The following is a 134,130-nucleotide window of genomic DNA, read 5'->3' on the forward strand; positions in this document are numbered from 1 at the left end:
AGGGTGTCCTCCCACCCACCCTCACCTCTGACTGGCTTTGCTGGGATTTATTCATTCCACCCCCCCCCCCCAAAAAAAAAAAAGTTGCCCTACCAGCTCTTCACAGCTACAACAACATAAAAAATAAAAGTGCAGAGGCTGGGGGAAGCTCCTGGGGGATAACCCCACACGGACTGGGTTACAAAGTACTTTTTTGGTGGGTTTTGCGCAGAGGATCAGCGCCCTTCCTCTTGCCACGGGCACCTCCTCGCTCCCAAAAGCGATGCCCACCCCAGCCCATCTCCCCACCGCCCCGCTCCTGGGGGGGGTCACGGTCTCCCCCTTGCACCCCTCCACGGGGATGTGCCATTAAAGAAATCGGCGCGCTATACGGTTAGGAAAAAAAAAAAAGGAGAAAAATAAAAAAAAAATTTAAAAAGGGGGGGGGGGGAAGGCAAAAATTAAAAAAAAAAAAAAAAAAAAAAAACAACCGGGGCAGAGGGAAGCAAATAAATCCCCCCACCCCGAGCCTCGGCGTTTCCGCGGAGTGCGGTTGGAAGGGGTGGGCAGGAGCGGCGGGGCCGGGCGCCCGGAGCGCGGAGGGGCGCGGAGCGGCGCGGAGGGGCGCGGAGCGGCGCGGAGCAGCGCGGAGCAGCGCGGAGCAGCGCGGAGCGGCGCGGAGGGGCGCGGAGCGGCGCGGAGCAGCGCGGAGCGGCCCAGCCGGCGCCTCCCGTTAGATGGCGCTACAGACTTACGTCAGCGTGTACCGAGGGGGGTGAAAAAAAAAAAAAAGAGAGAAAGACTAATAATAACCCAAAAAATAACCCTTTTATTGTCCGAAACGCCGGGAGGGCTGGGGAAAGGGGGGGGGGGAGCAAGTGGGGGCCCGGCGGAGGAGGATCCTGGGGGGGGGCGGTTCCCAACCAGGGAGCTTGGGGAAACCTGCGCGCAGGTTCTCGTCCCGTGTTCCCCCCCCTCGTTACTTTTCCTTTCCAAAAAGCTGCTCAGGCAATCTGCGTTGTTTCATCACCCCCCCCCTCTTTTTTTTTTTCCCCCCCCCCCCCCGAGTCCCGCGTTTTCCCCCGGTTTATGACCCCCCCCCCCCCTCCGGGCAGCCGGTCGGTCGTTGCCCGCCCGCGGGGTCCCGCCGGAGCGGGACTGCCCCCGGTGCGGGGCAATGCCCCTCGCCCGTCCCGGCCGAGGAAGATGAAGAGGAGTCGGGGGCAGGTGGGGGGGGGAACGTTGCGAAGGCTGCTCCGCTGAAAGACAACTCCCGAAGCCGGCGACCGATTCGGCATCACTTCTCCGCCCGGTCCCGAGCAGAAAAGCGGCCGGGTCTCCCCAACCCCAGTCGCTGAGGGGGTAGGAGAATATTTTGGGAAGGGGTTAGGGCTGTCCCGACGCAAAGGGCCCCCCCCCCACCTTGCCGTCGGGCTGTCAACTTTGCGGTGGGGTAAGTTCTCCTTTAAGCAAGCGAACTGTTCCTTATGCATATTTAACGGTGTTTGTCTGCAGCGCCCAGCTGACGCGGGGCTGGAGGCTCACACGCGGGACGTGAATTGTAGGGGAGTAAATCATCCGCACTTTAAATGCCCCCCCCCTTGCCATTGCTCTAAACACATGTAAGTCAGAACCGGGGGGGGGGGGGGGGGGGCTGGGGAGGAGGAGGAGGAGGGAGGCTGAGACTAGTTAAGGAGATGAGTGGGCTATTTTGTTCATTCCCATCACAAAAAACCAAAACAAACAACAAAAAAACCCCAAACCAAACCCCAAAACCCAAACTGATAATACAGTTTAGGGTAAGAAATCTCCTCCTTGGACTTTTTTCTTTTTTTCTTTTTTTCTGTTTTTCTTTTTTCTTTCTTTTTCTTTTTTCTTTTTCGTTTTTTCTTTTTTTCTTTTTCTTTTTTCTTTTTCTTTTTTTCCTCTTTCTTTTTTCTCTTTCTTTTTCTTTTTCCTTTTTTTTTCCTTTTTTCTTTTTTTTCATTTCCGTATTATTTTCCGCCCAGCCCAGGGACTGCTGCCTCCCCCCTTCCCTCAGCATGCGTGTATCCCTAAAGTAGCCGAGCGGGGAGGGGGGGACAGGTTCGGGGCTCCCTCCCTCCTTTTACCCTCCACCAAAACGCTTTGCTGGGTGCGCAAGTGTGCGTGGGAGGAGCGCCGGGTGGGTAAATCAACCCCGGGTGGGTAAATCAGCGCGGGGGGGGGGCAGGAGGACACCTTTCTTGTCACCAGGGCATCAGAGGGCTCCTCCGCCACACTGGGGGGGGGACACAAGACCCCGAGCAGCCTCTTCAGTCTGCAGCGAGCAGGGTGGAAGCCCCCCCCAGGGATGCGAGCGCCTGGGAAAAAGCCCCCCCAATCGACGGGCAGGCACCCTGCCACCTCTATGTATGTATGTATGTATGTATGTATGTATGTATGTATACTTCTGTACGGATACGAAACGACAAAGTGTACGGGAAGGTCAGGCGGGCGATCCTCCACTGCAGCTCAAGTGGGAAGGAGCAACTTTCAGTGCTGTGCTCTTAGCGGTTTCCTGCCTTTTAAAGTGAACTTGTTCGAGTGTGTTATTCAAAATGTGGTTCAGTAGTTATGCCTTCAAATTAAGTTGCTTCTCGGTCCTCATTGGGAAAAGCAGACATGTGTCCTCAATTGTATAGTATAAAAAAAAAAAAAAAATCTACTAGGTACTTTATGATTCCATCTGGAGAAATTAAAAGCCCAGAGCTGTAATGTTTATTCTTACATAGTTTACAAAAAAAAGGGGGAAATGTGTGAGACACATGTCTCCAAATATAACCAAAGTGCTTTCCCTTCTGGTTAAAAAGTTGCATGCAAATGTTTTCATTTTAACACTCCCTGCCACCTGTACTTCGCAGGGAAACTTTTCTTGGCGTTAGTGATGAAGCACCAATAGTACTTATTAATGAATTAATTATTATTATGGCTGCTGAATTGACTTAAAGTGCTTTGGAGGCCAAACTAATCCATGTTAATCAGTTACAATTAATTGTGTTTCAGCTGCTGTTTTAAACACAGTTTCAAAGACAGAGGCGAGGAGGTTGTGTATGGGGTGTAGGCGGGGGGGGGGCTGATCCTCCCCGGCCCCCAGCACCGACCCCCGTGCCCAGAAATTTCCTTTTAGGCTGCAGAACCCGTCGGGATTTTGTCCCGGTGCCCGCCTCAGGTCACACCAAGGTGCGAGGGGCAACTTGGGTGTCAAACTCCTCTTGCCCTTGCCGAAAGCTGCAAAGGTGATGGGATTCCCGGGATGAGGAGCGAAGCCCCGGAGGGAGATTTCCCTCTGGATTTTGCCTTATGGGAGAGGGCAGCGGTCGTGGGCTTTGCTGGGCCGCCTTTGCTTGCCCGTCTTGCTCCGGGGGGGGGGGCTTCTTTTGTTGGCGGCGGGGACGAGGAGGCACCGGTGGGCAGCGGGGCTGGAGGGTGAAGCCCCTGCCCAGGAGGGTTTGGGGGGGGGGGGGAAGAGAGAAAAAAAGCCCCCCTGAGGGGACAAGCGGGCAGCTGGGCCGGGCTCTGTGCCTGCCGGGGAGGACAGAGGGGGGGGGCCAGGGCAAGAAAAGCCGGGGGAGGCAGGCAGGGAGCCGAGACACCAAGGGGATGGGCACCCCCCCTGCCCTGCTGCTCCCCGGGGGCTGGGGGGGAGCCGGCAAGGGTAAGGCTGGGAAAACCCCCGGGGGGGGGCGATGGGCCGAAGCGGGGGGGGGGGACACTGCGAGGGCCGTGGTTTGGGCAGCCGGGCGCAGGGTGGCCCGTTTGTGCCCGGTACGGGGGCTGCGGGAAAGCATCACCTCCCCGGCGGGGGTGTGGGGGGGTCCAGCTGCGCCTTTTCTGCTAGGGAAACGGGTTTTTCCATAATAATAACGCCCCCCCCCCCCCCGGGAAGTTAGGGGCGGGAGGGAGAGCGGTGGGTTGCGCTGGGGAGAGCCGGTGCTCCCCCGTGTCTTCCTCCGTGGCCCCCCCCGCACCCTGCCGGCTCCTCGGCCTTCAGCGGCCCCCCCGGGGGTGGGGGGGGCAAGCCTGGCCGGGGGGGCACCAGGTGTCAGGAAGGATTGCTTGTCGTTAGAGACTTACACTTCGCAAAGTAAAACTCTCCCCCCCCCCCCCCCTCCGCCTTCAGTGTGATTTTTTTAATATTTTTTTTATGGCAGTCCGCAGAATGGCAACTGGGAAACTGTACTCCCTTCCATCCTCTCTGGAACTGGGTTGCTGGGATTTTTTTGCGGTTTGATTTTTTTTCTTCTGCCACTCCGGCTCTTTCTGAAAGATTCACCCTCTTTTATTTTATTTTTTTTCTTCTTCTTTTTTTTCTTCCTTCATCCCATTGAGTCTGCTGAGCTTTTGCTTAAGACGGGCAAGCAAAAAACCAGACAACCCTCCCCCTATACGTGCAAACAGACCTTTCTTGGAGAGCAGTTAAACAAACAAAAAAACTTTTACCTGCAAGAGAAGATAGTGTACAAAATCACACCACCATCCCCCCCGTCCCGTCCCGTCTCGAATACAGCTGTAATTTAATGAAACTTGAGGGAAGAGATGCATTTTCCACGTGGGAACGGAACAAATAAGGTGGCAGCGGGCGGCCGGGTGGGTAGGACACCTCGCTCCTGCTCATCACGCGTGGAATCGTTTTCTCCGGCTGGGGCGGGTGACGATGTTCTCGCAGAGGTGCAGGAAACAATCCCCGGCTCTCCTTTATCACAAAAGCAGGCTGCGTTTGATGAAACATGCGTATCAACCAACTTTCTCCCCTTCCCTCCCTATTTTTATTTGTTTCTTTTGGTTGCGGGACCTAGGTGGTCAAAAAAAAAAAAAAAGCAAAAAAAAAAAAAAAAGCAGCACTTGCGTTTGTGGCGGCACTTTGTCGTCGGGGCAGCACACCCGCATTAGATTATTGCCGGGGATTTATTTGCATGCAGCTGCAAACCCACAACCCGGCTGCTGACCGCTGCGCATAAAGGGGCTGCCGGGGCCGGCCCCTGCCCGACCGCCGCGGCTCTCAGCGGGAGCGCGGCCCGGGGGCGGCCGGGGAAGGGGGGGGGGGGATTTGGGAGTGGGTTTGCTCCCGGGGGGGGGGGGTGTGTCAGAGAGCCGGCAGCAGTAGGGTCCCCAGCTCAGGCCCAGAGGCTGCAGGTGCGGGGAGGGGGGGCACAACCCGCAGCCCCCCCCCCCCCCGGCTCCCGCTGGCCTTGCTTCACAAGCACCTCCGAGAAAAGCTTCCCCTAATGCATGTGTCCCGGGAAAAAAAAAAAAAAAGAACCGGTGGCGGATCCTCGGGATTTCTTAGAGCTATTTTCAGTGCTTTGAAATTTGCAGTAATGCTCATGTTCTCCCCCCCCCCCCCCCCCCGCCTTCTTCTCCCCTCTCTTCAGCCCAGTAGCGTTTGGCAACGTTTGACGAGGGAGCTCTTAACCTTTGAAGCAAGGACTTTAGGTTCCAGCTGCCTCCTCCGCTACCCCCGACATCCCCCCCCCCCTCCACACACACACCTCCACGTTGCGAGGATGGATCTGGGATGGATGCATCTGTCTCCTAAGGCCTTCCTCTCCCTCGGGCTACACCACCAGCTCTCCTTCATCTTCTCCCGGAGAACCAGCCGAAGGCGCACGGTTCCCGGGGTTTCAACTTGCTCCCCTCCCAAAGCAACGGGAACAAAAGCTGCCCCCCCCTCCGCTTCCCCAAAGCGGGGTGACCCCCCCCCCCCCGGCAGCGCTGCCCTGGCCTGGCCCTGCTCTCCCTCCGTATGGGGAAGGATGGGGTCAAACCAGCCTCCCCGCAAACTTTTTTTTTTGGGGGGGGGGGGCTGCTATCCATCCCTCTGCCCCGACGGCCAGCATGAGGGCGTAGAAGACAAAACTGGCTGCGGGGTGTTTAATTATTTTGGCAGAGGAAAGGGATGTTCCCACTCCACATGGGCTCCTTTGGCCGGGGGGGGGGGGGGGGGGGGGCGTTTCTGCCAAATACGGGGGGGGCTACGGAGTGGGGTCTGCCAGGCAGGGAGGGCAGCGGCGGGTGGGCCCTTCCACGCGGAAAACCTCCCCGGGAGGACGATGCTGGAAGGACAATGGAGACCCACACACACAGACAGGCATGTTCGTCCCCCGCTGCATCCCCACGGGGATGCGTGGGGATGCCGCGCTGCCCCCCCCCCGGGAGAAGGGGGGGGTGAATCCCTTCTCCCTGCTGACATGCCGGGGGGGGGGGGGGGTGGACACGGTTTGGGTGGGCAGCCCACCCCGCCGGGCCGCCCCGTCTAAGGTGGACCCCCCCACCCGGGTCCGGCCGGGCTGCAGATGCTCAGGAGCGCACAGACCCCCCCCCCCCGGCTCCCCGCTTTATCCTTCCCAAGGCACAGAGAAGGGAAGGGGTTCTCCAACCCCCTTCCCCGCTGGAAAGCGGGGAACAGCGGGCCGGGGGTGCTTGCGCGAAGTGGGGAGCTCCTGTGCGCTTTTTGGGGAGGGGGTCGGTAGTGAGAGTGGGCAGGAGAAGTGGGATGAAGTGGGCAGGAGGGGGATGAAACCATTCGCAGGCTCCGTGCGGAGCCGGGAGGGGATGTTGTCATCTTTGTTTTGGTTGTGTTGTTTTGTTTTCCAGGGGATTGGGACAATAGCTGGAGTGGATTATTCATTCCCGTAGGCAATACTTCCCTGTATGGGCTTCAGGATGCAGTTGGAGGCTCGGGAACAAAGCGGGCATCTAATGTCAAGGTAACTGGTCCCCTTCCTTTGTTTATGCTATTGTTAATGACGGGGCTCGCTCAGCTCTGGCCTCAGCCGTGCTGTATGGCATTAATATTGACTTGAGAGAATAGGCAGGACAATTAAAAAGCAAACCCAAAACCCAGAGCAACAGCAGCATCCAGCCCAAGCCCCGTTCTTCAGGTAAAACATGCCTCTTCTGGGGTACTGAGAATGATATCGTCATCTCGCCTGGCATTCACAGAAATACACGTACCGTTCGTAAGATCAAACACGTCTGTATCCATCATTAACACCTAGGGGAGACACCGTAACCCTGTCCTTCAGTCCAAAACCAAAAGGGAAAGAGCATTATTTTCAAATACCCACTATTAGAGCACGAGGGAATTCTCACCACTCTACAAAAAAACACCAACAAAAAATCAAAAATACAACCCCCAAAACCCCTAACAAAATAATTCTTTTAATTACGGTAATCTAAAAGTAGCAGAAACCTGAGCATTCATTGACTCATTTTCTTCTTCTCGGGGTAGTGGATGGTATTTAAAGTTCAACATTTCACACAGCTCCTTGTTTAGTTTAATTTCCTCGACAATCTAGGCGATTTCAGCAAACTGAGTTAAGAATTTTGGTACACATTTGAGTATGGATCTGCATAAAAAAGAGAAGGCAGCAGAACCAGGGAGAGGATATTTTATTATTTTAGGAAGAGAAGGGAGTGTATGTTTGCATGTGTGTGGGGATGCATGTGAGAGAGAGAAACAAATGGAGAGCTTTGCACCTTACATTTGATCTGTGGCTTTAGTGTGGACTCTGGAACAAATATCTATTAGATTTCTCTGAGAAATGTCCCACTCGGGCGGATGGGCCCCTGTTTTGAATAAGAGCTCCAGAAGACGAAAGAAACGTATGTTACTCCAGCACAATTCTTCACCAAACCATTCCCCCCCCTCCCCTTTAGAAAGATTAGTTTCAGCTCTGCTACCCTGGGCCCATTTTCTGTCGGGGAAGGGATATAATAATGATCAATACCCAGCACTTCTCATTTCTTTTGTACTTGGTAAATACTCGCAATGTCTCAAACTTGGAGGGGAGGTAGAGAGACGAGCCCAAAGTGAGTTTCAGAGGATGTCCCCGTCCTCTGGCTCTCGCCAGCACTCACACAGAGGGGGGAAAAAAAATCCAAACAACCAAACCAACCCACTCAGAAGACCCTCCAGCCCACACCTCCCCTACAGCCACGCGCTCGCTTTTTGTATTTTAGCTGCCTGCTCGGTGAATTGGTCTGCACGCATCGGGCTACCTGGGTTTACGCCACCAGCTCAGGGTGTACGTTAGTGCTCCAGTTGGAAATGGAGCCTGGAGTTGTTGAGCAAACAGTTCCCGCTCGACTGTAGCGCGGACTGAATGCTGTATAGTCAGCTCTATGGAGCGCTGGCAGGGAAGTAGCACCAAGCATTTCCAAAACTAATAACAAAAAGGTTACTATATATAAAACGTTAATACAGCCCACACTGCCTCAAGTTGTTTAAATTTCGGTTTGATGCACATAAATATAGCAGCCATGCGGTTCCCCATTAGCCAGTCCCTGCTTTTTTAAATCAATTCATTTCAATTTGAAAGGATGGCCCCGGTCGCAAGGCAGTCAACAACCCTTTGGCTTTCTCCACTCAACGTGGACCTCAGGAAGAAATAGCGCCTGTCTTTGTCATTTCACACGCCTATCTCGGTGCCTTGACGTTGTGTTTAAGAGCAGGCCTACTACCAGTGAGGATAACAGTCCCCAGCTGGTTTCCCCTTTCTAATCCATTTTCCCCCTCCTCATCCCAGGCTCCTTCTGAGGAAGAAATAATTCTGCTGGGACCCCGTGCCTGGACTTTGGAGGGCATGGCGCAGCGGTCTGATCTGAAAGCACCGTCCCTGTGGGTAGAAACTCTCCTCTGTATCGCGCGCCTTGCAAGAAAGGCAGCGAGGGGACACTCGGAGTGACCAGGCATCTGGCATCAAGGAGCAGCCATCCGCTTCACGCTACTGCGGAGGGAAGTTTGTTCCCAAACCAAATACTTTGTGGTGCTCGGTACTGGTGTCGAATTGGTTCGAACCACCCCAACTCAAAAATAAAGATCTCCGTTGTGGTATGCCAGTGAGCTTGTCTTGCTAAACCTTCCCTGTTTGCATTGAAGGTATCGAGCTGATGTAACGCTGCCTTTTCACCCCACTGATGTGAGCAATAGGAACAATTCAGAAAAGTTCTGTTTAGCTTTTTTTCCCCTTGTAGCTGAAGAAATGCAAGCTATCAGAAACAAGCCTATGTTTGAAGGTACAGTTTTCAACACGTGAGTGGGAAACATATGTACTGGCACAATTCAACCGCTCTGTAAGGGCTGTGCTCGGATTTTGGCTTTTAATCTCAACTCTGTTAGAGAGAGAGAGAGATGCAAAATGGAAGGGAACGTGATTATTTATGCTGTAGCCTTGTGATGCTCAACCTATAACCATCGGGGAGAGAAGCAAAACACTCTGCTAAAGCTTTGGGTGAGCCTGAGTTTCAGGGGGACTCTAGTCTTCACAGGTTCTCACTTCACTGCCTTTCTTCCCTTGGTATTTGTTATATGGGAATTTTTTTTTTTTTTTTTTTTTTTTCCGCTGTTCTACGTTTTAAAGTGAGTAGAGACTAAATCCTGCTGAGAGAGCGAGCTCCCTCCATCACAAACTCACGTTTGGAAAATGCCTACCCCCCTCGACCACCCCCCTTCAAGCCATCCTCCCCCTTTCAGGGGAGAAAAGAAAACCTTAAAAGAGAAAGAGAGAAGGGGGGAGGAGGGGGGACCCCCTGATTCCTCAGTGACCTGCTCGGCTCGGACAGACCTCCAAGTTCCCCTTCCCCTCCTGCAGACAAACCCCGTCGGAAAAAAACCCCCAACCCACACGCCTGAACTTTTAACGTGGCTTGGGGTTTGTACAATACAGGCTCAATTTTAGCACTATCAAGGGGTCAAAAAAAAAAAAAAGAAAAAAAAGGGGGAGAGGGGAGAAGAAAGTTTGGATTTAACTCTTTGTTGCTAAAAAAAAAAAAGCACCGCAACCAAACGCCCAGCCATAAATAAAAGCAACCAGCGGCCCCCAGCAGCCAGTGCCCCATCCCAAAGGCTAACCCTTCCCGCAGGCAGCTGCCCGCACACAACATGGCAGGCAAAAAGAGAGAGACAGCTCCAGCCCCGGCTGCCAGCACCTTGTGCTGCTGCTGCTGCCGTGCCCGAGGGCTCCTGCCCTCCAGAGAGGGGTCACCTACCCCCCCCAAAACGCTGCGGGGGAAGGCAGCCCTGCCTGGAGGCTTCGGGGCTGGCAGGGAAGTTTTTTGGTACTGCTAAAGGCATATACACACACACACACACATATATATATATCTCTCATACACACACAGCTTTATATATAGATTTATATGTAGGTGTCTAGTCTATGTTTAAATAATGCTATCTATACACACAGTCCTCCTCTGATGAGGTCATTCTCCCATATATACGAGATTGGGTGCATGATGCCAGAATCTACCGCCAAGCTCTTATCTGCACCGATCTAAGAGCAATGTAAAGTAAATGTTAGCAGAAGGGGAAATAAATTTTGGAGAGAAACATTCAACAAGGTGTCCCCGAAGGCTTCTCTCCTGCCCTCCCCAGCCGAAGTACCCACGCACTTTTATGCCCAAAAGAGAGCCATTTCGGCGCAAGCAAGGGCAAGGACAGGCTGCACCCCGGATCGTGGGGCTGTGCCTGGCTGGGGCTGCACCTTGACATTTTGAATCCCCCCTTTCCTGAGCGATGCTCGCCTCTCTAATGCGCTGGGCGGCTGCAGCTTATTTATTTTTCTTTTCATTTTTTTTCTTTTTTTTTTTTTCCCCCTCCTGTGGCTCCAAATGTCTTAATGTTTTTTTGATTTCAGGAAACTCAGAGCGGAAGGGGGGATGCTACTTGAAAGTGTGACTCAAAAAAAAGGTTTCGCTTTACAGCCATCAGTAGCACCAGGAGACAGCTCCATTAAAAAAGTAGTTTTCCACTGCTCTTGAAAAGCCGTTATTTTTTACATCGCTTTTAGGAAGATAGATTAACAAAACATCACATTTCAAGCCACTCTGATCTGTAATTAAATGGAGGAGCCGGTTTGTATTCTCCTATGGCTTTTACAGAAGTTGCAGTGATCCAAAGTCAGGTTGCTGTGTCAGAGTGGCATTTTTATTAATGAGAATACAAAAAGCTTGCATATTCTTAGCCCGGCTTGAATTTAGTTGCTAAGCAACCGCTGTATGGTAATTCATCCGCGAAATTTAAATCTTGGAGAAAGGATCCTGCGTTTTGCTGAATGGTCGCCACGAGGAAAACAACTTGTGGGACCCGCAGCAGCTGCCGCCGCCTCCACCGACCGACCGACCCACCGACCGCCGGCTCCCCCCGGGGCCGCCCGCCGCCCCGGGACGGTTCCGTCCCCGTCCCCCGTTCCCCCCCCCCCCCCCCCCCCCCCCCCCCCTCCGGGAGCACCGGCCCGACCTCCCCTCCCGGCCCGCTCCGCCTCCCGGGCCGCCCCACCGCGGCAAAGGGAACGCGGTCGGTCACCCGCCCCGTCGGTGCTACCCCGGCCCGGCCAGCCACGCGTGGGGAAAGGCGGTACACCCCGTTTCCCCACGCGGGGCGGGGAACGGGCCCTGCCACAGCCGCTCCCCCCTCGGGGAAGCGTGGTTTTTTGTTTTTTTGGGGTTTTTTTTGGGGGGGGGGGGGGGTGGCCGGCGCGTCCCCGACGGCGCGTCCCCGTGGGCGCCCCCCGCAGCCCCGGTTGCTCCTTTGGCGTCGGGGAGGACGGGATCGGCGGCCAGCCTTCCTCCCCCCCCCCCCTCCTCCCCGCCCCAGCTCGGCCTTCACCCCTTGGCTTTTTGTCTCGCCAAAGCCTCTCGGCCAAAAAAAAAAAAAAAAAAAAAAAAAAAGCTCCCTACTGCTGTGTCATTGATACCGCGGGGCCGCTGGCCGCCCCCCCTCGCCCCTCTCCCCCCCGCCGGCTATTGAAGGCTGCGCCCGCTCCATTATTGCAAACTGCAACTGAAAATACCGGTGGGGTAACCACCACCTCCCTGCATCTCTCTCCTCCGCTCCCTCCAGCCAGCCAGCCCGCTCGCCACGGGGCCACCGAGCTCCTCGCCATCCTCCTCGCCATCCCTGCTTCGAGCAAAATCCGTCCCTGTCCTAAAGCGCCCGCTCCACGCCTGCCTCCGAGGCCGGGACTTGTTGCGTCCCTTTTTAGAGTTTGATTAATTACCCGGGAACTTAAGCAAAGTAAAGTGCATGTGGCGAAGCAGCTCACGCCTACAGTTGGGTCCTGCAAGCCTGCCAGTTACAGAGGTAATCTTTACACTCTTGTGCCAATCCGAACAAGCGCCTCAAAAAAAGGTAGCCCTGTAGAAATGTATAGAAGTATCGATTTGGCTGTAGCTTGAAGGTGTCGATCATTTATTACAAAAATAAACGAATAAATACAACAATATATTGTTGCTTTCAACAGGATAAATATTTTACAAATATATAATTTAAAAAAACAAACTGAGCTGTTAAAATTATTGAAAATATTACACTTATTGATAAAATTATCAATAGTATATACTGCATTTCATAGTAGAACCAATTATTCTCTGAACGTTCCATTTAAAACCATTCATACAAAACAAGTTATGAGCATTGTAATGTGCAAACACGAGTCACTACAGTAAAGCATAAGGATTCTGTAAAGATCACTTTCCGATAGGAACCGCTGCGTTTTTAAACCAAGGGAGAGCTCTTTGCTAAATTCCGGGAAATATGCGCATCAACAGCAGTGAGATGACTATTTCAAATACACCTGAAAATGATTTATTGTGTACAGACTCGACGGGGGAAGGATGGGATGTGAGGGAGAAGACTGGGGCGTAGTAGAGGACCGCAGGATATGAAAACGCAAACTATAAATAATCACATCTCGGGATTACCCAGACTGATCAAACATAACTTTGTAAAACATTTGGCTTTCCTTTAGGCAGAAGAAGAAAAAAAAAAAGAAGAAAAAAGAAAAAAAAAAAGAGTAAGGAAGACGATGCCGACTCAGTCACCAAGCACAGAACGCTGATATTATAAATGAATACAATTACTAAATTCATTAAGAGATCTGGCGATATATAACAATATTTTCATTATTTACACGTGTAACAATATAACCCTAAGCGCAAACCCTCTCACTTATTATCTACCTCTTGCTATCTCATAGCCTCACAACCCTGAAATTCCCAAATACATTCAAAGGCTTCAGTTTCTCGGGGGCGGGCGGGGGGGGGGGAGTGAGGGGAGAGGGGGGGGGAGCGCCCATGGCCTCACTTTTTGTGCATAACAAGTCCACGTTTTGCCAGTCCCTCCGCCCAAACGTTACCCCCCCAGCCTGAACCCCAGCTTTTTTTCAGGCGAGCAACCCGCAAAAGGTTTGCCTTTTCGCAGACACCGGTGCGAAGCCCAACGCGAAACCCTTTGTTGCCATCCAAAGCCGGGAACCGACCACCGCTCCCAAATTTCAACAGACCTTCTCCGTCTCTAATAAACCTCTCCCCTTCGTGGGTACCAAACGGGGAGCCCACCTCACCTCCTAACGGTACCCGGTACCGGGAGGAGGGGGTCCGGCGCTGCCAACCCTGCCCGCACCCGGCCTTTGCCCCCCCCCAGCTGCAAAACCAGCCAGGAGCTCCTACTCCAAGGAACAAAAGAAAAGAGCGTCCTTTACCCTTTCGGGTTTTCTTTCCCTTTGTTGTTTTTTTGTGGTTTGGTTTTGTTTGGGTTTTTTTTTTCCCCCCTCTCCCCCCCCGCCCTTTTTTTTTTTTTTTTTTTTTTCCCCTCCGTGTCAGTAGGGCCTTTCGGATTTCACAAATCAAACCGACGGTGATATTTACTACGAGGTGGTGTTAAAATAATGCATCCCGGTGCACGGCTCTCAGGTTGGCTTTGATTTATGGACCGACACCAGGCCTATCTGAAAGGAAGAAATGTTTGTTGTTCCTACAGCAGTTTTTCGGGGGGTTTAACCCCTGCCTCAATAGGACGTAGAGAAGCTACGGCGGGGACGGAGGGGGGTAAGGGGGGGAGAGGACGCGGACGAGGGGAGGGAGAGGAAGGTGAGGAAGGAGCCACGGACGAGATGGATCATAAAAGAAAACCTTCTTCTCCCGTAGACTATCAGCGGGGGCGGGCGGAGGCGTTAGGTGCAGCTCTCTAGTTCCCACAACCTCCCCGCTTCAAAAAGAAGAGAGTTGAAACGGTCATTCACTTGTCCCTATATTGCAATAAATTATAGCGGATAAATATGACAGGCCAGGCAGTGCCTCTGTTGGCATCCCCAACGTTACTGACACACGCGTGTGTTTGCAAAGAAGGTACGGCAGGGCAGAGCGGAGGAGAAAACTAGACTACAGCACTTCACACCCCAGCGAAAAAAACCACCCTAAACCAACAACAACAGCGACAGCAACAACAGAAACGGTGAACTAGGCGGACCGCACGTAGGATGCTGGAAGTATTATTCTATAGAGCCTTTCGGGGAAAACAAAGCAAAAAAAAAAAAAGAGTACCTTCTCCTTCAATTATAAATTAAATACAAATATTTATACAGACATAAAATGCGTCAAAAGAAATGATAGCTTAGCCTCCCTCCCCCCTTCTTCGCCCCCCCCCCCCCCTTCCCCCGAGTTTGAAAAGGAACTTTTGGAAACATCCCCGCTCTCTGCACCGAGGTGCAAACCAAAATGGAACGGACACAGCCCCCCCTCCCCTTTTTTTTTTTTTTGGGGAGGGGGGGGAAGGTGGCTTTCGCTCATCCCTAATTTTCGCCTATCCTTCCCCACGACACGGGGGTCCGTGGGGTGGGTGGGAGAGGCGCTGGACCTTTGCTCGGCGGAGGGACGGGACCGGCAGAGCCCCGCGGCCGGGATGCTGGAGGGCGGGGAGGGGGGAGGCGGAGGGGGGGCTGCAGAGAGCAGGTCGGACCCTGGGTACTCCTCTCACTTCAGCATTTGCAGTATTTCCCTCCAGAGAACTTTTTTTTTTTTTTTTTTTTCTTTGACACAGCGTTTATGCATCAGACACAGACTATTTCATTCTAACAAATTTATTTTCTCAATCAGCTCTTACGGAATCACTACTCAAATTAAATTACAATCAAATTATCACATCAAAAGATACCCTTATTACCTAACAACTGTCCATATTTTCATTTCATTTTGATTTGTGCTCGTCTGAAAAAAACACGTAATACAAGATCTGGGGAAAAAATAAATTACCGTTTTGCAGCAGTTCATAGGTATTCTGAATAAAATATTAAAAGAAGTCATTTAATGAAAATATAAAGCAAATTTTTTTTTAGATCAACAACGGATCTAACAATTCTATATTGCCGTCTTTTTGAAAAGTCTGTTTATTAAAACCTACCAAAAACACTGCTTGGAAATGGCAGTATTATATAATCACATCCACAGCACCCATTCAATCAAAGTTGGCAACGGATTTAGGAGAGGAGAAGTTCAGATAAGTGCAGCTGCAGATGCTCAGTCCTTCTAAATCCCTTTATCTGAATCAGTCCAGAAATAAAAAATAAAAATATTAATAAAAAAAATATTAGCAGTGGATTTTTTTTTTTTTTTATGACTCTTCCATGATGATTGGCAGCCGTCAGGAGCAGGACTTTGACAGCCCTAAATTATTTCCCTTTCTCTCTCTGGTTCCCTTAATTCATGCAAAGTCCTTCTACAGAGCTCGAACTTTAGGGACCAACAACCTCTCCTTCTGCCCCCCTCCCCCCGGCGTCTGTCCCTCCCCCCTTTCTCCTCAGGGTCAGTTTTTCGGCGTGCGGGCATTTATTTCCATAGTTTTGTTCTATAGCTATACCTATATATATAGATAAATATATATATATGTATTTGCTTCCCTATGCAGTCTGCTTGTTTTTAGTGCTGTGTGCATATTTTATTTTATTTTTTTCCTGGAAAAAGTGGCCCCTTTCATTTTGCAGAATATATAGATATATAGATATATATGTTTTCAGAGTGGATGTCTGCCTTGCACCAAAATTCTACCGTTTGGCCAAGAAAAACAGGGTGCTGGAATGCAGCAGGCACCCTCTGATTAACCAGATTATTTTGCTTCTGCTTCCCTTTTTTTTTCGATTGCTCCCATTCAAAAAAAAAAAAAAAAAAAACCAACCAAAAAAAACCAAACCAAAACAGAAAAGGAAAGGAAAAAGAAAAAAATAAAACCAAAACAAGAGGGAGAGAGAAAGGAGGAAAAAAGTTTCCGTGATTCATAGGAGAGAGCCCTTTTGGGGATAGGGGGGAGAGTGCGGGGAGGGGGGGGGAGGAGGGGAGAGAAGAGGTGCAGGCGTCAGTGGTGTTCCTCGCTGCGAGAGGGGGCTAATTCGGAGAGCGGAAAATAAAAAATAATAGCAATTTAAAAAAAAAAAAAAGGCAAAAAAAAAAAAAAAAGGCAAAAAAAAGCCCAAGCCCACCCTCCCAAGCCCTCTCCCCACAACCAACCCCCCGGCACATCTGCAGTTTTGGTGCATTACGCATCTCCACCCCGTTTTTTCCCAACACGGTCTAAACGCTCTCGCTCGGATCGACCTTCTCCACCGCTCCCTATCGGTATCGACCTTATATATATATAGATGCACGCATATATCCATATATATATAAACACAAGCAGTCTGAACGAGCCTGGATCGTGTGTGTGTGTACGTGTACGTGTGTGTGTGTGTGTGTGTGTGCGTGCGGGTGAGTGTGTCCGTGTCAGCGTGCGGGTGTGCGCGCCGGGGCCGGGGCCGGGGCCGGGGCCGGGGCCGGTGGCGGTGGCGGGGCCCGGCCCGGCCCGGCCCGCGCTGCTCCCCCCCCCCCCGGCGTCCCGTCCCTCATCCCCCCACCGTCCCCCCGGGCCCCCCCCCCCCCTCCACTCCGCCCCGGCCCGCCCGCGGTGCCCCTCACTGCACGCTGGTCTGCAGTCCGTGGTGAGGGGGCGGCGTGTCGGAGTTGACGGTGCCGACCTGGGAGTAGACATCGTCGGGGGTCTGCTGCTGGATCCCCGGGGGGGTCATCCGTTTCTCTTTCTGCCTCCGATTGCAAAACCAAACCCTGACCACCTCCTTCTCCAGCTGCAGGCTGTCCGCTAGGTTCGTAATCTCCTGGGCGGAGGGCTTGGGGCATTTCAGAAAGTGGCTCTCCAAGGCCCCCTTGACACTCACCTCGATGGAGGTCCGCTTCTTCCTCTTCCTGCCCTGCGCCGCGATCTTGTCGATGCTGGTGGGGCTGCCGGTGGAGGAGTCGGCTTCCTCCAGCCACTTGTTCAACAAAGGCTTCAGCTTGCACATGTTCTTGAAGCTGAGCTGCAGGGCCTCGAAGCGGCAGATGGTGGTCTGCGAGAAGACGTTGCCGTAGAGGGTGCCCAGCGCCAGCCCCACGTCGGCCTGGGTGAAGCCCAGCTTAATCCGCCGCTGCTTGAACTGCTTGGCGAACTGCTCCAGGTCGTCGGAGGTCGGCGTGTCCTCGTCCGAGTGCGGGTCGTGGCTGTTGACGCCGCCGTGGTGCGGCGGGTGGTGCCCGGGGTGCTGGTGGTGGTGGTGGTGGTGGTGGTGGTGCCCGGGGTGCTCGCCCAGCTCCGGCGTCTCGCCGCGCACCAGCCCCGGGTGCACCAGGCTCTGCCCGCCGGGGGGGGGGCTCAGCATGCCGTTCACCGTGAAGCCCCCGGGCTGCGAGTAGAGGAGCGACTGCTGCTGCTGCTGCTGCCCGCCGGCCATGGCGGGCAGGTGGGCGGCCGCCGCCGCCGCCGCCCCCCAGGCCGCCGGGTGCCCCTGGTGCGGGGGGCCCAGGTGGGGCGGCCGGTGGTGCAGCGCCGCGCCCGAGTGCAGGTCGTCGCGCCCGCCGCCGCCCTTGACGTCGGGCGGCGGCGGCGGCTGCTGGGGGCTGCCCGTCATGCCCACGGGGCTGCCGGACCAGGGCGAGCCCGCTTCGGCGGCGGCGGCGGCGGCGGCGGCGGCGGCGGCGGCGGCGTGGGGCAGGGCCGTCACCCACTGGTGGGCATGGCTCAGCATATGGCCGCCGTTGCTGGCGGCCATGGCGCCCGGCATGAAGTCGCTCTGGACCATCTTGGCCGCCGGGTCGCCGCGGTAGCCGCCCGCCACCGAGGTGACGGCCACGCTGCCCGGCTGCATGCCGCCGCCGCCGCCGCCGCCGCCGCCGCCGCCGCCGCCGCCCGAGTCGGCGTGGACGATGGAGCCGGCCGCCAGGATGCCGTTGCCGGGGAGGTAGGGGTTAGAGGTGGCCGCGGCCATCCCGCGCCCGCCGCCCGCCGCCGCTCGCCCCCGCCGCGACGCCGCCGCCGCCGCCGCCGCCGCCGCCGCCGCGCCGCGCCGCCGCCGCCGCCGCCGCCGCCGGCTGCCGGGCGAGCGCCCTTGCCCGGCGCTGCCGGGGCCGCTGCCGGGGCCGCCGCCCGCGCCGCCGCCGCCGCCGCCGCCGCCGCCGCCTTCCCAGCCTCGCCGGGGCGCCGGGGCGCGGGGTTTCACCTGCTAGCGCTCCGCGGCGCGCTCTCCTCCGCCCGTCCGCCGGCCGTCCTGCCTCCGCTCCGCTCCGCTCCGCTCCTGCGGCGAGCTCTTTGCAGCCCCGCCGGCTCTCTCGCTTCGCCTGGGTTTTGGTTTTTTTTTTTTTTTTTTTCCTTTTCCTTTTCTTTCTTTTTAAAATCGCTTGGCTTTGCTTTCCGCTTGCTTGGTTTTTTTTTTTTTTCCCAAAAAAAAGGAGAAATATTTAGCTGTACATGTCTTTTTTTTTCCTCCGCCGCCTTCTCGCCCGAGTTTGCTGCTCGCAGGGAGGAAACCAAACAAAGGCTAAAAAGCGAAAAAGAGGGGGGGGGGGGGATCAAAAAGCCCCCGTGCCTTCTCCCCTCCGCTCCCCTAGGAGTACATCTCCACCTCTCAGCCTTCCCCTCTCGGAGTGAAACTTTTCCTTTTCTTCTTCCTTTAAGGCTTTGTGTGTGGGTATATTTTCCTTTTTCTGTCTCTGTCTTTCTCTCTCTCCTCGGCTCCTCGATCTCCTTTTGCTCTTTTATTTGCAAGTTTTGTTGGTGTCCTAAGAAAACTTCCTGTGATGATGATGGTGGTGATGGTGGTGATGATGCATTTCTCAAAGTTGTGCTGTTGCTGGAGCACTTTGTCCCCTTTGAAACAAGAGTCCTGCCGGAGCCTTCTTGCTAGAGTCACGCTCTGGATAAGACATTTTTTCTCTCTACCTTTCCTTTAGGCGGTTGGAAAAAAAAAAAAAAAGTAAAAAAAAAAAAAGAAAAAGTTGAAATTTCTCGTTACCTCGCGAATTGTTTCTCTCCCTCTCCCGCTCGCTCGCTCTCTCGCTTGGTTTGTTGTTTTTTTTTGTTGTTTTTTTTTTTTTGTTGGTTGGTTGGCTTTTTTTTTTTTTTTTTTTTTTGGTGTTTGTTTTGCTTTTTATTTTAATTCCAGCAGTTGGTCGAGGGAGGAGGCGGAGGAGGAGCGCCTTGCTGGAGAGGTGTGTGTATGTGTGTGTGCATATATGGTATCCTTTATACACTAACTCCAGCGGGGAAGTTGGCTGCCGGGCTGGCAGCGCGCACTGGCGGTGCCGGAGTCCCGCCGCTCGCCTCTCCCCGCCTCCCTCTCCCGGGCCGTGCCCGCGCCCTCCTCCCCTCCCTCCTCCTCCTCCTCCTCCTCCTCCTCCTCCTCCTCTCCCTCCTCCCTCCCGCCGTCTGCCCGCCGCCGCCGCCGCCGCCGCCGCCTCCCGCGCCGCCACGACCCGGCCCCGCCGCCGCCGCCGCCCACGCCGATTGGCTACTCGCCCCGTGATGGACAGCCCGCCGCCGGCCGCTCGGCCCCCCTTCCGGCCGTTCCGATTGGCTGCTTTTTAATTTAGGCAAAAGTGGCGTCGGAGCTGGAAGTGCCCCCCCCCCTTTACCCCCCCCCCTCCATCATCCCTCCCTTCTCCATCCCTCCTCCCTCTTTTCCTCTCCTCCCTCCGCCTCTTAACTCTTCCCGCCCGGCAGACACACGCACCTCGGAGCTCTCCCGGCCGCTCCGGCACGGGGGGGGGGTGTGCAGCGGTAATAATTAATAACAATAATAATTAATAATAATAACGACGCCGAAGCCGGGCGGGGGGTAGGAAGGGCGTTTGGGCGGGGGTGCCACCCCCGGGGCACCCAAAACCCTTCCTCCCCCCCCCCCCGTCTTTGTCCGCGCCCCCCCCCCCCCCGGCAGCCCTTCCCGCCGGGAGGTCGATCCCGGGAGTCCCGGAGAAGGGCCCCCCCCCGTCGGGGAAAGGGATGGGGCGACCGGGCTGGCCCGGCGAGCCGCGGTGTCTCGCAGGGAGCCGGCCCCGCGGTATGAAACGTTGTATTATTTCTTCGTCCAGCCGAAAGGGTTAAGGGAGGCGGGGGGAAAAAGCCTGGAGGGGGGAGTTGGGGGGGGGGGGGGGAGAGATGCGACCGAGCGGAAACGCCGCGCACAGGCAACCTCAGTGAACCACGGAAAAAAAAAAAAGAAAAAAAAAAAAAAAAAGAGAAAGTGGCAACAAAAACAAGGGCAAATTGAACGCTCCCGGGGGACCGGCGGTGCAATAACACCGGTCGGACATTCGAGGGGACGCGGCGCTGCTCGGGGTCTCCCCGTTCTCCCCTTAACGGTGGGATGCGCGGGGGCCCGCGGAGGGAAAAGGGGGGTTGAAATGGGGAGCGTGTTCTCCGTCCGTCCCCCCCCCCCCCCGGGCCCTCCTCCGCACGCTGAATGATTTGGCTCCGGGAGGCGGTGAGCTGCGGTCCCGCTCTCCGCGCCCGCGGAGCGCCCGCGGAGCCGGCCCCGCCGGCCGCTCCGGGAGCCGGTGTTCGGGGTCCGGGCAGCCCCCTCGGCTGGCACGGGAAAAAAAAAAAAAAAAAAAAAAAAAAAAATACCACGGTGGGTCGGGTTAGAAAAAACCATTAAAGTGAAGCGTACGGATCTGAAGGGCACTGGTAACTAAACCCCAAACATAACGATTATAGCTGTATATTTTTTTTATTTTTTTGTTCCCATGCGTCCTCCAAAGGTTTCTTTTTTATATATAAAAGATCCAACACAGATTTCATTGAATAAATCTGAGATCTCCAGGTGCAGACGTTTGAATAGTCAGTGCCAGAACCCCATGTTTTCCTTTCCAGCCGATTTTGCTTGGATCAGGCTCAAAAACCGAGTGAGTCTCGTGGTTTTGTTTACACTGAATGGGGAGGATAGGAACGGTGCCATGGGGCCGTCTTTCATTAATATACAGTGAGGATTTTGTCTAAATTACTGCTATGAATTTCACAGTACACGCTTTCAAAAGCCGTCTCAGGTGGCCTGATGAAACGTGATAGCGCCTCTGCAAACAGATCTACTTTCTTAATAAAAAAGGAAGGGGGGGGGAAGAAATCCCCCCCAAATAAAAAAAAAAAAAGTACACCCTCATAACAGCGACAACAAAAAATAAAGCTCGAGCTGGAGTAATGTCTTTTATTTAAAAAAAAAAAAAACCACACAAACCCAACCAACTTAGTTCCCCAACTCTTCCCACCCCCTCCCTTGCAGAGTGTGATTGTTTTGTCTGGAAAAAAATCCAAAGTATAACAAGGGGAGAACAGTTAGTGCTGATTTTCATTTGCATAAATTTTCATATATTTTGGTGAAAATAATAGACTAGTGGAGAGCGGGGCTTAGTGGAGTCAGTGCAAAGGAAAATCTTAACATGGATCGTTTCGCTGGAGTTGAGAACATGCTTTTTCCCCCCTGTCACCTTATTAAAATCAAAAATTAAAAAAAAAATCTCTAAATCCTGGAAGTATGACCGGTAAGTGTTTTACATTTTTTTATCTACTTTTGTTTTCTTTAAAGTCTTCTGGATGTATATTTTCAAAAGCTTAGGACAAGACAGGGAAACCCATGGCAACTGCCTGGAAGGAAACCGGCTTAAAAAAAAAAAAAAAAAAAAAAAGGGAAAGGGAAAGGAAAAAAAAAAAATCCCACCAGCAACAAAAAGCACCTTAGTGAAATATTACATAAAAAGCATGGATTCATTCCAAAGCTCAAGGCAGCAAAGCAATTCTTCAGCGCTGGAAAGTCTTTCTGGTTACTACTTCACTTTTCTGGGCACTGTTAATTATTGTAACACCAGGACTCGGGGAAGGGGGGGGGGCCGGGGGGGGAAGGAAAAAAGGAAAGCTCTCGAAAATATTACAGATTTGTAAAGGAGAGGAGAGGCAGAGACGCGGGCTGTTGTCAAAGGCTGCTTCTCGGAGCTGGGGGGGGGGGGGGGAGCGGGCGGGGGGGGGTCTCCCGGCGGGCGGGGAGGGGGCCGGGGCCGGGGCCGGGGCCGGGGCAGGGGCCGGTGAACCGGGCACCTGCCGGGAGCGCCGGTGCGGAGGGACACGGACACGGGGGGGGGGGGGGGGGGGGGGGGAGGCAGGGGAAGGTGCGGAGCGGCGGTGCACGCAGAGGGTTAATATCGTAACTAGGGAACAGACGGTTAAGCACAACATCTAGAGCTCTGTAGTGAAAGTCCATCAGAAAGAGTATAATCAATCAAAACTAACCAGGACATCCCTTCATTTTATTCTCCAAGGAGATTGGGGCTGGAGGATTACAGACCAGATTTCACTTTGTTTCTCGCTCGCTCTCCTGGCAGTCTTGCCTGTCTCTCCGCTTTCCCCGAATCCCGTCTAATTGAGAGGTGCAGGCTAATGATCTGAAACTCTTTTATAGCGTTTGGGTCAGTGTGATAAATAATGTGATAAATAATGTAGGATGAAATTAGTAGGCCAGATACCGCTCCTGAAAACTTTACCGAGGCTTAAATATCCCATTACGCGACTTTCATTTATTTTAATTTTGCCGTGTTATTTGCATGATTTTTTTTTTCCCTCCTCGCCCCCCCCCCCCCCCCCCCCCCCCCGCGTTGCTGCTCTTTTGGACACACAATAGCTGATGATCATTGTAATTTCCTAGAATTAGTTACTTCTTTGGAAACGGTCGATAGTCAAATCAATAAAATGGCTTGTAAAACTAGGGAGGTATAGGTTTCAATTTGGGGGGGAGAAGAATCGCTCATTTTCCACTTCTTGTTGACGTGCCCAGCGTCTCTTTTGACTGGGGTTAACTCTGTGTGCTCCATCGGAACAGATGCCGTATAGAGCTGCTCCCTCAAGATCATTTGTTTCCTTGATGGGGGAACATTTCTGAGCAGAACATATTGGTTGCCATAGAGAAAGAAATAAAAGGAAGAACACTAGTCACATTAAGCTATATGTTTGTGCACTGGGCTTTAGATAAAAGGACCCCAGTTCAAGCCAGAGAGAACGGGGCCAAACCAGAGCTTCTTAGCTTCACTAAAACTAGCTTTATTTTGTTTTGGACTTTTACGGTTGAAACATGTAAGCTAATTTTATTGGCCGTCGTTAATTTTATACGATACGCCTTGCTGAACAAAATCAACTTTCGGCGCGCTCCGCCGAGGCGGCGGCCGCCCGCCAGGGGGCGCCATAACCGCCACCCCCCCCCGTGTCCGTGTCCCCCCCCCGCCCCGTCCCGTCCCGTCCCCGGGGTTTGGGGGGGCCCGAGGGCGACGGGGGGGGGGGGGGAACCTCGGGTTTCCCCGGTCTTTAACCCCCCCCCCAAAGGCACCTCGGGTGAGGGAGAGAGCCCCAAAACTCCCGGGGTCGACGGGGCGGCAGCGGAGCGGCGGTGGTGGTGGTTGGAGGGGGGGGGGGTGTGAAGTGGAGGTTTTGGGGGGGGTGCTGCCGGTGGAAAGGCCGCCCCCCAAAAAGTGTCCCCCGAGCGAGCCGAGGCCTGCGAGGGAGTGAGAGCAGCTAATTAAAACACAGGCACGGGGTAACGTGAGGTGGCACGCAGGGTGGGTTTGGGGTTTTTTTGGGGGCTTTTTTATTTATTTATTTTTTGTCCAAATAAGGCGCTCCAGCCTCTGGAGATGCAATAAACAGACTCGGTTTTTTTGACATCATTTCATATTTAATCGCCGTATTAAACCTGGAAAAGTAGCTTTTTTTTTTTTTCCCCTCTTTTTCCCCCCCCCCCCCCAAGCTGGCCACTCCCCCCCCCGGACTTCTCTATCTACGAGAGCCAGCGCCGGGCTCCCCCCCCGCCTCCCTCCCTGCCCACACCGGCGGCACACCGGGCACAAGTTGTCGCGACCGTCCGGGACAGGACATGACACCCGCTTCTTTCCTCCCTGTCCCTCCCTAAGCGGTTGCGAGAGGAGACAGGAGTGAGATTTTTTTTTTTTTTTTTTTTTCCTGGTATTCCTGCTTAAACACGGCTCCCCCCCCCCCGACCCACGCCGGTACGATGCTGGGCACAGACGGACAAACGTGGCTGCAGCATCCCCTAAAGCACCTGCAAGGGGGATGTCCCGGGCAGCCCCCCCCCTGCCCCGGGGGAGGAGATTCTGGGGGGGGGGGGGAATGTGGCAGCCCCGGGGTGGGGGGGTGGGTTTGAAGCCACTTTGTTCCCCTGCGCTGGAGCCCCAGCACTTTCCGTGCGAGTGGGAAAGTTTTATTCCTTGCCTCCATAAAGGAAAGACCAATTGGAGCCCTGGAAATCACACAGCCCATAAATATGATAGATCCTGGCAAGATGAACTCCCCGCCTAAAAAGCTAACACATACACACACACACACACAAAAAAAAAAAAAAAAGAAAAAGGAAAAGAAAAAAAAGAGATAAAAGTAATCAAAGAGAGAAAACGACCTACAAGAACGTACACTTTTCATTTCAAGCGTTCGTGGGTCTTCATTTGGAAAACGGAGTCAAGTCTCCGTGTGTATTGACCGTGCGGGAAAATGGTTGAGATATTTACATGAACAAAACTTTCCACCTACCGCATTTGGCGAAATAAGCACTAGCAATATTCCAGACTAGTAAAACACATTTCCAGAGCGCAATTCTCCTCAGAAACGTGGTCGCTTACTTGAGATTTGCCGTAATTTAGTGAACATTTCCCTCGCCTCTGAAGCGGGCGGGTTTTGGAGTTGAAAGAGTCCGGCAAAGTTCAGCATCCCGGTTTTGGGATTGAGCGGATTTCCCCCTAGTTTTCGCCTGCCCCCCCCCCCCCCCCAACCCTCCAAGCGTAACCTGCGTTGTATTTTAACCAAACCAGGAGTTAGCAGCGCAGCTCCTCTGCTGTGGGTTTGCAGCAGTTAGCAGCAGCGGGCTTCGGGGGACCCGCAAGCGAACAGAAAAAAAAACCCAAGGCTAAAACGAGCAACAAGTTAATTCGGCAAAACTTCACTTTGCCGGCTGCTTTTGAAAAAGTCGGGTTCGGCCAGGACCGCCGGCTCTGTGCCTGCAGTGGCACCCTAATTGTAAGAGTGCTACAGAGAGCATTTTTTTTTTTTTCTCCCACCCCCTTTCTATTAATAAATGCCTATTTTGTCCGAACGGACGCCTTTGGAAAATGGATGTGGAAGCGATACTGTCGCGGAGGTAGGGAAAAGAAAGTGAATGTTTACCGTATTTAGGATTCATTTGCTTACAGTGGGAAAGGATTAGGTATCTACTAATATAACCGTGGAGACCAACTGCCTAATTAGCATTTACAAATTAAAATGTTAAACATAAAGACATATTCCGTATACAGTCTGCTATATGTAAAACACATTCGTGCATAATACAGCAGTCAGCTGAAAACGTGAAGTTGACTGGCTTCCAGATATGTAGCGTTCTTGGCTAATGTGATCTGCTCTGGGTTTTTCAAGCTTACCCATACTGTAGTTCATAGTTCTTATGACCACGTTGATAGCTGCACTAGGGATATTACACTAACCAATCTGGAGAAAATAGGGAAATATACAGATTACTTTTAAAGGCTGACGATAATAACGATAAACACAATAGGCAGGCGAATCATTTATCCATACCTTTTATTCTGAAGGCTTCACTCGGAACCTTATTTATTGTTTTGAGCATAACAAAGCATTTCGCGTTCTGTAATAAATTAGAACGATAATACAGAACTGCACATGCAAAGCAAGATAGCTTTTAAAATAGGGGTCCTTTCTTCCCCAGCTGCATAATTCTGATATTACCCAACGTGTCGTGCTCAGGGTTCACCTCACACGGACTGTAATGAAAGTTGCCAAATGAATGGAACAATCTATCTGTTGACTTGAGCTCAACGTAGACACATTACATATGATGGAAACCTAATGCTCCCACCGACGTTAAAATCAGAGGGATATATAGTTCCAATCTAGCTCCTTGAACATGTAGATTTTTATTTATAAGAATAATTGTGCATGTAGCGACATAAAAAGGGGATTTACAAGTTGGAGTCTTTTAAAAGAGACTGTGAAAACCTTAGCCCCGCTTTTATTAGACATGATATCATTCTGATTTGCGTGCTTGCCATCTCAATAGCGTTTCACATGTGAAAAAAAAAAAAAAAAGAAAGATCCATATGCATTACATAGATTTTCTTTTACGTGCATAAGGACTGGCAGTCTCTTAGTGGATAAGAGGGTGAATAATTGTGATACACCAGAAAACAGTTCGTGCAGTTTGGCAGCTCTGTTTTTTATTATTAGATTTTTTGACATTTGAACTTGTCTATTGTCTGAGGAGCTCAGTGCAGATTGCAGTAGGTCAACCTTAAGGCTGCTCTTTTTGGCATTGCACACAAACATGCACACGCTGTCTGTTCTCCTTGCGTGAATGCAGCAGCTACAGTTTCACTGTGCTTTTTTTTTTTTTTTTTAATGCACTTGTATTTATATTTATCTAATCCGCTTGGGGTTTTCACGGTCGTGTGGTTAGTTTGTACGCGCGTTCATTTTACACCCGTTCCTCCAATCTATATATTTGCCTGATGTTGCATACTTTTAAGTACTCGGTCGCTTATACAGCAGTGTAATTCCAGCATCACGATGCTTGATAAAAGGGATTTCGGTAGCCCTGGGATTAAATGACATATTTCCCTGCAGCTTCCCTCAACTCCATCATGACTCCTACAGTCAAAAGTTAACATTATTCATCATCTCCTCGCATTTATTCCCTCCTCCCCTCTCTAAATTCAGCCCCGCCATCCGACTTCTGAAACAATTTCTCGCCGCTTGCTAAGAGCTGGGGAGGGAAGAAAAGCGAGGCGGGGGGGGGGGGGGGGGCAAAGGCGGGGACCCGAAAGCCCGACGGGGACCCCGCGGCCTCGGGGGGGGGGCGGCCCCCGCTCCGCCGACCCTTCCGCGGGCGCGGAGCGGGCCGCGGCCGCGCCGAGGTGCCAGCAAACACCCGCCCAGGCGGGAAATGGGGGAAAAAAAATACGAAATAGGGATGGATATCCCCCCCCTCCCGGGGTGGGAGGGGGAAGGGGAGCGGGAAAACTGGATCAAGCCCGGGTAGGAGAGTCAGTTTGCGCTGGGAAAATCCGAAGATTGCGTCTAAATAACTTTTTTTCCCCGGAGTGATTTGCGCCTCTTCCTTCTCTCGGTTGGTTGGTGCTGGTTTAAATTGGTGCTGCCTGGGTGCGGGGACTCAGGCCGAACGACAGCCTGGCTCTTCGTCTAGCAGTCTTTCAGTTCAATATGTATCTACGTCCATAGATAAGTATACGCGTACGCATATATAGGTACACGTACAGCCGGGGATGCACAGACGCATATACGTCTAGATTTGTTCCCCGCTTCCCTTTGCTCCCCCCCCTTCCTTCTTTAACAAGCGCCTGATAACGCGTTTAAGGCTTGTTATTTGAACTCTCAGATCAGCATGCAGAAATGTAATTGCATCGTTTTTCATCAGGAAAGAAAAGAAAGAGGAAGGGGGGGGGGGGGGGGAAGCCACCCACCCCCTTACACACACAGACACCCAGTGCTTGGTAATCGCTGAGTCACCGTATTGGGGGTCAGTGGGTAAACACGAAGGAGAGAGCAGCGTCTTATTGAAAACCCCGGCGCAAACCGCATCCCTCCTCATCTCCAGCTTGGAGATTCCCCCTCCCCTCCTCCTTCCCCTGGATTTATTAATCCGGACTTGGAATAAAGTGGCCCAAGTGCTGGATGTCCCTCTCAGGCGTAGTAGGACCCGCTTTGTTGCGGGAGGCGGGGGGAGAAAATCAACATTAAACTGTTATTTGGGCTGCTGGTGACGGGTGTCGGGTTGGGGGGAGAGGGGAGGAGGAGGAAAAGGGGGAAACACCGGCCAGTTCACCTAGGGATATAAAGAAAGGGAAAGCTTTCTCTGGGGCTGGGCTCTGATCTGGGCATGTTTATTCCTGTTTAAACGCTATTGTTCCTGCCAGCCTTTGACACAAACAGAAGGGGCGAGGGGGGGGGGGTTGGCTGGAACAAAGCTGATCAAACCCAAGCAACCCCCAAAGGCGGAGGAATACTTTCTTTTCTTCCCTTTAAAAATGTATGTGACAAGACTTTCTGTTTGAGGTTGTTTTCTGGGTGTCGTCGTCGTCCCCCCCCCGTGAGCTGAGCAGAGTGCCTGGCTGTGATTCACTTACCAGGGCCCGTTTAGAGAGGTACATGTCCCCCCAGGTGGGTGCCAGGGAACCTCGCAGGGACAGCTTCTTGGGCCCCTGGGCTGCCGGTGGGTTGAAGGAGCAGACTTGGAAATCGGTTTGCGGCAAGGCCTGCAGTGGGAAACAAAGAAGCAGAAATGTTGGGAGCCCAAGGAAAGCCTGAAATACAGAGAGGCATTGAGCTTCCCAGAGATGCTTCAGCTTCCCAGTGGGGGACAGAGCAGGATCCTTTTTGGGCTGGCTCTGTGCAGTTGAGGGCTGGACTGTACAGCCCACGCTGAATCGGAGGCATTGTGTGCAAATGAATAAGCGCGCATTGTTTTGAGATGCTGCTGCTTTATTTGGGGTTGGGGGGAAGGAGGGGGTTAGATTTTTGCGTGCGTGGGTCTGTGTGCTTTCGAAAGGTGAGTGCAGATTGCAATAGTTGCTGCTCTGTTTTTGTTTGTCAAACAGGGCCCTTCTCTTGGGAGAGGGGCATGTGGCGGATCCCAGCCCAGGATTACATTAATCAAAGCATTATTTCCCCAGGGATGCACAGCACAAATGATAGTAAATCCTAATAAAATTGGATCGCTGAGAAATTGAACGCTTAAAGTAATCTGCTCTGCCTGATAAAAACTTCAAATTTATAAGATATTATGCATCCCCACCCCCAAACACCTTAGGTATCATCACTGTGTGTGTGTATTACACATCTATCTGCAGGAGAGAAATCACTGCTCAGTTTAACAGGCCCATCACTATTGAATATATACTTATACATAGATGTAAGTGTGTGTGTGTGCATACGCACATGTATTGCACATACACACATGCAGAGTCATAAAATAAGCTAAAAATCTATATGCACATCACAATAATGACTATGGTCAATATTTTTACGCCACCTTTGCTGTGGCAGGTGCTGTAGAAGGCTGGGACGAGGCTGTACATGGTTGTGTACCAGTGCTGTAATCTCGCCTGGGGACTCTGTTTTCTCTTGCTTTTTACTGACGCTCACCATGGGCCTCCATGACGGCACCTGCGATCTCAGCCCCGCTAAGAGCAGCTTTGCTTTTTAAAGCTGAGACCACAGGGACGGTAGGGAAATTAAAAAAAAAACCAACCCCAAACCAACACACAAACACGGACATGAGCATTTGAAGCTGAGTTTAGAAAGCCTTTGAAGGGGTGAACTTCAGAAGGAAACTGCCTTGGACTGGGTGGGCATAGTTGAAAGAAGGGAAGGTGTTCCCAGGCCAGTTATTTTGCCTCGGACGTGCAGCGTGCTGCACCCGGAGCCCCTCGGCGCCGGGCCCCCACCTCCCCTGCCCCTTGGCAAGGGCTAGCGAAGGCCAGGGTAGCCGCTGGCCACTCGCTGGCTTCAGACCCTCGGTCTCAGTTACTTCCTCTCTGCAGAAGGAAAGTTTGTTTGCAATTGCAGCCGTAGGACGTGACAGTAGGCTCAAAGAGACCCCCACCGTCCAGCAGGAAAAAAGAACAAAATAATAAATTGCTTTCCCACCCCCCCCAAAAGACCTCTGTGCTCCCCAGTGCGAAAGGGGGGCAGAAAGCATTTCCACTCACCCGGCTGAAACTCTTGGAAAGGCTACGAGTTTTCCCTGCAGTTATAAATACCGAGCATTCCTCCCACCCCCGCCCGGCCAGCCGTGGGACCCTATTCCCCCCCCCGCTTCCCCACGGGACCCGGTCCCACCGAGGAGCTCCCACTCGTGACCGTGCCCGATCCTACCCACCGCCCTGCGGCAGCCGCCCCCCCCCGCCTCCTTGCCCCTTTCTTTCCTGGCATCCCTAGGCAGACCGAAGATGGGTTTATCCTTTTCCCCACCGTGGATTTTTCCTGCCCCGGGTGGGGTGGGGTGGGGGGGGAGGAAGAAGAAGAGCTGAGCCCTCTCCCAGCCCCGAAATGACGCAGCCCCTTCTCCAGCATCAGTCTCCCATTTGGGCTGGCTCCATTTCAGAAGCTGCCGTCTCCCCCCACCCCCTTCTTCCCAGCCTTCCTCCTTCCTCCTCCTCCTCGCCTCACCGTCACTCTCAAACATCCCCCCCCCCCCCCCCCCCAGCCGCCCCAAACTCCTTCCTCAGGACCGTGGGATGCTGGGGAGCTCTGGTGAGAGTTGCTGGTCTCCATTTCCAAGCTGGGAGCCGCCGGCAGCGGTGAGGCAGCCGGGGGGGGGGGGGGGCGGTTGGGGGGGGGGGGGGGAGAGGGGGCGGCCCCGCACCCGCGTAAATCCCCCCCCCCCAACAATTTGGAGCCCCCCCCCCCCCCCTTCGCCCGCCCGCCGACACGGGGTTGCGGTGGCTCCGCACCGCTCCGCGCCCCTCCGCGCCCCCCCCCCCCGACTCTTTTCTCCCCCCACGCGTGTGCGGAGCCGCTCACCCCGGCACTGCCGGTGCCTCTTCCCCCCCCCCCTTCTCTTTTCCTAAAAAAAAAAAAAAACCAACCAAACCCCACCACTCCCCCGCAAAACCCCCATTCATTTCCATAGCGTTTGGCACCCTCGCTCGGTATTCCCCCCCCCCGCACTTTTTACCCCCCCCCCCCCCCGCCCCTTCTCTCCCGCATCCCCGGGTGCAAAGCGGCTGACAAAAACCAAAGCTGCTCCCAGTTTACCCCAGTTGTCTTCCCGTGAACGCTCCGAAGGTAGGGAGGTACGGTGGGATACTGCGCTCCCACCCCCACGTGTGTTCAGGAAGGTGCCTTCCCCCCCCCCAGACCCCCCCCACCCCGCTTTCTTTTCCTTAATTGGCTCCATCTCGATGTGCACTTGTTTTGTTTAGCCTATTTTACCATTGCGGACAAGATAGGCAGAAAAAGGAGCGTTTGACTTGGTATGTCTCTCTGATTTTTTTTTTTTTTCCCCCCCTCTTCCCCCCCTCCCCGAGGTTAATTTGCATTTGAGGTCTAATTCATATTTCAAAATCCTGGCGTTTGAGGACCGGATAGGAACAGGGCATTCATTTCTGTTTCTGAGGAGGAGACTCTCCTGTATCCGCTCTTCTCCATATAATTTCATTGTGTTCACAAGTGACAGGGTTTTGTATCAGTTATTTCACAATTTATTTTTTTAGAGTTGGATCAAATTTAAAGAAAAAAAAAATCTGATTTTTTAAATTGCAAAGGGAGCAAATACCAGGCATTACAACAGGAGCATACATTATTAACGATGTTGCAAACTTAAAGTTTAAGGCACAGGCTATATATTCATATAAACGTATTAATCTGCATTCCTTGGGGTTGGATTTCTAGCTCCTGAACATCTGATTTTGATGACAGTCAGAGAAAGTCGACTATACAAATACTGAGGTATATTTATAGTTCCTTACATCTATTTACAGGTGATTTTACTGCTGTTTGCTACTCTTGCTCCAGCGCTTTGTAATTATTTCACTCCTGAAAGGCATTTCATAGGATTAGATGCTGCTTTACTCATTAAAGATTTTCAGCCTGTCCAGGTATAACTTCCATCCGCATCTCTGGAAATAGTTATGCGGCCATGTGGACTTTATGGAAAGATTATAAAAGATACATGGTCATATAAAAAGATTCTGTTTTATATCCACGGTTCTTTCAGTTCTTTGGATGTGATGAAGAATCTGTCTACGTTTAGGCCTTTATAGGTCCTTTAAGGACTTCCTTCATATATTTTATTCGTATCTATAAAATGGATTTTATTTATATATATAACGATTACATGAATGGCATATGTTGCATAATATGCATATGAGGCATTTCAAGTATTTCTACACGCACACAAATTTATTTTTCACAAATGTGTATGTGTGCGTACGTGCGTGTTTATACACGTGTGTGATGAAATACATGCTGGAAGAGAAAACTACCCAAAATAAAAAATGTTCATAAAGGAAAAGCTGTTAAGGTGGTTCACTGGGAGTTTGCATCTGGTGCCTTGCAAAAGTCACTTAAGTTACAGACTTTACTGTCAATATCTACATACGTCCCCCTCTCAGCATAAAAATATTTGTGTATATATTGGTCCTTCTAGACCTAACTAAACAGGGCTATGAATTATGCCTAAAAAGATGCCACTGAGATAAAAAAACTTATAAAATAGTAATGGAATATGGAATTTTATATAATGCCAACAACTTTAGCATGATTCTTGGCATAAGCAATTTAGTGCAATTTCATTTGTCTGAACCAGAATGGTATTACAAAGTGGATTAATAGAACATTAGTACTGAAAAAAAGAAACACTTCTTCCTTTGAAATATGAAGTGCCACTAACTTGAGATGAAACCTGAAAGTCAGTGAATAATATATGGGAAATATTAATATTTTAAATGTATCATATTTAAAATTGCTGTGAACTTAAACAAGGTTTCATATCAAGAAAAAACAAGTAATTCATTTTAGGTTCCAATTTTATATGCAGCATTTTACAAATGAAGCAATTCACGAAAGAAGTGAAGTCAGGTATGTAAGCACATTTTGTTATTTTGCACATGAAATACGGTCATTATGGAATATGAATTTAATTTGGGAAATGATAAAAAAGAACATTTATTTTATTTTTCTACTGCGCTGCAAGGAAAACATTTTTAAGTAGCTGATTAATGAGATGAAATGAACTGATATGGCCCGTAATACCTGCATGGGCTTTCATACCTCGTGAAACCGCACCACAACGGGACCTTTACAAAAAGTATGAAGTCAAGTAATGCAATCGTATTTTAAATTTAGAATGGGAGTTGATACGATTCAGCTTGATGTTGTAAAAAGTGAGCCCTCTGGCACTTGGCATTACATTATTTAAAAATTACTCCTGCAAGGAAAGTTAGTAGAAAGAGCGTAGCAGGGTTGAATCCCAGCACTAAAGCTCGGGGGCAAATTGCGGTGCCACCGCCTGCCTTGCCCTCGGTTTTAGCGGGGAGAAAACGTAGCCCTTGGTCCTCTCCGTCCTCGGGACAAGGTCTGTTGACTCCAGCGTTTCACTGCCCTGCTCCAAGGACCAGGTGCAGCTCAGCCTGTGGAAACCAAACCTTGTGCTCCTCAAGATGGGCCAAATCCTGCTTGTCCCCTTCGTTGAAGCCACCTGGAGTTTTGTCTCGTTGGAACGAGCAGGATCTGGCCCTCGGTTTACTCTCTGGAGTATCTCCACTGGCCCTTAGTATCAACGGAGAGATGATTTTTGCATTTCTTTGATGCGGATGGAGTTGGGTCTGAGGCCCCCGTTGCCCTTGCGCCTAAGCCATCTAAGGGTTGGATCCTGCCCGCTTCGGCTCCGGGGAACCCGGCCGGCAATAGTTGCAGTCGCTACGTGCGATACGTAGGATCCGTGTGACCGGGCATTTTGAACAAAACCCGTGTCTTTGCACCGATGGAAAGTGCTGGATGCGTACGAGCTTCGCGAAGAGGGCAGCTGCGCGTCCTGGGGGAGGCTGGGGCTGTCGTGGGGACGGTGAGCGCTTCGGAACTGTCTCGTCGAAGGCCGGGAAAAGTCGGCTTCGTCCATAACCTGGTTGCCACCAGGAGCTGGTCGCAGGTCCCACGGAAGAAGGCGGGTTGGTGGTGGTGGTGGGGAGGGGAGGCGCTTGTCACCTGCCACGCAGCAGGTCTCTTTCTGGCCACTTTTGCCCAAAGCCCTGGGACATTTGCTACGCTTCCCCCAATTATCTCCCATTAATTTCAGTAGCTCGTGTCTTCATTGCAAATGCCCAGTGCCCTTCTGAAGCTCACTACAGATATTTTCAATTCAGAAGAACTGTGATGGGGAAAAAACCCCCGCTTTCCCTTTTTAAACCGTTTTACCTTTTTTTTAAAATGTTTAAATATACATTTCCCTGCTGTGAAATAACCTTTCTTTCCACATTTATACCCATATGCACAATGCTAACTCATAGCAAAACCAACATTTTAAAACAGTGTCATGCTTATAGGATAATTATTAATCTTGTCAGAATAAAAAGCATACTAAAAGTACTCCATACAAAGGTTTGTGCCTTAACGTTTTTGAAAGTTTTTTTTTTTAAGTAATCAGAGATGTCATAACAGAGGGAGAAACTATACAATATATAGCACGTAGTAAAAGTATATGACTCCTACAGGACTATTTAGAAATATACAAAGATTATTTTTTCTCCTTTTGGTTAGCAGACTGCTTGATGAAAAGGTATGTTTTTATTTTTATTCCTGTTTGTGTCTTACAGTTCTATGAAGACAATGTGAAACTACAAATCCCAAATTTTAGTAGCTATAAATGATATAAAAATAAAGAAGAAAATGTTCATGATATGTATCTGGAGGGATAAATACACAATAATCATGCAATCTGATAGCAGAAAGAGTAACTATTTGACAATAAAACCAACGCTAAATACAAACAGAATAATATTGTTCTAGTGAGCAATATAGCAAATAAAATGATACAACAAAAAGACACTTTTGAAACTCTCTCTATGTTTAGATCTTTTCCAGTTGAATGTTAATTTTTTATGTTTTGTGACCATTGAGATACGGTTAGTGAACAAGTTAGTCAAAACTTTCATGTCTTGATTTTCGTATCCTGTACCTACAAATCCAAAACCGTAACCTGTAGCAACCCCACTTGACGTTAGGAAGGTGATTTTGCTGCTCGTTGCTTGGGTTTTGCTTGAGATCTGATTTTGCATACTCTGACTCGTGTGCTGAAATTGCTGGGGCGTGTGAGCAGCATTTGTAGGGTCATCTACTTATTTTGTGCGGGAGGGCCAGCTTTTTCGTACTGGGGGTTCATACAGGCACAGGAAAAGGGTACTGCAGGAACCGAACTATTTTTCAAGGGCGTTGGGCATTTACCCCTTCATTTGACTTCAGTCAGAACTGTGAAAACTCAGAATTATTAAAAAAAAACCCCAAAACAAGTGGCCACTTTTCTTTAGAAAGTCAAATGTGGCCATAGGAATCTGACTTCTGGTTTCTCTGGCTGAAAAAAAAAAAGTAAAATGCTATCGCTGGCAATTTGTGTTTTTATCTTTGTATAGGTTTAGCATCAGCCCTATGGATGTAAAGCAAAAACCTACCTTTCCCCATGTGGTAGCTGTTTGCTTTGCCTTTTCCTTCAGAGAGGTAGGAGAAATGGTTAAACCATGACCACCCTGAAAAAAACAGACGTCAATAATAGAAATTATTGCTCGTTACTCAATTCAGAAAATAAGAAGTCTGGAATCTGCATAGGGTGAATTATGATTTTAAGTGCCGACGTTTTGACTTTCTGAAATTAGGATCTCAGCACTGAACTCTTCCAGCTATTTCTTACTACCATTAGGTAAGAATAAGATGCAAATTTTAAAGACTTGTTGGAGGGACAGCTTTCTGCACTGTGACACGCTGAAACCTAAGGAAAATATAGCAAACGTTTTGAGGAACAGCCAATGGCTGGGGAGAGGAGAACATGCCGTAGACGCCTCTGCACCGGTGAACCCCGTAGCAGGTCGCGTGGACCTGGGCTTAGGGGCTCCTCTTCAGACGAGGAGAAGCAGGAGAACCAAACCCCACGACCGGTTATCGGTCAAAGTCCCCTCACTGCAGCACCATCAAATTTCGGGATCAATTTTTGGCCGGATGGCGTCGAGCCGAAAGCGGGAAAGGGGCCCCATCCAAAGCTCTGCGCACCCCCGGCGCCCATACTTGGGGGATAATTTCTTTGTCTGCAAGCGGGGGGTGAAGTCGTGACCCTCTTCCCAGCAAAACCAGGGACAAGGCGGCCCCCCCCGGCCCCCGGCAGGAGCTGGGGTCCCCGGGGTGGGCGCTGTGCCCCTCTTTGTCGTGCCGAACCCATAAGGATGGGGCTCCCCTCCGCATCCCGGCCCCAACTTTGCTCTTCGGTTTCATCTCTACCCGCGCTGCTAGGTTTTTGATTTTATTTTAAATCCTGGCTTCGTCTAGAAATGATTGGGCTGTGCTCAGCACCGGCTGTCTTGATAGGTTCGAAATTCCTGGGAAACCTCAATACTGGCATTTTATAAACACAGTAAGCAAAGCACGCTGGAATATTAATGGGTGAAACACATTTTAAAGGGGCACCATCACTTTGTAATTTCATCTGTTAAAATAGATCAGCTAGGGGCAGTTTGGGGGAGTTGCAGCCAAGCCACAAGTGTTCTTCGCAATTTAAAGCTTCTGCGTTTTAATTATTTCTTTTTTCTGCCCCTGTGAAAGATCCCTGGAGACAATGGGGGCTGGGACACTGAGGAACAGGTTATCCTGACTGTGCAGGGAGCGCCATAAAAACCACAAAATGGACACACAGAATAAAATACAACTCCCCACCCCCTCACCCCTTCCCACTTTCTCTAATTTCTGGCGTTTATAGTAGTTACGTTACATCAGCAGCGCGTAAAAGGCAAAAAAAAGCAGACGGCAATGTGGTCCCTAAACTGACAGAGCCTCTTTAAATTTGCTTGGAGAACCATCTCAGGGAAAAAAAAAAAAAAAAAAGAAAAAAAAAAGACATACTACACTGTTCTGGATTTTATTTGTTTAAATGCAAATTTATGGAGCTGGCCACCCACCAAAAATTGGAGAGTTTGGTACTGCAGTTGCTTTGGTGTATTTTTCAGCATTGTAATGGGCTACAGGGAGACAAAGGAGAATATGAATATATGGCAGTTGATATTTAGATTTGGGTGACATTTTTGCTTGTTGTAACTGTCATTTTTAAAAATCCATTTTCCTTCTATCACGCTATTGAATCGCAGCAGACGTTGATGTAGAAAAGCTGGAATTATTTAATAACCAAAATTAGGAGTGATTTTTGTACTGTATTTCTCATTACCGACCTCTCGACTGATGAGGAATCCTGAGGTCCAGGCTAAACTCGCCCATGGGGTAGAAGGGGCCGTTAAAGAGTGAGATGACAGACGAACCTCTTCCTCGCCCCCTCACCCCCCCCAAAACCGGTTTCTTTATAAAGCACTAGAAAGCAAACCCTTTCACAGAGCATTGAAAAGCAAGCTCAAGCATGACACTACTATCACACCTTTCACGGTATTTTTTTTCAGGAGGCTGCCCCCGATTTTAGTCCAAAGGAGCTGCTTTTGGGAACTGGGTGTCCGGCTCCGGTGTTTGCCTGCTGAGGAAGAGGTATGCCCTTTGTCCCTCACCTGCAGATGGCTTGGATGCTTTTACTTTTCCGAGGCGAGCGCTTCCCAGTGGGCTGCATTCAGAAAGTGCTTTTCATAGCATTAGTGCAGAACCAAGTTACAAAAGAATATTAATCTAATACATTCCAAAATTCAAATATGTGTGATTAATAAGCATTATTATCTATAAATAAGGCTCTAATGATACTTTGGCAGTGTTGTAAACACAAGAATCAGAAGCAATTATTGTCATTATTGTTCTGCAAGCACTTTCCATGAATACCAAATGGATATTACTGTCCAGCTCCTTGGCACATAGAAATCCTGTAAAGAAACAGTTGTCACTCAGTTAAGGTCTGGCCGGCTGCTGTTAACTACATTTGTCTAAAATGCAGCGTACCTAAAGACAAAGCCCGCAAGTTATTGAAAACGAGACGATTGTTGATTTAAAAAATTCTTCTTTGTCTCTTGCAACCCCCCAAATGATGTTAAATAAAGCCTGTGAGAAAGTTTTCGCATCCTCTGAGATGAACTGTTTGTGTGATGGTTGTGATTAAAAATGGAAACGGATGCTCTGCCAAAAAAGCTGCCCTTCTTTGTGCGAAACCCACAAAGGTGAGAACGTCCCAGCTGAAAGGTGGTGTGAAAATAATGACAAAGCCCCCCCCGCCAGCCGTTAGAGGTAACCCACGGCTGGTTTTCAAGGATGCGGGATGAAAGGGGCATTCATCCCCGTCACGTTTACCTCTCCCCAGTTTGTACAGGTCCCGTAGACTCGAGTCACGCCGGTGGCGGGGTCCCACTCGCTGTGACACCTCCACTCGCCTGCCTTTGGCGGTGTCACCTCCCTCACCTCCCTCACCGCTTTAGACGGCGCCAGCCAACAGCAGCATTTTGTGGTGGGTGTCATGTTGTTCTTCAGATGCCAGGGTGTCATCGTGAGCGGGAACAGTGTGGGTCTGACTCTCCGAATCTGCAGAAAGAAAAAGAAAAAAAACCCAACAAACCCCAAACAGTAAGCTTTACTTTCCAAATGTGTTCAATTCTTCTTTCGTCTCCTTGATATTTGGGGCGTGCAGCACCCTATACCATGTGGTTTAACATTTTGTTCTCTATTTGTAGGTCAACATTTCCATGATTAAACTTCATCCTTTATTCAGCCTGTTCTGGCTAGGCTTTGCAGCACATGTGATATAAGCTGTTTTCACAGCTAGTAGGCCAAATCTTACTCTGGATAAGGGAGCCAAACATATGTGACTGAGTCAGACACTTAAATCAGCTCCCTGGTAAATGGGAGATAACTCCAGGTGCAGTGTTGAACACTGAGAACCAAAAAAGTGGGAAGGGTGGCCAGCATTCCTCCGTGCGGGAAAGGAGACATCCTATGCACACAGACAGTGAAATCATAGCCCTGCCCAAATTTCGCTCTCCCACGTTTGCCTGAGGGTACGGAGCCCTCGTCACTGAAGTCACCGGCAAGCTTTTCCCTTGACTTTGGTGGGCTCGCGGTGGGGCAAGCTCAGCTGGAGCTGGGCACGGGACGGTCTTGCGCTGGAGGGGGACGGGGTGGGAGGGAGCGAGGCCCTTCTCGGAGAGCCCACCTCGCGCTTGCGGCGCGCGCGAGGTGCTTGGTGGCGGGGACGTGGAGCACCCCCGCCTACGGCACCGGGTTTCTTTCACTCGCCCTCTCTTCACCGCCCTTACGTGTCTGGCTCATTTACTGACCGAGACTGGTGACTCTTCTTTCACCTGGTGGCAGGTATCCGTTGCTCTAACGCGGGGTTGGACTGGGCGACCTCTCCTCGTAAATCAGGGGGACAATTCCTGGAAGTGCTGGCCGCCCGGGGCGAGCGTTACCCAACGCAGTAATCCTCGGTGCAGAGGATTTGCGTTAAAGGACTCTTTTTCTGGCTGCGCGGCCAGCAGCCCTCCTTCTCCTGTCCTTCTTTGCCATTGCCTGGTAATTCTGGTAAGTAGAGGGAAGCCTACAGGGCTCGTTAGGTGCACACAGAAGAGCCAGGTGAGCAGGCGGGTGTCATATATGATCCAGAGCTGCTACGTCATTGCTGTGTGACGTTCCTACTTTCACCAGGGCTGGACTGGTCCTGGCTGTTGGGCTGCTACACGGCAAATACCGGGGTTGACTAGGGTGAAGAGCAAAGGCGAGCTCCTGCAGCAAGGCCAGGGAGGACACATTTTCCTCAAACGGGCAAGGAAAAACCCATAGCGTTGCAGAGAGAGGACTGTGCTTCATCTATTATTTGGTGCTGAACTGCGGCATCACACAAGGGAGCTGGCAACGAACCGTTTCCCTCAGAAATAAGCCCTTCCAGAGCTGCACTTGGGCTGACTCCCTCAGCTAAAGGAAATACTGGCAATGTAGATAGCAGGACTTTCAGTGACTTTTGCTTTTATCTTTTTTTTACGGCACCCATCCTTTAGCTTTTGTTCATTTGCTTTGATGTTTTCAATAGCTTTTTTCATTTAGAAAGAAAACATCTCCTGCCCCAAAACTAAATCTGCTTGCTAGATCTTCAGTGGATAAGCTCACATAAGGAATGCTGTGGCCGTGTGAGCGCTGCATTACCCGCTGTTTAGAAAGTCCTGTCCTGGTAACACACGCAGTGGCCCGTAGGATGAAGTGGCACTACTCTGGGACTTTGAGGACCTGCCTCATGGTTGGGCAAGTCCCTGGGCATGCATGTGGGCATCTGATTGACTTCCCTGCCATTGCATCGGGAAGAAAAGCCTGCTGGCTACATGAAGAAAGTTGCTGAGGATTTAACAGAGGGCAGGTGCCTTCGGTGCTTGTCATGCGGTTAGGGGATGCTGTCCTAAAGTGAGGCACAGAAGTAGATGATCCGGTCTGCTGCGCCCGGCGTCGTGAACCGGTGCGAGGCAGAGGGAGGATGAATCGCACACTCCTGGAAAGCAACAGGGAGAGTACCACGATTCTGCCCTCGCTGGCGTGAAAGTTAATCAGGAATGTGCTGGAATAAATCCATATGCGCTTCAAAGACACATCGGTGTCAAATTAGTGGAAAGGAGAGGGGAATTCAGGCCAGTAAGATCTGCTGATAGGGTCAAGTGGCCTCCCTGTCCCTGGGTCTGCCTTTTGGAAACACAAACTGCACTTTGGTTTCACTTTTAGAAGTGTGAGCCAAATCGTGATGCTTACAGAAAGCAAGAGGAGCGGAAGAAGATGGGAAAGTCCCGTGATCAGGGTGCGAGAGGATCACACCACGGTACGGTGACGTGAAGTTGAGGAAAAGCAAATTAAGCTTTTTCTCTGCCGTTATTTAGACAAAGGAAGTTAAGTCCCCATTTTCTTGTGCTTGAATAACAGTGTCCCTCTTCCGCGGTATAAAAGATCTCAGGTTCACACAGGAATGAATTAAGACTGTGGTACCAGGAGTAATTTCAAGTTAATGAAGAGACAGTGTATTTTGTATTATCCTTCCTCTTGTTTCTGATTGTCTTTTTTGGGGGTTGATATTACTGTAAGTAAATACATTTGTCTTTTGTTTCATTTTCCCCTTGTGACCTATTTCATTTAATTAGAAGGAAATGTATAATAGGAAATGAGTAGCATCACACTGGGCTCCATCCAAAGCCTGTGAAGTCATCAGGAATCTTTCCCGGGCTTTTCACGAGCACCGGATCCAGCCCAGCAGAAAAGAGGGGCTATTTCCACTTTATCTGGAAGAATGTGTGCTGCCAGCGTAAAAATATTACAGTCCTCGTTTTAAGATCTGGCCCAGATAGCGGGGAAGGATTTTGCTACTGCATATGCCTCTCTGTGCCACATGTTTCACATCTGTGGCAGCACGTTAAAGGATAAAGGTTCCTAAAACCTTAACTCCGAATATACATATAAAAAGAAGATACAAATTAAGGAAAAGATAAAAGATATTGATGGAAGTACAGGAGATGCTCTTTAACATGCATATTATTGACTCAATAGATTGTTACGGCTTCAGAGCTATTAGGGTCTGCTGTGTCAATGTGTACTCAGGGACTGTTTAATATGCAGATGGTTGACATGACAGACCGAAGCCATTACAGTCTATCATGTCAGGGGGGATACATGAATACGCACTTTGCCAACACTGTAAAAAGTCCCTTTAAAATACAGTTGCTCTGCATACTTAGCTGCTTTTTCAAATAGTTTAATAGGTTTGGTTCTTCAGATGCCCAAAGACCGCAGAGTCTGGATTTATCAGCAACAAAATTTATTTCCAAATTAAGCCATTTTCCATGTGGAATGTGCAGTCAGGAGGACAGGGTGTAATCTCAGATACGCGGCTCCTATCAAATCTTGTAAAATTAGCTACTGCACTTGTGCGTGTGTAGAAGAGATCAGAATCTATCTGTCGGCATGTGTCTTTTTGAAGAATATAGTTTTGTCTTTTTGAGGGGTAAGGGAGAATGTCGTCTCTTTTTTCATTCAAATAATCTTCAGTAGCAATTAAATAGCTTATGCTACCTAAGAGATCAGTTATTACAAGATAAGCAGCATGACAGTTTGGAAAAACTGAATAAGTCTTTGATTATTTACTAAGTTTTGATATCTGCTATTTGCCTCAAAATGCTAAAAAGTGAAGTATAAGATACAAACATGAAAGGCTCATTTGATCATCATAAGGAAAGGAATCAGTAGTTTTGCTTTTCTTTTCCTCAACAACTTATTTTTTATTAAAATAGCAAAGCCAAGTGTTATGTTTAATAAGATATATTTTTTTCATTTGAATATCAAATGGAAAAATACAATTAAAATATTTCTGCTTTTACATTAGTTGTAGGCTATATTTCAACAACGCATATATCTAAGAAGCTCGGCATACACATTTGGTATATATTAGATGCTTCTAACAGATGCCCAGACCTCTTCCCCTGATTTTTAATGTTCTTTTTTATGGCAGCGATCCAGGGACATTTTAATTTGCAAGCCTGTGAACTTGGAAATAATACTTGTAGTGGGGCATTACATCTAGTCCATTCCCTCTAAGTTTATTGTCACGTGTCACCTCGCTCTGATTTGAGCTGATTTGCTGGACGGAGGCACACCGTGCAAGTCCGGCACAAAATTCACAGAGCAAACCCACTCTGCCTTGCGAATAATAGTTACTGTGCAACATTAGAAAGGCCTTTCCTCTTATCTGTGGGACAGCTGGGGGGCAAATCTTGCAAAGCAGTGCATTTTCAGGCAAATGTGGTGGTTGCTTTTCTGACGGCTCCTTTTGCTGCCTGGTGCTAGCGGGGAGACCATCGGGATGGTCGGGATGTGGTGGTGATGGGTAGGGCAAGTGCCAGGAGGTAGAAAGTGCGGAGAGGACGTTTCCCGTAGCCGTCTCCTGGGTCTCCGGTGAGATTTCGGCAGTGACACAGGAAAGCCGGGAAAAGCTTGGGGCAATAAAGGGGTCCAGGAAAGCCCAGGAGGTGGCTGATTTTTACAGCTGGTGGAATTCACCCTGCGCTCCGGGAGGGGTCCCTAAGGGGAGTTGCCTCTCCCTGTGCCGAGCGACCTCTGCGACAAGGAAGGACCAAGCAGCAGGAGCCCGAGCCGCAGAAAAAACATATCGTAGCCTCCAACAGCATCGGTGCCGGTGGGAAAGGTACGCTTTGCCACCCCGGGGTGACGTGGGGGGGACACATCTGGTTCTGCAGGGCTCTGCCCTGCTCCTTCCCCGGGGCAGCCCCACGTCCCTCTCTGCGCACCCTCGTGCAGGGAAACGTCAGCTGAAACAGGGACGTGTGAGGGTGTGATGCGGAGCGCTGCGTTACCTGGTGCTAATCAATAAAGCGAAAATGTAGCTTTTTGACAGCGCTTGTAATTTTGACTGTTGCGATGGTGTGCCATTTCTTTGAATGCAGTGCGCTTCTGTGCCCCATTAAAGCATGGCTGGCATCGCTTTCAACTATTCACAAATGCTGAGATGTTGAAAAATGTAACATTTACAAAAGATACATCTGGTGTATATTTACAAGGCTCAGGAATCATTTAAATAGTGCCTGTGCCATCACCATATTAGGAGAAAAGTTAGTCCCAGCCCCATATGTGAAACCAGTAGTCAAACGTGTGCTGGTTGAAATTCCACCGATATGATATAGTATTTTGGGGTATTAAACGTGAACATACCATACTGGGTGTGATACCCAAATGAGCTAAGTATAGACTGGTATAACATGTGTGATGATTGCCTACGTGCACCTGTTTCAAACTATGTGGTCAGAAGAGCTTTATGGGTTTTGAGGGACAAATCCTTAATTTTTTTATTGAAGAAGAATCTTTGGCTTCTCATTGTGAAAGGTCATCATGTTTTTTCCTATTCTTCAATGAGAATTGTAAGACCTACCTAGGAATCGAGGAAAAAGATGTTGAACAGCTTCCTTTATATCACATAACATGTTGAGGACAAAAAAGTGTTTGCCTCCTCCTGGCAGTGCAATACCACTTAAGCTACGTTTGAAAACTATTTTTTAATTAATGCAATGGGTCGTGTTTTCACTACGCTAAGCCAGGAAATTCAAGGTAAACCAGATACTCCCTTTCTCAGTCACACAAACATGAATTAAGCATGTAGCATCAGACTTAATTTCAATTTCTAGGTCTGTAATTGAATCTAGCTCAATGTGAACTTTTTTTCTGCACCATCACATTGATATCTGGATGTTAGTGACATTATTTAAAGCAACAAATCAACCTATAGGACTGTGTTCAGCTATACTTTCTTTATGTCTTTTGACAGTAAATGGAATAAAAAAATGTTACTTTTCTCTAGGGGCAGATTTGTTAAAGGGTTTTCATCTTTTGTCAAGATATTTAATCTTGGAACGTTACAAAAAAAATGCACGGTTTGTACAAGTGCAGATTTCTGCATGCACAGTTTGCCTGATTGCTAATTTGGATGAACACGCTTAGGCTTAACACAGGCAAATGAGAGAGGAAAGATAATTTTTGCCTATATCCTTCTGAGTCAGGTGTGAGTCCCTGGACTCTAAGGGAAGCAGGTATCCACTTTTGGGGCTGAAGGCTGTCACTCTGGATCGCCCCATACATCAGTCTCAGTTCACACGTGCCAATGAGAACAAACCCTAACAATGAGCTGTTGAGTGATGCCAGCAGAAATGAATGTTTCTGAAAGCTTCGGGGGTTTGGAGAAAGCAGCTGAAGCCGACTCCGCGGCACTCACCGCTGCTGACTAAGTGAAGGAGGGTGAGATTTTGGCAAAAGCCTCCCACGTAAAGGACAATTTTGAACACACCTTTGTTTTCCGACGGGCTGAGTAAAACTGATATGGGACTATAGAATTAAGCCAAAATGTTATTTCCTCAGAGGGTTTCACTACAGGACGACCTATCCAAAATTATTAGTGCTCCTAGTGATGATTATTATTAATTCCTGTTGGTAAGCCTGTAGCTTCCCTCACGGTAGCGATCACGTGCTGGGATGTCTACAGCTTAGGACATCGTACGCTTTTGGAAGTGGACGATGGTTTAATTGATAGATTGTAAAGATGGGCTGACCTATTGCCTTTTCGTGTTTTGCTTTGCTTCAATTACCTGGACTCTCGCAGCTCCTTAGCAGCTTTTCTGATCCATCATGTCAGGCTGGCAGCTGTGCCTCTGCACTTTGCCTGCCTGCCCACCGCGAGCCAGATTTTGATCTCAGCCTCATGGCATACCCTCCTCCCTCGCTGCCCTCTCACCGGAGAGCTGATTTTGCCTGCACCTCTATTAAACGGCTTGATTTTAATGGGAACAACTGCTTTCTCCCGCGGGTCCTCTCAATCCGGGGCGCTAGGTGTGCAAGGACAGAGGAGGGCACATTCCCAGATGTCCCTAGGTGTGTGCTACGCATCCGAGATCAGGAATCCGTGGGCTGAGCCCTCCACCCACCCCGGCGAATGGTCCCGCTCAGTACCGTGGCCATTTTCAGTTGGAGATATTTCCCCCACGCTGTGTAACTTCTGCCCTTACTGCGGACTCCCCGCTTCCCTCAAGCTTAATTTCTCTGTGGCACGCAGGCCCGCGAAGGACAGCGTCTCGAATGAATAAACTCCATTTTTACATCGATCCACCTGGAAAATAGTCTGCGGAGGTTTCCACCCCCTCCCCAACACTAGGAAAAAATAATTGGAAAATGGTTGAAATTTGATAAGCAAATTTTCAAGAAGGAACAGATTTTTTTACTGCCAAGCTGTATAATAGGTGTTTTTGAGAGGTCGTTAACTTAACAGGGTAGTCAAAAACAGTGTTACACCCCACACTGCATCCTTCGTTAAGCAATTAAGTTACTGATAGGCTTTTACATTTATTTACCTTGATGGAAAGATATGTTTACTCAACCTGAGTACAAATCAACATGAGGAGGTGGAAGTTCAGAGTAAATTTGACTAATGATGTTGTGTTTTCATCCTTAAAAGAAAGAAAAAAAAGCCTTCTTGCTTTTGATGCTATTTTATCTTCATTGGAAGGGATCCGAAATGATCCCAACTGTCATGTGAGCGCTCAGTTAGGCTCAGATCCTCTTTGATTGCAGCTGAACATCTCTCTCCGTTGGCTCATACCTTCCCTTATATGAACACAGCGTACAGCACTTCAGGTTGTTTATTGAACAGCACTTTAACTCTTCCTCTGTGGATGCTCTCACGATTATATCTTTAAGCAAAATACGGGCTGCGGCCACCTTTGCCCGGGGAGACGTTAATGCGGCCGCACCGCTGATATGAAGGAAGAATTGCCTCTCGGTTTCAGAATAACTTCTAAAACACAAACCTGACTGGTACAAGTCATATCTCTTTGCGTGAACCTTAATTATGTCTCCTTTTCTTTCAGGCTCACTCTGTTCTCCAGTCTTGTTACGTGGATTTCTCTCTCTCCGAGTAATTTCTCAGCATCCCCTTGAATGGCATCTACCACACGTGAGCATCCTCCACCGTCTCTAAGATACTTTTGTTGGTTTTCGGTTTTGAACATTTGTTTTTTTGAGATGACATTGATAGACGTGAGGCCTAAGTCTGGAGATGTTCTGTGGGTAGAGCTCACATTTATTTCAGTATGTCGAACAGTTTTAGGATCTGATCCATATTGAAGACTAGCACGGCGTAATGAGGCCCGGGCATATAAAACAATATGTATTCTAACACAGCTCACTCAAAACAAATATGTTGCCTCCTCTTCAGCTGGTATAAACAAACAATCTCCATTGTGTTCGGCACGGCTCTGCCACGCGGCGGGAGCTTGGCTTCCCAGTTCACGAAACAGCATCTCCATCCTGGCGCACGGGTCCTCCCGCTGCAGTCCCAGGCAACCCTGAGACTTAGGACGCCGGTCCTAAAACCTGTCCTTAGGTCTGGTGTTAAGTCCTAAGTGCTTCGTGGGGAGAACTTTTCTCACCACAGGTATACTTAAAGGGAGTCTCGTTTCTGAGTTCCGTGCTCTTCAGTCAGACAAAACGGACTCTGGGTCGCAGGACGGTTTTGCACCGAGGGAAAGCAGAGGATCGGTGTAACAGTTTATCGCTAGATACCCTCGCGCTGACCCGCAAAATCTTCTCCTCTGATGTCTAAATTTCCTCGCGATAAAAACTGGCAGCCGCGTGAAAAATTCGTGATGACTCGAGGTGGAAACATTAGCAGGGGCTAGTTCAAAACTCACGTGCAAGATTCATTGTCTGTGTGAAGTGCAGCGAGTTTGAACCCAGGTGTTCCTTCTGCGATTGAGCTCAGAGTTTCATGCCGCTCTGCAAAACCATTACCCTCTCCCATAACTTGTGCTGGAAGCGGAGTGAGCTGTTTTGGCGCTGAAATGATTTCATTGTTAGGCTAAGTGTTACACAGATGGCATTCTTAAATGTAAAATTCTTTTTATGATTCTTTCGATTTCATATTTATTTCATTAGATCATTATTTATGTTAAAGAGACACCATTAATATGAAACGTGCTCAGCTTGAAAGAAAATGTTGAGAGGAGTTTCAGGTATCTGATCCTCAATCCTTTAGTTTTTGTGTTTTGCATTTTCCTATTTAAAATGTTTTTTTGTGTCTCTAGGTGCTATGTGACAGATCCACACAAACAACAGAGGGGAAAGAGCCTCACTTAACTGATTAGAGGAGAGAAGCAGTGAAAGGGAATATGCACAAAGCGCTGCCAAGTTCACAGAGCAAAGGGAAAGATAAAAAATAGAATAATTTCACCAACCTTTTTTTTTTTTATTTAGAGTAATGCGAGGTGTTTCTTATACTAGCAGCAGGGAAACAATTTTCAGACAAAAATGTGATTTCTTAATCAAGGGTCTCTAATTCAAAATATATTTATTTAATAAACAGTAATTATGATAGCTGCAACTACTCATTCATATCAATAATTCATTCAGAAGTAAACCATATCAACATATTAGCATTTATTTTTCCATTTAATAGGCTGTGATTTAAAATAAATGTAAATCGTCATAATCATTCAGCTCCATATGCTGGGAAAGGAAAAGTCACCTTAAACCAGATGCATATTGTGAAAAAAAAAAGGGAAAGACAAGTTGTTCTAAAGAAACAGCATATGGGGGCAGATCTTAAGCTGGGGTAAAGATGCTCTGCTTTGTAGACGTCAACATGGCGAGGCTGAGTTACGCCAGACGAGATTCTGGTCAGTAATTTTGAAGAACTGGATGTTTTAGAGGGTTTTCCAGAGATACATATGATTTCTTCCAGTTTGAATCAGGAAAAGGCAATAAATATGATCAAGAAAATTCTAGTTGGAAGATGTTTGTGGGGAAACAATAGGCTGTTTGCAAGTCGTAGGTTGGCTCTGCGCATGTACGTGCTTGCGTGTGTGGAGCTGTATTTATTTTTTCCTCTCGCTAGTTAGTTAGCCAAACCCTCTCCTAACTTGTATCCCTAACCACCCACCTTGTTTTGTCAGCTGACAGCTCCTTTTAAGCTCCCTAACCCCTCAGCACTCCGGCAGCAAGCTCTGTTGAAAATCTTGCTTTCTGTCCCCTGTCCGAGGTCCAGAGAGCGGCGTTTGGAGGCTGTGGAGCACGGTCGCCCTTGTTAGAAAAATCTCTTTTTTTGCCTTGGGCCTAGGGAAAAAAGCGATGAAGGGCTCGAGCCCTGGTCAGCATCTGCTACTGCTGCTGGAGCATCTCAAGCACTTGGTGCAGATCTCTTCTCGCAGCTTTTTCTGTTGCTTTTGCTGTCAGTAGGCGAGGCCAGAGCCCGCGATGGGGAGCGGGCTGTCGCCGCGCTGCCCGTTCCGCTCCCACGTCCGAGCCGGCGCCGATGGCACACCCGTCGGGTCTTGCCGCAGCCATAGGGCCCTCTTGTCCTCCGATGAGCTCAGCAAAGCCCTTTTCCTCCCTCAGACAGAGCGCCCTGTGTTCTGGCTGGGAAAACAAACCCGCGCACCCCTTCTTCCCCTGAACTCTGGCAGCGATGCTTTCAGGGGACGTCTCGAGGCGGTGGCTGCAGCCGCAGCGCTGTGGGCACGGTGCGGGTTAACCCCGCAAAAAAGGTGTTTTCACAGCCTTGCAGGTGAGTTTTGCCACCCGTGGAGTTATCCTGTTACTCTTCCAGGTGCTGTCCCACCACGTGTAGCTTGCAGTGCGCGGGGATGTACGGCCACAGGGCAGGCGAGTTAAGGTGGTACCTGACTTTTGGTTTTTTCCAGTCTGTGCCATGCTTTGTGCTGTTAACATTCCTCCAATAGTTTTTAAGGAGAAACGTGAGTCGTGTTGTTTAATTTTTCCCGTCCTAATAGAGAGGAGCCATGCTTTTTCCACAAGTTATTGCATTATTCCTCTCTCCGGTGTGGCTCTGATTTAGTGCTGGATGAAGCTCAAAAGGAGGATTAGTGTAGATATACTCCCATATGCTTGGATGCATTTCTGAACTGTGTCTGTACCATCCTCACTGCTTTTGATGGAAAAAGCTGGGCTATAAACCTGATGAGAACAGGCTTCCATGCAAGATGTTTAGTATTTCCTGCTTCCATTTGGGCCAGGAATACGGCACATCCACCCCCTTTTGGCCCTGCAGCTCTCGGTCACGGGCTTGCCTGAAATTCAGAAAATCACAGCGGCAGAAAATGAACGGGGGAATAAAAGGAAGTTGATTTCTCTCCACTTTAATAAAGGCTAGATTAGGGTTTAGTTCCGGCTTTGGCAGAAACTTAGCTGGGGGATGGGCACAGGTAGAATGGTTTTATTTTAACGGAATTGGTTCATCCACTATTTAGATGGTCGCACTGGAGCGCGAGTCCATTTTTACGGTCCTGAGTAAAAGAACCTGTGCTGCTTTTTAAGAGCTGCACCTTCTGGGAAAATTAGGGCTGGTTGTAAAACCCTGACTGTATTGCATTCAAGCAAAACAGGAGCCCAAGAAGAGAAAGAAGAACAGAAAGAGCAAAAGGGGGAGAGAGGGGGCCTTTCCCAAAGGTATGCTGCTACAGTGAGTTGTGCTACTCCTTGGTGTCACACATGGGGGCTTCGCTATGCCTAATACCTGGTCATTTTTCTAGCTGGTAATCAAATCGTTAAATAGTCAAACCCCAAGCCACATTGAAGTTGATCCTAAAGCTGCTGTTCTACTGTCATTTGGGGGCTTTCTCCTTTAGTCGTTATTTTTTAAAAGAATTTCCCAATAGTACTGTAATCAGCTGATCATTTTTGCCCATTCTCCTTTCTCCATTACAAGGGTTGCCGAGTTTATGAATGAAAGGCTATGCTTTCTCAACCAAATCCTCCGCTCCTCGCTCTGTTAGTAAACTCAAGTTAACTTACAAGATTTGACTGAAACCTCAGGCTCTGCCAGCTGGATGCTCGACGAGTCCAAGCTGGCTAGGTAAAGAAACACCTTTTTCACATGCCCCGGCCCGGCTCCCGCGTTGCCCCACAAGTTTCTTGAAGTACAAAGGCTGACATTGTCTGCAAGGAGCAACTCGGATTACGGCCCCTTCCAGCTGCGTTGCCCCTGACCCTGATCCTGCCCCAGGCTGCCTGCGCTCTGCCCTCCCCGCACGCACGGAGCCTTCGGCTGCAACCCGCTGCCTGCCAGTGCCGAGTCTGGTCTTGAGGGTGGCCTTGGATGCATTTTAAAAGGCAGCGCAGACGCTCTGCGGGGATAACATGGAATGATTATTTTAGGGCAGATTTTCCCCTAAAAAAAAAATAATAGTTCTACATGCGCGCAGTTTGATCTTCGCACAAAGGATTTATATAAGAGCTCACTTCTCTCTGTCAGTTACAAAAAAAAAAAAAAAAAAGCGTGCTGGAGGGATTTAGGGAAGTGTGCAGGCTAGAGGATAGTGGCAGACAAAAGGGAGTTTTTCTTCTAAGAACATCTGCACAGCTGGAGCTCTGGCAACGCTGCGGTTAGAAAGCCTAGGTGTTGCCTGGCTGGGGCAAGGGACAATGTCTGTTTGGCACCCTCCTGACACGCAAATTTGGCCAGCGGTTCTTAGAGCAGTCCTCAGCCCCATCCCCTGCCGTGTGCACGCAGACGTGCACACGTTGCTTTGCCATCAAATGCCTGTTTTTGGGAATCTGCCACCCTGGAGGTAAACTGTACGTAAATGATGTAAGGGTAAGGGTGGAGGTAGAAACTGTGATTCTTTTACATGCTAAAGTAGATGTAAAATGGTGTCGTGGTTTAACCAGGACCAACAGGCACAAATTTCACCTGGTCTCTCAGGAATAGGATTGCTGCAGTGGCTCTAGACCAGCACAAACCCAACATCCCGACTCCTAGATGCCCTGCAAAAATGTCCCTATAGCTCAGGGTGGAGAGACCTAACAACAGGTCTGCTAGAGAAACAGCCCTGGCAGCCTAGCATTGACCCAGCAGGATAGGAAAGATGCTCCCTTTTGGCACTTGCACCCCCAAAAGTCTTTCTAAGGTCAGGTAACCACCTACGAGTGGAGCACTGGCTAACTCTGTCCGATCTGCGTTGTGGTATAAAGGAAACATGCGTGTGAGTCTGAAGTTGCTCAGGTTTTTGTCTGTCTCGGGCTGTTCAGTCATCTCTGCCCTTCCTGGGGAGCGAGTCCCAAATCCAAAGACGATCCTAACAATGCAACCTGTGTGCCTGCCTTTAATATAGCATGTACTTAAAACTGAATATAAGCAGGGATGAGGCTTTAGATCTTCCTCAAATCTCAGTGTAACTTTGAGGTTGTCAGACAGTACTGAAGTGAGAGATCTGGAGTAGGAAAATTAGTGAACACAAAAGTCATGATATTTACTCAGTTTATGCATTTTCTCCCTTTTTTTCACAAAACCTGCATAACTGGCGTGTAATTGTTTTGCTAAGCGAGCCTTGAAAGCAAAAGTCTTGATAGCTGTCACATATCTTCTTTGTAGTACAGTGTGTTGTCCTTAGAAGCTAATCAGTAGAACTTGCTCAGAAGAACTTAATCAGCAGAACTGAGCACATTGTCAGTGCTTAACAAATAATAAATTATAATAATAACAGCAGTTCCTTTTGACACAACCTATCAAACTTTTGCTTTATTTCCGAGTGCCTTACTTGCCTGTAGTTAGGATTTAACATCTACTACAGCTCTGCTTACTATGGTTGAGAGGACTGGTGATACGACCTAACAGGGTGGAAGTATTGATCAAAATGAAATTTTGACAAACGGCAGAAAAAGAATCCTGAGAAAGTTCTTGGACTGTTCCTTTTCACTTACCGGTGTTGCTTATAAGACTTCAAAATTGAATTCAAGAATAGATTTGATCTGTTCAATTGTTAAAATGTAAAACGCTATGCTTACGAGTTAATAGAATCACATTTGAATTTCCTGATAGTCTCTTTTTTAAAAGACAGACTCATTAGGTTTTCCTTACAGAAAGATGAATGCATCCAGAAGCAGGTCTATTATTATTAATTATTTTTATTATAAGGAGCTTGGATAGCTCAGAGAGTTGTTAACATATCCAGGGCTATCACTTCTTTGTCACCGTTGTAATTTGGCCCAGGCTGGGAGTTACTGACAATCATTTCATTTTCTGATTGTTTGGTAGTTTATATGCAATTAGTTGGTGGGTTTTATTCACTTTCAACAAAACATATATCCATGTTATAAAGAAAACGACCAGGTCAGCTCTGAGCTGCCGCTAATTGTCACAGGCTTAAATGGAACCGTGTCAAGTTATCCCAGTTGAGGGTCTGACCAATGATCACAACTGGCATTAATGAGCAGATGTGTTATCGGACTCCGCGGAGATGCCCCGGGTTGAGTGACAACAGAGGCGCTGAGCCGCCGCGGCCGGTGGAGCCGTGCCAGTTTGGCAGCTGACGGCACAGCGCCCGACGCCGGCAGGTAGAAAGTCCAGGTCGCCCTTGACGGAGGCACGGTGCTGGCTTCTGCCGCCTGTCCCCATGCAGAAGGAACCCCAGAGCCCGTATTAAAACACAAGCGACACGAGGCACCTGGGAGGGGGGAAGGCGGGGAGGGAGGAGGAGGAGGACGCTCCAGCGCCGAACTGACACGTCCCTGGAGCCGCGTATGCGCGCGAGATTGTGCTGCCAGCGCGACGCGAAAGCCACCGGCAAACGCGTCGGGGCTCTGTCTTTTTGGGGTTATGTGTGCGCCGTCTAAGCTGATACCGTAATGCCGGTTGTGTGTGTGTGACAGAAGAGGGGATCCTAAAAAGCACTAGCATTTCACGGGGGCAGCTGCTGATGCCTGCAGCACTCTTATAGCTGTAAACCAGGGGTTTGGACCGTGACAAGAGCCATGTCTTGAGCAGGTCATGCAGGTGAACAAAGAACAGGAACGTGACAAACTTGAGAGGCTGCACCTTTACCAGGAGAAAGGCAGAACGTACCACCCTCCTTTTGCTTTTATCTGAGTGCCGCGGGGGTTAAACCCAAGCCAATAACCCGTGCAGATACTCCTTGCTCAAGAGCAGCCACCTCCTTTCTCATGCCCACCTGCCACCAGGGGATGGTGGAAAGGAACAAGCTGCCAAATTAACCGTGCGGGACCTTTGTAAAGATTTCTGGTCTCTCAGCGTTCACAGGACAAACCTGGACCACAGGTAGCTCAATCTGTTCAGCTACTGCCAGTTTCAAAATTGGCTCAAGTTAACTGACCCCATATTTTTTGGTGCACTGGGAAAAAATTTCTTTTCACTGTGAGATTTTTTGTTGTAACCCAGGAAGGGAAAACAGCAGGAGAGTGAGAGTTAAACAGTGCTGGGAACGGAGAGGTCTTTAGGTTGCTCCCAGGCCTGTGACCCAGCTGATGGGAAGATGCAGAATATCTGAGGAAGGTGCAACAGTAATCACCACCTGCAAAACCTCTGTCACCCTTTCTGCCCATTTCTCCTGCCATTTTCAGCAAGATATGAAAAGATGTTTAGGCGCCTATTTGCTGTGACAAATCTGGGTCCTTCTCTGGATAGCCATCTCTGGTCCCAAAGCCACAACAGGAGATCACTGAGACTTGTGTGGGATATAGGTGTCCAAGTCCAGGATCGCAATCCACACCCCCCCTAAGTTCATCACCCGCATTTTTGCTAATAAAGACCTTAAGGCATCTAAAGTCCTTCTTCTGCTCGTGCCTCTTGGCCAGACAGTCACCAGCTCAGCCGAGCTGAACTTCTCAGCAGCTAATCCTGATTCACCTCCTCAAACGGTGCGTTGCTTTGCTCACACGTCTACAAAGAGTGACCTGGCAAAGCACATGTAACACACGATCAGGACCGAGCGGTACACAAAGTACAGCAGCTGCCTTCGCTGTCATTCAAAGCAAATGCCTTCAAAGTCCACCTGAGCTTCAGGGGGTTCAAGCCTTTATCTCTTATCTGCAAAGAGAGCAGGAACCCTAGCCAGGAAGCGACAAGCTAAATATTCATGGGGGAAGATATTTTCCATACTTCCTGCAGAAGTGGTGCTGATACGCATAAGGTTCTCTGGGAGGAGTTTAAGGCAATAAGGTGGAGGATAAGATACCTTCTCCAGCCCTCCTCTGCTGAATTAGCTGGCTCTACACTTAGCTGGTTTGGATTGGTACAAGATAGAGGATCTTGTTCGGTGTACTCATTGCTGCGTAAGGCGTTTCTAAAATACTGGCTTCGCAGCCTAATGAAAATACAGTGATTTTTCAGAAAAATCAGTAGAACATATCCTCAAAGGATATATGGACGTGATGATTATTGGAGTTTTAATTAAAATAGCAGGTAAAATAAGTATTATGGTGTGTTATTATTTGTAAGATAACAACAGAATAAAGGTGCCCATTTCTTTCTCGAGTGCAATTTTCTAAATGAAAAAGTAAACATTAATATCTTCAGAGATCTTACTGATCTTGTACGATAATTTAGAAAAATATCTCTATTAAGGATAGTTATATATGCTTTTTGTTGGAAATGCAATCACCAGATATGCACATAGCTGCAATCTGTAGACAGATTAAGTAAATTAAATCACTCAATGTCTTTTTTCAATAGCTCTAAAGTTAAAAGTAATTTGCAAAGAAAATACTCAGTTTCAATTGGTTTGTAATATCTGTTAATGATCTTTGGAAAAATTTCTGATAACACGCAGGAATTCCCTCAGGGACAGGGTTGTGAATAAGTGGATTTTTTTAAGTTTGAGATGTCATTAGCTAGTGATTTCTTTGAAGTAAAAAGCTGTTACAGAATAAATTGCAGAGGTATACAAGTGAACAGGACAATCATTTTTATGAATAATATACATTTTTTCCACTGTGCTTTCTGCCCCCCAAAGAAATAATTTACAATCTAACTTGCCATTACAAACATCGTGGAACCACAACTGCATGTGCATTTTGTGCTTACGTGATGTATATGCTCTGTCTTTATATGAAAGTACAGGTTGCTGGCGTAAAACTGCTAGTAAGGAGCTGATTTGCTCCTTTTAATTTTTTTTTTTTTTTCTTTCCTTTATTCTTCCGGTAGATAACTTTTCCAACCCACAAGGCTGAAGCAACTTCCCATAGCTGAAATGACTCCAGCACAGCTATTCCCTAGAAGACATCCTCCCTGATTTCTTGTGGGGCCTGTAAGATGACTGAAGTTCTAGGTAAGTGCAATCATGGAAAAAAGGGCCTCTATTCTCCTGGTACCTTGTTAGCATTAACATCTTTTTAACAGTTCAGAAGTGAACCAGATATCTATCATGCATCACCACAATAAGGTAACGTTTCTCAGGACGAATGAGATCTCCTGGTCTCTGCCCCCATCTGAGGATATCCCAAGCAGAAAAGGGTGCCAGGGGCATCAATAGGCTACACCTGCCGATGGAGAACATCGTCCTGTACAACTCAGCCATGGGCAGTTGAGGATGGGCCTGATGGCTCCATAGGCTCCTGTGGGTGGGTCTGGGTTTAGACAGGGACTGGGGACAATCTGAAGGGGTGCTGGTCTGGGTGACGGGGCACTGGGACTCCAAGGTGTGCTGTCACATAGGTCAAAAGATAAGGGTAGTTGCAGCCATTGAGCCGTTGGTTTCCTCACCTTCCTCCAAACCTCTTTTGCCCAAGACCTTATTGATCTTGGTCTGCTTTTTCCCGATCTGCAGACAGGGCTGTAAGGCACACCAAGCTAGCGTGAATATGACTGCTGCCTCCAGGGTTCCCACACGGGGTTGGAGGAGAAAGGATTTGTCCAGCTCTAGAAAGAGACGTGAACAGCCACCAGTTTGAAAAGCCTCCTAGTCTTTCCTGATCCTCTGAAGGCCCAGTGTAGAAACCCGTACGTACGCTGATAATCTATCAGTAGGTCAGACAGCCCCTCACCTCCCATACGTAGATGTTCAATGATGCTCTGCAGTTACTCTGAGAGTAGCAGGACCCCTTCCTGGCTGCTCCGTAGTCGTCACTGGCACTGCTCAATCCTAAGATGCCTTGACTTTGACAGAGGCCAATACCAGAAAATATGGAAGAAGACTCTCCCTCCTCACCCCGTGTTTAACAGTGTAACAGTTTACCATGGATGAAGATGCCTTCCCGACCCTGTCCATTGACTGGCATATGCCAAGGACCGCTGGGATGATTAGACATTATTACATAATACCAGCTAGTAAAACTCTCGCAGATTTTTTTTGAGGCTGGGAGCAACCATTATTATCATCCAGTCTGATCTGCTGCATAATACATGCTACTGAATTTAACCCAATCTGAACTTTGTGTGAAGATTTGCTTTTATGCCTGAAAATGCCTCCTCATTTACAAATATGATGCTGTTTTTCTCAGTACTATCCGTGCAGCAGCAAGTCCCATTAATTAACTGTACATTGTTTGGAAAAGCAATACCTCTTATCCGTTTGAAATTTGATACCTCTTCGTTTCACCTTGCAGGATAGGAAAGGTTTGTTTTTTTTTCCTTTGCTGCTAATTAAGTTGGAAGATCATGAGATGAAATGTTATTTATATTATAGTCATGCTTAAGTAGAGCTCTGACAAAGCCTGGGGATCCCATCGCACAAAGTGAGGGAGACTGTGCAAGTCCTTCAGGGCTGAGACTATTTGAATAGCCAATTGGTACAGTTTTGAGGAAGCTGAGTGATTTAACGGAAAAGATTGCCAGGCAAGTCAGTGGATATGTGCCTCCGAATCACCTATGTTTTTCTGAAAAACTCATCTAAAGTTTGAAAGAAAGGTATGGAAAACTGAAGTTTCTAAAACTGAGACCAAAAAAATGAGTTTGGGATATAGTCAGCAAAGGAAAAAAGGTGTTGCTAATATGTAGCTCTACGTCCTGTCCACTGTCACATTGGCCTCCAGTGGCTGAAAGTCCTCGAAGAGAACAGGGTACATCGAGGAAAATATCAGCAATGTCTGCTTCATGCAAGGGCCCAAAGCCTTCCAGAAGAACTGCTAGGGTCCAAGGACATCTTCTAGATTGTCCCAGGCAACGGTGTTTGTTCCAAGTTTATGGAGAAGGTTCGTGTATGATTTGCAGTTCCATGAGGGTGAATCTTCCCTGAGAGTCATGTGTTCTTTAGCTCTTCTCAAGAAATTTCCCATCCTTTTGACTTTTATCATTTTTATTGTCATTCTCTGGACTTGTTCTATTTCTACTTTCTTTTTTTCAGGGATGAGGTGACCAAATTTGAAGACAGTATTCAAAGTGAGGATGTGCCACTGATTTATATAATAGCATTATAATATTTTCCATATTATTCTCTAAAACTCTTTTCTTCATACAAACCCCATAAGATTCTTTTTAATTCTTTGAACTACGCTGCCTTTTAACATCTGTAGTTTACTCTGATCAGATTTTGACAAAGGAATAAAAGGCTCCATTTTTCACATAGAATTTTATTTATTGTTTGAACTTTAGAGAAGAAATTGGTTAACTCACAATTTAAAATTCTTGGCAATGTAGACCATTGGGCAAGGATTTCATTATCAGCCCTTCTATACCTTCTGTAGAAATGTGTGAGGCTGAAAGTCGGTGTACAAGGTCTTGGCTCAGTAGACTTGTCTTTTCTTATATAAACACAGCCAAAGACTTAATTTGGAGCTGCCAGCATCCCCAAAGATGTCAGAAATGTTCACCGGTACCCCCTTCCTGACAAAACATGCTGGGGCCATGCATTTAGATGCCGTTTAACCAGGACCACGCACACGTGCGAGCGGTACCTGAGTTCCGTGGTCTTCTGTTTACTGTACCGCACACCACGCCAGGTCCGGGGAAGACCCCTTTGAAAATGAGGCACTTGGTGATTGCAGAGGGTGAGGATCTCGCTCTCGTGTCACAGCTGGGCATTATGCCTTCGTCAGGGTATTAGAAAAGGCTCAGGGAAAACAGTTACGTCTATTCTATTGCCTAAGACACTTCCTGCAGCTACTGCCTTTCCTTAGAGTTACCAATCCAAGTGCTGACCCTGCCTGACCCTCCTTATCTTGTAAAAGCTGACAAGATCACAGCCTGAAGCAGTATAGCCACAGGCTCAATACTGGCTACCAAAATGTCTGTTTAGTATTTTCAAGAAACGCTGCTCTAAAGATTTACAATACCAGCTGCTAGATATATGGACAACACCAACACAGAGCCCTGACCCCTGAACATTCAGCCCCACTTACACAGAAATTTGTGCCTCTCGAGGGGCCAACACCGAGCTGCCACAAAATAGCGATTCCCTGCCTGCAAGTGAGCTGGAATTTAAGCATCATATGGTTGCATACACTCAGATATTGGGTAAAAGTATTTGAAAACTACAGCCTTGAGTTCAGAATTCATTGTTAGCTTCTTTCATCAGTTGCATTACCACTTTAGCAATAGAAAGAGCTCTGCCATTTCTGTGTAATATAAATATATATTTTTTTAGTTTAGTATAGAGAATCGTCTTAATTCTTCCATGACCAAAGCAGTTTTTCATCAGAAGTTATTTTTAGATGAACTGTAAGTTTCTTCCCTAGCAAACATTTTAGCTCCACTGTGTGAAAGCAAATGCACATTCTCCCAGATATCTCTAAGGATAAACACAGGTTTAAATATCCAAGAAATATTAAGAGACCGATCTGGTTTAGTTGTATATACATTCGTACACAACATACATTAATAGTTCTTGCAGAGTGGTTTTTTGTTTTGTTTTGTTTTTTTCTTTTCTTTTTAGAACAGCAAAGACATGGAAAAGGCATTGAGGTCCTATTGCTCCTGTCGGAAATTTCTGCTGACTACAGCATGAGTTGGATTGGGCCCAGAGAAACCAAATACACACAAGTAACAATGAGTTGGCCATACAAGCAAGGAAAATCACAGATAACAGGTGCACACAAATTAGCAATGTACCTTTTAGGTCATCCAGTACAGCTCCCTGACACCGTGAGATTGTTTCCTATGGCATATTTTCGGTTGTTTTGTGTGCCTAGATTAAATGTCCTAAGTGATGCCATGTCCCTAGGGAGAGATTGTGCTGCCTGGAGTATCTTGTTGTCAGAAGTTTTTTTTCCTTTCTTAACATCATCATATTTCTCCTAGTTATGTCCCTTCGCAGATCTCCCTCTTTTCCTTCATTGATGCTATTTTCCTCCACTATTTTTTAACTAGCGTGATATTGTGTTTATTTAGCATTAAGCCAACCCATAGCTATTTAGCTCATTTAATCTTCCCTAACAAATCCGTCCTTCCAGTCTCCTGGTTATTCTTCCTCTCCTCTTGTCACACTCCTGCCTGTCAGTATCTTTTTTAGTTATGGGATTTTGAAGATGTGATGCATTTCGCTGGACTGATGACAGATCTGGTATAGAGCTGAGCACCCTCAATGTCTTCCCACTGAAAAACCATCCTGATGTGCTCGGGAGAAAGCTGCCAGGGTTCTGGACAGACACACAGGTAGACTATCTTGCTCAAACCACTTCCTTGGTGCCACTTATTCTATTGGCCAACTAAACCCTATTAAAACAGTTAACCTAGTAGTTCAAAAAACAAATACATGTCGTTACGGATGTATTTTATTTCTCACAATGTTAGGAGAGAAAGTAGCACAGATAAAAAGGTCTTTGTTGCTGTTGTTGAGATTTTCTGACTCTTGGTCGTGGACAACACAGTCTAAAATTATGGAAGACGTCATCTTCCATAACTGTGTCTGACTGTTAGGAGAGTACATTGTAGAAAGTAATTATATACATAGTCAGAAGCCTAGCTGCTCACTTCAGGCAATAAATTTTGATCAACAAACAGCACTCCTTTAGTGCTAAATGAGATCTTGGTTGTAATTGAATGTCTTTACCTTTGTGTTCTGTTGGATTGGAGGAATATCATCTTAATCTGCTCTCTTTAAATTTTCATTAAGGAACGTTTCAGCTACCTGCAGCCTCATCTGATGATGTTTAATGATATCAGCTAGCTCGGTCTTCCGTGCACCAGCAGGGGCTTCTTTAAATTGGTCAAATGTACGGAACATTGTTTTCAAATTTAATGTACTTGGAATCAACCTTTTAAAATAATGGCATCTCTAAAGTCAGTTTATATACATAGTGCACACACATGCATGCATTTATACGTGCATGTGTGTGTATGCATATATATATGTGCGTCAGTGCACACACGTACAGAAACGCTGATCCTATTCACCTTCTTGAAACCATTTCAGCTAGTATTAACATAAATGTGCTGTTAAATTGGCAGTGTTATACATTTTTGTTGGAGTTTACTTCTGTAACATAAAATCGGAAAGATAAGCTGTGAAACTCATGCAGCTGATGACATAATGCTAGGATCTCGTGATGCTGAATCTCATATTTCTAGGAGTGTGGGATGGATGTTCCTTGCTGAAATAATTATACTGCCTATTGCAATATATGTTTCCTTGTTTTCATGTGGGCACTGAGATGTCCAAACCATTAAACGCATATGGTATAATAAGTCCTGTGTTCCTTATTTATTCTGAAGAAGGCATTAACTTTCTATGGTTGTTTTATTGTATAATAAAGCCAACTACTCTAAGAATCTGTGACGAACATAGCAATAATCTGTGACAATATGCATATTTACATTTAATAATGGTGTCCAAATGTACATATGTGCATATAAATATGCACACACACATATATATATATATACACAAACACACATAGAGACACATGTACACAAATTAAATGGAACCAATTAGAATGTGGCATAAATAGATTCAAAGCTTACCTGTTATGGCTGTGTGAAGGGATAATTTGAGCTACAAAGACATGCAAGAAAGCATAGCTCAATACACTCCATTGGCTTGTTCCCATTATGCTCAACAGCGACAGGCTGTATGCTAAGACGGGGTACCAGCAGACATTCGTAATGACAGCTGGTTCAAAACAGAGCTTTCAAAATAGTGCAACACCCCTAACTTCCTTCCAAATCTTGGTGTTTGCCAGCACTTAACTGAGGCTGGTTCTTAAGGTCAGATGTTCAGATAAAAGTTATTCGGAAAGAATCTGGTTCTTTATGTTTGAACTGTTTATATATTCAACATACAGGCTCTTTGTTGCCCATGAATTTGCATTTGCTCTCACACATGGATTATGTTTGGCTACTACCTGCAAAAATGATGGATGTTTCTCCCTGATACCATGCCCTATTTGCCTGACATTGTCTTCTATCGAGTTCTCTATGCTTTTGTGGGCTACATAAACCAAGATTCAGACAGTAGCTGTTTCTTTTTACTGGGACAAAAAAATCACTTAGCCTCTCTGTTGAGAAATGGAAGAAAAGTGGCTTCCCTTTAGCATCACCCACAGCACACCCACTATGCTCAGCCAACTAGGAACAGAGCAAAAAAAACCCTTCAGTTGTCCTGTGTGACTTTTCCTAGTGGATGCGTATAGAATCTGGAAATAAACACATTCCTCCTTTGGAAGGAAATGCGAACGGGGTTTATCTATTTGCATTTGAACTCAGTGAAAAATAACCAGGTACAGAAAGCGAGCTTGAAGATAAGGCATGAATATAAGTAAAGCTAAATTTCGCTAAGCTAAATTCAAGTGAAATGTGCCACATTGTTGTAATTACTACACAGAACATGTGCTAATTAATTGTTATGCTGTGCTGGCGAAACAGTTAAGTGTTACATATGGGGCAAGTAGAGGAGCTTTCCCTGGGATGCTATTGACTTTGCTGAGAAGCCAGCATGTGGGGAGCATGCCATGACCAACCTTGTGAAAATGAGGCTGGTGAACTGATTTGGTCTTAGAAATGACTTTTCAGGGTGGTTAGAAAAATATTTTAAATCTGTGATAAAATTTAGTTGTAGCACTGGACTGCTAAGTGTGTGCAGTGTGTTCAAAAGCAGTTTTTCATTTACCATATCACCTGGGGACCCCAAGCGCTAAATGCCAGACCTTCAGAGGAGTTCAGACAGCTAAAAGTGCTGCTGTTTGGGGATCTTCAGAACTGCCCGAACACTTCTCTCCAAATGAAATTGAGGGGACCTGGGCACCAGGGTGCTTCAGAAAAGCGTTGACCAGGTACCTATCGGTCTCTTGGGGAGCCGTACTCATTTCAGGAGTATTGACCCTGCTTCAGCTGGAGGTGCCTCTGGGGAGATGCTGAAGGGAATGGGATGAGTCTGTGCTCATTTCTGGAGGAGGTATGGCTCTCTCGCAAACCAGAGGCTTGTGCGGGGCAGCTTCCCCGCGGCGGGTTCGCTTGGCTTACTGACACCCATCCTCTTAGCTCCAGTGTGGTACGTGTGAGCAACGTTGGCCGCGCACTCTGGCTGGCGATGCTCCTGTTTGCCATCAGCCTTCCCTCCTGGATCAGGGCTGCCACCGATTGCTGAGGGGTGGCCAGGAGCAGTTCCCTCTGGTGAACCTCTTTTGTGCTTTTATCTCCCTCTTCTTGGCAGTAAGCTGCCACTGGCTCCCAGCCATGGCCCTCTCGCCCTCCCCAGTGCCCAGCTTGCATGCTCAGCCAGTGCCTCCATCTCTTCCAGCAGCTGGCCCTACTTCTCCTCCACAGCTGGCTGCTGCCCCCTGCTGTGGTAATTATTATTTATTAGGGATATTCAGCGTACATTATGTGTCCAGAGTCCAGTACTCTCTGAATCGCTACCAGGGCCCCACTGTGTGGGCAGAAGCACGCAGCAATACACAGTTGTTCCACATCGATATTCAACCGACTCTCACGCGGGGACAGACTGAGGGGGAAGGAGTGAAGGTGGCTGTTGGCACCTATTAGCACTATCTGATGTGACACGTACTCTCTGTCCTGCGTTACATGACTCCAGCAACAGCACAGCTGAGTGCAGAACTGCTTTTTCTCCACCTTGCTATCAATAGCAGGTCTCCCGTTATTCCTGCTATCTAGCAGGAAACACCTGAGGTGTTTTCCAAAAGTCATGGCTGCTGCTCAGTCGCAGTTTAACTCCCTATTGCTGTGAACGCAGATATTGCTTGGTTTTCAGTTGCTATCAAGAAGTAATGCCCTTAGACCCCAGCATGGCCTTGTGGGACATCATTTTCTTTCCCGTTTCTCTCCCTCACCTTCTTCCCTGGGATTCTCTGTTCACACCGGTTCCTTTGTGCGTGCGTCCTTCTCCTTGCACTTCACCCTTCCTCCTCGCCCTGCCTCCCCGAAGTCACCACCCTCAGTTAAAAACACAGCGGCTTTAACTCCCACAACCTAGTGCACAGGCAAAAGCACCTGGAGGAAGAAACAGCTTCTGTACCTTAAAACACAGAATCCTAAACATATTCCACACATATATGTACATGCGTGAGAGGCAGGTCCTCAGCTGTGGTGGTTAGGGTTAGCTCTGTTCAAGAAGACGGACCAATACTGCTTCACGGCAGCTGAGGATCTGTCCCAGTATGTAAATGTAAATATCTATTTTTACAAGCCCTCCTACAGTTTGCTTAAAAAAAAACCCTTTCTTTTTAGACACTGAAAGCATACAAGCCAGTCAGAAATGTCCCACTTTCTATATTTTGTCTAATTCCTACCTCTGACTTCCTTTGAAAGCTTTCAAAATCTAATGAATTCAAAAGAGACAGGGTGAATTAAAACTGAAGTAGCTTTGCCTTCAGCGCACTAGGCCTGCAGGAACTGAAAAAAACAGGAGAGAAACTGAAAGGGTACGAAGCCATGTAAATCCAGATAATTTAAAACATTTGATTGTAAGCAGGCTCACCAAAACCAGCAAAATTCCCACTGTCCTATTACTCGTAATCTTCTGCCCTTTCAGCTAGCTGCAGCAAGTTAATGTCAAGAGCAAATACTCACATAATGCAATCTCTACATCAGAGCACTTTCTGCCATGAATAACTTCTTAAATTGTTTTGGGTTTACATTTAATTGCTTCCTTTGCATGCTATGTGTACACATGCACTCCTCCCGCCCCCCATATTTCGTACGTAAACTGTCATGTAGGCTGGAGCTATAGTCTTTGGATATGGAGTATTCAAACCTCAGAGCTCAAGGAGATGGAATCCAGGAACTGATTTGTCCTCTTTTAAGATGGGAAACACATGTGTGACTTGGATCCAGATCTGGGCTGGATTCTGGATACGTTAATTTGAATGCATTAAGATTTGGGATTCAGACTCGTTTATTTCTTATGACACTAGTCCTAATACTCACTACTGGGTGTTCACCTTTCCCCTCACTAGAAAGAGAAATGCTTCCCATATTCACTTCTTCTGGATTGATTTGTAGTTCACTTCAGGAACAAATCATCGTCAAGAGATTTTTCTCAGTTTTATTTCTTAACATCCTCTATGACAATTGCTTACCAGTGACCTCTGCAAAAAGTTTTGAACGTTTGGATCACTTGGTCACCTTCCTCTGAGAAGTCCCTGTTATCCCATTCTCCCTCTGAAGGCTGCTCCACTGGTTTTTCAAAGTGCTCCGATCCTACAGGGAGGTACTTTCCCCCTTGAAACAGCCTCGGTGGTTTGAGAGACTGAAGAACACCCTCACGGGGTGTTCCTGTCCAACAAACTCTCTCTTGAAATGCTGTTCAGAACTGGTTTCTTGGGCTCCCTAAAACTGTGGTAAACTTCAAAGCTCTGCAATTCCCAGGATTTTCCTCATCTCCTTTTGAAGACAGGCAACATAATAGGGCTTCCCAGCCTTCTTGTGCTGCTGCATTTTTCAAGGGAAGACGGCATCCCCTTGTCAGTATCTTGGCTTTTTCTCACTTTATTTCCCCTCAGAACTCCCAGATGAACACCATCCGGTTGTGGTGATTTACTGCACTTGAGTTTCTCAAGTTACTCTACAACTTCCTCCTTAGAGACTTCAATCTGTATAAAGGCCACACTCTGATTTTCTTTGCAAAGTGCCTTTGGCACAGGAATTTCTACACGACTCTCAGCAGCAGACATGATGCAAGAGATTCATTTAACTCCTCTGCTTGCTTGTCGCACTCTTCTCCTGACCCGCTTTATGTGGATTTGTGGGGATCTCTGGGGCGTTTTGGTGCATAACCCAGACTCGGATTTATATTCACCAACAGGTGATGTGGCTCTCAGCTGGTATTCTCTCGCTGCTCCACTGAAGGACATTTCTGTGCGTTACTGCAGCCACACTCATCACATCTTATTTGGCTCGTTTATTAAACCCAATACCTTTCCTCTGCACTCCATCTGTCACAGGTGGGTTAAATCCTCGCTGATGCAAACTGGCGCTGTCCCTAGGAAGATGCTCAGGTGAGGAGCTGGTCCTGCGGGAGCCCCCTCCTCCAGCGTTACGGCAAGTGCCCCCCCCCAGCATGGCACGGCAGAGGGGCACGCTGGGGGCTCAGCATCGCAACCCAGGAGGAGCCGGACCCACATCCTAGCCCTCGGCCCGGCCCTCAGCCAAGTGAACAGCCCTTCGGTCTTTTACCCTTGATGAAGGGAAGCCAGAAGGCTGCAGCAATCTTTTCTCTTTTCCCCTTTTTCTTTTGTATATCTTTATTTCTGCTTCTTCCCACTCCCTTTCTGGTTTAAGAAAGCCAGAAACTGCCGTACAGCCAATCCAGTCTTTAATGATTGCAAAGGACAGAACTAGAACATCAGAAATGGGGCAAATATTCTCCATGTCCTGTTTTATTCCCTGGCCAGTGTAGGCTGGCCTTCAGTGCAGACTTTTCAAAAGAAGGTCAGTTTTATGAAAACACGTGTTTGCAAACAGTACTGAGCTTTGTGACATAAAACTTATTTCAGTGAACTTTGATGACCGTTACTTGGTCTGTTTATAGACTCAGACCCCAGATACTAGCTTAATTTGTATTACAGTCCCTAAAGATATATATACCTGATTTGAGACACAGACAAACATCCCTTTGATAAGGGGTGGATATGAGATCGACATTAACTATAATTGCCTAAGGCACAGATATGGAAACTATATCTGAAACCAGTTCCATGGCTTCCTCCATCAATGAGAAAAGTTTTTCTGCCATTTTTGAGGTTGTCCTAGCTTTCAGAAAGAGTGGTGGGTATCCTTATTTCACTAACTTTCTTATTTTAAGTGAAGAAGAAAAAACTGACACCAAACAGCTCTACTTTCTCACTGGCTTTTGGGAATAGATAAAAGACCCTGAACTTCCTAACCCTTCTAGGTTGATGTTAAATATGTCTCAAGATCCATAATTCCAGAGCTGTCAGTTGAAGTCCTGTCTATGAAATCTGTATCAAGATACAAACAGGCATGCTCATCCCTAGCACATCTGTTTAAATAAATGAAAAAAACCTTAGAATTAGCTATCTAGTCTCAGGTGACTCTTTTCTTTCTCTGTCCACTGCAGGTGGCACCTCCAGATCTCACTCAGTTCAACTGTTTCTTGTGGCCATTTTAGGACGGTATCTCAGATGGCCATAGTAAAATCGGTCTCTCTTACTGGTGGAGTCTCTCTCTCTTGACTACAGAAGGAGAGTAGGTAATTGCCTTAGACCAAACCACTAAGGTGACATAATCTCATTGTTAATGTCTTGGTTCATTGCCATTTTTAATCTAAGTTAATTTAGTGTTATTCTGATTTGATAATTTTTTTTTCTTTTACTGTGGTCCACAATAATGACGATGCCTCCCAAACATCCCACTTCTAATCTGTTTTTACTGAAATGATTTTCAGATTTTTTGCTTTACATGATATAAAGAAAAATTCTACTTCCTTGGTCTCATTTTCATCACCAATAGGTATGCTTATTTTATCTTTCAATATTTTGACTGAATGTAGTGATATGCTAGGATCCCACTTAACAGTGCATGAGCAAAATCTCAGCAAATGGCCTTGTAGTGCTGTACAAAGTTAAGATACAGAGAATAAACTGGAGAGAGGCAGCTTTTAAGATGTTTTTTCTAACTGATATAACCAATTTTGTACAGTTATAATATTACATTGACAAAATATATCACAATACATTTTCCAGTTGGTTTGAAAGTATCATCTCAATGGCCAGAACAAATATAATGTGTGGGTATTTATAAAATATGGTTAGCAATAACTAAGTGAAGTAACTGAAATCATACTATACAGCACTTAAGGCAATTTCTATTACTCCATTTTTGCACCCTACCTTCTCATAAAACAAGCAGGTTACACAATCCTGTAAAAAGTAAGTTTCTAAGAGATCAGAAAACTTTTAGAGACATTTGGGAAGGAGCACGCAAAGGTATACAAAACACAGAAAGAAAAGCATCTGTTCGTGTTAGTAAAAGGAAAACAACAATCCTAATAAAGAAGCAAGGCAAGTCTTGGCCCTTTATTTTCACCATGCTTCCAGAGTTTGGAAAGCCACTTACTACAGGTGACAGAAGAACACTTCTTATCTCTAATGCTGTTTGCAAGGTGCAAAAAGTAGCGAAGCTTAGCCTTGGGTTTTGCGTTACACTTGGAGTCTGCTTAACCTGTGGGATATGTGCACTGTCCAGACACAGGCTGGTCCCTTCTCAAAACCTCTGCATTCACAGTTAATTTTTCTCATTAAAAGTTGTATGCTGTTCTCTTTCTCTATTCCCTCCCTCCCTCCCTCTTTAAGGTAGTGAAGACGTTGTTGGCTCAGGTTCTGGTTCACCTGTCGATGGTCTGATCACTCTCAAAAGAAGCTTTCTGCATACCATTGCATCCCCTCACCATCTTACTACACTTTATCCAGGAACCTGCACCACCTTCCTCTCCTCTTCGTGGGATTTTTGCCAAGACTTTGCAAAGTCTTGCCTGCCCACAGGACAAGGCAGTTAGCCCCTGGAAGCACTGCCTCCTGGGTCAATCGGGCTTCTAGTCTACCTTTGCTACCAGTCCTCCATGCCCCCATATGGCTTACTGCATGGAACTATAAGAAAGCCCGAGAGAACATTTTTAGGAGAGTGCCTTCTTTGCACTGCCTTCCTTGCACATATCTGTATAGTCCCATGCAGTAATCCATATTTTTGTTTGGGATGTATAGAAAGTATCCATAGGCAAATAACAAATAACCACTACCGTCATCTTCTTTGTGGATATCTAACAGTGTTGCATAGGTGAACCAGGGGAGAAAACTTATTGTAAAGTGACGGGGGTTCCTTTCAAATCGAGCAAAGACTATGTTGAAACATCCCACAATTGAGACCATTGATTACCTCTTCACTTCACAGTACTCAATATAGTGCTCACTTCTGTCAGTAGGAGCTACTTTCTGGGGGAATACTACCAAGTGGAGGAAATTTCCTGTGGTGTAGGCATGACTGTTGATGCAAAATGAGTGATTAGTAAACATCTTTCAGTTGGTGTTGAAAACAGAGCTGTGCAAGAAATGAACCTTGAACACAAACAGAATTGTTTGGTTAGCATCCATTCTACCCATGGGGTGATTCATGGTTGTCTTGTGTCTGTGGAATTTTCATCACCACCAGAAAATTTTGCCAAAACTATGATGATGTCAAGACCTTGGCAGAAATCTGTTACCGGCTCATGCATTTGAGTCTGGACAACATTTTCTCATTTGGTCACAGAACATTTTCTAACTTATCTGTTACCTCTGGACTCTTTCAGATTTAGGAAAGTTCTGACACAAATTTGGATGTGGAAATGAGATCTTAATGACAGACATACATACCTCTGTGAAGAGTTACAATACAACCTCGGCTTGCAATTCTCTGTTCTAGGAGGAATTTTGATTAAACTTCAGATGTGCATGTCACAGTTTAGGGCCATTTATAAAATCTGTGAGTCTTGCAACTGGCTCTGAACATTAGTGTACTTCGGGGGACCCATGACACTCTGTGTGATCTCAAAGTGGCATCTTGGAAGAGCAGTTTTTGTTCTTCTTTTTCTCCCTACAGATCCTTAAAAATATGCAAATCTATGTGATCTGCTTCTCATACAAAGAGTTGCAAATTCAGCTACGGATCAAAGATTAGAGCATATGCCTATTATTGCGGCTGCCAGTTAACCAATCCAAATGTTTAACTCTTTAAAGAAATAGAGGGTCAGCAGCTTTCTGAATAATTGTTTCCAGACAGTCTTCTGTTGGTTGGATTTCTATATCACATTCAACTTCAATTGCTGAAGTAATTTATCTCCACTCCACAGACTCTAACTTTACTAAATTCACGTGTTAGTATTTGAGTCACTTATGCTTAGACAAATCCAGAGCATGGTCCATGATTATTGATTGTTTTTTATGGTGCCTCACAGATTAAATGAGAAAAACCAGTGCCATCCTGACACCTGCCTCCGGCCTTTTGTTGTTCTAGGAAGTGTGGAGAGGAAGAAACTGGGCCAAAAAGGACTCAAAAATAAATCAAGTCAGGATGTGTACTAACCTTTTTGTAAGCTTATCTTCACTTGAGCTTTGACAGTCAGAACTGTTTTGCTGACAGTCACGGATGCCAGCGTAGTGCCACGTTGTGAGAATACGCTTCTTCACTGGGTCACACTTCCTTGTCTTCCAGCCTTGCCTTGCCTTCATGAAGAAAAGCACTTTAGAGGTGCTCTGATCATGCCCTTTGTCCCACTCCGGCGGGCATCACCTCACCCTCGAGCCTCCCAGAGAAGGGACCTTGTGTTGGGGTGGGCAGAACCAGCCGCAGGTTCAGTGCTTCCCCCCGGAGAGTCCCGGACCGCCGTCGGCTCCACGCTCTCGCGCTGCGTCAGTCTGCTTCACCGACCTCCTCCCGCCTCGGTGCCGTCACCAACCAACCAGTCGTTATCTAAAATGATGGCAAAGATGGTGTAGGGATTTTACTTTTCACCGATGTTAAACTGAAAAATAAAGCACCTTGCATCTCTGTTCATTTTCCAGTTTTGGTCTGGGCTATTCAATGCCAGTGGGCCCTACTTCATCAAATGATCAAGCCTCAAGTTAAGTATCTTCCTCAACGGGCACTTGATTTTGATGAAGAGAGCAATGTGTGAGTTTAAACTAAAAGGAGCTGAGGAGACAAAATGGTTAAGGACACGCTCTAGACCCTTAGCCTCTCCTCAGAAGGAATGATAAACACCTCTCTTTGGCCAGGTCTACTTTCCTATGGCTTTCTGAGGAGAAGTAATGGAGAGTGCTATTTATTATGTGTTGGGATGAAGGTAGGGAATGTTTTCCACCATTTAAAAAAATAAAATCCAGAATTTATGGGAGTTTGAAAAGCAATTTCCTTTAAAGGTGCAAATTCCTAATTTGCCACATAAAAGTACAGGAATTAAGTGCTAAATCCTGCTTTGCCAGTGAGACCTGTGAAAGGAGGTATGAAAAAAAGAGTTACTGTTAGGTTTCTATTCATGTTTCCTGAAAGCCTATGTATGCAAAAGTGCACTGAAACAGCCCTGATTTTTTCAAAGCCTTCCTGCCGTTCTGACTGACTTTTAAAAAATGAACCCTTGTCCGGTTTTATTTGTGTGGTGGGTTCTGATTTTGTTCTGCCTGTACTGTATCACTTTTCTCTCCTCACCATTAATCTTCCATGAATGTTCCCCAGGGCACAGTTCTCCCTTTTCTGCATGGAGAGTTTCTATTGAAATTAATGGACATTCTTCTCGTGGGTGGAGGGAAGAATACACCCTTATATCAGCCCTGCTGCAAAAGAAGATTATTCATTGAAAGGAAGCGTTAGTCTCACTCCTGAAAGCCCAGGGTCTAGTCAGGCAGATTATAGTGGGAGATCCCAACAGGAGGTCTGGTACAGAAGTGAGAACTACTTGTGCAACATGAAAACAAAAGCCAGAACAGAAGACTTTTTAAATGTTGGAACAAAACCCTGTGGAAAGTCAGTGGTTGTACTCTATGATGAAGTGTACTGTCCCAAACCTAGTTTTAGGGCAGATCCATGCAGTGGAATACGGTGCAGTGAAGATATCCATAAGCGACCTGTAGAACTAGGCATGGTCAGGAGAACTGCACGGCGCCAAAGACTAATTTGATCTGCAAAGAGGCACTGCAGATTGGCCAGGGGTGCTGGGCCACACAAATAAGGGTATATTGTGCTGTGCAGATGTATCACCTCATTTGGAACTTGGGCTTGGGAGCTCGGGCATCTTTAACACAGTCGTGCATTGCACAATATAGACACGCTAATAAGTCTCATTCCCCTTAGAGGCTTAAATGGAAAAGTCTTATGTTCCTTCACAGAGGACCCTTTAATGAATTAAAGAGGGTGTTGACAACCTTCAAACGGAACTGCATAAATTCTCATAGGAAGGATAGTAGCTGCAATGTGAGGTCTTGAAGCAGGCGGATGACCTTATAAAATATACTACAGTATCTAAGTTTAGTAAAACAAACACACTATATTTAAGTAGGCTATGGAAAGGTAAATACGCTCCAGGAATGGCCCCAAGCAGTTTATGTTACAGTAATGCTACTGTCACGTTTTGGATAGATCATTACTGTAGATACTATAATCTGAGGCTAGGAGATAGAATTTAGTATGCATAGGAGAAAGTTAAATAGAGGATAAAAAGCTCTCTTTCCTCAAATGTATTTTCAAGAATGAACCTCTCCTCTACCTTCTGCTCCAAAGAAAGAACCAAGCTTGTCTAAGGAAGCATTACATGGATGTGCTAGGCTACTCCAATATTTTTAATTCTTTGGGATATTTCATAGGGGAGTCCTATTTGCAAGGATGACTCCTTCCACCATGCCTGTTTGCTTCCTGTGATGCCTTGTTCCATGCAGTGCTGGAAAGGGTGTTAAAAGTTGGAGAACGACGGTGGTGGACAAATAAGGATTTCTTGTGTGTTTACAGTATGTGAAACCTTGATTGTTGTGTAATTAACATACCAGTTACCCTTGGATTTTCAGTTTCAGCAACCGATGTGGTTTTAATGTTTAAATTTGATTTGAGGGTCTCTGGCAAAGCTCTGCTATTCATTTGTGCATATTTGTATTTTGGTTGAAGATTATATACATATCTATCAAGATGATTACTTTAAACAGTGCTCTATCTACTCCTTCCACCAAACCTGGAAAGCTTGCTTTAAGATTAGCCTTGTCAAATTTACTTAAAGTGACCAGGCAAATACATACAACTAATTTTGTTATAGGCAAAATTAACTAATGCTCTTTTTCATGGTGAGATGCTGTAATGATTTTATATAGCAGTCAAACTATTTAAATACTAATGCTGCCTTCATGCTGTAATCACCATTCCAGTCAGATGTCATTTTTAGTAGCCTATAGGGAATTCCATCCCTTAATTATTCTTCAATACACAAACCAAGCATTCTTTAATTGGTGTAAATTGAACAGTGTTCCAACGCAAACAAGGAGAGGACAAACTAATCAATGATTCTGTGCATGTCTATTGGAAAGCTATTGCCATTAGATCAAGTAACAAATCCTTGACTCCATTAGCTTCAGAGGAACGATGGGGGAAAAATACTGCTAATGCTACTTGTTATCAATCAGTAGTGGAAAGCATGTAGCAAATCCTATAGCAGAACTCCAGCTTTTCTTGAAAGTGCTCATGGAAATTTAAAATATGAAGATATTCTGACTTCAGAGTCCCCAGTCATATGTCTTTGATGGGGGTTTGTCTGGAAACAATGTGTTTTTATCCTCTGCTGCCTCTAGTCATATGGCCTGGTTTTTATTTTTCTCTTTTAAATAAATGACTCTTGAATGATAACATAACTTTTTTCAACGTGTCAGGAAATTTTTGGTGAATTTTCTGGCTCTCCCAGCCTATGCTCCATATATTCATATGTATTCACTACTGCAGCACAACATAAATTGGGTGGCTCTCCCATCTCTTTTTTTAATACGATCTGAAATAAAGGTGCTGTATTTAAGAAACAGATGAAAAATCCATCTCATAAATGTGTCATACTCACTTTTCATTCTTGTCTCTTTTTATCAATTCTCTAAAACTGATTATTTATCACTGGAGAGGGAAGGGAAAAAAAAAGTAAAAGGCCCATTACAAACCTCTGGCCCAGATCTGCCAGTCTTACAGTTTTAGTTAGTGTGGAAAGTGAAACTCTTCTGGAAAGAAATATACTGGCTATGGATGTTCACTTTTTAATCTATTTGTTTTTGATATAATATGCTATTTACTGTTTAAGGACCTTTCATGTTGGTTTAAATTGAAGTTTTTAAAACCAGCCTAGCATAAAAAGCTCTAAGTGACATAGACCGGGTAGAGAAATACAGCATCTTCTACAGACAGCCTTTGTTCACCACATTACAGTTGAAAGAAGTGTAGAGCAGGCTCCGTAGACAACCCACCTTCGTAAAACAAGAGGGCTTCCAATTTCTACACGTCCTCATCACAGTCACAGTACTTCTCTCTCTGCACCAGACCCCTCAGGGCTGGCTCTAGGTTTTGCTGTGAAGTCACATGCGTGGGGCCTGAGGCACTTTTCCACAACACCTGCAGCTGGGGAGTGTGAGATTTGGGTTTGGTTGGTTTTTTTTTTTTTCCCTTTTGCCGGTTGGGATTCTCTAACTGGCTCAGTTGTCATGGGTGACTGGCTTGGGCGGTAGGGAAGAGAGCAACACTAAGGTAATGGCTCTCAAGGTTTCATACTTATTTCTTTGCGATGAGGGTGAAGATGCTGCAATATTTGTTTTCTGAGGGAAAGGGAGCTGGTCCCCTTGCCTCCTTTCCCAAACCAGTGTGTGTGATTTCCAGGTAATGAATTCCCCTCTGTTTCCCTACTCTTGCTTCTTTGCTGGTTGGCTCTTGCATGTGGTTATACTGTTCCTCAGAAAAGTAAAGGGTCCCATCTGATTTAAGGCATCTTTCTTCTCTCTGTTACTCTTCAGCATCTTCAGCTTTATCAAAGCAGAATGTTAGATAAGATGTTTTTCAAAAAGTTTATCAAGTCAAACTTTTTTGTAAAGCTTGTGAATTCCACTTATTTAAAAAAGACTGGTGTTGTACCACTGTTCATGCACACAGGATCAAGTCTTACTGGAGTTGAAACCACATAAGAACAGAATTGGGCCAACTTCAAAACTACACTCGGGATCCAAACGACAAAATTGGGAGGATTTAGGGTAACAAGTTCACCTGAAGTTGGAAACAACCAATGCAGTCGCATGTCAAATGTGGTTTGGGCTGTAAGAAAAGGCTAAGACTTGTCATCCAATATTTATGAAAAGCAAAGCAAGGCATTTTTATTTTGGTTTCTTTTTCAAAGAAAAGCCCCAGGTTGCTGGGAGAGTTTCAGTAGAATAATTTCTTAATCACCTTTATATTCTTAGCATATCTGGCCTTCAAAGTCCATATTAAAACTCCCCACTGATTTCCTTGGGATTATGCCCTTCAGAATGGATGACAGGAGGAACAAATACTCTCCAGGCCTGCGCCATTGCCTGGCAATCCCAAGGGAAATGCCCCTCTGATCCTCACAAGACAATTCTCAGTCACTTTTACAGGATAAGGAAAATCCCACCGTTCCCAAGGATGACAGAAAGAGAGAAAGACAGACTGCGTGAGGTGGGATGTGTTGCTCCCTGTCTGAGACAAAGAGAGAACGATAGCACACAAGCATCCAAGGGAAGGGAAGCCAGCAGAAGGCTTCTGTAAAGCAGCTAGAGTATTTAGTGTTGGTGCTTCAAAGTAAACAGATACAAATGCGTTAATAAAATATCTTGAAATGTCCTAATTTTAGAGTGTGACAATATTTTAAAATTCCTTGTAGCTTGGTATGTACTTTAACACTTTTACAAATTACTCCAGAGATCATTCTGATTTGAAAGATTTATATTTTAAACAGTATGACCCATGAGACATTTATTAGTTTTTCAAATTTAAGAGTGAAGTGCTCTATTAATGTGAATTTTATTTATTTTTGCATCAAATAGATACTGTCTGGAAGAAATAATCATTCTCACTTAAACTTGCATTATTGCAGTTGTGTTCTGTGTATCTTTACCAAATTGCTGTCATACCACCATTGGGCCAGAATCTGAGATTTCTTTGCCTCGTACCTCTCTGCTTGGTCACAGGCGCAGTGACTTTGATCCTAAAAGCTGCTGAATAAACCTTAAATTCCATGATGAAGTTCTGGGATATTGATTTCCTCTATTTTATAGTATTTAATGCCAGCTTATTGATCATTGAAAACTTTTATTAATTTTAATTTTTTTTTTAAATTTTAATGAGCTCACCTTTGGTCATGCAGACCATTCTACCTGTCCTGCAGATACACCCCATCTGCAATTGCTTTCACTGATAATGGCAGCTGTACTGGGCATTCATTGCATGTTTCTTGCCCTAGATTAATTTAGAAGTTTATTTTATACTACCACAAAAGTGGGAGTTCCCTCAGCTTCTTAGAGGCAATTAAAAATATCAGTGTAACAACTGCTAAGGGATTGCTTTCAGCCAGAAGCTGTATTCACATTATTTTGGAAAGTAGTTTGCCCAGCCTATTCTCAAAGGTCTTCAGTGAGGGGGACTCCAGGCTCTCCACAGACAATCCCTTCCACAGCTTCAGTGTCTTCACTGTCAGAAAGTTTTTGCCAACATCAGACTTGAATCTCCCTTGTTTCAGTGTAGGGCTGTTACCTTCTGTCATTTAGTTGTAAACCTGAAACACAAACTCTTCTCTGCCTCTTTGCAGAAGGTTCTTTCAAATTTGAAGTCTTTGTTTTTTATGTCCACTCATTCTCTTCATCTCAAGATGAAATCATCCCGGTTCAGTCTTCTTGGAGGTCACATTTCCCCAACTTCTGATCATTCCCATTGCTCTTCTTCGGACAGCCTTGAAGGCAGTTGGATCTTTCCTGAAATGTGGTGCTTTAACTGGGTCCCTGCCCAGTGCTCAGCTGAGTAGCACGAACACTCCCAGTACCTTACAAGAAAACTTCTGTCTCAGAGGTCCCATCAGCTGAGCTCTCTCGTATCCAGTTACATTTCTGATTTTCTCTCCCACAGCTGTGGGGAGAAAGAGATTCTCCCTCATTCAAAATGAAGCTTCAGCCTTGTGTTGCCCATTCTCACCTGGTGAAACCTTAAAAGTTCTTCAGATTCTGCCTAAGATGGAAAGATGGTCCTCGGCGTAATCCTTTGGAGAAGATTGGAACCAAATTTTGTCTGTGTAGGTGAGACACATAATTTTGATCCCACACAATTCTCCTTTTGTTTTTCCTTCCAAAATTAAAATCTTCTAAAAATGCAATGTTTAGTTTTATCTTTCTTCTGTTTTTTTTTTTTTTTCCCTCGTGTAATTATTGGCATTAGTAATTTAAGAAAAAGTGATGTAAAAGTACCATTTTGCACCAAAAAAAAAAAGAAAAATATCTTGACTTTTTATTTCCTTTACCATTATTTTGTCTAAAACAGCTTGCATAGTTAAACATAAAAATGTGACTTCTCATGATCCGTTTAAAACTTCATCTTAAGGTCAGTAAAATTTTGTAAAAAACCCTTACCCAAATCTAGAGCGGATGGTCTCATTCTTGACTTGAACTAATTAAGCAAATAAACTGTTAGGAAATTCTAATATAAGTCTGTCGCCTATGTAAATTCATTCAGATTTTATATCAGGCTAGCTGGTTGGGGTTGTTTACAGCTGCATATTTTGAATATTTTCTAGAAAATTGCATGATTTTAATAACAGAAAACTTAAGACTTAGACTTAGTGGTCTCACTCCCTTAAAGTCAACAGAAAACTCCCTTGAGCTTCTCTTGGGAAGGGCTGAGCCTTTAATCTGTGTTTGTTTAATAATAAAGTCCCCGAGATAGGCTGGTAGATAGGTTTCTGTGGGCCACACTTGTAGCAATATTAAGCATGTTTTTCGTTCTGATATACCCTGGTTTCTTAGACTGCTTAAGCAGGTACTAATGACTTTGCTACCATGATCTGTTCCTGACCCTCTAGTTTGTCTTTCTGTTCCTAATCCATGAAGGTAGATAAATATTTTGTAGCAGAAGTGTGAAAAAATATATATTTTTAAATGAGTGGTTCATCATTACTCTGCTGTTTTCTTAGTCCATTAAATTCCATCACACGTGATCATTTCTGAACAAACATTTGCAGTCAATATTTGCTAAAAAAGTCCAACTCAACCTAGTAAATAAAGCATTAGAAAACATAATTTTGTTCCTTCACCCAGCTAAATCCATTAAGACTTTAACACAAGTAAAAACTAAAGACAAAGGGAATTTCTTGAAACATGAAGGCCTGTAGCACATTTGCATTTTGAAATTAATTGCTGACCTAATTATTTGTCAGTCGTAGGATAAGTTAATCAAATATAACTTAGAGTAAAGCTTCTAAACACCCACAGGATTTTCTCCCCCAGAGTAAATTGTCATAGTGGTCCAGTTTGACAATCCATTCTCACTGTCATCTTGTGACCAAAGGAAGACTATCTGGGAAATGGTACCATATGGAGACACAAGAGAGAATGAAATACTTAGATCTCCTGTACAAAGGCATGATAAGCTAACAGTCACCAGAGGAAGTCAGGAACAACAAAGCTTTGAAAAAAGAAATACTCTGCCTTTCAAATCCATTTAGATTTATTTTTATACTGTCTCCAATTTGGACTAAAATACTCTGATATTAAATATGCATATAAAATAGAAAGCAAACGTGTTGTGTAATGTTTCATTTCTAGTATATCTGTGGATCTGCATTTCATGCCTAGCATCAGTTTGATGGAAAGGCAGGTATTTATAGACAAGACTAGGACCTTTTCTTCTTCATCTTAGGGAAACTGACTGTGTTATCTGCAAGTAATATGTCGCAACCAACCCCTTCATGACCTGAGGCTAAGGATGCACAATTTTATTTCAAAACGCACTCGGAAACAAAATCTGATGAAACTATCGGGTAATGTGACCAACGCATTATTTTCAAAAGGCATACCTAGGCATTTGAGTTAGAAATACCTCATCAGTAGTAGTATGAACTACTTCATCGCTTCTCTTATTACAGTACTGCCTCTCTCCTGTCATCTGCTGGCAATGGTAACCCACAGTAAAGGATGTTTTTCTGATCATTTTGCACTCATTAAATACAGCTGTCACAATAGCGGATGCGAGAATGCATACAAAACTTTTATGCCACGTCAAAATAAAGCAGAAACATTTTAAAAAGATCTGAAACCTTTGAAGCCTTTTCTTGAGAAATATTGAAATATTGCTTTTTGTTGTTGTTGTTTTCGACAATTGAAATTGTTCCACAGCGACATGCATTAAAACTCACTGCAGAACAAAACATCATCCATCAAAATTAAAGAAAAAGGCAAAAAAATTGAGAAAAAAAAAAAAAACCAAACCCAACCTCTCAGAAGCACAAAGTGTTTGGTTTCTGAGAGTCTGAAGTTCTGGTTCATCACCTGATTTCTGGTGCTGAACACGCATCGAGTTCCATAATCTCAAGGGAGCTGACATTTACTTCTGGGCCATGGATGAAATCTGCCCCATAAAGCTTCCAGCTGAGCAAAAACCTCTTCCCCAAGTTCTGCATTCTGAGAAACAGCTCCCTTTCAGGCTAAGCAGCAGTAAATTCTGTAGTTGTTTGACACTATTACTGTAAAAAAATATTTAAAAAGGGCAGCATGAATGACCCCAAAGCCATTCTGTAGCCAGCGTGAACAGAGAATCCCCTATGAGTAGCATTAGTTAATATTCCTGTCTGTATGCCAGTGTGTTCTGAAGACCTGTAACATCCAAGGTGAACCGTTGAAGACTTCGGTCACCCTGAAAGCAATAATTTGCACCTGTTTTGCACCTCCCCATTTCAGGATTGCATGATTATTTAAAAAAAAAGTGGTTAACTTTGAAGCATCTCCTTGAGTTGATTACTATCCTGAAACCGTGAAGCAGAGCCCTCGAGCAAAGATACAGATTTTCAAAGGTACAGATTTTTCAAATGACACCCACCTTGTGGGTAAAATAGCTACTCACAAGAACAAACTCAAGATATTCTGGATGCCTGATCTTAAGCTTTAATCAAGAGACTTCTTCAAAGTCTGGACCACACAGGTATAAATCTACTTTTATTACTTGCAGTTTCTCATTTAGCAAAAATGGCATGAGCTCCATTTCCTTGTTGTAAGTCCTACCTTCTGCCTCTCCTGAAGGTATGGGCTGGGGCCAATTATGTGATTTACTCCTCGTGGGCTTGCCATTCCCTTTTAATTTTTAATTTGCAAGTCTTGCATGTGCCAACGACGGTGGGAAAAAATGTGCAAGTGCATGTGCGTGTATGCACGTGCGTGCGTCTAAACGTACCCTTAACACGCACCTGAAAAGTGCTTCATGCTGACAATCCTATCAGGAGCAGGATGCAGCAGGGATGCTGGGAAAGGAGGCCCTCGAAAGCCGAGGCTGGGATGGAGCAGCCCCAAGCTGTCTTATTCCCCCCGCAAAGTGCAAGCACGTGATGGCCAAAGGGAGACAACTTCTAGCATCCGAGCACTTGGCACCCATGCAATGCAAGCTGCTTTCAGTATGGGAAGCTGAGTGTGTCTCCATGAGATATGGTGACACTACAACTGTTGTGTGGAGATACACTCAGCTGTCTCTCTCTCTCTCTCCTTGCTTCTTCCTGATGCAACCCTTTCCTGCTCCCTTTACTTCTCTTTTTGGTTACCTTGTGTGTTGTCCTTTACCTTTGTTGAGGGTGTCTTTCCCGAGATGAAAGAAAGAAAAATTGTGTCCCTGGCTTCGGGAAAAGGAGAAAGGCAGCATGAGTCTTACTCCAAGAGCGTATTCACCTAGAGCAGCCATTTTTGTTAATGGGTATAGTGAAGGCATGACAGAATTTGTGGGATAGAATATTAACACTAGAGACAACATTGCTGAGCTCTCATCTACCATTACTGCCTACCGCTACCATTCCTGGCTCAGCCTGTCCCAAGCTCAGTCTGTCTGAGTTCCCGGCTAACGTCTACTTTCCAGATTGCAGAAAACTTTTGCAGACGGCGCTAGAGTCCATAAATCTGAATCTCAGGGCACTAGGTGATCCCAGCTATGGCTGTAGGGTCAAGTCACTTTAGGACTTAACTGGATGGGGATAAATCACAGTGGAGTGACCAGTGGGAGAAAATACAGCCAGAAGAAATCTCAGCATGTAGGTTGTGGATGAGTATGAACAGAAATTAAGGTAAAGATGAAGAATTTGGCATGCTGTACAGAGAAGAAAGAAGTGGGAGGATTCAGTTAAAGGGCACAGGTAGTGAAAGGGAGATAGAAGAGCAGAGGAAAAGCAGAAACATGAAAAACATGAGAAAGAGAGGGAAGAATGCAGTAGAGGGAAGGAGAAAAGCTCCTGTGGCAGACTACAAGAGGGAGAGGAAAAGGAGTGGTAGAGCAGCAGAAGGGAAAGAGGGATGCTGCCCTTAATGAAGGGCAGTGCATGAAGTGGGAAAAACTTTATGGGGAACACCGAGATGAAGGGGAGACAAAGCCCACTCAAAACAACCGCAAGCAACCTCTAACTTCCCTTGCATGCATCCACATCTCCTCACCGGCCCAAAGAGTGCGACTTCTCTCTCAAGGCCAGAGCCTTCCTGCTGGCCTTGGGCCAGCCAGGACACCCAACTGATGCACCCGCTGCTCCTCACCCTCCCTGCTGGGACCAGTGCTCCTCACTACTGTCATCCCATGCCGGGCCAGTACACTCGAGCGCCTGGCCAGCTCCTGTCTTACGGCTTTCAAAAGTCATTTTCAGACTGGACCGTAATCTCGAAATCTGCCCGACGGGGCACAGTGTAATCCCAGCTCTATTTTCAAGGTCAATTCCTGCAGGTTTTGCTCGGTTTTTGACTCATTCAGACCTTCCGGTGATTTCAAAAAGCCATCGACCCAGATAAGGGAGGGCAGAACTGGGGCCACCATCAGATTTACAGTGTAAAAAGTGACTTCATTTTCAGATGGCTTCACTGTACCTGCTGTAAGGTTTCACTGTTCTTTTTCTCTCATTGAAATACATGGAAAGATCTGTACATCAAATACATAAAAGATTTGACTTTTAATTCCTACCATGTATTTTGGTAAGAGGAATTAAATGTCAAAACACAAAAGCAATTATACACTTAATGGTAAAAAACATATAATCAAGTCATTTTTTTTATTTTCAAATTGCGGGGATTGAAATAAAAGGGCAAGAGGGTCTTACTTTGACATTATGTGAGATGGAAAGGCACATTTGTATCCTTTTGTACCTTTTACAAAATGAATACGCCTGTAATCAGACCCATTCATTTTGAAAAGGAGATTGTGCTTTAGATCTATGGCATATTTGCGAGGGTGTTGAGAAAGTATCTAAGTAAAATGTGCCATAGGAAATCAACTCTGGGGAAATGCAGTTATTCTTCATGATGATATACAACTAGTTTGGTGTAACACTTGGGGTGAAACAAAGCCTGCTGGTACGGGAGACTCATTGCTGCATATTTTACCAACCATCATTACAGCAACGTAGGCAAATTTTTCTGGCTCGGGAAGTCCCTGAGCTGCAAATTGCTGGAGGCTGGGAGAGTGATCTGGGGCACTGCTACGAGGTTGCCCTCTTCTCTTCTGCAGCCAGCTGCTGGCGGCTACTGTTGGGGTTAAGACACAGGTTCTTAGGTCTGCCTTTGTCGCGGCAATTTCTGTGTTCCTTTCCTCTATGTGCCCAGCAAATTTAAAGGGGAAAGAAAGCAAAGTCATGCTGGTTCCTCTATATTTCTGTGATAGTAGTAACTAGGGGCTAGTTGCTAGTGTATCTGTACAATCCTTAATGCAATGAACCACTGCTCCTACTGTGAGGCTGGTAGGCACCTCTACATTACATGTGGGCAGCTATATAGCACAGTGTATGGTTCATACGGCAGTATGTCCCACGGTCCTAGCAAGCTGGTCTTCCAGACTGGGCACAGGACAGGGTTCGTCACAGCTCTCACTGGCCGGAGTGGGTAGGTCTCCTTCCCAGAGGCTGGGGATGACTGTTGCACATTTGCAGCCTGATCTGTCATTTCTCCATTGCAAGTCCTTCTGTAGCTGAGACAGACTGAAGGTACAGAAATGGCCTTCTATGAGCTTAGCGGTAACATGGTCCTGGGATGGCACTTTTCCACTTCTACAGTGGTTTATGGGGGAACAGAAGTCCTACTAGTGATAAATATTGCTACATTACTGTGATACAACAATTGCTTCCACTCAGCATCAATCTGTTAACCAGTAGACCAAATTCCCTTTTACTGCTGCAAAACCTATGAACATCTCCTACCGGAATCATACCAGCTGTAAGGTGTGGGATTGTTCTTCCATCCCACTGCCTAGTGTACCCAAATTGCTCCAAATTCTAGGATCTGATTCCTACTTAACGATGATATTGCATTCCTGAAGCTGTGCAAAAGGATTAAAAATTAACATGAATGTACCTGCCATGTAGGTAGAGAGATACAGCTGAGTGGCTTTGGCATGAGCTAGAACTAAGTTCCCAAAGTACAAATCTGAAAACACGACTTAAAATGCCCCAGAAATTAAATTCAAGCTGAATTACCTATCAGCCCACAGTTTTGTCATTATTCTAAATGGGAAACGTTTCTGTGGAGTGTGGTGGTTCTCTGTATACATAGAAAGTTGGCATTCTGCTTAAAGCTTGTCCAGGTAGCCAAGTTACAAGAAAGATTTCCCTTCAATGGCATTACACCAGTAACCTGTCCTAGACTAAAAGTAGGTTATTTACTATGGAGCTGGGCCAGCTAGGGTTCTATTTTAATGTAAGCTCTAATTCTTGACTTCTAAAATTCATTTTGGCACATCTATTTTTGTATAAATTCTTATGTGATTTCTCACTGCCTCTTGTATAATGGTGACATAAAGATTTTAAAAAAACACCCTAAAAAACCAACAGAAAACAAGTAAAAATAATCAGTTGAGGAAGTATGAAAACACTGGCCAGTTCACCCAGAGATCTGCTGCTTCCTTACGCCACTTCAGGTGTACAGAGGTCTTAAAAAAGCCCAGAAGATTTTAAGAGAATATTTGTATGTGTATTTTATGTCTAGGAAATGGTAAAACATCTATTTTGTATGCCAAAGCACTATTATATATCTATATTTAGCTTTCACTTTTAGTGGGTGTTATCTGCTAATGTATATTTCTGGGAGTTTGGAAATCTAATGTTAAACCATGGTATTTTTCACTTTCTGAGAAGAATGGGCTTTTGATAACAAAAGAGGCAAAAAAAAAAGACAACCTGCTAAATGGTACTTACTGAGAAATAGGATTCTCTCTTCCAGGGAGAAAAAGCCATCAAACTTTTAAATCCTATTTGCAGGCTTGAAATTTTATAAAAAAAAAAAGATTAAAAAATCCCCTTTTTCACAAAAGTTAATTTCTCTCGAATTCGGAGAATTGAGTTGAATCCCATCGTGTTGAGTTTCCCCACAGAGAGAATGCAATGGCTGGCGTAGGAAGTCCCTGAAAACAAATTTTTTGATGGACATTTTCTGTCACCCTTTGCCATCACGGCATACATTTCCCTGTCACATAATATACGGTAATTATATGGATTTTCCTCTTTCCAAATCGGAGGAATGCTTCCTTACTTGAATGGAGGGGCCACAGACTACTAGTCAACCTAAAAATCCTGTTAGCATTACATCTCAGCACAAATAAAGAATTTGGATCAGTGCCTTGTTAGATCACCTCTATTTCTAGCTCGCTGAGTAAAAAGAGCATTTTTTGCAGCCTAGTTTGATAAGTAAAAGGTGTCTTTCTCACCTGCGTGCACTCTGAATTGTCACTCTCATTCTTTGTTCCTTTGCATGCGGCTGTTGTCAGCTCCCGAGTCACAGAACCACTTGCAGGAACGGCTCGGGAGAGTTTTGGAAGAAAGGAAAGGGAAAAAAGGAGCCGCATTTTTATTTAACAGGAGAAGGAGAACATAAAGAAAAGAAAGGTGTTCTCAAGAATGTAGCCTGCAGCCTTGTCAGGTAGCATTTCTTCAGATGGTTTTTTTTCTCTCCCCTTTCCCACCCCAAGATCTCTCTTCATCATTTTTTTAAACATCTCTTCTGGGACAGGGACATGAAAGTGAATTGTGGGTCAAAGGCAAGAATTAGGGGTTGCCGGGGCTGCTTTCTGATGGCTTTACTTTATCTTTGTGTCCAAGCTTTTGCCAGTCAGCAGGTACCGCGGGTTATCCATTCCAGTCACATCATTTTCTGCTTGATGACAAGCATCACACCTTCATCCATCACATTTACATTTCAAACTGCCACACTGCTCTATTGATTAATTATTTAGCAGCTCTTGGCCACTTGTGAGTGTTTCTGCGCTCACGTTTCACAGAGAAGGTCCGTTCTTTTTATTTATGTGTGGTTTTGTAAAACAAAAAAAATATGTAAAGCCTTTAACATACACACATCCTAATAACCCGTGTGCGCGTGCCTGTATACACGCATACATGTGTGCATATTTACGTGTGTGTGTGCGCGTACGCTGGTACAATTAGGTACACACAGGGAGCAGAAGCAGGTAATCTGATCAATAAGCACATGCTCACACTGATAATAGATTTCTGAGTTTTCAGAGCACTGAGCAGCAGATCAATGAGACCTTGCAGGTGTGCTGGAGCCGGGAATTGCATCAGCTACATCACGCTCCCTACAGACTAGTGAGGAACATACACGTCGTCCTCCGGGCTCTGTCACTTCGAGCAAAACCAGGTGGAGGGCTTTTGCAGGTGCCTGATAATGGTTGTGTTTCTTCCACATCACGGGCAGGAAAAGGCAACCTCTGAACAGGACAGGGGAGATGGTTCCACCGAGGGCTCTGCTTGGCCCAGCAAATCACTCCGTCTGTCTTTTCCTCAGTTCTCTTTTGGTGAAATGGAGAATTAGGATCTAATGTTGTAGTCCTTTGGCACGCCTGATTTCATCTGTGAAGAACCCTAGTTCCACTGTAAGAATAAAATCTGCCTGCTCTAACTAGAAATGAAAAATCCAGGTTAGTTTAGAAATCTTTGTTTGGAAGAGTGATGCTTGGCCTTGCTTCTGGTCCCTGGGGCACTCTGCTTTGGCTGGACACTTTTCTGACCCACCACCACCTCCCACCCAGCAGTTCCCACGAGAGCGATCTGTAATCCTTTGGTGTCCCAGGTGGTGGTGTGCTCCAGACTACTCTCTGATATTCCTAACTTCTTGCCCAAAGACACGAGTCTCTAGAAGGAACAGCTGCAAGATGAAGAGTTCGATGATGGGAAAAGGAATGTTTTCAGTAAAGGTTTTGAAAAAATCTGATGTTCGTGACATCATGTACTTATGTTGGAGAAGGAAATGAGGTCATCTCGAATTCTAAAATAAAGTTAGTATTTGGATCTGTTTTAATGTTTTCTACTGTTTTCATTTTTTACAAGTTTATTATGGATATAACCCAACAAATGTAAACAGGGCGATTCTTTTTCCTGCTATTCATTTTCAATAATTTCTGACTTATGCAAAGCCTATTAAAATCAAAGGGAGTATGTACATTAACTTAATAGGCTCTGGATGAGACCCTTGAAGAGGAGGGACCACATGGTTCTTATTGCTCCATCTCTTGTATTTCTGTTTTTATCCTTCAAATTGTAAAAGTAAATGTAATACCACTGACTGTTTTAACGGATGGGATTTGTGCCAGTATTGAGCTCATTGTCTGAATGGTGTTAGGCTAGGGTTGGTCAACGTTTTTCTGTCAAAATTACTTGGTTTATTATAAAGTACATTGGGAACTTGGATAAGGCAAATGAATATCCTATTTATATATTTACAGTAAAATATTACAGCATTCAAACAATAAAACAAAACCATCTGCTTGGTCTATTAGTGATGTTAGTACACTATTTAACACAGAGAGAATAACTGACTGGCTCTTTTCTATGGAAAGCACTGAAATAAAAAATGAAGTCAACCTTAGTCCTGACTTGTGGTGGAGGATTTGGTTGTTTGGTCAGATATAATCTCCACCTCTGACCGCAGTTGAAGGAAATATTTAATGTTTGAGTTTTGCCATTTCTTCCCCTCTGTGTTCATTTCTCCTCGGGCCTTGTTTAGTCCCTTTCTGTCCCCTTTTTTAACAGAAATTCTGTGAAGTGCAAATTCATCTACTGGTTTTTTTTTTTCCACCTCTTTCCAAAACTCGTCCATCTCTAGCATTTAAGGCCAGCACTCAATGTTGACAAAGGCCATTTTATGTGGACGGACTCGGTGTCAGGTAGACTGAACTCTCCAGCTTATGTCTATAGTTGGCCATCAGGGCCAGGCCTGAAGAAAGGCAAGATGATGGCTCCTGGGTCAAGTCCATTCCCTTACGTTGGGTAAACAAAGGAATGGAAGATAGAGCAGCTATTCCAGACATCCTCCATATCTTCTCCAAGGTAGCAGTCTTGTACAGCACCAAAACTTATGCCTGATAAAGAAGACCACTGAATCCCTGCTAGTAAGGGAATATGTTTTCTCGCTTTGGTATGTAAGGGAGGGAGGGAATGGAGCATGGATGTCCATGGAGGGAAACAACAGCAATGGATGGTCTTTGTAAGAAGTCCTGGCCTCTCAATTTCCAATATATTATGAATATACAGAAAAAACCCCTATTTATTTCTGCCTGTTATCCCAAGTGGTTTACACTGATGTAACTTCTGCATGTGAAATGTCATGGAGGCAGTACCGAGTTATAATTACAATAATTAAAACTTCAAGTTATTTGAAAACCAGCACTTTCATGGTTAAACAAAGGTGATGATATCTATCATATCTACAATTAACAAAGTGCCTTATAAAGTGCACAAGTCTGAAAGATGCTGCAGTTTGCATGACCATTGAAATGCCCAAATCTAGTTTAAGTACAAAAATGAAGGACAGAAGGTGAACCTTCAACTTGTACGACAGAGTGGTTTCTCTCACATGAGTAACCTCAGCAGGAAAATGGCAATACTAGTACTATGGCAATACTTGATAAGATCAAGGACATTATTCTCTAGACCTCTGCACAATACTGTTCCACTGTAAAGATCTGAAGTTAAAAGAAGACCAAATGAAGCTCCCTCTCTAATGTTGCCATCATATAGTGTCTGAGAATGTATTTACATGCCTTTTAAATTTTTTTCTTTATTTCCTTTGAAATAACCCTTCTTTGTAGAATAACAGTGTCTCTCTTACCTACCTATTCACTCATCGATCCTAAAAGTAGGAGCTGATACAGTGTCATAGATGATATGGCAGCGAAGCTCTTCACACTTCTCTTTGTTTTTTGCTTGCTTCATCTCTTCACTTTCACAGTTAACAGGCTTGCTCTGTATAAAAAAAATAAACATAGTAATTAGTTCGCCATAGGTGTGTTTAATTTGTATTGTCACAAATAAAAAGGAAAAATAACACTTCATCATTTTTGGGCTTAATGAGATCAGGAAAGTATTTTCATAATTGAAAAGAAAGATTCTTTTAAATAAGATCTTTTATTAGGAAGTGAGAACAATATAAAGTAGGCACCTTCCAGTGAACTATTCTGTAAAATGGCAAACATGATAACAAACAAAAACAATTAGATTATGAGTGGACTCCTTACTTTACAAAGATTAAAATACATAAACATAATAATTCTGAGTACTTGACAGGATTACACAGGCTCTAATTCTAAGTTATGCCATTTCTGACTGCATAAATACTAGCCAGCACATCCTGCTACTGCCAGTAATGAGAAAGTTCCCAAGAAATCAATGATATGAGAGAGAGAAAAAAACAGCTAGAGCAACAGGTGGTTCTTCGTCTTATCTATGGGTACAGCATTACTTTACCATTTCAAGAAGGAGTAAATACTCAGCTATTGCTGAGAAGGTGGTCAGTCGCACCATCAAAGTTAGCTGGTTTCCACTTTGGTAACTAGAGTTCATTAGAGATGAACATCCACATCTTATTGTCAATCCTTTTCTGCAAAAGAATTATTGTTAATCAATTTTGATATAAAGGTCAGAGAAGAAGAATGCTGTATCTTGTGCCCAACCCTGGTCATTCAGTCAACAGAGAGAGCCAGTACAGTATTTTCCAGAGGAATTAAAAAGACAGACAAATAAACAAACAACCAAACCACGAAATGGCAAGTCATACATCAAGCTAATAGTGCAGTGCTGCTGTCCATGGAGAACAGTCCTGCCTGACTTCCCAGCACATGGAGCACTTGCTCTTACTTTATTAGCCAAGCAGGACACACTTCTGCCTTCCCAGTGCACCCAGTAGTCCCAGGAATACAGGTTTGGTCCCATTTATTATGGTAATAGCATTAACAACTACTCTTTCCAGCCAAGGAACCCTGTTTATCAGATGGTCACCTGTAGCAGCAAATCCCATAGGTTGACCACATGCAACAAAACTCATTTCTTTCTATTTCCTCTAAATTTACTATCCTATACCATTTAACTTCACTTGTTTATAAGTAATGTGACAGGAAAAAGAGAAGGTCGTGACTCATGGTTTAATTAATGACACATAATTAATCACACCTTCAGGACCCTCAAGTAGGTACAGTATTGAGAAACAGACTTCCTTGCTGCGCCTTTTACACAGTAACACTGATCCAGAGAAAAGGGAGAGTGCTCCTGCCCCTCAGGGGTGTAACTCCCAGCCATCGTTTTGCTGGAGAATCACTGCAGGATTGCATGGAGGAGACATCTTCGGGAAGCAACCATCCCACAGGACTTCAGGTTTCTAGTGCATTCCTGCCCTTTCTGTAGAAACGCTTGAAAAACATGCAGAAGTCATTGATCCACAGGTGCACCAAACCAGCCATTTGCATAGTCCATATTAACATTAATCTGGCTAAAATAGATAAGCAATAACATGCCTCGGCTTGTGGGATGAGCTCCTCCAGGTAACTGTCTACCTCCACAGCAGGGAAAAACCCATAAATTATGGTACCTCCTGTTTTCTCCAGACCAATAAAACTTAAATTGTTTCTTAAAGTGTGGCATGTGTCCAACAGAGAGGGAATACCCCGATTAAGAGCATTGTGGTTAAGGGGTGTCCCTGCAAGGTGGCAGTGACAAGGCTGACTGTTCTGGGGCTGGAGAGAGAACTGACCTGGGGTGTCCTCATATGTGAAACATTGCCTAAACCACTACTAGGCTGTGAGGTAAAAGGTTCGTTTACAACATCACTCCTATGACTGTGCTCATGCTGCAAAAGACAAGAATGGGGTTATTAATTTATTTGAATCAAATATTGTTAGCGTCTGCCTGAGGAGGGGACTCCAGGCCCCGAGCTGGCTAGGGGCCACACCGCTGAAAAGGGCTATGACTACAGATACATGCTGGAGCATAGCCCTTATGCTTGAGCCTTTCCCTGTCCAGCTGTTTTGGTTCCCACTCTGAGATTTCCACCGTGCCCTACATAGCGTTTAAAAGATGACAAACACGTGTCTGCAGTCACTTCTGCAAACTGGTGCTTAAAAACGATGTGCAGCGCCGTTCCTAGACATTCAGGGAGCTAGTCGTTAGTCTCTCTTTCAATAACCCCTTCTGGGGACAAAGAAAGTCAGAGTTGCACCGCGGTTAGCAGGGGTGCAAGGTGCATGGATGCAAGTCCCTCTTCCCTTTGATTTCCCTATCTCTAGAAAATGGGAGCTCTTGGAAGGAGGAAAGTCCTCTAGACTCTACTGACTCTAGATGTCATTGCTTCATCTTGATGCAGAAGGGAAACATCCCGGAGTCCAGTATTCTGGTGGGGTGGGAGATCTTTTTCCTCCTCAGCTGGAGCTGCGACTGAGCTGTAAGCTGAATTTCACACTCAAAGCAGCGATCCGGTAAGATAGTGACTTGATGTTTGGTGGTTATCTTGATTTGGTAGTGCAGTGGAAAACGATTCGTACTTAACTTCATATAAATGACCCAGGCACAGCTACGTGAAAAATCCTATGGGAGCAGCAGCAACTACATACAGCTTTTAGGCTAAGGATTAGCTGCCTTTAAGGAAGCCTGCCCTCACTAGACAGGAACTGATTGCAATACCTTCTTGTCTCTTCTTTACCTCAATCAATAATTTTTAGGGTTCAAAATAATCAGAGTACAATAATGCCTCCATAGGAACAGTCATAAAGTGATGAATTACATACCCCAGTCTGCATAAGTATCAAAGAATAAAGGCAAATTTTGAACACAACTTGCTATACTGAGGCAAAATACGTGTCTCTGCAGCTGACAGATATGTGTCTTTGCTGCTTCGCAAAGCTTAATACTTAGTGGGAATAAACTTTGGTAGCACAACAGACTTAAAAACCCAAACAAACTAGCCCAAAAGTGAGTGGTACGTGTCCTGCGTGTGCCTTTAAATTCTATTAAAATTGAATTTGACTAGACTTGCTCAAATCAGACCTGTTATCAACAACACATTGTCTCAGGAGACCAACATTTGTCCAGTTAGGGCTTCCTTCATTAATCGTCCAGCATCAAGCAAGCCAAATCCAAATCTGTGGAGAAAAAGCAATTAGATATTTTAAGCAGTGATAAGAACACCACAAATAATCAATTTCTATGGCATTAGCAGCTACCTGGCCCAGCAAAAGTCTATAAAAGCTAGAATTTATTGCAGAACACCAGACAGCTTACAGAGCATTGATTCTTAGTAGTATGCATAGATTGCTGGATTTAAAGAGAAATCCCTAATGGTTCTTACCTTTAGTTTTTTTCCTTTTAAAGGGAAAACAAGGATAAGGTGTTCATAAGGCCAAACCGCAGCAAAATAAATGTCTAACAACTGTTAAACAGAATTTGTTTACCTTTCAGACGAACAGAACACTACCATACCATTTGATAGCAATTATATGTAATCTGATGCATAAACTTTATAAAAGATGAGAAGTTAAATACAATCATAATATCCTATGGTTAGGGAAATATTAATTGTGCTTATTTTTAAAACATTGCACCTGAGAAACCAACAAACTAGAAATCATTTTTGCATTTCTTCAGTTTGTGAATCTTTAGGATTTAAAGCCTTCTATTCCTCCATAACTATCTCACACTGGAGAATTTTAATCTGCATTAACCTTTGTGATTTTTAACTACTTATAAGAGCAAAACAAAAGGCAATGCAAAACTCAGCAAGCAAACCCCTATTGTCTACAGCAGACAGCACAATTCTGAAAAATATTTTGTCTTCGTATTCCCCAAAGACACTTTCTGTATGTAGATGTTATAACTGATCTTTAAACGTGAACCAAAACACATCTGAACTCAGATTTCCAGGCCAACAGGCTCAGAAGTCAAAAGGGACTTAGGCGATTGTCTCATCTGACCTCCCGTATACATATATTAGAATCTTTCCCCAGAAGCTGGATTAAATCATGTCTTTCAGAAAGATGTCTAATCTCATTTTAAAGACTCCAAGCTATGGTGAGTACACCTCCTCCTTGGGTAAGCTCTTCCAGTGTTTAATTACCCTTACTGCTAGGAAATGGTGTCTTATTTCAAGGTTGAATTTGTCTAACTTAGCATTCAAATACTGAAAATGCAGAGTGTTTGAGAGAGAGCAAATATAAGTGACATGATACATTTTATACTAATCCTAAATCAAAAGATTATGGAAATACAGAAAACATGACAACTAAAGCTCTAGTCTGGCAAACATTTATGCAAGAGGGTAGCTTTCTGCATAGGAAATGGTTTCTTTCAGTTCAGCAAGCCTACACACATGTGTAAAGTTACACCAGGGCTTCAAATACAATTTAAAAAGAGGCATTTGGAGTGACTTTTGCTGTGAAAAATATTAGGCATTGATTAATAAAGACAACCTCCCTCCGCCTCTGCCCCACTCTGAGCAGCCTTTGAGGTGGGATACTATAAATTACTACTCGAAGAAGAAAAAGTGAGAAAACTTCCTATTGCAGAAATCTGATTGTTGCCGGAGGGGGATGACTGCTGAAATCCAAACACAACCCAAGGGGGAAGGAAAAAAAAAAAAAAAAAAAAAGGGACGAGTGAAAAAAAAGGAGAGTTGTCAAGATAATTAAAACTTTGCAACAATTCAGTAGTGGTGCTGATAAAAACAGCACTGCTGGCTGAATGCAAATAAGATGGTAAAGGCCCTGTTTGGATTATGGTAATTACTCAGTCTGAAGTTAGCTCCAGCCACACACACATATGAGCACACACATACACACACAGCAGTGGAGTGGAACCTGACAACCATACTTGGCGTGCGATCATAAAATTCCCTGGCACGCTCTCAGGGTGCCATGTGGAGCTATTTGTACAGTTAGGTACGGGGACTCTGCAGCGCAGGAAATACCAGCGGAAGCACGGCTGACCTGCCCGGCCTTCAGCGAGAGCCTGCCCCCCCTGCTTATCGCTGGCCTGGATTCAAAAGTGATCTCTGGAGAAGGCAAATCAATCGAACACATGTTTGGTCTAAAAATGTCATTTTGGAATATGCTAAGATATTTCCTTACATTAGACCGTTTTGTTTGCCCCAAAGATTTGTCAAGTGCAATTGAATGCATACACATCACAACGTGCGCCGGTGCCAGAACAAAATAATTTCAATGTGTCCTTTAGTACTCCGATAAAATGCAGGCAGTCAGTGTTGAAACGAGATGCCCTGTGAAAGTCTTGTGCGCACTGGCATTCTGCATTTCTTCCAGGAACTTGTTTCTTTAAAATTTGGGATCTGTCCAAATGAGCAGATTTTGTGTAAGAATGAAGAAGGGGACCAGCTCAACCTCTCCTCTTGCCTTCTAGACGGAGGAGTTGAGGCAGGCTAATTTATGTGATGAAAAATCATTAAAGAAATTACAATTTCCAACTCCGATTCCAAAATAATAAAGCCTTTACGAGGACAATATCATTACAAATAACCCTATTAGTCCGTTGATTCAGCTTTAGAGCCGATTCTGATATATGACAAAGATGCGTTTCTTCAACAATTTTCACAAGTTAATATTAAATAATATTGGCACACACATCATTTTTATTACTAAGTTCTTTGATTTGTTTACCCTGCACAGTCTCTACAGCTGTGTGTTTTATGACCTACCCATCACAGGAGAAACTCCCATTAGCACCGGCACACAGCGGAGGAGACGCGAACTTTGCAATCGGCCTTCCCATCCTCATTCTGGTTTTGGAAAGGCTGTTTCGAGCAGATCAGAATAGGCGCAGCCCGATCACGGCGGCTGAAAGCGCACCCGTACTGTGAAGGGCAAGCTTCCCTGCCTGGCACGTTCAAAGTCTGCCGAGACTATATCGAATCCAGATTTATACGTGGCTGCGGATGCCGCGATACAGTCCTCTGACCAGCAGGCTCTTGAGGGAAGGCACCCACGCCTCCCCCTTCTCTCCCCTTCCCACCACCTTCACCCCCAGACCCTTTTTCTCTCTCTCGGCACCGACCCGGCGTGGTTGCTGTAACGCACGCACGAGCGCGTCAGCCTTGAGACGCTGCAAGGTGCTTGGGTTGCTGTACTTCAGCCGAGACACGAATTAGGTGTGTTTTGACTAGCCGTGCGATCCTTTGGCGGCGTAAGTGTTTCTTCTCCTTTTCCGAAGAATACTGCCTTGAAAGAGTGCTCTAACAGCTGATAGGCCAAAAATCAAAATTACGTGGTGCCTCTTCTGAAATTATCTCGGTGAAGTTTACACAATGTTTTCGCTGAGATTTTTATCTTGATTAAAACAAATAAGTATAAAAGGGGAAAAAAAGGAAGATTAAAAGCTGCCAAGATCTTAACTCTTACAAATCACCTGACAGTATTAATCCGGGACTAGTGATTGTACAACAGAGGAGGAACAATTGGTTGCAAATACGTAATTTCAGCTTAGAGATTCAGTTTGATGGGGTTATCATGAAAAGGGCGGTCAATACAAATTACACATATGACCTTAACATCATCCTTTCCACTTTCCTGTATTTTCTGCATATTTAATCACCTGCGGTTCCATTTGACAAGATGCAAAAGTTGGGCTATGATCCTAAAGCAATCAAAAATGTTAAGCAGTTCAGAAATGGCACAGCGTTACTTTGCCATGAAATATGAACATTTATGAAGGATATAATAACGTGTTATAAAGGCAAAAATTAAAAAAAAATCTGTAAAAGATTACTAGCTGTTAAAAGAAGTCTGATGAAAAGGCACATTTGTTAGTTCATATTAGACAAAAAGCACTTTATGACTATATAACGTTGCTATTGCGATAAATGCAGTATTTGTACCAAAACGCTCAGTTCTCATTGCTGAGAGATATGGGATCATGTGTCTTAAAATTGAGGAATAATGATAAGACTTAAAAGACGAATTGAGGACTCACAAGATCTTGAATTTTTGCATTATATATAAATTTCCAGAAAGCATAATAAGTTTCTGGACCCTTTAGTGTTCTGTACTGCATGGATTTTTTTTTTTTTTTTTATTAGTGTGGACAAGTAAATTTTATTTGATAGCTTGTTGTATTTAAAGACAGTGTAAAACTCTCATTGCAAACAGTTGTTTACAGTGCGCTTTTCAGCACAAAGCTGTTTTAAAGCTCAATTGTGCATTTTGCAGATAAAGTGGGAAAACTAACTGAAGGCTGTATTGTAAGCAGTGGTTGCCGTGGAAACCCCAGTTTCAAGAGCTGGTTCTCCATTACCACTTAATTTAGGCTTCCTAATTGCATTCCACTAAATCGGTAGCGACAATATCTGCAGAGCAAAACTGCATGCCCAGTCTAGCGCAAACCTCTTTGAAACAGGCTTTTTGAAAGCCAGGAGCTATAAAAACTCAGCATGACGTGGAGCATATGAGAAACCTGTAGTTCAAATGTACTGCTGCTTGCTTTCTCATCCTTAGTAACTTCAGTGCGCTCCACACCAATCTATTAGTTCAGTCTACCTTAAAGATCATAAAGCTCTGCCATGTGGAAACTCATCTGTCCACCAACACATTGGTGCAAAATAGATTTAATTGTACTCCCAACCCAGTATCATGTCCATCTTATTTTACTACACACCAGCAGGTAGCCGGTGCAGAGCCTTACTTTCCTTGAACTGCCCTTGCTCCATAATACGAGGAGAACAATACTTTCTCAGTTTAAATCATTTGCCACTGTTCAGCTGTGCAGCAAGCCAGACCGCCCATATGTGACCTAAAGAGAGCCTTGTCAGAACCACTAGACATAAAAGCATTCCAATTATCGACCATACTGCTTTAATAGAGGAGGCAACTAATATGATAGTGTAAGTGATTCTGCCACTGAGAAGCTCTTCGTCACTGTCAGATTAACACTTGAGTTAAACTCTTGTAAATCAGTCACATTATGCCGTCGGTTGAGAAATAAACACAGACCTATTACGCTTAGAATTCCGGAGGGCTCTCCCCGCCATCCAAGTTGCGCAGGATGCCCTATTAATCTGAATTTTGTCATGTTTATTATTTTGCAATTACTAATGTGGGTAACGTTGGAAAGATTTAAGTTGGCCATGATTAGATTCTGAAATGGATGTACATGCCTAGGAAAACCTTCTGCAAGGGAAAAGGAGAGAGAGGAAGAGAGAGGGATACGGGAGACAGCTTACATGTAACTTCTGACTGGAAAAAGCCAGCAGACCACCAATTTAATTAAATCCCATAACTCTTTAAGAAAAAAAAAAAAAAAAAAAGAAAGCACAGAGCATTTAAAAGCAAAATACTTCAGTGTCTTCAAGCACAAGACCTCCTACAAGCTCGCAGCAAAGTGCACCTCCTAGCCACTAATGTGGTTGCATTTCAGCCCTCTAATATGTATCAAATGAATGCTGAAGTTGAAAATAATAAGTAAACAACTGCTCTTTCAACGCTTCCTTCCCTCCACAGTATTATTGAATGCTGGTAAAATACCTTTAAGTCATACCTTATCAGCTCATCATCAGCTTTTTTATTTTTGCACATTTTCTCAAGTTTCTGAATTGTCTTCTGCTGTACTTGAGCTGCTTGGAAAGCAAAACGAACACACCTTTGTTTTTGATATTGGGGTTTTGGATGTGAGAATGGATGGATGAAGATTGTTAACGCTAGCTGCGGATTTTTTTTTAGTGGCGCAGTTCTGCCCGTTCAAGGGAGCCCCTTCAGGTGGGTAGTGAGGTTGGGAGGGGAGGAGATGGGGCCAGGGACTGTTGAGTTTGTTTGGTCCCAGGTTGCTTCAGCCAGATGGACACCCCTCAAGATTTCCAGCCAGCTCCTCTTTAGATTTTAGGAGCCCTATCTGGAACCAAGGCAGATTCTCCAATCAAAAATATGTACAGATCTTTCTAAAAATGCTGATCTGAGATGATATGCCAGTGTGTCCCAGGGCAGAAGCAGCAGCCACGAAGAGGTTTTGGGCTAAATATCCTTCTCACGCTGTCAGTTTGCTCCAGCAAAGTAGGGAAACAAGCCTTCATGTCACTTTTCTTCTGTTTGGGTTTCTGCAAAGATCTTCTGGGGAGACAGAGAGAAAATGCTGGAGGTAAGAGAGGAGGAATAGGAAGGAATGGGCACCACTGCGCTAAAACTCTGCAGAAAAACTGCTGGAAAGTTAATGTGGTTGGAAACTGTATTAACCTTTATATTCCACTTTGCTCTTCAGAAGGCCCTTAAAAAGGAGCAGTAGCAGAAACCAAGGGAAGGCCAGTAAAACTATATTGTAAGCTGAGGAAATCCAGAAACGGCACTTTTCCACTCTGTCTGTCTTAGAACGATAGAATCATAGAAAGGTCTGGGTTGGAAGGGACCATAAAGATCATCTAGTTCTAGTGCAGGCTATCTTCTAGTCCCTATGTAAAAAAGTGCCGCCTTGAAAAGGCTGTGTGGGAACTTAAGGGAGGAAACCCTTCCCCCTTGTGTCAGATGAAATAGTTGGGGCAGAACTTGATCAGAGGCTGCTCCAGGCATCATCCACAGCACATTAAACTTTCCTTGGGTAGGTCTATAGGAAGAGACTGTAGACATACATTACTTTCTCTCAGCAGTCTCTGGAGTGGGAGTTAACAGATTTAAAAAAAAAATTGCCTGTCAGAGACACGGTATATTGGAGAAAAATTCTGTTTTTCAGTTTAGGTAATTCATGTCCTAGAGAACAACAAAGAAAAATTAAAAACCTCTCAAGACACAATGGGCTCTATTCTGTCCTCACATGCGTGGCTTAGTTACAAGTGGGCTTTGAGCCAACTTCTGTGCTCAGCTACACACGTGCAATTTCCTTTGACTTAAACAGAGCAAATCTTTTTATGGGCAGAATCTGGCCTTTTTGTGTATGGGAATTCCTATGATTTGTTTATTATTTGTATGGTATTATAAGGATCAGGGCCTCATTGTTTTGAGCTTTGGGAAAACAAGGCTCCGTGTTCTTTCCACTGGAGAGATTACGGTCCATGTGAAGGGTGTGGGCAGTCTGACCATCAGTACTCTACACTGTTATATCTTTCCCAGTTATAAAGAAGCGTACATAAATTTTAGCCACCTAGAAAATAATTGGCTTTCTTGACATGGAGTGGCTTCAGATGACTGAGAAATTCTCTGTGTGCCTTTCCCATCCCTCCCTGCCCCCAGCACAACACTGCTTCCCACCCCAGATTTGCTGAACCGTAGTCTTCATCCTTAAAGCTGGTTTACCCAGGGCAGGCACTTGGTCTTGTTTCAAGCACCTGCTTTTAACAGGGTCTACACACCGCTGGAGCCAACTTCTGTGCTCAGCTACACGTGTGTGGTTTCCTTTGACTTAGAGTATATGTTTTTCTGGGCAGAGCCTGTTATTTGGGGGTATGGCTCTACATAGGCACCTTTGCTTGGGGCTTGTAAATGCCCCAGCAGAGGCCACAGAGGGGAGGAATTTGAAGGAGGAGAGGGCAATGGCCTTACTGCTCTGTCTGGGGACCATAGCCAGCATCCCACACGGCACTGGAAGAAGCAGGAGGATATTGGTAGGTGGGAATTGTGCAAATCAGCTCTTCCTCTGAATACGACTCTGAATGCAGTGCTTTGCTATTTAGGGATCAGCATAGTGCAAGAAAGAAATCATATGGACCTAGGGACTTATCCCCCCGATGGAGATAGAAGAGTAGGGGTGAGGCAGAGGACTTTAAGCCCTCAGAAAAGAGCCAAACCAGCGTGTTTAGCCTTCTCCCTGTGCTGGATGCCCGTTCGCACGCCGGTAACGTGGCTGGGGTTCTGCAGGTTTGGGAAGGAAGGGTTTCAGGGCAGGGAGCAGAGCCAGAGAGCGACTGCTTTCCTTCCCTCGCCACCCCTGGCGCCTTTCCCGGTGGAAGTCAGAGTGGGAATTAACACACACGGAACTGGTGCTGTTCCAACTCCCCAAGAGGAAAACAACATTTTTTCAAGCTATATGATTCTTGTTTGTAGCTACGTGACACGTTATTTAATGACTGTGAAATACTGCATTGTTCTGATTTTGAAGATGCGTACATCTTCGGAGGACCGCTCTCATTTTTCTAAATGCTTTTTAAATGCAACATTTACAAACACCTTCATTTTCTTGTTGTTGCTGACTTGTTCATTGACATTTTAAGCTAAACAGCATATGGCTTATAGCTTTGTACAAGCAATTGTATACAATTCATACATTTTCTGGAATTAAAAAGCCTTGAAAACATGATGACAATTTTCAGAACTACAGGTTTATTCTTAAAACTAGGAGATCTGTGAGGTCTATTCTTCATTTTTACAGATTTTTCCAAGTGATCCAAAAAGAGGTGCTCAGGGCATCCCAATTTCCTGGCTGCAAAATAACAGTAACAACACAGGTGGATATTTAGATGTTTAATTCCCACATGTGTTCAATGTGCTTTGCGGTCTTTAGATGGAAGGGTATTACTGGAGTGTAAGGTATTAATTATTGTTATCAGCATCTAAGACATCTCTTGCCGAAGATTTAAAGCAGCTTCCCCTGGAAATGTAGGAAATAGGATTTAAAAGGACCTCCTGCATCAAGTTCAAACCCCAGCTTTTGCTGTCAACCACACATCACATAATTAGTTTCATGAAGTGCTCAAGTTTCATGCAAAGTTTCTTGCTCTCCCTGCTCCTGTTGGAGGGCTGCTCCAGGATTTCATTCCAGCACTTCCTCCTAATTTCCTGTTTGAGTTTATTCATGGCCATCTTATAACCATTTGTTCTTATGTCAACATCATCCTTTAAATAGCTCTTCTCCCTCCTTGTATATTTATAGACAACAGTTATGTTCTCCCTCAGCCTTTGTTTTGTTTGTGTAAACAAGTGAAGCACTTTTAGTGTCCCTTATTAGACAGCCTCTCCTCCTCCTCCCAGTATACTTTCTAGGTGCTTGTCCTAATTTGAATTAATTTTCTTGCACATGGGTGACCCAAGTTGTATACTGTGTGCCTGTACTTTGTCTAGAACAACAGCATTCAATGAAAACCCGAAACCCCCCCACCATTGCTGGATAACTCTCCCTCATCACACTTTTGTTTTATAGGCACAACTCATCGAAGGCTCACAGCCACCTTACATTAGCAAGGAGTGTGATCCAAATTGTTTAAGTACCTAACTTGTAACTCTTTTTTTAGCCAACTGCTGAAGCAATGCTAGCCACCCAAACTGGGTGCCTAAACCCACTGCTTCATTATTTGTCTTCTGAAGTGTACCACCTTGAGGCTATACTCCTGGATTTCACCTGGTCCCTTCCCATTCCTTTTCTTCCCTTTCCTCTGCTTGCACTATTACAACTCAATGTTAGCAGTTCTTCCTAGCTTTGTGTACTCAGCAAATTTCAATAGCACATACTTCCTTTTCTGTAGTGTGGTTATTAATGAAAATATGACCCTACAAAATGATCAGTCCTAAGAGCAGTCTGTGTAGGACTCCACTACTGATCTTTGTCCATCCCAATAGATCCTTTTTCAGCATAATCCACGGTCACCTCTTCTTCAGTCAGTTCCTTACAGTTCTTCTCTGCTTTCTCCAGCTTAAATAATACTCCTTCCCCCTGCAACTCCCTATAATACGATTTACGGATGCCCACAGGTGTGGGATCTATTGTATGTCCTTTCTTTAAAAAAACCCCATTATTTATGAAAGTAAGTTATGAGAGCAGTATGGCATGATCTATTTTTGGTAAAAACCTGACGTATTTCAACACATCTCTTGTTTCCTTCAAAATTAATTTTAAAACCTGGCATGCAATCTGAATAAATGCTGCAACAGTCGCGTACTGGGTACTATAATGGGTTAATTGCTGCAGCGCAGGAGGCTGATAGGCAGCCACAAGAAGGTGCATGCCTTAATGAGGAGCTGGTAAGGAGCCTTGGGGCATGGAATAGGGGCTAATATAAAGGAGAAAACAGTAGGATAGAAAGCTGACTAACCCAAATAAAGATACATTTGCTCTTTACTTGTTTATGCTGCAACTACTGTCTTGCATGAACACCAGGCAAAACTCAGAAACGGGCAAGTAACTCAGTGAGATGGATGTGTGCATGGGATATTTCTGTCCCATGCCTAATTTTCTGTGTTTTAAGGTTTCACTGACACTCCCTACTATGTTTACTCAAAACAACGGGGAGCTACTAGTTAAACTGAAAACACAGACTAAAATTTACACTGTGGAGCACTACTTTGATTGGTGGACATACTGTTCTTACAGTCAATACTTTTGATTTCGGGGGAGGCACTCTGTTTCCAGGCTACATTTTTTTTTAAAGAAGAAATTTTTGAAAGACATCAAGTTCACTTGAACTAAGGACAGCCCAGCAAATATTGGAAAGGAGTAACTCCAACAAATGATTCTGAATAACAATGCGTATTATGCAATGACACTGATCAACTTTGTAGTACTTTGTTCAGGTTTTCAGGTAAGACTGCATCCAGTTACAATTTCAGATGGGATGGTAATATATAAAATACAAAATTTGTCTTAGTATTTTGTATTAAATCAGTTGTTCGTTCTTTCTTGGGGGCTGGCTGGCAGGGGCAGAACCTTGGAAGACATGAGGATCAAAACCAAAGCAAAACCAAATCAAAGCTGTTCAAACCTCAACAGACGTTTAGCTTGTTATCCTGTCCAGAATGGTTCATCAATCTTTTGCTATCCCCTCTACTCTATGCATTAATTAGATACCTTTTAATCATATTTTCTTCAATGGCCTTTTTTTTAAGTAGGTAATTTTTTGTCTTTACACCCGGTGCACAAGTAGTGAGCTTTAGAATATACACTTTCTCTAACTGTAGCAGCACATGGTATTTGATCTTCACAAGTTGTTAATTGTTGGATATTCATTTCTAGGATTAATTAATTGTAGTAATAAATCAATATTACTGTAAATGGAACTGGGAACAGGATCGGACTTACTGGTATATTGATAATCACCTAGGTAAACACTGGGGGTAGCTTCCAAGTCAAATAATATGATCCTCAAAAGCATATTTCTATAAACCACACGTAAATACATAGTCTTTAAATAAAAAATCTGGAGAGCCCCACTGAAATACTAAACTGGAACAAAGTAAAAGACAGTTTACCTAAACTTTAGCTCTAGCTTTTTTCTTTACTATTCTTTTATTCTCTTTTTATTTTGATGGATTTTTTTTTTTCCTACCACACTTTTTCTCTCGACCCTCCACCTTTCTGCTTCCTCCTTGCTCTCCTTCTTGTAGAAAATGCCACACAAAACCAGAGGATAGGTCTCTCAGGTCTAATACTCAATCTCTCCGAAAGTACCAGCACATCAGGTCTCCTCCTTGTGTTTAACGGAGACTGACTTAAAGCCTGAAGCATGGGATTAGTATCCCTCTTACGAAATAGATAGCTACAAGTATTTTGTACTATCTGTGTAACTATCTTATGGAGTACTTGGCCTCAGTGTCATACAAGGGCAATTATTACACAAGCTGGTTATACGCTGTTGCTGGTGGGGGGGGTGGGTGGGGGGAAATACTTTCTTTTCATGAGTTTCCATAGTCCAACTTTTACTTTCAGGCAGTATTCTTTTACCCTCATGTAATGATAGGAAAGGGAGGATGCAAGTTCCTGATTGACTCCTACTATTATTTTGCAAATATTTATCATGTCAGCTCCTTTTTTGTTTCCTTCCTCTATTTCTGAAGTCTCCCATTCATTATCTGTTATTAGCAATTTTATTGCTGTGTGGCCTTGCTTTTGCAGGGTCTCTGCACCAAGTACTGCAAAAGCGTTTAAGAAAGCAACATCTTGCTCTGAGCAGCGTGTAGCCAACACACAAAGAGGTGAGGGAACAAGGAGTAATACACCCGTTAAGGAGCTGTTCTACTGGAAAAGTGGCACGCACGTGTGTGGATGTGTGCCCTAGAGTGGGATGTCCTCCCGGAGAAGCGGCATCAGTTTTACACCACCTCTGATGCTATCCCTCTGTACAGACGCCTCGACACGCCGTGGCGTTGCTCTCCGCATCCCGCGGTTTGAGCTGAGCAGCCTGTGGGTGCCGGGGAGGGACGGGGAGTCGGGAGAGCTGCAAGGTCGGTTGGGAAGCTCTCGTAGCCCAAAGGTGGGATGCCACACAAATCCCAGGGAGAGCGAGCCCGGCGCGAGCCATCTCCTCGCTCAGGGGAACAGGTCCTCAGGGAGAGGATGGAGAGAGTTGCCGTGGGCAAGCTCCTGGGGGAGGAAGAGGCAGGAGGAGAGTATTGTGCGGTTCACCAACTGTATGGGGAGTGTGGGAGGGGGGAATCTGGTAGTAAATAGAAACAGATGGGCAAGTTCACAGGAGAAGAGGTGGAAGAAATAAAAAAAGGCTTTCTTTGGGGAGATGGTGGGAAGGAAGGCTGGGAAGCTCAGAGAAGGTGAAGCATCCTCCTTCTTGAGATGAAAGGCTTGCCTCTAATATGAAAAATCCAGGAAAGACGGGTCTGTCATGAGCCCCTTGATGACATTGTATGCTAATGAGTGGAAACAAAGACGTGCTTAATTTTCCACTAAGGTGATAGTAGGTACATTAACGTTTTTACAAGTGCTTTATGCATATCTGATCTTAGTGTTTTGATGGTACTTTCTCACCATGTTCATCCCAGACTCAGCCACATTCTGCCACACCCTCAAAAAAGCAAATAGCACTTGGTTGCCAACAATAGGGAATGGTCTAAATGGTGTAGCCTCAGTAACCATGAGCTATGTGTCAATGAATTTTAGGAAACTCCAAGTAAACAGTCTACATAAAATTGTGGCAGCAGTATCTCTGACTGTTATTGAATGGAGAATCAATTCCCACAGAATCATTTGCTATAAAAATGCTACAACACAAATCTTATCAAATTATTCTTAAAATTTAATTCAGCTAGGGTAGATCTGCCTATAAACTTCTGTGAAAGTGATTAAATTGGTACTTATCCATATTCTTGCTATGTTGTTGGATATCTGCGTATGGACAATTATTTTGCCATAGAAGTCTCTTCTATTGATTTTTCTTAAATTATTTCTTTACTATAACCAGTTATCTTTACTGCATAATAGGGCCCAAAGAGGGACTTGAACCAAATTAGTAACAAAAATACTAAAATAAAAGCCTATATCATTAATTTGGGTCACTGTGGCAGGTAGAAAAGTTTCTGCAAATTAACCCCCAAACCCCCTTATTCCTGCTCATGTGCAGTCTCTAGAGGACTGATACTACTGATCCAGAGCAGACCTCCAAGTGACTGAGTCCTCTGTTCTTCAAAACTGCAAGTCTACCACAAGTCGATTGCTTCTCTTGTAGGCTCTCCCCATCTCTGTATGAGCGAAGAGAGAAAAGAAGATATAGCTGGATATGCTATTAGGGGTAATGTTCAAACAAGAAAGTAATGTACAAATATTACTTTAAATCCCATCCCATCAAGAAACTGCTGAGACCTCTAATTCTCATGATGATACCTTTGGGAGCTGTAGGGCATCTTGAAAACATTGCTGCATGTCACAGTAAGTCTCTAACAGCATGTGAACAAAAGCGTTGTATTGCAAGAATATCACATGAAATAATCCACGTAGTTGATCATTTCCTTTTCCATTTAACAAACAATTTGCTACCCAGATACAATTCTTGCTGTGGAGAATCCGTAAGCTTAAATTTGGGATGATACAATAATTTTAGAGGTGCATTTCAAACATCAGCTAAAGGAACTCACTGGAATACTGAGACATAAATATATCTGCATGGAAATCAGGGGAAATAGGGAATTAGTCTTAACTGGCACGGTATTTAAAAACACAAAACAAAAATTGTAAAACTTTATACAAATATAGACACTTTTACCGAGGATGCAGGAGACTAATCAAGTTTCTTGTGATGAAAATTTTCTTTTTATTATCATCATTGTCTATTATTTGCATTGTGATATGCCTTCAGGCCCTGAACTAGAAGCCAGGTTCCATTATAATGGATATTGAGCATGTAATGAAAAGACAGCCTCCCCCTCCAAAGCGTTCTTGAGCTAAATTTATGTCTATATTGCAGTCAGAAGACAGAAGTGACTGCATGTAGCATGGAGATACTGGAGTCAGTTTTAAGTTAGGCAGCTTGGTAACCTAGCCCCAGGAACACGGGCTCAGTGAGGGCTAATTACCCTTCCTTCTCGGCAGATTTTGCAAAGGTGGCAGGGAAAAAAGCAAAAAGTGAATCTGGAGGGGAAGAAAAAAGACTAAAGAGCAGGGCAAGTTAGTAATGTCATCAGATTTTGCATGTAAATAAATGGCTCAGGAGCACATACAGGGTAAAGGGAAGGGAAGGTTAGAGGTAAATACGGAGTTTGGAGTTGCACCCAGTCTGATGGCAAAATCCCTGCTGGAGGGGAGCTGTGCAAATTAGCCTGCCATCTTCGCTGTATTCAGGATGCTTCTGGTGGAGGAACACGCAGCTAACATCTCTCGATGCCACTAGGGATTAATTGAGCATAATGTCTTTTGGAAAGTAACAGCATTTTCTTGGAAGGCAACAAGGGAAAACTGATAGTTTTGCTGTGTAACTGAGTTTCATAATGAAATGTTACCATACGGTGAATCCTTGTTGCCTCATTACTCTTAAACCTTTATTAAAAAAAGCTTTTTAATTGTATTACTTAATTGTTTAATTTGGGGATCTTACTGCACAGTTCCATACCAGATCTATGTTTGGCCTCCTAGATGAGACAGCATAGTACTTAGAAGTTAGGAATATGAAAGTTAAGGTTGAATGGACCATTTTCCCTCCTTTCTGCAAACACCTTGTGACACAGCCTAATTATATTGCCCATTACTGTTTCTCTGTTTTGACATTTTGCAGATTGTCAAATAAAGCACTTAACCTGTGACATTGATGTGTCCATAAGTCCAAAGCCATAACGTTATGTTGTTCTGTAGTTTTCGTCAAGATCCAAACATGAGAGGATGCTTGAATAAAACTTAGGAAATTTTCAAGGTAGACAGCTGCAATCTTACACAGTTCTAGGAAAAAGTCTGTGGCTAAAAGGTTAAAAAAAAAGGATTTTTCAACTCAGTGTGAATGGTAACTTGTTTTCAAATGCTTATTTGGCAATGGGTAGTTTTAAAGTTAGGTATGCATAGACAGTATTTTTAAAATTTGTCGGCCTTTTGTGTTTGACTGCTAGAATAAGAAGTTTCAACAAGTTTTAATTGTGCTTGATTTTTTTTTTTTTTGATGGGAGAAAGTATCCACTCAAACTGTTATTTGAACCTATACTGATTGGAAAATTGGAATCATCACATCTGGAAATGACATGAAGCATGGAGAATTCAGCTCTGTTTCAAAAGATGAAGAGCATCTTAAAATCATGAGGTATAAAGAAAAGGGTTCTGCATATTTTCAGCAAATGTTCTGTAATGCCAGTACTTTCTCTTCTACTAGATTTCCTTGTGATTTCTGTTGTGGAGCTTTTGACTTATGAACCTCTGACTAATGAACCTTTCACAGGACTGGGCACTCCTAAGCTTCACAGGGAAAATACACGTGGGTGACAGGAACAAAGATGATAGTACAACAGGCTCCAAGGTTTCCAGGCCCTCCAGGAAAATTCTGGGTGAACACATAAGGTGAAATCTTAGTGCCACTGACACAGATGAAAACCCTTTTGTTGCATTTCATGAGTCCAGAAGTTCATATGGGAATACCGCAGTGTATGCAGGCACCTAAGAAAGGACAGCCTGGTTGTTCTAGGTGAGGCTCAGCTGTCTGTTCTGTATCTATATCAGTACTGATACCACTGCTGACTTTAAAATCCATTCATTCAGTGATAGTTCTCAGGCTACTTCTGTAATTCACCGCAAAGTAGGAAAATTGCCTGGCTTGAGTCCTTCTGATATCACTTGGTGAAGCGAAGGGGACAGGAGAGAGGGAAACAAAAAGAAGGCAGTTTTGCTAAGAAAGGAAATTCACTATTAATCTCTATATCCATTTCTTCTTCTGTATCTAAGTAAAATCTGAAAATTTTCTTCATACTCACTGGAACCAATTTACCTCTCTCAAAGTTCTTTTACAATTAATATAGATTTGTATAGGCTAGCTTAACCAGTCCTAGTTACTAGCATGGTACTTATGCCCTGGTTTTCCGCTAATTGCTACCACCTTTCATTAAATAAGCAGAGATAGAACCTTTCTACATCAATAGAAATGTTTCTCTAGTTGTACTGTGAGACTGTAGAAGTCAACCTGACCTAAAACAATAGGTTTCCTCAAAGAAGTTTCTTTCTTTTTTTTGTAAATTAATAATGGGTTGAGGGGCATATCTTTCTGATATAAGAGATATTTACCCATATACAGCACAGGAGTTGTTAATAATGAGGAACTTTTCAAGTCTGTTTACTGTACTGTTTCTGAGTGGCTTACAACAAGTAATTAAACCATTGGCCTTACAACACCCTTTTATATGAAGTGTCCTCAGTGAACAAAATTACACATTTATTTTTTAGTGTTTCTCAGATGCATTAATTCTCTCCTATCAATCTTGCTTAGTATTAGCATTATTGTAGTTCCTAGTATTCCCAGTCATGGACACCACTGTGATAGATGGAGTAGAAAATACAGAACAAAATACAGAAACTCATTCTGCAAAAGCTTGCAAGCAATATAGAAATTCATTCTCCATGAGCTTGAAAGCTAGGCATAAGATGGACGACAACAGTCAAAGAGGCAGATAATTGAGGGCATATCAGAAACAGGCAATACGGCTCAGTATGGTAGATAGTGTGCATAAGGGGCTAAAGAGTAACTATAAATTGCTGTATATGTACCAACTGACTGCTGAAGGTAAACAAATATGGTTTCAGTAATAATTGGTATTCAAATAGAAAATAAATAGCAAGCATATGAGCATTATAATGCTCTAATGCCATAAAGAGTTCAGGTGATCCCATGATGGACAGCTCAGCTTTGCACAGATAGCTGCCCTGATGGACACTGGCACCCTCGCTGAACCTAATGGAAATTACCTGGAATCTGTCCAGGGATCCTCAGTGCTGGCCCGTGCGAGTGAAATGTTTTTTTTTTTGTTTTGTTTTTCTGTTATGAGAGCCGCTCAATGGAATTATAGCCTTTTGTACTCGCACACTTTCCTCTTATTTATGTGTAATACCAAGTCCACTCCACTACATACTACACGTTTCCTTTGACACCAGTCTTTTCTGTACCTTGGGCTCTTAAAAACTTCCCACTAGTAAGCTCATATCTCTCAAGCCTTGATGGTTCGGACAGAGTCTATTACGAGTCTTCTCTCTTCTGTGTTTGGTGGACTCGCTATTCTATATGAAGTCGAACCTAAACTACAGGGCTTTTTCACAGGGGTTGGATGTTGAACAGAGCATCCCATAAATTATGCAGTGCCTCTTTTTAGAAACTTGAAGAGGAGAGCTCTGTGAAACATTTATAAGGGAACGTTGTATCATAGAAAACCTGCATTGTATGAGATTTCAGGCAACTCTGAGGTTTGTGAACATCTCTGAGAAGTTTGCACATCAGCATGCAAGGTTCAGGCAAACTTTCAGCGGTGTATAAGAAGGTTCCCCATTGCCCAGCAAGTTTGTAGGCAACCTCAGTCCCCAGTGGACCTCTTTCAAGCAACATGCAAATAAGTTTACCTCTTGGCCATCCCCGGTGGAGAGAGGGTTTCAAACATAGCTATCAAGCTGTTTTCTTGCAGAAGGATAGAAATGGAAATCCTGAGGTGTGTCCATGCTGACTAACTTTTGGCACCTGACGATGGATGAAGGGAGACAATCTCTCTTCAGGGGTAATCTGAAGCAGTAGCCATTAACGACACAAACAGCTTAAGGAGACAAATCTCCTGAGTAAGTATGTGGCTAAATTTGGATAGTGTTAATACCTCACACTATGTTTCAGACTTCCTTCCCCACGGAAATAGCGATAAATAAACTTCTGCCCCCTGTTCCTCGTGGAGGTGACATGAAATGTTAAAATACTAGTGGGGGGGGGGTGGCAGAGAATGGGAGAGAGCTGTGAGTTAATTAACTGGCATGTCTCTGAGAGCTGTGCCTGGAGGCCACTGCCAGGACTGGCAACAGAGCACTGTACAAACACATAGGGAGAAATAGCCGTCAGCCCAAAGAATCTGCCGTCCAAATAGACAAGAAAGATGAGAAGAATAGGGAAACATGGAAGGGTATGCTATTTCTGAGATTTGCTTCAGTCGTCTAATCCCATACTCAGTAAATCCCGAGGAAAAAACCCAAACAACCGTTTCATTCAGCCAGAGCCTTCAGCAGATACCCTTCAGTGCAACCTTCCAAAATTTTTTCCAACAGCCGGCAGGCAGCAAGCTCTTTTAATGAGAGGATGTTGACTACCTCTTATATGTTTCTAAGTTCCCAGACTCTACAATTATCAGTTAGCCTGGCAGAAATTGTAATTCTGACATCAGTGCTACCACTGATTACCATTTCACAGGTAGCAAAGAAGCCTAAATTGCCAATAATAGTTGTGAAAGAGTTACTGAATGAAGAGTAGAAGGCAGGCAGAGAGATGCAGTGAGGAATTATACAAACTATAAATTGCCTAATTTTATCATTTTACATATTCCTTTTCTGCTAAAAGTGGGATATTATACAAAACAGGCCAAAATGAGAAATCCAAATTGACTTAATCTGTGGTAAAATAGTAGGTGCACCGGAATTAATAGTACAGTAATCAAAATAAAACATCTTAAAAGAAAAAATACAAATTAAAAGGCTTTTAGCTTTTGAGAAAGGGAATCCCATTGTATAATTAGATCATGAACTAAGGCCTTTCACCGCTGCAAATTCATACTGTGCACTATTTAAGTGCCACCTCTTGATTCTCCTACTGCAGCTTCTAATAGCAAACCCTGTTCTGCTTTTCTTTGTGCAAACCCAATCACATCACATCAAATTATACAACTAATTAACACAAACTCCTTAAAAAATTGCATATTATTTTGGCAAGCCAAATTAACGTCAGTCCCCTGAAACCATGTTTAGTAATTCCCACTGACTGTAGTAACGCCTACTACTGAGAGAAGGGCTAATCAACTACAGGCTCTCCTGCTGATGAGCTGAACCAAGTAACCAGATGTTTCTGCCTTCTAGGCTAATGAAAATGTCACGCATGTTTTTCTCTCCACCTAGATGAAGAACTAATTCCACCACGGCCATGGTCTAGGTAGCTCTCGTTTGTCCGGTTCTGCATCCGACAGGTCTTGCTAGTTAGTCCTAGGGAGGCAGGTCCAGCTTTCCTAAAGGCACCCTGGTTTGAACGCGCTAACGCAGCCCGCGGAGGCAGCCCGCTGCTGGGGCTTCCTCACGGAGGCTATGGAGGGCAAAGGGAAAGTCGATGAACCTCACCGTGGAAAAAAATATTTCCCTCAGTTTGTATTGTATATAAAAGCTGGGCAAAGTATGTTTTTTTGTGTATTGGTAAGAGGTCCCATTGGCATTAAATTACTTAATGAGATGTCTATTGCAATTAAAAGAGGCATAACATTTATATTAACATTTTAAAGCTTGCTTATTTCAGGAGTGTCAGTTTACATGAGTCTAAATAGGCAATAATGAACATGATGAAGTATTCCATATTAAAACTGAGTACTGTGTAACTGTCTAGTAAAATCTTAATATTAAACTATACTGTATTACAGGGCAGTATAAAAGCTTCACATTTAGATTTATCCCATCTTGAATCTCAAATAATGGATTACGATTAAATATGAATACAAATGAAAAAAATGCATTTGCATGTAATCTTACAAAATACATTTACATGATACATTTGTTTAAAAAGCTTACAGTATACTTTGATGGATGATACAGTCATTTTCAGAAACAGTAAACCATAATTTAAAGATACTGTGTAATTATTTAACAGCAATTTTTTCTAAGTTCAGCTGACTTGTACCTCTCATGCTAGATGCTAGTGCTAGATTAAAAAACAGTGTATCATCAGTAGCTCCTACTGTCCCAGATGCTTACCTGGTGCACCAAAAAGATACGTGGTACATTTAAAATGCTACTTAAGGAGGAAGGGCATGAGGTCTACTCAAACAGCCTTCGTTTGAGAAATGCAGTGAATGTGTTAATCTCAGACCCCACCCCCCAGCAGCTAAGTATATTCTTTATTTTGTTTTTCAATAAATCTGCAGTAGTATATATAGACTGTAAGCAGAAGTTAGTCTTTTTATATTTTAAATTTCCTTAACATGCTCATTGCTGTATTAACATCTGTTCTGAAACTCCCACCACCACAGCAAGGAGGCATCAATTAACATCAGTTTGGAAGTGACAGATATTCAGTCAAGGAGGAATAAAACTCTACAGCAATTTTTGCCAGCAAAACCTCATCATGTGTGCAAAGATGCAGTCTACTGGTAGCACCAGTTCGATATTTGAGGGGATGGATCACTGAAAGAATGAGGTTTGCCTCTCATGAAAGGAGACATGCATGAGCCCTTCATTCTAAATTCAAAGATAAGGCCACTGAACTGAGAGTGACCTGGCTCTGGTCCCAGAAAGTTGTGTTTCACTGGATTTAGTTTCTACAGCAGAAAAATCTTACAGTATGAGAGGCAGTCTTTCAGACATCTAGACTCACTTGCCAGTGAAAGAAATACTGGAATATTGACATTTACCCAGGACACTGTGGGTTGCTAGAGCAGACCATGGACTACCCGACACCCGGTCATCCTGTACCAGTGTGCAAGCCAGTAGTTGCTAACAGAGTGGAGGTTTCTGGCTGGATTTCAGCACTGGCTCCAAGAACAGTGGGGTTGAAAAATCCTGCTATTTGATCATCGAAAAGGTACAGTGTTATGCAAAGATCCATGTCCAAGAAGTGAGAGAACAGCCTTGGGCCATCTTGGCAACTGTACAGTTCTCCCAGCGGTTTCCTTTGCTTTTGCATGCTATGACTTTACAAACTAGAGTATCATTGAGAAATTAGTGGAAAATGAAGAGTGAATAATAATGTACGCACTGTTAGTATATTGCCTTCTTGAAAAACAAGAAATAAATTTTTAACAAGCAAAAAGAGAGAGAGATAAAGGAGTGAAACTAAAAAAAAGTGGGTTTTTTTTGAAGACAAATGAATATTTGAGTTGGAAACTAATTAGAGGTTTTAGGAGTATTGAAATTTTCAGTGAAAACATTTCCCTTTCAAAAAGGAAACTGCTGGTCTTCTTTCAGTGAGGAAAAGGTTACTTTCATAAAGTATTTTCTATTGATCTTATCAACATCTCTGTGATGGAATGACAAGAATCGAACAAACGTTGCTGAACTGTGAAGAACTTTGGCTTAGGTCCAATAATTTTGGGGCCAAGAGCAGCTGTCATGAAGAGTGAGGGACTTTTATAGGAGAGCCAATGGTTGCATGAAATACACTAATAATAGTTATTCCAGTGGTGAAGGCAATTTTTCAATATGAAAGAAAGATTCAGAGTAAAAGAAAAAAACCCATATATATATATATATACACACACACAGATAGAGAGTGAGAAAGAGGAACAGTCTAATATTATGAGACAGTTTTGGAAACAGGGGAAATTAAATATGTATTTGGAGAGGGTATAATTGAATATTCTTCATTGTCTAGTGGATTCCAAAAAATGAAGGAGATTTTGTTTCCTTACAGAAGCATTTCCCTATGCACTGGTTTGTGCCAAAAAGAAAGAGAGAAAAATCACTTTGAATGGTTCAAATTAAAAGCAATAATCCTGGACAAAAGACTGCCATGAAAATCACAGGATCACACCAATATAACTTTGACCCATGCACTTTTTAGTCAGCAAAGCGTCATTGGAGCCTCATGCATCCTGGTCTGCAGCTCTTGATTTTCAGTTTATGTAGGGTTGGAGAAGGAATAGCAAAATTTGGTCCTAAACACATCCATGAGAACCAGGTTTATCCTGGCACAGATGTGTTGTGATTAAAACCTTCAATTACCACAGTATGGAACAGTCATGTGAACATGTTCCCATGGGGCTTTTCTGGAGAAAAACCACAGGGGTGATCCATCCCGCTGCAGAACTGGGAATGAAATCAAACTTCTGAGCTATAGGTGTTCGTTCACCTGTTGCTAGCTTCTCTCTGACCAACTTTCTATCATTTCTGTATTCACCAGTTTCATAAACTTTTCTTTGAGGCTACTTGCCTGGGCAGTAAAAATAGATAAAGGCCTATTCACATCAAAAATTATATAGAGGAAGGACAACAGCTGAGAAAAACAGTTCGTGGAGAAAGAGCAAAATGATCTAGGATATGTGTTACATCCTGAAAAGTCTCGCAAGTTTATCTGTCATGCTGAATGTCTTCTAGCATGAAGGAATCCTGCGGCATTCGGGATCACAGGAATGTTAAGTTGTATCACACTGGAAGTCCATTTGGTCCACTGTCCTGTGAACAGTGATCAAAGCCACACACTTCAAAGGAAGGTGCAATGAAGTATGAACAAGACACTTACGGAAATACCCAGCTTTTGATTCTTCTTTCTTATTCCAGACAACAAATGAATGGCTTATGCTTTGTAGCTAGAGAATTTCTGCCTCTTCTAGCTTTTAAATTTTTTTTTTAAGTATCATTATGTACTTCTTTTCATATACAAAATTCTTTCCATTGCATTTCAATAAAATTGAGATAAAGTGTAATCTTATTGTATGAATTTCTCCCCATTTTATCGATATGGTGTGATTAACTTTCCATATTCATATTCACCTATCTTAGTGGATAAAATACACTTTTTGGCAGTCTAGTAGCCTTTGAAAGACTTAGGTGAACAAGTTATAACAATCTGTTCAAAGAATTTTGTCCCCTTTGCTCTTTGCAATGCAAAAGCTTCAAAGGTCAGTTCAGATAGACTTTGCACACTGCAGAGGTGTTCATTATTTAAACTCATGGATACACTTCTCGTGCAGGCAAATTTTAGCATATGAGCAGCTTTTAAGATGTATTTGCTGTGTACGTATGTTTATTCCTTAATAATCGAGCACGATGATGAAGACTCTGCTGGAGAAGGTAGTTGCTAGGAAGGGATCATCAGTACCCTGAGAGAGTCAGGAAGGATTTTGACAGACTTGAAATGACATAGTAGAGCAATTCTTTCCTTTTCTCCAGCTATTCCAAGGTTAATAAGCTGTGTTGGATTTCTTCAAGGAGGAAGAAAAATCTTCCTGCTTTGGACACACAAGATCCACTAAACTTTTTGGAGGAAAATATTTCTTCCTTCTGTGCTTGCACTGCAGCTGAGGACAAACAAAGAAATAATACTTCCCTGACAAAGCCTTCAGACCGTCTTTCTGGAGAGCTCTTATTTGATTGCAAGAGTACAAGAAAGTCCAAGTATTAAATGCACCTGAATTTAAAAATCATTTTCAATTTCATTTGTGTGGATGGCATTGACAGACATATAGTGCTTTTCTTACATGGGGATAAGATTGAATAGTGTCCTGACTTGTGCACCACTGGAATATTGACTTTCTCGAGCAGACTGGGATAAGGTTTGTTAGAGGTTTGCAAATTTTTAAAAAGGAGAGATCTGTAATCAGACAGTGATTACTGATTTTTTTGTGTCCTATGTTTGGGGCTTGAAAAAGAGCTATATTCACTCCTTTGAGTTTAGCAGATGTATCAAGTGTGAACAAGGGCGCAAATCAAAAGCCATGGAAGAAGTCAGATTTTGGACTGGGGAGTATACCATAAAATAATAACAAAGGGAATTGAAAAGCCACTGAAATAAAAGACTGTGATCCAGTTGAGGTCCACACATGGTAATGCATTATCGAGCAGTTATTTCTCCCAGTTAATCATTAAATGCACTCCTACACTCTTAAAAACTAATGTGAGGAACACTTTTTGGACAGAGAAGAAAAACACACACAATGGATATTTGAGTAAGAAGCATGCGAACCAACAAAATAACAGCTCTCTGTTCTGTATAGCTCTCTATTCCTTTACAACTAGGTTGTTTCATTACTAATTCCAGAGCATTAGTATGTATTGTGTTATTCTGTACAGCTTGTTGTACAGAAACAATTCAATAAATGAAAAGTCTGAATTCTAAGTATTATTATTATTTTTGTTCAGATTTGCTTTGTGGTGCAAGATTCTTTTGATTGCTTCAGACCTACAACAATCCCCTGTTGTTTATCATAAATAACAAGTTGCTTTATTTCTCGGGGCTTGCAAGTTTCATTTTCTTGTTGCTATAATTTCTATTCATTTTTAACATGAACACATTTTCCTACAGAAGTGGTCTTATATCTAACTGTACCTTGTGATTTGTTGGCTGTGAAAAGCATTCTAGTTGATGAGAAAAGGGTGAAAATCATTCCACCCCCTCACCAGAGTGAGCTGAACTTTCTAAGGATATATTTTTGTCCCTTTTTGAAAGGGGATAGGTAATGCCCTCATTTCTGACTGCCCACTTGCCAGACATCTTTCTATATTGAATTCGGAAACAAGTTAGCGGTGGTGCCGTTAACTTTATTTCCCACAGAATTCTTACTGTATCAACTTGATCCAGCACTGCCACAAAGGAATATTGTCTTTTTACAGAAAGCACTATTTGAAACAGCATAGTTGGTGTTGATTTGCCCACGATCACCAGTTTTGCAAAATCTTTGAAAACTATACAGTCTTTCTTCTGAACGGATCTTTTCTATTATTGGTGAGGAGAGGGAATTATGGCCTCCATGATAATAAATTATCTCATAGTTATATCTATCTTTCTTCCCTACTGAAAGCTTTGCATATTTTTATGCTGAAGGTTGAATAACAGGGCTGTCTGACACCAATACTGTAATTTTTAACTGTGGTCTTTTAGCCACCTTTTTCACAATCAGAGCCCTTTAGAGCCCATAGTCAGGGATTCACTGGTTTTATGAAAACAGACAGGCTGGATCATGCTGCCTGTCTGTCCACTCTGCCACTCTGCACTAACACAAGAGAGTACACATAATTTACTTCAATGAACTCCTACTCCCACAGTTTCCCAGTGTCCCCCCTGCAATCTTTAACAAAGATGTGATCAGTCACTTTGGTCTTCATTCAACTGGGAAAAATGTGCTAAGAGATACTATAAGATGACCAGAGCTTGTCTTGCTGTCTAACAAACTGATAAATCTGCATAACCAATTTATACAGTTTTTCTAACTGTACAGGAAAATGAGGTACAGCTAATAGCATGCCTCTGATAAGAGTCGATTGACATTTTAACTGCCGAAGACCCATTTTAAACCTGCAGAATATAAATCTGCTGGGGGCAGGGGAGCTGAAGTGTTATATCTGCCATTTCTTGTGGTTGGGAATCCCTCTTCCACAACCACAGGGGCAGCTGCATCCAACAGGCGAGGGGCGAATCCATCAAATAACTGAGTGCTTCCTATTAAAGGCACACAGTTTCTTCAGGAGCTCCAAGGAAGCACTCAGCATTTCACATGTCATAGCAAACACTCCCACCGCATCTCCAGATCGTCTTTGCCCAACTCATATTCTTGTATTTCTTTTATTTTTTGGAACATCTGTACTCTTTTGCTTTTTTCCCTACAGGACAAATTTATTTTAGTCTCTGCCACATTATGAACGTGCAAGCGAGCAAGCAAGGAAACACTACAGGTCTTCTTGTGTACTCAGCAACGCCCATTTCCTTGACCATGTCCCTTTGAACCACGTATAATGGCTCTCTGGGATTCCTCTTCTTCCAAATATTTCTTCAGCACTTCCTGATCCGTCAGTCTTCACTGGCACGCCTCTCAACAAAATCTGTCAGGCATCCTTCCTGCTTCCAGAGCAGAATTCATTCATGTCTAACTTCACATGCCCATTTTCTTTTCTTTGGTTTTCTATGCTCTTTCTCCTTTGAGCTGTTTTAACACTCTAATAACTCTTCATTATATGGTCTCTTAGATCCCCCGACACTCCCTCCATCTTGTGAGTGAAGACCCCCTGACTCTTCCTGATTCCCTTCTCTCTTTGCCACCCTTTTTTTTCTTACCTTTGGATAATTTTAGATAAATGTAGCTATCAGTTCTGGTTTGGGCCATATAGATATCTGTTTTTGCCAAATCTGCCTTATGTCCGAGCAAACCCCTCACCTTTACAGGATAATGTATCCTTGTCAATGTCCAGCCCTGAGCTCAAGTTCAGCAAAGCCGGAGCAGAACAGCCAAATATCCCTTAACCTTTTTTTCCTGTCCGTTAACGCACATGTAATGCTTATTGTCATTGGTGACTTACACTTTTTCCTGATCTCTCACATCCAGGCCATATCTGAATTTTGCTGACTCTCTGCAACGCATGTCTAAGATGCATCCTTGTCTCTGTCTCCATCGCTTACCTACAACTCGCCTTAACTTTTATCTGGAGAACTGCATTTTTTTTCCTTTCAAGCACTGACAGCTGCTGTTGTTTCCTGCTTATGTCCATTGAAATGACAACACCAATAACCATTTTCCAAGCTCATGGGATCATTGCCTCAAGTCCCTCTACTGGGTTTCCTTTCACTGTCACACTGAACATTTTGTTTCTCATCTTCTTGACTTAGCTTATCAATACTTCATGGCGTTGCTCCTGTTGGAGTCTCCGGCAGACATCCACCATCTACTGCTTAAAGTTCAGATGGGATGTCAGTGGTGTCCTCCTCCTTTGAGAGATCACCCTCACCAACAATTCTAAAAGCCACCTCATTATCTTCTTTCAAATCTTTAAATCTCTCCAGCTCTCAGTAACTGCTTGGGACCTAAGGAGATCTTTGTCCTACTTACATAGATATCTTCATCTGAGCTAGTTTTCTGTTATCTTCAGTGGAAAATAATACACATTTTATGGTGTAACTTTGACTTATTTCAGGTATCTACTGCAGGGTGAGATGAATCTCACTTTACAAGTGATTATTCTTTCTTACTGACTGCCAGGGGAACACAGAAAAAACAGCTCAGATGCAGATGATTTTGGAGCTATTCCAACTAACCTACCTAGTTATGCAAGTCCTTCCCCAAGACCGTGGTATGTTTAGGTTCCGATAACTCTAACCATCTAGCTGATAGGTTACTGGCCTATACTTATTTCATATTGCTGGCAAGTGAAGCTACCACTATTACCTCAGTTTACTGTAACATTGGATCAGCAGACTCAGTTAATGGAACTGCCTCTAATAAATCATCAGTTATTTCTTTGATCTTGATGACTTGGGACTATTTGCAGTATAAAAATCTTAAATATATGAGGTTTAATGCACAAAGAGTACTTTTACTGACTCATGAGGGCAAATGCAACACTATTAGGGAACGCTGCAAACAAGGACTTGTCTTTCTGGGAGCAGCATCCCAGACAGATGTTATCAACTTGAATTTGAAACTGAATTTTTCTGTAAGAAGGAAAAAATGGTCATTAAACTGAATGGTGCACCACTTTTCCCCCTTGTGTGAAGTTAAAGAAACAAACTTTCTTCTAAGAAAAGCATATTGAATCCTAATGCTAGTTAATCCAACTTCCCCTGTTGCATACAAAAAAAAAATGCTATTGCCACCCACGCTTCTGCAGAATATTTTTAAAAGGATCTCTTCTCTTAAAACAAGGGACATTTTAATCCTTTTTTTCTTGATTCCCCTGCTTACATCTGGCATGACCTCCCATAATTTCCAGGATGTAGATCTAGCTGTCTAATGACATAAAAAAAAAAGGACCATTTAGAGAGAAATACATTAAATCCAAGTATCTTTTCCTTTGGACAAACCATATCTTTAAATCAACTTGTGAAGAAGTTACAACCTCTTTCCTGCATCATATGCAATAAGATCATAGCTTCATATTCAATTATTTTTTCCAACAAGCACGATACCCGGTCATGAGCTTAAAAGCTGCAGTCCTGAATTACCTGTTCCTTTCCTAAACTTTTTCCCTTTCCCAGCTTCTTTAAGTAGGCCATATTTTTTTTTTCCAGTCCTGCTAGATTTCAGGGGCCACCATTGACATTCTTTTGATGAAAAAAGTTTTTTTTTTTTTTTTATGTCTCTGGGCTTCTCTGCTTCAGTGTTTGGAGGAGGAGCTTTCAGGTCAGAAAACTCATCTTATTTAAAGCAGAAAGCTGCCACTGGACAGTGCAATCGCTGCATCTTCTTTCGTGGTGGTGGGAAGGGGTTGGCTGTGGAGCAGGGCGTACCTGTGTGCTCAGCAGTCAGCCCCTGCTTTATCTGCACTAATACTGTTGTTCTGGAGAGGCAAAAGGCAAAGAGTTCGAAAAGTTATCACAATACCTTTACAATGGGTCTTTTGTTACCCAAAAAGTAGCATGTACACACCAGAGGATAGTAGGGATACTGTATGCTTTACTACAGCTGGTGAGACTTACTCTGCCTCTAAGAGTTTTGCTGGTTTTAGCAGCAGTCCAGGACCGTATAATTCCTCAGAAATGTGAGGTTAAGAATAGACAAATAGAAAAACAGGATGGTGGGTTGCAAATAGAGTAAGTTTAGAGCTTGACTTTAGCTGACATTATACATCCTTGTCCTCTTATTACATATTGCTCATGAGGCCTGAATAATATTTCAGCTATATATTGTAGATGTTGCACAAAATTTCTGCTGTGTGGACACGTGCACCCCCAGCCCCCCCCCCATCCCATGCACACAGACGCATACAACGGTAGTACCACGATTGTTCATACCTTACAACAATCCTTGCAGGGAAGTCTGCATAGCAGAAAAGTCATGCGTCCATATTAGTGGATAGTTAAGGTTAGCTTAACTTGGATATTTTTGATGTACTCTGAACTAAGGGATATCAGACATGATCTGCTTTGGTTTGGGTCTGTTCTAGCGCCTGTGAAAACGATGTCAAAATTCCTACTAAATTAGGTGATGCATGTTTGTAGGAAGAGGAAGTTGTATAGGCATTTTGCAAAAACACATATATATGTACATTTTACATTGTAAAATGTCACTTAAATATTCCCTACTCCATCACTTGAAGCAATTTTCTTCACAAATCTGGAGAAATTCCTCCTCATAAGTTAAAAATAAAACTGGTGTGAATTGTACTTTTCTAAAGACAAAAAAAGAAGTTAAAAAGCACCCCCTTGCAAGGGTGTACTTGTGCGCCTGCATGTGTGTGTGTGCGCATGCGTGCGTGTGTTTGTTCATATTTTTAAAAGAACTTTATTTCTATGCCTCTTTTATCTCAGCAGACTGTCCGGCGTGGGATGAAAACATTGTCATATGCACATAAGACATGGGGAAAATGCATCCAACTGGCCTGCGTTTTCTCATCTGTTACAGATTTAAGATCTTTAGCTCCACAACATTTCGAATTTCTCAAAACCTGAAAACCAGAGAGCGAGAACCGTGCACAGGAGAAAATCTCCTTTCATCACACTGGGATTATTTTTCTATCCCAGGTGCTCGAGCCTGGGCTTTCTCTTAGTCTAATTGATAACTGGCGGGCTCCTCCCCTTAACCCACTGACTTTTGTGCGTTCCCTTCCCGGGCGACTACTGTTTCACTGTTCTACTTCATTCACTTATGGTTGACCTGGAGCTCCTGGGTTAAGCTTCCCCACTGGTATTCAACCTTGGACCTTATTATTGTTCTACTCGTCTGACCTCCGATACACTAAATTCTAACAAGGTGATCTGAAAAAAATCACTCATTTTTTCTGTGTGGTTTCATGGCTCGTCTTTTTACCGCTCTTGGCTGATGTTCTTTTCTCTACTTCAGACCACCAAGTGCTCTGCTTTAGTTTGTCAATTTATAGTGCTGTCATGGTTTCAAATGCTGCGACCATTGTGTAGAATATACTCTCCTGACCTCTGAAGCAACTTTCTGTATTTCAATTGTTAACTCATTAGGGTTTGGAAGAACAGCTGAAAAGAGAATGGCCTTTTTCCCACAATTGCTTCCAATGAGCTGCTTGAAGAGTCATCACAATCCAGGATTAAGAGAAATCAAGAGCATGCTGCTAAAAATTAGCTCCAGTTATTTTGTGTTCTTGCCTAAAGGAAACAAACAAAACCCCTCAATCCTAAACGATACTGATGCTTTTCATCAGTTCGCCACTAAGATGCAAGAGAGTGGCATATTAATAAAACTAGTAATGAAAAGATAACCTTCTGATTTGAGTAATTCAAGTTCTTTGCCAAAGTATGCCAAAATATAAAAAGATTATGTTCTTTAACATCATTTTTATATTTCACTACTTTTACTGTCCACAGGCAATCCTTTTTTTGCACTGATCCTTCGTCTTTGGATCCTGGGCCTTCAACTGACTTCTCCCAATCAAGTTTTTCTAATAAATACTGTTTCAAATCTTCCCCTTTCAAAATGCCTTGGGAAGAGAAAGGAAGAGGAATAGAGAAGGGAATGGAAAGTACCACCAGATTTTATCCTGAAGTCAGCTCCCTCTTGAGACAAGAGTGCAGTCATAACCATGTTTATTAAAAAAAACCCCAACAACTCCTTCCCTTCTTTCTTTATCATTTAAGTGTCGAAATCATCTTGCTCACTGGGCAAATAGAGAGGTGCTTCTGCCACTTAGGGGCAGATTTATAGCATTAGCAAAAAGTTCATAATTTTCATACTCTGAATTTTCAGATTAATGCACAACATCTTATTTCTGATGTTTCTCGCTGTAGCAAAGACTGAGCCACCAGTTTCTGAATGGTAAAAATAGCCTAAGGTTTTGTCATTTTAAATAATTTAGTGTGGTTTAGGACTTAACAGTTCTAAATACATAACATCTAGTTACACTTGCACAATTTTTTTAACACAAAATGTTTTGAATGATTTTTCTATCTTTTTTCCAGCACCACAGGTGTTTAGCTCTACCACAGATTTTGATATCAACAGATAAATTTAACTGTTTGGACCTCATGGGAACTATGTTGAGCCTTTAACAAAATACTTCATTTTGAGAGACTGCTTGGTACAGCGTTCTCCCAGGTAACACTAATCACGGCTGCACAGTTTTCTGATAACACAAAATACTTGAATGCATCCTTCATTTTTCTGTCAGAGAATTGTAATAACAACAGCTTGCATTCTTGTAGGTCTCATCATCAAGGGTTTCAGAGTACTTTGCAAACAGTTATTTAAACTTCACAGTTTCCCAGAGGACAAGGCTGGCTTGGGTGTATCTCTTACTGATTTAAATTAGTGTGATATGGGAATGACCTTTTTCCTCCCGATGCTTTAATACCCTTTTTACAGATGGGTAAATTGAGGTATTGGCTAGCAAGCGTCTTTACCCAAAGCCACAGACTGAGTCAGTACAAGCGATGCATTTGCTATCTGATATCTATTCTTCAGCCCTCTAAATCACTTGCTAATTCTTTCACCATGTTTGATGATTTAACATTTAACAGTTTTGTTCAGTATAAGTCCACTTGCTTCAAAAGACTCTTTTTTAAACTGTGTATATAAACAATATTAGCGTAAGGTTTAAATAATTAAATCCCCAGAAATTAGTGACTATTTTAATAGAATTAAAATGATGGTATGAAGTGGAAGGTATATAATCATTGTGAAGTTGATACTGCCTAAAAACAAGGGATGCATTTGATTGCTTATGTCAAACACCATTAGACTTTTTGCTTTAATAAAGCAGTAAAGCCAATACTATACAGCAGCTTAAATCAATTTCCCTAGAATGATATTACAGCTGCCAGATCTTCCAAAGTTGTAGAATATTTCTTTTCTGAAGAGGTAAGGAGCTCTCAAATCTTATTGTTCCATTTAAAAAATATATATTTGCATGGATGATAAAATGATATCAGAAAGCAATTTGTGTTAGTGTTTGTACAAGCAATTGCAAAAAAAAAAAAGCTGGCTGATTGTGTTGCTGTGTTTCTTCTGCATCATTGTTTTTAACAGATGGTTTGCTATTACGACTGCCTTTACTTCAACAAGACTTTATAACCTTGGAAGTTTTTTTGTTTGTTTGTTTGCTTTTTTGCTTGGAGTTGTAGTGCACCATTCTTTTTTAAAAAGTTTATGTGGGTTACTTTGTCAGTGCTTTGAATCTCGGTTAAATTCTGGTTTCTTATGGTGCTGGGATAGTAAATCTGTGCTTGATCTGGACCCAAACGTATTTTGATTGTAAATAGAAAGTCTTCTTTTATGAGGATGTTCACTTCACAGCTTGAGCAGTGTAATTTTTATACAGGTCTCAGCAATCAATAAAAAAGCCACAGGAGGAATGATTTATCTTGTTGGTTACAGAGACTGTCACCGAGAGAAATTGTAAAAGATCAATTTACACAACCTGGTGTGAGAACGTTATTGATATAACACGGCTGATCAGTTTCTGGTAGTCTATGGGCAGACGACGAGGAGAGAGCCCTGCCCTCGGATAGGGCCACTCACCAAGATCTTAATAGACTCGCTGGTCCATAAAATGGACATGAAGCCAATGAAGGGCGAGATTCTGCGCACTCATGGTACACTGACTGGCCTGCAGGAAAATGGATTGGCTCAGCTCCGATTAGTTAGTTAGGCAGTGTCATGCATCCTCCTTTTTTTTTTTTTTTTTTTTTTTTGGGTTTTTTTTTTTTCCCCCCTCTCCCCGCCCCCCCACTGTGAGAACTGTTCACTTGGAGGCTCACTGCCTTAATTACAAAGGGCCCTTTTAACTACAGGTCACAGGAGTTGGCTCACTTGACAGGAAATAAGGAAACAAGCTACCTTCCTGGAAAAAAAAAAAAAGAAAATCAAACTTCCACTCCTCAAATTAGTTAAATGACGCTTATCAGCACTTGTTAGTTGATCCTTTGACAGTCTGTTAATTGCAGTTGGTACATTAAGTTATGTTATAACCAGCAGGACATATGATTAAAGAATAAATAAATCTATGGATATGCCACATGGCATGTGTTGGTGGAGAAAACAAAGTAAGAACAATGTCGATCTTTGCTGTAAATATCACAGCACAAAAGACATTTATAGGATATTTTCTTCCTTATTCTGTAGAATTAAATTGTATTCTAACTGAGGGGGCTTCTTTGGATCAGAAATAGCTTCTCTATAGAATGAGATTAGAAAGGTTCTCATTGTGTCTTCTTAATAAAAACCAATGTTGGCTACTCTGTAAATATAAGGAGTCTTGCTGATATGGATGTTATACATACAGCTTTTAACATACTTTTCCTGACATATACTCTCCTTTATATTCTTTTATTTACAGACAATAATTTCTCACTGTTATTACTGGAGGGAAAGAAAAGAACATTAGCAGCATTAAGAAACCCTGCGGCAGTTGTTTCTCCTTTGTAGGAAGTGACTCTACTGTATAACTGCTAGCCAAATAAAGGATCCAAAGGCACATCAAGGGGAAAAAACTGTTTTCATGTGTTTAACCTGTTAATTATAGTAATCTACACTACAGTGTATGTATTGTAACCTGGAATGGGAAACGGGTATTTGAAAGAATGAGCTAACTAAGACAAAAATGATTAAATCCACACTTCGAATGGACGATTTTCATATGTAATTTGAGCTACACATTCTTAAGTTGTTTCATTTTCACATTTCCATAGTCATCGGCACGTATCAAAGTGAAAGACTAGCTGAAATGAACATTTTCTTACCTTCATCTGCCAGAGTATTTTAAATACTTCTCAAAGATGTGTTCTTCTAGACCCATAATATGTGTTTTAAGACATGTTTTATGCTTAATATGAAGTCAGATTTTGAAATCCTAGGCGTCCCAAAAATATTGCTTCTTTTTTATCTACAGAAGAACACATATAAATGCAATGTTACTTTCATACTCCTGAATATTCAAAGTCTCTATTAATTATCATTGTCTTTCCATGTGATAGAACTAGCCAAAAGGCCTCTCACTGTGTTCATGATACATGTCCTGAGCACAGACAAATGTGTCACACACACCCCCTCCTGTTCCTTCAGGTCTGAAAGTCAAATTCTTTGTTCTGAAAATGGATGGGGTGCAGGTGCTGTCCCTCTTCCTATGCCTTCCTGTGCTTAGAACGGAAAAGAAATAAAGGACATATGACCAGAGTGAAGAAATGGAGCTTGTGAGTCCTGGGGAAAGGGGTGGGTGGGGGAAGAGGATGGAGGTGACCAGATGGGGATGATGACAGCTAGAAGGAGCCGGGGCTAGAGGAGAAAGAAAGGCTGGAGGGAACTTGCTCTTAGTATGTTCTTCACATTCTGAAATGACTTGATATTACTCTACATCCACATGTGCTAGTAACCCCTCAAGCACACGAACTTCTGGAGTGAGACTAATAGCCCGGTCCAGCTGTGGGACTTGCTCCTTTTCACCCCTGGAAAGGAGAAGCTCCCACATCTGGGGACAGATACCTAATGAGGTGCAAGGATGGCCACAGTGCCTGTTGCCCTTTTCCAGACCTCCTGTCTTACTCATCCTTGATCAGGTTCCAAGCCAAATTTGGTCACAAATAGATGTTTACACCATGTTTTCAAGTGGGGGGTGGGCAGAGGAAGAGTCGCTTTCTCTCCGCAGCTGCCAGGCCGTTCACTGCCTCAGGCAGTCAGCGATCATTAGCCAGCCATGTTCTTCCCCTGCCCTTCTCATAACGAATTTGGGCTCTTCCCAGCACTCAAACAAATGCCGTTCCCTGTGTCTGACGCGCTGATGCTACCTGTGCAGAGCGAGCCTGGGCATGCTGCCACCGAGCCATCTCAAGTACGATGGTCATCTCTCTTTCTGATTTGATTCCTTTCTTATTTCCCTTCTCTGCTTGCGGGGCTGCTCCTAAATGTACACCACACTCCCTGACTCGAAGGCGAACAGTTCCAGTGGCTATCCCCCAAATTAGTGGCTACTCAGAATTGCAGAAAAACATATTGAGGAAGCTCCTCACCAAGATATTCCCTGATTCACTGTAGGGGCAGCTGGTGACAACACCCTGTACTCAGGTCGTTAAAGCCTTTCTATTATAGAAAATCCCTGTGACCTTTTATTTTGAGAATCTCTCACATTTCTGGTGTTTGTAGAAGGTGTTTGATATTCAGCAGAGGAAATCCCCTCGGGCCCCTCTTTGTCCCATGAAATTCCATCTAGGATGCAAAGTGACAAAAATTGCCATTGCCCTTCTTTTATTTTTATCTCCTGGGAAAACACTGGTAGGCTCCAGGCTGCAGGCCAGGCTCACACTGGCACTGCCAGCACCAAGAGACACACTGGACCAGCTGAAGCCAAGAAAATGGAAAGGTAGGTGAAGAAGAGAACAAGTCTGTTGTCCTACATTATAAAAAATTCCCTAGTGAGCAGCTTCCATCCCAAACCACCCCCCTAAAATCCTTAGCTCAGGGAGTAGGAGTAAGGTAAGCCAGACCAGGCTGCTTCTTGACACCTTGTAGACTCAAGAAATTTTTCTTGTTCACACACACGCACACAAAAGCACCTTTCTTCAGCTAATGTGCATCTGTACAGTTCAATTTTTGATAACTCTAGCAATAGCATCCAGTACTGCAATGCAGAAGGTTCAAGATTCACGTGCAACTTATGATGCCAGAAATAAGAAAAGGAGTGTTAAAATAATTTACAGCAGAGTTAACTTTAAATTAACTTTCCTAAGGCTGCAATAGCTAGTACTTAAGAGTTAAGAAATGCCTCTGAACCCTAATTTATCCCCTTTTACATGAATGCACTCTGGTGCTAATGTGTGTTACATATGATCATACTGCATTTTCCAACCGACCCTGTCTAAATCAGTATTCAGGGTGGAGGTGTTCAGGGGGTAAGAGGAGGTTAGCACATACAACTAAAATGCCGATATTTTAGTCCTAAATGCTTGATTTTACAGTTCAAGTAATTATTTTTACCTAGCAGTATATGAGCCCGAAGTCTCCTATGTTTTTATATTTGGAAATAACACATGGTATCCACTAAAGTCAATCTTAGTTCATGTATGTCATTCTTTTATTAAAAAATTACAGGATTTAAGAATTTCAAAGAACTACCTAGAACCCATGATAGCCGCACAATCCATATAATTAGTGTGGTTTGTGAATTCAGTCAATGAAGGTATTGCACACTCCTAATATTTTACTTCTTATGCTGTGAGACCCTGCTCAGGACTTTATGGAAGAATGTTTTTTGCCCTGAAACAAAAAGCTAGAACTTGCTTCTTCACCAGTTTTTCGTAGACCTATACTGCTCACTGTGCTCAGGTAGCAATTTTATCCAGGACTCACAATTATCAGATTCTGGAGAGGACCACACACACGTATCAAGAGGACCATATTCAGTTTCAACTGAAGCTTTTCATAACTAGAGTTGGGTGAAAAATAAATTTCTAGTTTAGAGGCATTTCAGGCTTTAGTTTTATACCAATTCAGAGATAAATCATATTTTGCTTTCAGAATTTCTCATGACATAAGAATTCTGGGATTTTTTGAACCCTCACAGGGGCTTCTGAAATGAAATATGCTCTCAGGAACTTGGCAGCTGATGAGTAAAGTTGACGTGATTCTCGCTAGCTTTACTTCAGCTCACTTCAGAATAGCAGCAGTTCAAATACTCATACACATGCCTTAGAATGTTTTTATCCTAATGTAGAAATCTTTACCTGTGCAGTATAAAGGTCCTTAGATCTATATTTGAACAAATAGACTAGCTTCTTCAGTCCTTTATTACGGTAGCTTTCTAGGGATATTACTGGTAGCACAAAAAATGCGAATTGAGTTTCTAATGACTAAATGCATTTGTAAAAGATTTCCAGCTAAGATGGTCTTCTGCAGCATGGGGAGGCACTGAGCACTGCGCCAAGCCTTATAGGAACATGCCTCCTCCTACTTGCTATTTGCTTCCAGCAGGGAAAGGGCTAAGAATGTGCTGCAAAGCTCCAGCCACGCCGACGCTCGGCAGCACGTGTCAGCGCCGCGTTAAACGGATAAACTGAGGCTCTGATGATTACCCCACCTCTTACTGCCAATTAAAAAGACATAAAGCCGGAGACACTGGCACCAGGGCAGAGGCTCAGAAGCCACACTGCTCGGAGGATCGCTCAGCCTCTCTGCAGATATAAACAGGGCAGAAATCAATTTTACTAATTGCAGTGGATACCAGGAGATCTGTATCACCGCTCTTTTGGAAATGAAACGCAGGTAATGAAACCAGCTGAAATGAAGACATTACCAACTTGTGACACTTATTCATAACACACACATGAATAGAAATGTCTCAGGTGGAATTTAGGATGACCGTCAGTAACTATCGTTTGAAATATCTGGTCTCTTTTGTTCCCCAAACAATTCCTTTTCCTATGGCAAATGCAGTTGCCAAAGTGAATTCACGTTGTGATGCAACATGTGCACCCGTGTTTGTATGCTACTTCTGTTGCACGCTATTGCTGGTGAGTTTGGGTGAGATTTACCTGACTGAAGGTAAACTTGTTTTAGGTGTTTGCATTAGGACAAAATGCATTACAGCCCAGAATTGTCTTCTTCCTTCCAGCCAGGAGCCAAAGTTAATGAGGTGTAGAAGGCTGCATCTGTGTTACCTCAAAACCAGAGTAGTAGTGTCCACCTGGGTGCTCTTTAAGGGCTTATGTTTCGCCAGTACTACAAACAGTGAGGATGGTGATGGTATATGGTCTTGGTACTGGTGATGTAACTCCTGGCAGTAATGTTCTGCTGCTAATGCAGATAAGTTATGGCATTTTTGTCCCCATGTTTCCTTGTTTCCAGTTTATACGTATTTTTTGAAACTCACTTAGGTTTAAATATCTTTTATTTAGAGAGCTTGTTAGATTTTGACACTAACATTTATGCCTTTCTGATCAAAATGATCTAACCTAGAAAGTGAAGGCTTTTTGGTTGGACTATAGGGTTTTGGGTTGTTTTTAATCTCGTTGTTTTAAGTTCATTTCTCTTTGGAAAGAGTCTTTTCCCAACACACTTGGCTGTACATAGCCAGAGTTTACAAGGTGCACTAAAATTGAAATATCAGAGAGAACTGTTGAAATGACATGCTTGTGAAATGTGTGCAATTATCTGCTATTAACTCATCTGGAATCCTGTGATGAGCAAACTGTGATTTTCAGTGTGTCATTACATTGTTGCATCAATGGGTTGTTCAACAGCTCAATTTAAAAAATACTCAAGAAATAATCATTACAAGAGGTAATCCTTCCCATTTGATTCACATAAATCTGTTCCAACATTAGTCTGACATGATCATGGATCTCATGAGGTTTCAATGCTTTGTTTGCATTTGCTTTACAGTATTTACTGCTGATTTTGTTGTTGGGTGTTTTATTTTTGATAAGACATCTCGAATTCTGTTTTCTAATTATGTAGAGAAGCATGAGGGATAACGTTACCATTTCTGATTTCTTGCTTTAAGCTACAGTGACACAGTGGTGTTCTTCACACAGTGTCAAAGTAAAGTGGTTATTTTGTTATTATGGTGCTACAACATTTTTATCCTCCAAATAATTTTGCCTTTTCTGGTGGCTATTCAGCTGGAGTTACCCCATTCTGGCACTGAAAAGGTAGATCTGTTTTGTGTTTTTCATTTGCAATTAATAATATTTGTGTGAAGAATAGTCAGCAGTATTCTGGAATTGATCATTTTACTGTGGCTTTCTTGTTTTGTTACTCAATAGACAGGTGCTCTGGAAAATCTGTCCTGCAGAAGAAACTATCAAGCATGTTAAATATGCAAATATACTCAAAAATTTCTGTTCTTAACAATATCGCTTTCCTTCCACTGTTTTTCACCTTTTCAAAAAGGATTCTGTAAAATGGTTTCCAAATTTCACCATGGCCAGACACTACCTATTTGATCTTGATTGGCTTTTGTCCCATATGTATTCAGCAAGATCTGCTTATTGACAAAAATAGTTGCAAGATTCCTTTTTTTCCAACAGAGTGTATTTCCACTGCCTTGTGACTTGGGAGCTTTTGCTGTTGGGCAATCAGTTTGCAGAAGTTCGTACTCATGTTTTAGGTTCTACATAAACTTAAGAATTTTTCAGTATTCTTGCTTACATCGTGATTTTTCTTCTAGCTAATCACTCGGGGTAACTGTAATGATTGTGCTTTGCATATGTTGGTTCCTTCCTCTGTAACCAGTGTAAGCATCCAATTGTTTTGGCCAGAAACAGACTATATTTCAGTGTGTCAGATGACAAAAAGCATGAAGAGGCTTCTAGCAGGTGAATAAGTGCTGGTGCATATGCGTGGGAAGATACTGCTAGCAATCGTTAGGGATGAGGAATTAGCCAGCAGTAGTTTGTGTGATGCAGTAGGTGGGAAGAATCAGCCTGCTGAAGTATGAGAAAGGCAGTGGAAGAGGATCAGCCAGCAGTTGTCTATGTGCTGGAGGTTATGATAAGGTGGGTGGAAGAGAGAAGAATAAGAATGGGGGAAGAACTAAAAAAAAAAAAAAAAAAAAGGTGGGGATGAAGAAAAGAAAAGGAAAAAACCCAAGGAATGAAAAAGAGCAGAAGTGGTGGAAATACTACACAAAATGGTCAAAGAAAAGACAGAATAAGGTGGTCACCTACATTTCTAGGAGATTGACTGCAACTGGATGAAAACTGCAGGACAACGTGTGCTACTGGATGACATTGAATAGTACACCTCGATAATGAAACCATGTTTTTGTGTCAGAGCACGTGTTGAGTTGTGAGACGGTGTCTGAGATAAATGATGAACAGCCTACATTGATTTGGCGCAAACAGAACATTAGACATGAGGTGAACAGTACCAACAGGATTAAATGACAAAATAAAAACAAAAAAAAAAGAAGAAATTTTCCAATGCAAAATGTCACATCCTTCCAAGACATTCCTGCACAAGGTAAACACCATGAAATACTCCAGGCTGTCACCATTTTGAACGTTGGCGGCTCCTCACTCATTTCCCATGTGAACCCTGAGCGCACAGTAAATACAAAGAGGCCCAGTTCACTCACCCAAGTGGACCAAGTGACCATGAAGACGTGTGCTAAGTGTGTTTATTTGGGAAGCTGGAACAGAGTGGCTGTAAAATCACAGCCTAGCTTCCTGCGTGTCATCTTTCTTGTCCAAGAAGGCAATCCCTTCACAACATAAATTACCAAGGGTTGGCCTCCCCCTGTGCGTGCTAATGGGGTGTAGGTGCAACTGTTTGAAGAACAGCTCTAACATAATGAAATAATGCAGGTGTTTGAATTGCTAAAGTACTCACGGAGGAGCTGCACCTGCCAAGAATAGGCAGAAGTACACGAACACATTATTTGTGGTTGCATGAATGGATACTGGGTAGAGACCCTTTTAATAATTTACCACTGAGTCTGTGCAACAAAGTGTCTTACACTGGGAATAGCAACCGAGCATGAAATGGCAAAAAGAAATAACTGGCTGCTCAAGAAAGGCTACTTGGCTAGGGAAGAACCTTTGCTTCTATCAGTTTGTTGCTGTGCCCTCTTCACAGATTGTGTAAAAGGGAGATTGTTGGGGAATTGTCCAGTCTTCAAAAAATTCAGCTAATCTGTAATTTCAAAAGTCCCAATGCGACATTCACCATGAAATTCAGGAGCAGGAACTCGGCTTGCCAGATCCATCTACCGCCCCAGTGTCTCTCTGTGCTCACCAGTATATCCCAGGGAATCATACTTTGGTCTTACTGACAATGGGGGAGAGAGGCTGAGTTGTTGTAGAGAATGTGAGAAAATACATAAATTTTACCCTCTAGGGTGTTTGTTCTCATTCAGCCCAGGCTACCAGTGAAGGAAGGTTTTTTTTGTTGAATGATGGCCATCCAGTAGTTCATACGAAGTGAATCTGGTAGTCTCAGATGAATGTGTGGAAATGGATGTGCACCACAAAGACTGCGGGGTTTACTTCTCAGAAGTAACTCCCGAAGGGACGTGGACCAGCAGCAACCTCTTCAAATACTAGCAGGGATGCCTGTAGGTCCGAGCTTCGGTGGGCAGCACGATCTGCCTTGTTGCCTGCAAATATTTGCTTCATGTACAAATGGCTACTTAAATATTCAAGTATGCGATGTTATTCTGTCTTTTTGTTTTCATAAGCATTAAATACGTTTCTTGTCCCTCGCCCCCATTCATTTTCCTCTTGTGAAACAGCAGTGTGGTGAGGTTAGGTACCTTTTGGCAATCCCAGTAGAATCAGTGCCCTCATTCATAAGCTGTGATTACTGTCCTGGGGAAATGAGACCAACTTACAGTTGTGGACATAAAGATCTGGTAACAGCAACTGAAGCAAAGTTTAAGAAATGCATTTAAAAAAAAAAAGTAATAGGGTGTTTTTTATTTTGCTCTTGGCTTTGAAAGCAGTAGAATGAAATGGCTCAATTTGAAAACAAAAACTGCATAATGAGGTTTCTATCTCAAAATAAATCTTACGTTAATAAGGACCACTAGTAGTGTAGTTAGAGAGGCCAAAACATTCTAACCTCTGTGGTTAAAAAAAAATAAAAATTAAAACAACAAGAGAATTTAAAGTTCTTTTTGGAAAGAAAAGAGAAAAAGGAGCAGGAGGAGGAGGGGGAGAAACAAAAGAGAAACTCTGTCTTTCAGTTCCAATAGTTCTTGATGTTTAAAATCTCTGAAGTTTTCTTATGTGTTATGAAAAGCTACAAATTTATCTTTTGCCATTTTCCCAAGGGAAGCTGACCCAAATCCACCAGCAGCAGTTGAAAAGGTTTTTCCAAGCTTTATCAAATGGCCCCAACAGAGACCAGCTTAAAATTAAAAGCTTCCCCTACCAGAGGGAATATATGTGACTTTAATAACTGAAATGTGTTTTTACTTTCTATTACAGGGGTCAAAAGGTTTCTAAACAAACCAAATTTATCAATTATTTAGAGCTGATTTCTTCTGAAGTGGTATTTCTAAGATATTATTTGGTGGATAAATTCAATGTTCTAAGGCCAGCAGCAGCATTTTATTCATAACAAATTTCTCCTAAACTGAATTTGCTGGGGCAACTTAATTTCCACTATCGTGTTTGCACTGTAGAAATATCAACTGAAGTGTTATAGGGCCTAACTAGTGGGCTTTTCAAAGAGAAATTCCATATAAGCATGCTTATTCAGCACCACCCTGCTTGCCATTTATTGCTTAAGAAATGAACTGGTACATTGTGTCTGCAGTAGAATTTCTTTAGCTGCTGAAATATCCTTAAAAACCACAAGGCACCTTTAAAGTCAGGAAACAATATCTTAAACTACATTGTCACACTTGCAGCAAAAGAAAATAAGATAACTGTCAGAAGTTTTGTTAAAGACATTTTAAAATGCAAGACCCATACATGCGCGCACATAGATGCACATATTTTCTTAGCTTTCTCTGAGAAGCGAACACTTTATTTAGGTTGTTGTGGAAGGGAATTAACAGTAAATTTAGAAAGAGACCATTCTTAATACCTAATAGGGTCCACTGACCATGTAAATACTCTGTTTGTTATACATTAGCTAAACATACATTGGGTTTCTGCCTAAAGTCTGCCATTTGGTGCAGGCAGAAGACGTTACAGAACAGTTCATAAATTCATGTGGAGCCCTGTTAAATGAAACCAACCATCCAAGAGCTGACATTTTGCCATCTTTAAAATAGCTGCCTCTCTTGCAGTAAAACTTCAGGTTTATTTACGCAAGCAAATATGAAGTAGTAACGCAATCAAGGTGTTATGGAGGCTTTTTTTTTTTTTTTTTAGAGAAAGAATCTGACTATTAATAAACAAAAATGCCTTGAATAGGTTCTTCTTATTTATGCCTGGAAAAAAAAATTCTTCCTAAAAAATCACATTAAGGAAGAGTGAAAGCATCATTTCTGACCACTGAAAATGGTCCCTTTTTCTTAGCAATACATGCTTTCAGAAATATGAATTATTACTACAAATGAAGAACAAACAGGTGAAAGCTCTTCCTCTCTCTTCTGCCTCCCTTTGCCCTTGGGGCAAGAGAATTCTACTCAAGCATAAGAGATTGGCAAAAAAGGATCAAAATGAACCAAATTTGATCGAGGCCTGGCTAATAAGGCGATGAGGAGCTTTTTACCTCCAGGGGACTGACTCTGCTTCTGTTTCATCTCTGGCTCAGATTATTACTGAAGTTTTGAGGTGGTTTGAGGAGGTTGTCAGACGAGGGCTTGAGGTTTGGTCTGGGGACTCTAAGCCCTGAAAAGGCCAGGTTTAAACTTGAATTGAACGATACACTGAGATGGAGCATGCTCCTGAGTACAAGGTGATAGCAAGCTGATGAAACGGGTAACACGAGCTTTGGGCCACGGTCAGGCAGGAACTGGAAGGATATCATTCTGCCCCCAAAGTAGCCACATGTCTGGATGACCTTCCCCTGCCCAAGGTTAGAAGGGAGTTGAATTAGCGGTTCATTCTTGGCCCATTGCTGACAGTGATTGAAAGCTGCGCTGCAGCGGTTTTTCAGTGGCTTGCGTGAAATGAGCTGATGGGCACCAAAATCACCATGCTGCTGTCTTTCATGACTGCCAGATTTGTTTTCAAGCCTTGTTCTGCGCTGGCTTAGCTTTGCTGGGGTCCGTGTCACCAGACAAACAAAGAAAGGAAACAGCAGGTATGGCTATGAAAATATAAATGCGATAATGAGGGAA

At 44.2% G+C, this 134,130-nt stretch overlaps 1 protein-coding gene and 3 long non-coding RNA genes across 18 annotated transcripts; 1 reads left to right on the plus strand and 3 right to left on the minus strand.

The window, feature by feature from the left end:
* Positions 1-16,673: 16,673 nt before the first annotated feature.
* POU3F3 (POU class 3 homeobox 3) lies at positions 16,674-18,065 on the minus strand. 2 transcript variants are annotated; one of them, XM_029998965.1, is made up of 2 exons: positions 16,980-18,065; positions 16,674-16,844 (listed from the first exon to the last, which is right to left on the minus strand). In XM_029998965.1, exons 1-2 carry the CDS (start codon positions 18,063-18,065, stop codon positions 16,719-16,721), a joined length of 1,212 nt encoding a protein of 403 aa, XP_029854825.1. In that variant the 3' UTR covers positions 16,674-16,718. The 2 variants fall into 2 exon arrangements, with proteins under 2 accessions (XP_029854825.1, XP_029854824.1); XM_029998964.1 differs by having other exon boundaries at positions 16,674-18,065.
* A 2,652-nt stretch (positions 18,066-20,717) lies between these two features.
* Positions 20,718-60,713, plus strand: LOC115334584. Of its 14 annotated transcripts, none has more exons than XR_003921170.1 (6): positions 20,718-21,609; positions 37,294-37,375; positions 38,130-38,273; positions 46,213-46,298; positions 55,299-55,422; positions 57,436-60,713. It is a non-coding gene; the product is annotated as an uncharacterized LOC115334584 (long non-coding RNA). The 14 variants fall into 14 exon arrangements; XR_003921179.2 differs by lacking the exon at positions 38,130-38,273 and having other exon boundaries at positions 20,726-21,609; positions 57,436-57,470; positions 58,963-60,713; XR_003921173.1 differs by lacking the exon at positions 20,718-21,609 and adding an exon at positions 30,354-30,447.
* Positions 25,677-28,889, minus strand: LOC115334587. Its single transcript, XR_003921182.2, has 2 exons — positions 28,273-28,889; positions 25,677-27,355 (listed from the first exon to the last, which is right to left on the minus strand). It is a non-coding gene; the product is annotated as an uncharacterized LOC115334587 (long non-coding RNA).
* Positions 60,714-65,779: 5,066 nt separating the features above from the next.
* On the minus strand, positions 65,780-88,087 carry LOC115334586. Its single transcript, XR_003921181.1, has 3 exons — positions 87,958-88,087; positions 87,327-87,456; positions 65,780-69,947 (listed from the first exon to the last, which is right to left on the minus strand). It is a non-coding gene; the product is annotated as an uncharacterized LOC115334586 (long non-coding RNA).
* Between the last annotated feature and the right edge of the window lie 46,043 nt (positions 88,088-134,130).

Source organism: Aquila chrysaetos, chromosome 23 (genome assembly GCF_900496995.4).
Source record: "Aquila chrysaetos chrysaetos chromosome 23, bAquChr1.4, whole genome shotgun sequence".
Classification (NCBI taxonomy): domain Eukaryota; kingdom Metazoa; phylum Chordata; class Aves; order Accipitriformes; family Accipitridae; genus Aquila; species Aquila chrysaetos.

Excerpts from the sequence above, each read along its gene's own strand:
- POU3F3 (XM_029998964.1), bottom strand. The coding sequence starts at position 18,065 with ATGGCCGCGGCCACCTCTAACCCCTACCTCCCCGGCAACGGCATCCTG.